We start from the raw sequence: 140,848 nt of genomic DNA, 5'->3' as shown, positions 1-140,848 counted from the left end.
TTAATTTAATATGAATGCTGTTTTTCACATAGATACACTCGTGGCTAAATACTAGTACTTACTCTAAAATATAAAACAAAGTCCCGCGCTGTATCTTTTGAGCGCGATAAATTACTGAAACGGATTTCCATGAAATTTTGTATGCAGGTAGTTTGAGGCCCTAAAAGACATCTCGGGAAAATGTATAGTAGGACCTTTATCCTGGAAAAACTCTTTTACGCCAACAAAACCACGAGCAAAAACTAGTTACAATAATTTTGCCTTGCTTTTAATAAAATCTGATATGAAGACAGCTTGAATCCTGAGAGAAATGAGATTGAGATATCCTAGGATATTACTGTCAAGGGGTGTCATGAGTAAAATGAATTCTAGATGAATGAGAATAATAATAAACTAAATTTTATTCACGGTATAGCTCGCGTAAGAATATTGTTCTGAAATAAAAAAAATAAATTCTAGGTTTTTTTTTTATAAAGATTCAAACTTAGAAACATCCAAGTATCTTCACATACATTTAACAATCATCATAATAGAAGGAAGATATTATTTTGTTTCTTCGGGGATTTGCTAGAGTCAGCTATCACCCTATATTTTATTGTCTCACTGCTGAGCACGGGCCTCCTCTACTACTGAGAGAAATTAAGCCTTAATTCATCACGCTGGCCTAGTGCAGGTTGGTAGGATTCACAAACCCTCTAAGTTCCTATAGAGAATTCCTCAAGTATGCACTATGCAGGTTTCCTCGCGATCTTTTCCTACACCCAAAGAATACTCACAAAATTATTTTAGAAAAGTCAGTGGTGTGTGCCGTGACGAGAGATGATTACCCCTCGACAGTCGACACAATTATGCCGGCCTGTTGGAACTGGATACAGTCAGGTTGATCTCGGAACGCGACACACTTACATGGGCTACTATGGCAGGTTTTTACACCTTGTACTATTGGTCGCTATCCGGGCGGATATTAAATCTATCTTGTCTCCAGCAAAATTCATCATTCTCTTTGAAATCGAAAACACAAAATTATTAGAAGGAGAAAAAAGAAAGAAAGAAAATATTTATTTGTAACAAGCAAAATTACATAATAATTACAAAAACAAAAATACTTAAATCTATTTGCTTGTCACAAAAGCGACCCCAGCTCAGCATATGCTGATAAAAAACGAGCGCTGATCTTCCGCAGGGCCGTTTTGTGATGTTACGGGCGCCAAAGGCATAAACAGTGAAAAACTAAAAGCTAACGAAAGTGTAATGTGATTCTATCAAGAAAAATTTATTTCGTTGAGCTCTAAGTTCATAACAGCGTTTCAAATCTTCAAAGTGAATATAGAACACCAATTGCAACCAGCCATGATATTACTATGCAGTGTTAAATTTACCTCTGAAACATTTTATATAATGTTTGACGTATTTTAGCAATATTCTAATGGATGTTTATAATGGATAACATAACCATTAAATATAAAACAATTTATAAAATTGTCGCGTAATAACTCGGCATTTATAGAAGTTTGATATCACTCACGGGAATTGTGTTTCAATGACGTCTAATTGTTATAAAATATTGGTTCAAGTAGGGGTTTCTATATATTATATACCGTGTTTTCTATATCTATACATATTATAAAACAAAGTCCCCAAAAGCTGTTTGTATGTGATCGATTTTCTCAAAATCTACTGAACGGATTTTTCTATGTTTTTTTTTACTAGAACATAGTGCAATTCTTGAGGAAGGTTTAGGTTAATAGTACATTACGTTTTAATGTAAATTGACTGAATTATAACGATTACTGTTGATCCCCCTCCGCATCTGTCTGCCTCTCTGAACGCGATAAACTCAAACCCCCTTATTCATAGACCTTTTTTTATTTAAGGACAGAGTAAATCTGTGATTACAAGTCTGTTTCTCAGTGCTGACGGCATGGCGGCCTTCGCAGTGCGCTGTGATTGGCTAGGGCCGCTGTGATTGGTTAATATTGAGATACAACAATTATTACAACTTTACTCCGTCCTTAGATAAAAAAAGGTCTATGAATAAGGAAGAAAGTCTACTCAACGGATTTTAATGAAATTTTGTATGGAGGTTAAGACCTTAGTAAGGATATATTATTTTTATCCCTGGGCAATATATATCGGGATTTTTATCACGAAAAAGTCTTGCACGCTGGCGAAACCGGGAGCAAACGCTAGTAGAATATATAATATATAGAAAACTCGGCTTGAACTAATATTTTATAACAATTATACGTCAGTGAAGGATAATTCCATTATTATAATAGTCTATTAGGAATTTGTTCAAAGTCCAGACATTGCTATAGTCTGGGACTAGGCGTTGCGGTTACCAGAGATCTGTTTGCTAATCTTCTCCTTTAATAATATATCATGCGGCCGGCGCCGCGAGCAAAAGCTAGTTTTACATAAACCTGGAGGTTTTTTTACGCCATAATATCTGGCGTTTCTAAAGATTCTTTAAATAATAAGAATCTACAGTCTTCTTTAGATTTCTTTATATCCTAGGATCGAGAACGCATATTATGCTATCACCTATATGCTATAGTATGCCTAAATAGACTATGAGATGTCATGTTGATAGCAATTAAATATAATTGAGGATCAAATGGGAATCGAACAGTTTCCTTTCGTTTCTCCGCGCTCATTAACTGCACCGACTCGCTTTTATCTATAAGATATCTGTTTTTGTTATTAAAAATTTGAATACAAACGACAATAACTAGTATGTGCTCTAGCATTGTAATGAGTTGACGTCATTTCCTCATTCCCATGGATTGTTGTATGTGACCTTCAAATTATATTCTGCAATTTTTAAATAAGAGTTAATTTATGATTGGTAAATTGTTTGGGAGTTTAACAAGATCCTTACGGCCTCTTTTACAAGTTTCAAGTAAATTTAATTTGACAGTTATCATATGAAACAGGTAATATAGATAGTACTCAATTTATTGTAATTTGGGAGCACAGATTAGAGTACTTTTGTATTTAGTCGGCTTATATGTGACCAATAGCATTTAGCCAGAAGTTTTTATACAGGCCTATTTTGATAACCCTAATAGTAACCTAACATATAAGTGTAAATGTACAAAGACCTATAAACAGTTATAGTTCGCTAACTGAGGAGTTAAAATAAAATAAAGCGTAAGATCTGAGTAGTAAGGTTCTTATCTATAATTTTGTAGTCACGTGAGAAGACAGTCGTGTCTTCTCGACATTTTAGAGACAAATAGACGGTCCGTCATTTATATTTTGACCTTTACTTAAATATTTCACTTTTATAAAAGCAGTCGCGACGACGGACTTTGCAAAGACATTTCAAAAGTACAATATTTTGATCTGGAATTTTGGTAATTAATGTTGAAGTTATCTTGAAGCCATTTTACAGATAGGAATAAAATTTAAAGTGCTATTATGTAAACCATTAGGCGTTTTGATCGAGGTGAAAATTCTCTATGATAAAATGCGTTGATTCCGCGCAGGTTTGAAAGTAATAATCGTTGTACTTTGTTAAATTTAGGATGAGCCCTTTGACAGCTGTCAATGAATTCTCATCAATAAAAATTAGGATTTTTTTATTTAAAACTTTAGTGTACACCATAAAAAACAGAACAAATTAATATGTATGCATATGGTGGAAATAATTTAAACATCGGTGGTACGAATGGCAACAATATTTATTTAATGACGCACCAACAGTTAATAGACGAAACATGCTCAATTTAAATTACAACATTATGGATGAGTCTACTCACTAATTACAGATGTGTAACTGCATTTATATAATAATAAAAATGACAAAATTAAAATAAATATAAACAAAATTAAAATAATAATTCAATGAAAATAAATCAAATTTTTAATAGAATTCAAAGAATTTCACATAACACATAACAACAACATAACTACAACATAATACTAAGATATATAAATTAACAAAAAAAGAAACAAACTAAAATCACACAAAACACATTAAAAGAAGTTACCAAGAATTGGATACGTATGATTGCAGCATTTTTCTTTTGAAATAAAGTGTGATACACAAAAAGATAGCAACAGAAGATGTAGGGGGAAAATACCATACCTTATTGGTGCAACTGCAGTTATAGTATTGTTCTACTGATTAAAGGGTATCGATATACCAAAAAGCAGCTATAGCCTAGTTGGGTGTGGAACGAATTTCTGAGGCAAATGTCCGCAGGTTCTAATCCCAAAAGCACACACCTCTGACTTTTTAAATAATGTGTGTATTCTTTGTGAATTAACGCTTGCTTTAATGGTGAAGGAAAACATCACGAGGAAACCTGCATACCCGAAAAGTTCTCTATAGGAATTTGAAGGTGTGTGAAGTCTATCAATCCGCACCAGGCCAGCGTGGTAGACTAAAGCCTAATCCCTCTCAGAAGTAGAGAAAGCCCGTGCCCAGCAGTGGGACAGTGTGTAATACAGGGCTGATATTTTTTTTTGTATAGCAAACAAATGAAATTGAATAGAAATAATTATTTTAAATTAAAACCACCCCTTAACGTCAAAACAAGTTTATAATTATTTTTTTGGTAATCGGTGGCAAAGTAATTGCTTAAAACATAAGACGACATATAAGTACAGGCAGAGTATTTTAAGAACTCCATGATGTTGACAAATCCAAGAAAAAACAATAAACAAAGTTGGTATGTAACGTATCGCTTATTTTCCTCGTTCTAATGTATAGATTAGTGAAAGTGTAATACTTAGAAATATTTCATCGCAGCTAGAAACACGTATATGAATTAAACAAAGGGGGAAGGTATCGATGCCTAACTAATACACTTTAGGCTCTGTGTAGACTCGGCGTTTTTAATGAACATGCCATCAGGAAAATGAATTTTACATAAATTGGTTATGACATAAATATTTTTTTATTCCCGGTCGGGCAAAGTGATATTTGGGTTTTTCTGCTTACTATCGGTCGGAGTTTGGAATATGTGTCCAAGTTCCAGAGTGATACTGAGAAGAAAATTCCAGTATCACTGCCTGACCTGGGGATCGAACCTGAGACCTTAGCATTGCAGTCAAAGAGAATATAACCACTACACTACAGTCGTACTGGAATATAACTACGCCGCCGAGGTAGTAATATTTCGATGAGATAATTAATTCAAATAGTAGTGGATAATTAATTACAGCATAAGTTTAGAAGAGAAGCACTGACCCACTTGCTTGATAAATTAGAATAGTTGATTGTTTTTGTTACTTTAGTTTATATTTAATGTTGTTATTGTATGTTTTTTTTTCTTTTAGTTTATTAGTATTTTTTCAGTTCCCTTTAAATTACTATCTCTATTATCGGCCTTATAAAATTGTCTAATAACGTTACTCATATTATATGAATGTTGTACATACGTTTAATGGGCATGTGCATCAGAATATTTCATTTTGTATAACAGTTTTATTAGTATTTTTTTAATGCATATGCTGCAGGTGTTTCCTTAAATAAATCGTATTTTAAGTCACGTCAAAATATGACACTGGAGCGTAAAAAATGCTAACTGTATGAGGCACCTTTGGCGACGTTGGTATGCCAAGCACGTGACTCAGCGCCCGTCAGCAATGCTTACAATATTAAACACTAACGGTAATCAAGATCAGAGTCCTTCTAGAACGAAAATCAGACTGACTTCGAACGAGTATTTTTTTTTATCTATAATATTGCCGTGCTAAGCGCAAAAGCGGTGTCCTGGAGACCTTATTTCGAGATAATCGAAGTTTTGTAAATATAGTTTTATAGTTTCGTAAGATTGAGAAACACTATAAAGTTTTTTTTTTAAACAAGTTATTTAGGTACATTCATTAAATGAGTATTTATTTAAGCTATCTAACGACAAAAAAATTAAGATTTAGTTTTTTTTTTAAATACCGCTTTTAAGCTTAGCACGGCAGAATATCTTGCATATAATACCTACTGTCTTTTGATTTCAATATATTTTTGAAAATATTTAAGCGTTTTTAATGCGATATGGTCGGTTTTTCCCGTTGAATAATTCGTTGGTTTATAGGGTTTTATCACTTTTGTTGTGTGTTCAATGTACTGGGATCTGCTGGTTTGTTAACGCTTAACATTTTGGGATAAATCTGCGGCCGTACATGCCTTTGATGCCTGTCTAAAATCGTTAATGCTAATATTATGTATGGGAATGACATGCTTGCGATAGACTTATCGATAGGTTATGTCATTTCTATATTATCGTTAACGATTGTAAAAAGCCATCGTGTCTACGGCCCCCTATAACATTTCTTCTCTGTGTTTATACCGAAATTCTCATAAAAAATCCTCACACTCTTATGATAGGCATGAAAAACATTACTGATAGAGATATACTGAATATACTATTTGATCAAATGTTTGCTACATTTATTTTATAACCTATTTCAATTCTTTCTTTTTTACTTATTTTTATTGCTTTAAGTGACGTGACGAGCTTGTCGTTTGCCTGATGGTAAGTGATACGACGTGCATAAACAGTAGAAACACCATCCAACACCTTGAATTACAAAGTATTGTTTGGTATTCTACTGCGCTCGCCGTCCTGAGATGAGATGTTAAGACTTACTATGTCTGGTAGTTACACTGACTACAATATCCTTCAAACCGGAACACCACAGTGACTACAGACTGTTACTTGGCGGCAGAAATAAATATTGCGGTGGTACCTATCAAGGCTCCCACATATGAGAGACCTACCACAAGTAAAAACAGGTTACTTAATTAAAACTGGCGATTTAAATTCAATTAGAATTTTCCAACACATATTTACTTTGTTACATAATTAAACTCATGTCAGCAGTGGTCTCAGGGGGGCTTACTGTCTCTGCCGTTAACGTAGAGCCTTTAAAAGCTCTAGGTGCATCGGAGACAAAATAATTCCCAGGCATTAACTAGGAAGACAAAATTAATTGTTGTAGTAAGAGACGACTTTCGACGTAAGGTAGAAGAATTTTTAAATTTTTGCCTGTAAAATCTATCCAAGTATTAAAAGCTATGGAATGTTTACAATTTTAGACAATTTTGAATCCATCGTTATAATTCACGCCTTGCTTTGTCCATTGTAAAATCTTACTTTTGAAGAAATATTATTCTTTTGGGAAATATTTAAAAAAAAATCAACTATCTATTTCATTTATGCATTTTAAAAAAAAACATAGGTAGTTTTTTTTTATATTAATAAAATCATAATGTTCATAAAACGGGTCCCTTGTTAAAAATATAGCTTAAAATATAGCTCAATTCGATATTATTGTATAATATTGAAGTTACAGATTACATAGGGCCATTTTGATATTGCGTATTTATAAATAAAAGGTACTCGTATATATTTCTGCTAACAGTGTCTTAAAAAGTAACTCATAAGTAATGAAAATGTTTTACCAAAAATCCCAGTGGTAGTTTTTGATAAGTGCGAATAAGGTGCGTACATTTCTAATTAAAAGTGTTTTGTTGCCGCTCCGACGAATGATATTCTTCACTGATATTTACTTTGTTCGAAACTAATCCTCATTTATTTTATATCTACGAGTCGAGTCTTATTATAATGTGTTATTTTGAGGAAGATGATTATTTGGTTTTATTTAATAAGGGAATGACAAAATTACATTGTATATACAGTGTTATATAGGCTCAGGCTCTTTTGTAAGTGTTAGAGACAAATAAACAGTTTTCTTTGATTGGTAGTCATTACTTCAGCTACCAGCGTGAAGCGATAGGTACCAACAATAAGATTTCTAAAGGCCTAATTATTTATTTTGCGTCATAGTTTTGCATAACATGAGCCTCTGAGTATTCTAATAAATATAAATATTCGAGATTGTATATAAAATATTAAATGAACATTGCTTTATAATGAAAATAAAATTACTTTAGTAACTGAATAAGAGTAGCATATTGTATACAGTAGATTAATTAATTATTTTCCCAGCAAATTTTACTGAATTCCAAATTTAGCTAGAAGACATCGATTATAATGCCTATCCAAATCAGTCTGAGACTAAGGAACACCTAATAGGTAATCATTTTCTCGACAATTCGAACCAAATTTACAAAATCCAGAATATACCCGAATGCTCATCCAAGTCAGTCTGTAGGAAAGTAAACTTTTTACCTGTGCCGATTGTACGTCAACGGGTCGCATTATCACTTCGGACCCGCTGTGATGACACAAGACCTCGCTTGGGCCCATGTGGGTGCTTTGTATAAAATATTCATGCGATTATATATAGACCAGTAACGGTGCAGTGAAGTGTAAATTGGAAACCATGCGTGTACTTTTGTGTTGTCTGTTATTTATTTATAATGGTGAGTTTTTTTTCTATCATCTTCCTCTCCTACTGCTGGTTACGGGCATCTTCTTATTGAGAGGGTTTAGGCCTGGGCCTGTAACATTTCTAAAAAGTATGTGTGTATTCTTTGTAAATTATCGCCGGCTTTAACGACGAACGGTGATGTGCGTGCATTAGCTTATATAACTATTGTGACTATGTACAAGAAAGACTTGGAAAAAAAAATACAAAAGAAGTACTGAACAATTGATGACAAAAAAGAAAGCCCGGAGTTTCGTTCTGCCTTTCTTCTTCGGATAGTCATCACTTAGGTAGCTAGTGAAAGGCTGGTAGGTTAGCTAGGTTAGGGCTCATGTCCTCGCCGGTGAGGATCGCGACGCGTTACCGCGTTAGTTGTTTAGAAATAATAATTATTCTTATTCTTTGTTTTGACGTATCATAAGTGCAACTTTGTTCGCCTACGTGATAAATAAAGTATTTTATTTTTATTTTTTATTTTATTGAAGAAAAACATCGTGGGGAAACCTGCATATCCCACTTTCTCGCATTTTCCGGGCGAATTTTGCAAATCAGTATCAATTAATCTTGAAGTATGGTTTGTTTTTGCACTATTAATTCAGTGTTTAATTATTAATTCAGTAATACACTTAATCAATTTCCAGTGTTCGCGCTCGATTTCATTAACTTCCCGACGCTAGAGGAGTTCCTGAAGGAGCCAATCGTCAATGATGACAGGATTGTGGGCGGGCAGGAGGCCGATATCATCAATCATCCCTACCAGGTGTCGTTTATCGTCAACCAGAGCTACTTCTGCGGAGGGTTTATCGTCAGTAAACACTGGATCGTGACAGCTGCGCATTGTGCTCAAAAGTATGTATTTTTCGTACCTAGTTCCCAAAGTTGTCTTAATTAATGAAATGCGAAAGTTGGTTTTAGTAATTTTGATCTTGTTGTTGCCTCGGTGGCCTAGTTGTATTGTGTTCGCTGTACAAGGCTCTGAGGTCCCGGATTCGAATCCTGAGACGGGCAAAGTGATATTGTATTTTTCATTTCACTATCAACCCGGATTCTGAAATTTGGCAACTTAGTGCGATAGCCTGGTTCCCTATCACACCATGGGACGGAATACGGTGGAAAGTGGGTGCTCTGATTGCACCTGCCTACTCCTTCGAGGATAAAGGCGTGATGTGTGTTTTTGTTGTTTACGCAACATTAAAACTGGAATATATTTATTTCTGATTAATTTTAATTTCGGAACAATAATTATTATGTCAGAGATACACTGTCATACGTGCTAAAACCTGAGCAATTACTACTAGTAAATACGTAGAGGAAAATAAATTCGAAATGCACATTTTGCTATAGGAAACAAATTTAAATAACTCATACTAAAATGACTTCAGAACTAACGAGATTACGCCACCGAGGCAGTCATTTTCAGAACATTTTCTCCTTAGCTAAAGTAAATTCTATGCACTTTATTGTAGAGATGAAAATAGATTAGAATTATTGGATTTCAGCTACAGTGTACCATAACTCTGGTAGTGGAGGCCTTTATTGAGTAGTGGGGCAGTATATAAAACAGGTATTATAACATTCCAGTGTGGACCCCTCAACAGTAGTTCTCAGGGCTGGCAGTTCTTGGAGGCAGAACGGTACCTTAATACCTATTGCGGAAGTAATTCCTCACCCGGAGTACGACGACCCTGCCTTCGACAAGGATGTGGCGGTGATGAGAACAGAGTCGCCTATAGAGTTCACGGACACCATCCAGCCGATAGACCTTCCACCCCTAGGCCGGCATATGAAGGCTAGGTCTGAATTCGTGGTCAGCGGTTGGGGCAGGACCAAGGTATTTTATAAATTTGTTTTAAGAAAGAGATAGGCAGGAAAAATGTTGCACTTGCAGTTAGTTTATTTTAAGTTCATATGGATGCTTGACGCCACTTTAGAGACATATTTCAAATATGTTAGTTTAAAAATCTTGGTTGCCTCATATTGGAATTTGTGCTTGAACAAAAGCACTCCCTTTATATTGGGGCAGCGAAACGTGGGTTCACTGGTTGTTAATCTCTCTACCCTGAAGACGTAGGCGTTCTATATTCAATGTTGAGGGTCCTTTTTTCGCATTTAGCCCGTAGCAAGTCGGGCCGTTGTGCGTGATATGCCAGCTATGGGCCTAGCTAACCCAACTCCTTCTAGAACGGCAGGATCTTCCTGGTTTCTCTACGGCCAAGATGCAGGCGTGAAGTTATATAAATTTGACATGGGATTGTTCGTTGAAAATTCCTATGTTTTTTTTTTATTCCAGCAAGGTGCGAGTTCGATTCCTGACCGACTGATGTCGGTTCAGATTCCGGTCGTGTCATATCCAGAATGCTTTCTATCGTATTTCTCCGTGCTGACCAGGAACATGTGGTGCGGAGGGAATTTCATCATGGGTGGCCAGGGGACGTGCCAGGTAATAAAATTAAATGACAAGGCGAGCAAGTCGCTCGTACGTTAGTAAATGTAGCTAATAAACGAGAAATTACTAACACACCTTCAAATCACAATTAATTATACAGGGGCATTTTGACATAGCGTTACTATATAAAACCACATACTTATCTTCTTGAAAATAACACTTTACAATAAGTTACTTGAATTGTAGATGTAAAGTAAAAAAGTGTAAGTTTCGAACAAAATCATCTATCTATATATATAAAAATGAATCCCTATTTCCCTTAGTCACGAAAAAAAAATGTGAAATCGGTCCCAGTCCTTCACGCGTGATGGACGCGTGAAGGACTGGGACCGATTTCACATTTTTTTTTTGTGTTTGTTATTGTCAGGAGAAGGATCTTATGAAAGAAAAAAATAAGGAAGTTGAGCGGAACGTTAGAAAATTTAAGAAAAGTTAATTTCAAAGATTGACAGCATGCGCGCTGCAAATTCATAGTTAAGATGGGACGTCTGTCGGGTCTAGTTAGAAATAAATTTAAATTTTCTTAGCCTTAAAGCCCACACTACTATTCTAAATCGTTACAGCGGTAACATCACACTTGCAATCAGAAATACATTCACGCACGCGTCATAGTTGCAATAAAATACAAAATCTGAGAAAAGTAAAACGGGCATTTGTAGTGAGAATAAGTTATTCGTGTCTCCTTTGGGGCCCAATGTTAGCGATGGTAAAGATGTGGTTTAATTTATCAAAGCAAAGTCAAAATGACTATTGCGATGAACTACCTCGCCATTTCAAGACATTAGATATTAAGCAAGCCATTACTCCTTTAATATTTCATCTGGTATATTAATTAATCACCTTGGATGTTGGATCCAGATTTTAATTTTAATATCTAAGTAATTTGTGACCCAATTAATAAATCTATAATTTCTCATCTATCCAATGGAATCAATTAAATCAGTGTTATTAAATCCAGGTTTTAATTTTATGAATTTTGTAATCCAATTAATCTATAATTCATTTTTTATCAATCCAAACACTTAACCAAGGTCGTTGATTGTACTGATGGTAGCTTGATCGTGTAATGACTCAGATAATCGTCTATTAGTACTGTACTCAAACATAAATTAATAACCACATCTATCGAGAAGCAGGTGTAAAAATATCGCGAAAATTTGACAAGCGAATTTTCACAAATCCGAGTATTTTTACGCTATACCTATTGATTTATTGGACGCTGACATTAACTTTAGTGCGTCAGCCTAATTGGCTTCCCATGAATTTAAAAAATATACTGAAAACTAAATTTATTTATTTATTTTCCACATACAACTATTTTACAGGTAATACCCAATACAATAGCGTAGTACAATAGTTGTTAAAATATTTTATTATTACTTTCTATTACATAAGCGGCCGATGTGTTATACATAAGTATTTTGCTGACAGTAGAGGAAGATGCACTGGTACTATTTGACCCCATCGAATTTCACACACGAGACCTATATTTCTATCTTGGAATCTGATGTGCAAGAATAACCAAGATATTTGTTTCAGGGTGATTCGGGCGGAACCGCGGTACAAGACGGTGTGGCTTGCGGTATAGTGTCGTTCGGTCGGGGTTGCGGCCAGTCGTTTAACCCCAGTGTGTTTGCCGATATCGCTTCGAAACCTATAAGAAATTTTATTAACGAGCACACTGATTTGTAACTTTATGTGGAGGATGTAAATGCCATTTTTGATTGTCCTTTAAGAATAAATTAAGCTGGTGAATGTTTTAAACTATTTTTTGTCATGTTAATTCATAAGAATTAAAGCAAGTTCTTATTCTGTGGGTACTCGTGTAATACCACATTAAAGGACAAATTTTTTATCACAATATTATGGTTAATAATGATTTAGACTGTTTATTGAGATGCTAAATGTTGGTGTTGTTTGCTAGATTTAATAAGGACTGTTTGTGTAAAATATTTAAATTATAAATAGCGAATAAAGATTTTCCATTAAGTCGACTTGTTATTTCAAGACCTTCTTTTTCATAATGATTTCTAATGTTTACGCATTTAAATAAGTATTTTTTTCTGATTTTGTCGCGATTTTTATAATAATATACAATAACTGTGATTTTCGGACGACCAAAACCTCATTCCTCCGGTGACCATGAAAGCTGCAAAGTCTTCAAACTTCGGGAGAAAATTATATTATACAAAAGTACGTTAAAATCGGAAAAATAGTTTTATTTAAATCTTTTTTTTTTTCAATTTTTACTTCAGTGACAAAGACGGAAGAAATATACGGCGAGTAAACTTTATCTAGAATTCAAATTGACACAAATTAAAATGGAATTAGCCGGTTGCAGACCAAGAACAAGCTAAATTAGTTCAACTTCGCATAGTTGAGAAAATTGTATAAAGAACATAGTTTAGTTTATTTCCAAATGATTTTAATTCTAAAAATTTTATTACTATAGAAATTTTTTTTATATCTGTGTTTCGCATTGAGTGAGGGAGAGGAATTGAAAGGTTCCGCGAACCAACAATAACCAACATAGCTTAGTTTACATAGTTCATTACTGTCGCAAAAGGCATCATTCAATTTCGCATAAGGCGTCATTTTGACTTCGAGGACATTTGAATCCCCCCGTACTGACCGTCAGTGCAAAGCCGCATAACAGCCCCTGTAATGTCCCACGTCTGCCTTAGTGCAACAAGATACCCCGGGGCGGTTTCGTATGTGCTGAAGGTCACCGCGAGTTTTGGCTCGTATGACAGTGCCTACCCTATCCAATGCTCAATGTTCTCTCGGATTATGCTATACTCTCGAGTGCCGACATTGGGCCGTAAGAACGGTGAACACAAAATAACTGTTCCAAAGTGACGGTAGCAATAAAACGGTTTTTGCCCGCGAAATAAAAATAGTTTTGGTCCGCACACAAGTATGCAAAAATAGTAGTAATCCCTACTTCCCTTGGTCACGCTATCACGCGTGAACGGCTGGACCGATTTCACTTTTTTTCTGTTGTTGTGTTTGTTATTGTCAGGAGAAGGATCTTATGAATGAAAAAATTAAGGAAGTTGAGCGGAACGTTAGAAAATTTAAGAAAAGTTAATTTCAGCGATTGACAGAATGCGCGCTGCAAATTTATAGTTAAGACGGGACAAGGTCTGTCGGATCAGCTAGTATCTTAATATAAGCTACATTGTTTTACACTTGTACCTTGTACTTACGGCTTGATTCATTGTCAGTAACTCTCTTATATTGCTTATATTGTTAAATAATACCAACCCTGAAAGCCCTTGCCCTGCCCAGCCTTCTTTACTACTGAGAGCGTTTGGGCCTTAGTCCACCACGCCAGTCTAGTGCGGGTTGGCACACTTCACATGTGTGCCAACCCGCCTGTGTGCCTTCTTCGTCCAAATTCTTTTTACTGTTTACATTGTTTATCTTGGATAATGCTTAGGTATCTAGGTTTCCTCACTATATTTTCATTTACCGTTAAAGCAAGTGATAATTAATAAAGAATAAACACATAAAAGCGGCGATAGCCTAGTTGGGTGTGGAACGGACTGCCAAGACGAATGTCCGCAGGTTCAAATCCCAAGAGCACACACCTCTGACTTTTCTAAAAAATCATGTATGTATTCTTTGTGAATTTATCTTTCGCTGTAACGGTGAAGGAAAACATCGTGAGGAAACCTGCACATCTGAGAAGTTCTCTATAGGAATTTCGAAGGTGTGTGAAGTCTACTAATCCGCACTAGGCCAGCGTGGTGGATTAAGGCCTAATCCCTCTCGTATTTTTTACTACAATATTCACTTGAAGTATATGTTCTGCTTACCTGTAAACTGCTAACACGTAGAATTTTGATCTCTACTGCGTGACATTGTAAACTATACAACGCTGTAATGTCCTATCATTATACAATAAACACAGTCACTTGATAAAAATAGACAGCATGGCAGGCAATATTTGATAGACACCGAGAAGAAAAATTGTCATGTATGAAAATAAAATCAAATTAATGAAACCGGTACAAAAACACACACACACGTCACGTCTTCATCACTGAAGGGGTAGGCAGAGATACAATCACTTTTTGCTATGTGTATTCCGACCCATAACAAGGAGGCGAGGCTATCACCATATCGGGAAGAGACTAAACCCCCGCAAAACTGCCGATATGAATGCTTATTAAGATACTATTTTAAAATCGATTCGTTATTATATATGCCAAGTAGTATTAAAGCTGACGTCAATTAGAGAAGAATTGATGCACGCTGAATCAAATTGCTTTTATTTTGTATGCACAGTGATTCGGCTCAGCGCACTACATCGCTTTCCTAATGGATGTAGTCAATTATTAGTAAACGAATTGATGCAACTGTGCGAGTTAAATCGACGCCAGCCATTATCGCCTCGGACCTGGTATGATGGCACGAGACCTCGCTCTGACCCATGTGGGTGCTTTGTATAATGTATTCATAGTTTATGATATATAGATCAGCCATGATGGATCACTCGTAGACCGGTGACGGAAGGTGGAAACATGCGTGTCGTTTGGTGCTCTCTGCTCTTTGCTATCAATGGTAAGGCTAGCTTTTGTATACTAAAAAAATATCATTGTTGTTCATCACTATTTTAATTAATCACTGTTCTGTTAGTATGTCGTGTAATTTAATGAGCAAGAAATTAAATATAAAACAGTTTGATCAATGTATATTTTAAGTATCAATTAACGACTTTATTTCCGTTATATATGTCAAAATCATTTAAATATAAAGCACTGTCCGTAAGTCTGTAAACTTATTCTTTAACAATCCATCTTCTGCATTATAGTGAAGGATTAAAGGACCTATCCCGACTACGGAGCATATCCGTCTTTTTGCAATTACCAACGTTCTAATTAAAGGACAGTTTTAATAATCACATAGGTAAAATAGTAAAAAAATCCTATTTATCTAAACGACTATCAAAACTTTCCTTCGGTTAGAACAGCAGCAGCAAAAAGAGCAGGTTCCCCCTCTAGACGTAATAGTGCCTCCTGATTAAATTGTTTCTGTATTTAGAAAAAGCATTAGGCGTTACTACGCTCTGACGGGAAAATGAATTACAAAAATCTGTCCAATTATCATTTAATTACGTCTCCGAGTGCGACTGTAAATGTTTACACGTTTCAGTGTTCGCATTCGACTACACCAACGTGCCGACTCTGGAAGAGTTCCTCGAGGAGCCAGTAGTCCATGACAACAGGATCGTGGGCGGCCAGGAGGCCGATATCATCGACTATCCCCACCAAGTGTCTTACCTCTTCAACGAGGGCATCCTTTGTGGAGGGTTTATCGTCAGCGAAAGATATATCGTGACGGCCGCGCATTGCTCCAGCATTATGTATTTCATTTTATTCGTCAAAGACAATGTTATATAAAACAAAATATTTTTTGGACAAACTCTTGCCATTAGAGCTCTATCGTCGTTTAAAAAACATCCAAATCGCATCATGCATCTCGAAAATGGATCGATCAGAAAAAAGCTATTTTTCTCGTGTTTATCAATAAATTATTCTGATTGATTTATTCTCGGGGTCGGTCAAATATTAATATTGGGTCGATTATTGATAACGGCTGTTAATGGCGAAAAGTTAGAGTTCAAAAGGGAAATCCGACCCTTTTACTATTTTGTTAGTACTAATGTTATAGTAGGTATACCATGCTGCCTATTTATATTTGGCAATATTGCAAAGGTAAACTAATAAAGCGTGTAATGTGGACCTTACGCCTCTGATATTCTTACAGAATAATGGTATATATTATGATATGATATAAATTGTGCCATATTTCATCATAAACATTCCACCCTTTAAACCATTAATATTAATTATAAAAGTTGTCGCTTTATATTATGATTGTTCATCCATCATTTCGTTTCCAGCACGGACGCCTCAACAATAATCCTCAGGGCTGGCAGTTCTTATAGACAGAATGGTACTATAATACCTATCGCGGAGGTCTTTACCCATCCACAGTTCAATAACCCTCCGTATGATAAGGATGTGGGAGTGTTGAGGACGCATTATCCCATAAACTTCACGGACACCATTAAGCCGATACCACTTGCGCCTCTAGGGCGGCGTATGAGGGCCTACACTTATGTTGAAATCAGCGGTTGGGGCGCCACTCAGGTATCGTATTCTTAAACTATTTAATGAAGAGATGGTGATTTTGGTGTCGTTAGGTATAATAATAATATCAGCCCTGTATTATATACTTGCCCACTGCTGAGCACGGGCCTCCTCTACTACTGAGAGGGATTAGGCCTTAGTCAATCACGCTGGCCTAGTGCGGATTGGTAGACTTACTATAGAGAACTTCTCAGATGTGCAGGTTTCCTCACGATGTTTTCCTTCACCGTTAAAGCGAACGATAAATTCACAAAGAATACACACATGATAAAAATAACTTTTCTTATACGTGATCAGTAAGGATAAGGGAAAAAAGGGAGTATTTGAAATCCGGGAAACTTTGTCACCAATTATTAAAGTGTTTTTATTTTGAATACCAGGAAGGTGGACCGTCTCCCGACCGTCTGAGGGAGGTTCGGATTCCGATCGTCTCGTATCTACAATGTTTCATGTCCTACCCCATGCAGTTGACCAGGAACATGTTCTGCGCAGGAAACTATTATTTTGGCGGCCAGGGGACTTGTCAGGTAAATTAAGCAATTCGATGATAATAAGACTTCTCAAAATAAGAAAAGTAAAATTTCCATTTAAAGAGCTTGCACATTCTTTTGAAATATTTGGCATTGTAGGCCACTAAGTTATATTTGCTTCAAATACTTTAAACAGGACCGCAACATTGCTGTTAAGCGATAAAGGTAGACAGATTATCGTATATGACAGTAGATTCTATCGCTTCTTTAATCAATTTTCCAATTATGTTTCCAGGGTGATTCTGGTGGAACTGCTGTGCAAGATGGAATGGCCTGTGGGATAGTATCGTTTGCTCAGGGTTGCGCACGTCCGGTTTATCCGAGTGTACTTGCCAACATAGCTGCGAGAGAAATAAGAGAGTTTATAAGGAATATTACAAATTTGTAATTTTATTTCTAAAGGCGTACGTGTTATTTTGGATTATCGATTAAACTGTTTAAACCTTATTACAGTAAACAGTGTTTAAGTAATCATTGCTTTGTCACAGCTCAAGTCAATTATGCGTCAAAGACAGAATAGAGATTAGTAGTGCTAATTAATTAAATTTTTATTTATTGTTCTAAATTTTGTTACCTATCTATTTCTTTATTTAATAGAACTAAGTGTATTTATTATAATATTTTTATTGTGAATTTGGCTGGAAATGAAATTATATTGGATTATAATTGGTTTCGCCTTATTATTCTAACATTCTTTTTTTACCCCCAATGTTCTTATCTTTTCACAGTTCATCTTCATTATGATCACTTTGAATTTCGGTCCTGAAGGCAAAGTTAAGACCGGCTGTGAAGGTGTGTATTGTAGAAGCGCCTACCTACACTATATTTTAGACCGATTGACCGGAAAACTAATTGTAAATCAACATTCCATGTTTGTTCAACACGCTAAAATCACACTTGAATCTAGCTTATAAATGGAAATTTGTAGGAATAAAATGTTTTAAATGAATTTGGGCGGAAAATTTATTCTCGATTGCCTTCAACCGAGAATAAATTGGCAAACCAGCCTTTTTTGTAACAGCAAAAAGCCTGTCACTTTATTAAGTCCATCATTTGCATTGTTTTCAAAGAGGCATTTTCTCACACCTCTTCACTTAGTTTTGGGGAGATTTCATAGTTATATACCAAAAATTGCTCCTTAGCATGTATATAAAATAAAGCAGTCCCGATGGCATAGCGTTTTCGTTTCTGAGGTCATGAATATAAGACCTAAAATTGCATAGTCTGACATGGGATTCATAGGCTGAACCCTGGACCTGGACATCTGAATATTTCGTGCAGACTAATTATTTAAGAAATATTTTCTTGTATCATGATGTCACATATGTTTTAATCTTGGTCAATTGTACAGAACGTACGTGGTATTTGTATATTATTTTGTTTTTTTTTTTATCTATGTTATTTTCCATGTAACAAAACTATAAGAATGATTTTATCAAAGACACATGAAGCTGTATAATGGAATTTGGAGTACCTATAATTGATTATTAGTTCACAGACTGTGTTGTGTAGACAGACGGACAAAAGGTGAACCTATACGGATTCCTTTTGTAGTACGGAACCTTCACATTGATTATTGAGATAATTATCCCTCGTCAGTCTAAACAATTATGCCGCCCTGGTCGAAACTAAATCCAAACTGATTTTCAAACACATATTATTTGTAAATAAAACGGCTTCGAACGAAATACAGATAAAATAATTTAATTATAATAATAATATAATATCAGCCCTGTATTATATACTTGCCCACTGCTGAGCACGGGCCTCCTCTACTACTGAGAGGGATTAGGCCTTAGTCCACCACGCTGGCCTAGTGCGGATTGGTAGACTTCACACACCTTCGAAATTCCTATAGAGAACTTCTCAGATGTGCAGGTTTCCTCACGATGTTTTCCTTCACCGTTAAAGCGGACGATAAATTCACAAAGAATACACACATGATTTTTTTTAGAAAAGTCAGAGGTGTGTGCCCTTGGGATTTGAACCTGCGGACATTCGTCTTGGCAGTGCGTCACACCCCCAATTAGGCTATCGCCACTTTACAATGTTTATTTATTTATTATTTCTACGATTCAAAGAGGTAATGAAAATAATTTATTCTACGATACATTATCATATTTATACTTAGTCTGGCCATAAATACTGTTACACTTAATTATAAAAAAATATTACATTTGAATTTCGAATCTGTCATTTTTATACGATTGTTCATTGTGTTTTCTCATTTTGGCGCCAATACATTGTAAAATATTTTGCGATATTAAAATGGTGTGGGGTGATAAAGAGAACCGAATCGCTGTGATAGCATTACACAAAGTAGGTATGGAGCCAAATGCAATTTTTAAAACTCTCCATACACTTGGTATTAGTAAAATGTTTGTGTACCGGGCTATTAATAGGTACAATGAGACCTCCTCTGTTTGTGACAGAAAAGATCTGGCCGTCCACGTAGTGTTCGTACGAAAAAGGTGGTCAAAGCAGTAAGGGAAAGAATTCGAAGAAATCCTGTCCGAAAGCAAAAGATTTTATCTCGGGAAATGAAGATAGCACCTAGAACCATGTCGCGTATTTTAAAAGATGACTTAGGACTTGCAGCCTATAAGAGACGCACTGGCCATTTCTTAACTGATAATTTAAAGAAGAATAGGGTGGTAAAATCGAAACAACTACTGAAGCGGTACGCAAAGGGAGGTCACAGAAAAATTTTGTTTACGGATGAGAAAATTTTTACAATTGAGCAACATTTTAACAAACAAAATGACCGTATTTATGCTCAAAGCTCTAAGGAAGCTTCCCAATTAGTCGACAGAGTGCAACGTGGACATTATCCGACTTCAGTGATGGTTTGGTGGGGTGTTAGCTATGAAGGAGTGACTGAGCCATATTTTTGTGAAAAAGGTATCAAAACATCGGCACAAGTGTATCAAGATACCATTCTTGAGAAGGTAGTTAAGCCCCTTAACATCACCATGTTCAATAACCAAGTATGGTCCTTCCAGCAAGACTCGGCGCCGGGTCATAAAGCTCGGTCCACGCAGTCTTGGTTGGAATCGAACGTTTCGGACTTCATCAGAGCTGAAGACTGGCCGTCGTCTAGTCCCGATCTTAATCCGCTGGATTATGATTTGTGGTCAGTTTTAGAGAGTACAGCTTGCTCTAAACGCCATGATAATTTGGAGTCCCTAAAACAATCTATACGATTGGCAGTGAAGAATTTTCCCATGGAAAGAGTGCGTGCTTCTATTGATAACTGGCCTCATCGTTTAAAGGACTGTATTGCAGCCAATGGAGACCACTTCGAATAAGCTTTTTATATTTTTAATTGTTTTATATTTATGTATTAAACTGACACACTGTAAAAGTAATAAATGTTATTTGCAGTTAACAATTTTCTTTTTTCTTTATTACAATATTTATGGCAAGACTAGGTATACTTTTATAACAGATTAATGAGTTCAGTAAAATAAGTATTAAATATTATACTTATGAATAAGGTTTAATAAGGAAAGCAAGTGAATTTATCCAAGCAGGTAATTTATTTTACATTAATATTACATTTTATTCAGTAAGCGCTATAACTTCCTACCGGAAGGTGAGCATTCTTTTTAAGCCTAATTTAAAGAAGTTTTCAAGCAACTTCTGAGACACCAAGTAGAATTTTAGTTCGCAAGCATTGCGTGGCACTGCAAAGTGTACTGCTTTCATTACCTAAGGTCTCGCGGAGACGTCATCAATTTGTTGACATTTAGCAACTTTCAGTTTCATAGTGGTAGTTGTAGGATATATTTTATATCCGCCCGGATAGTGACCACCGTACATAAGGTGCTAATACCCGCCATAGTAGCCCACGTAAGTGTGTCGCGTTCCAGAATCAGCTTGTGTATATTCGGCTTCAACAGGCCGGCATAGTTGTGTCGATTGTTGAGGGGTAATCATCTCTCGTCATTCGTCTTTCTTCTGGACCCCACTCCACTTACTATCAGGTCCAGTGGGGACTCTATGCTGCGCTCGTATAAAAAAATGCATTGTCTCATCTTTACAGGTGAATTGCGTCAGAGTTACACCTTTGCTTTTAATGAAAGATAGAAAAAACAGGAGAGCCAAAGCACTTAGATACGAAACAGGATGATAAAACCTAGTGAAATAACTCCTTTTCAAGGTACTGACTCGAGTACTAATGATTAGAGACTGAATTTTATGTGTTGTGATTATATTAATAATGTTGTATGCCAAGGAAATAATTGTATGAGGGATTTTCGACCTTAAAATTATTCAACTCGGAGTGAGGAAGTTCGCGGTGTGATACCTCCGTGTCTCGGTAAGCATGTAAAGCCGTTGGTCCTACGCCTGATCTCTCTCTGGTCATGTCAGATTGCCGTCTACCGGACTATGAGAGTGAAGGAACAGACAGTACACCTGTGTATTGCGCACATACTTGTGCACTATATCTCATGCGTACTCGGGTGATCTCCGTTGAGATTGGCCGTTGTGGCGAAAATTCGGTTAGGAAGGAATCTGTGTTTCGATGACTATTCACTACGTTTAGCTTGTTTCATTCTATAGTGTATTTAGTTATTTATGTTATTAATTTTGAGATAAAACCATATAGCTTATTCGTTGTCATTAAACACGTATAATTCATCAATATGCAATTAAAGCCTGAAATATATGCCTGGAAAACAATTAAAATATGCAAAGAATAACGTCAAAATATGCAAGATCAATTAATGAAAGAAATAAGGTTTAGTTTCATCGGTAAGGATTAGTACCCAGGAAATAAGAATACATTTGAACGTACCTACAATTATATTATTTAATATTTATTTAATTATCACACAGCGCCGGATTTAATCTTTGTTTAAATATAGGATTTCTAGTTATGCGAGAGAAAAGGTCCTCTGGTAAAGTATATAAAGAGGTTTCTATTCAATGTTCGAGAAGGTGGTCTTATTTATATTTCACTTATTGTAAGTCATCATAATGGAAAATAGCCCTTAATATAACATCGCCTTATATAGCGAAAATTTGCATTATTCTAAGACTTTAGGTACTTAGTATATACAAAAATCGGCGATAATGACCAAAATATGCAAATGCATATAATCCGGTCTTTATTAATGATCATCCAAGTCGATTTTACGAAAAGTAATTAGTGATTTTCATTGGAGAATATAAGTGAAATGCGCCTGTCAGTAATATAACCTTCCAGTAATAAAATATTATTATAAGAAGACATTCTATAGGAAGAGGTACCGGTATGCAAATATAATATAAATAAATGCAAATTTAAACGACGAAATTTATTTTAACTTAAAGTATTCCTTGATGTGCACGAGGTGGACAGATGACCTCCGAAATGTCGCAGGAGGTTGCTGGATGGGGGCCGCTTCCAATAGGTCGATCTGGGAATCTTTGGGGGAGGCCCATGTTCAGCAGTGGACATCCTGCGGCTGATGATGATGATTCCTTGATGTTATTAGAGAAATATTATAAAAAAAAACTTGTTTAAGGGAATTCATTATCAGAATGGTTTAAGTCGGACGGTATTTTATTGCAGGTTTTTATTGAAGTTATACTTCTTTTGGCGCGTTAGGGAAAAATGATGAGAGTAAATTTTTAGAGTGCACGCGCACACCGTCTCGAAAATCGACCCCAAGAAATTGACTAGTCATTAGTTAGATTATTACATTATTAATTAATATGTAATAAGTGCACAAATAAATTAATAATAATAAATTAATAATAGATACAAATAATAATTATTAAAGTCCGAAAAGATTAAATTATTTTATGATATTTAAATAAAATGTAACTAGATAATGCGTTATAACAAAACTTTCTTTCAATTTATTAAATACCTTTCTAATTATTATTAGTGTTTTCTTTTTAAACTTTAAGAAAGATTTTTATCTTGTTACGCCGAAGAAGTATAACTTCTAACATGATTATAAAAGTACACCCACCTTTTTAGTACTATTATTGTTAATCTACAGACTTGAATATTATATATTACTGGTCCTTGACCAACACTTGCCCATGACTTAGTAGGTTGGATGAACGGATTATCGCCTCGGACCCGCTGTGATGGCACAAGACCTCGCTCTGACCCATGTGGGTGCTTTGTATAATATATTCATATTTTATGATATATAGATCAGCCAAGATGGATCACTCGTAGATCGGTGACGGAAGGTGGAAACATGCGTGTCGTTTGGTGTTCTCTGTTCTTTGCTATCAATGGTAAGTCGATATTGTGTACACAAAAAAATAAATGTTGTGGATATTATAGAGCACAAGTGTGTGCGCAATTTGCAGTGCACTCTCTGTTCCTTCACACACATAGTCCGGTAAAACGGTAGTACAGTGGTACCTACCCAGGCGGATCTCACATATGAAAGACCTACCATTAGTGTATTTTGGAATAGATACTGTTAGACATATGACTTACCTGGATATCGATATAAGAACTTCACGATTCATAGTACTATACTATGTAATACTTTTAGATGATTTGTGTCATTTCTTGTCCTTCCAAATGCCTACTTCGATATCCTTTTTTGTTTTATTTTTAACTAGAAGACTCGCTGTACTCAGTATCATTAGCTGCTTGTATCGATCTTTTAAAAGAGTTGCGAACCAAGCCTGCTGGATTCTGTCTGTTTTTATCTTTATGCTCTTGGAAAACCGCCAATGAGAGAACTGTCATGGAACATGTTCCAGTATTCGCGTTTGATTACGTCAACGTGCCGACCCTGGAGGAGCCAGTCGTGAACGATGATAGGATCGTTGGCGGACAGGAGGCTGATATCGTCCACCATCCCCACCAAGTAGGATTCATCCTCAACGGGAGCTATTTCTGTGGAGGGTTTATCATCAGCGAGAACTATATCGTGACGGCTGCGCATTGCACACTGAAGTATGTACAGCCACAAAAATAACTGAACAAATTCAAAACTTCGTATGCATGTTAAGTTTGGTTGAAAGACTTTTTTCTGTGTATTAAGTACAATAATCATTTTTATTTTGTTGGTAAGAATACAAGAGTGTATAGGCGATTTGAAGTTTTGAATTTGTACAGCTACTTATGTGGGTGTTTGTACAAGTAATTTATTTATTTCATTAGTTGATATACTTGGAAGTAGGCACATATAGAATAAAAAACGCATGCAGCACTAATCTCGAAGGCGTTCCCACTTAATCAACCTTAAGGTGGATCAGAATGCATAATTATGTTAACCACGTTTCGATTCATAAATTAAATTTCTCGCTATTTTTACAATACTTAATACTAATATATAAAAAGATATTGAGATTAACAATCACCATTTCGTTTTCAGCGTGGCCCCTTCATCAATAACCCTCAGGGCTGGCAGTTCTTATAGGCAGAATGGTACTATAATACCTATCGCGGAGGTCTATACCCATCCGGAGTACGACAACCCTGAGTTTGACAAGGATGTGGGAGTCTTGAAGACGGAGTACCCAATTAACTTTACGAGAACTATCCAGCCGATACGCTTGGCTCCTCAAGGGCGACGTATGAGGGCTAGGACTTACTTTGAGGTCAGCGGTTGGGGTAGAACTCAGGTATAGTATTTAAATAATAATATCAGCCCTGTATTATTTATATACTTGCTTACTGCTGAGCACGGGCCTCCTCTACTATTGAGAGGGATTAGGCCTTAGTCCACCACGCTGGCCTAGTGCGGATTGGTAGACTTCACACACTTTCGAAATTCCTATAGAGAACCTCTCAGATGTGCAAGTATCCTCACGATGTTTTCATTCACCGTTAAAGCGAACGATAAATTCACATAGAATATACACATGATTTTAGAAAAGTCAGAGGTGTGCGCCCTTGGGATTTGAATCTGCGGACATGCGTCTTGGCAGTCCGTTTCACACCCAACTAGGCTATCGCCGCTTTTTCTACTATAGTATTTATCTACTAGTTAAGAACCCGGGGTTAAATTTGTGAAGAACATAATATACATATAGAAAACGCGAATCACTTGGCATCAAGTGATGTCTCCACTGCTCATGTATTGCTACAATATGATAACAATAATGGAACCAGCACACTTTAAAGGAATAAAGATTAGGTAGGAGAAAAGTTTCTTTTAAGGCGTTTGGAAATCTAACTTATCATCTATAGAATACTTTTTTAATTCCAGGAAGGTGGTCCACTACCCGACCGACTCATGGAGGTCGTCATTCCAGTCGTATCATATCATCAATGCTTTATGTCCTACCCTATGCAATTGACAAGGAACATGTTTTGCGGGGGGAACTACGTAATGGGAGGACAAGGGACGTGCCAGGTAATATTTAACAACATCTCTACACTAGAACATGATTTGTATGATCATTTAATTAAACAGTAGATTATCGAAACTTCAAATTAAACAGCATTTCGTGCCTGCATGTTGGTTAAGTTTCTTAACAAGTTAGACTTTATTCAAGATCTTTAAACCGATAATAACTATCCGGATGGACTTATACGGTATATATTTTTTTTCTTTTTAGGGTGATTCGGGTGGAACTGCGGTACAGGATGGATTGGCCTGTGGTATAGTTTCTTTCGGGCGAGGCTGTGGCCGGCCCATGAACCCTAGTGTCTTTGCCAATATAGCTGCCAGGCCTATAAGGGAATTTATCAGAAATATTACGAATCTTTGATCTTATTTTAACGGAGTACGTGCTATTGTTGCATAACTGATTTATATTAAATAAAGATTGTTGACATTGAACAAAATATGCTAAATATTTTATAATGAATATGGTTGTAAATTATACTGAGAATATCATTGATTGCGAGTTATTTTAACACCCATATCTCATCCCACCCCATCCCATCCCATTCTTATCCCACAAATATTGTTTTATAACATACAGTCCATCTCCAGTATAATATTTGATGATTGTCAGATCCAGTATAATCTAAATATAATCGAATGGCGAGAGAAATTGCGACTACAGTGGATACTCAAAATTATGCTAATCTGTCGTGTTAGAGTTATACCGCATGAAACCCAAAGCGGTTTGTAGAGAGTTACATCATATTGTGTACTTACTAGTCATATACAAAACACATTCAAACCACGGGGCCTTAGACTGCATAAACAAATACTATTAATATTATAAATGCGAAAGTTTTTGAGGATGGATGTATAGGTATGTTTGTTCCGCTTTCACGAAAAAAATACAGAACGGATTTGGATGAAACTTTACAGTACTATTGGTTACACATCAAACTAACACATTTAGAATGATTTTGTGCAATTTGGTCATAATAAAACGATACATATCAAGTAAGTCGGAAAAAAATTATCCCGGAAAACTCCATCACGCGGGCGAAGCCGCGAGAAAAACCTAGTGTTAATATAAATAAAGGATGCAGTACAATTGGTTCACGATCTTTATTGTAGAGAATATCGCGCATTTGGGCCGCTTCTTAAGCGCGATGCAGATGCGTTTGATGCGTGTGTATTAATATAAAACAAGATCGGAAAGATTGTAATATATACTTACCGACGAAGTCTGATTTTAGGAAGAAAGATATTAAATAATTCTAAGTCGGTAATTTTTTTGCATTAAATTGTTGGTTTGATTTATGCCAAATACAAATGACACGATAATTTTTTTTCTTCTAAAGTGTTAATTTCTGGCCAACTATATTTTTTTCATAATATCCTAAGATAATTTTCTTGTGCATATACTGGTGGAGGAAGCTGCCCTTATCTACATTCCCATCTTAAAAACCAACCTGTTTAATAATTTAAAAGTATTATAAAATGCAATGGTGATATCTAGTAATTTAACTTCTCTTCAAGCTGATGAATTGCACGCTATTAATAATTATCAGTTTTAAGAAAAGTAATTAGTAATTATGTAAGCGAAGTAACCCATTATCACCTAGGACCAGTTGTAGAGCACGAGACTTCGCTCTGACCCATGTGGGTGCTTTGTATAATGTATTCATAGTTTATGATATATAGATCAGCCATGATGGATCACTCGTAGATCGGTGACGGAAGGTGAAAACATGCGTGTCGTTTGGTGCTCTCTGCTCTTTGCTATCAACGGTAAGTTAATTTTTTTACTGAAAGTAGTCAACATTATCGTTATGTTTTGTCATTTAAAATAAGCCGTATTATTTTAAGGGGAAATATTAGTAATTAATGACTGGCAGTAATGAATGATTTGCTTATTTATGTGAACAAATGCATAAAATTTATTTTTAATTTAGAGAGCGGTGATTGGCGGAGTTAAATCTTGAAATATGTTTCAGTATTCGCGTTCGACTACATAAACGTGCCGACCCTCGAGGAGTTCCTCGAGGAGCCAGTCGTGAATGACAACAAGATCGTGGGCGGCCAGGAGGCCGATATCATCGACTATCCCCACCAAGTGTCGTTTATCTTCAACGAGAGCTACTTTTGTGGAGGCTTTATTGTCAGCCAGAACTATATCGTGACGGCCGCGCATTGCACTAAGAAGTATGTCAATTATTTTTTTAATATATTATATACAGGTTCATTTTGACATTGCGGTACTAAATAAAACCACATACTTATCTACTTGAAAGTAACACTTTGCGATAAGTTACTTGAGCCGTAGATGTACAATGAAAAAAGTGTAAGTTGCGAACAAATATTAATGAAAAGTAATTTTATTTTTACGCGCCCTAATGCACTATTACTAAGAGAATTCATCCCAGTGGCAACATCATACATTCAGTCATAAAACTACAAAATGATCAAAAAATCAGAAAACTAATGCCAGGATTTTTGGTGAAAATATTCTTTGTACACTTATACTTGGAAGTAGTAATATTTAAAATAAGACCGGCAGCACTAATGTCCGCATTTCTTCCCAGTTCTTAGGCTAATGCAGAATTCATTATTGCACGCTGAAACGACGTATAAATATTATTTAGATATTAACGTATTATTACGATGAATATTCCTAATACTCACCAATTCGATTTCAGTGTGGACCCATCCACAATAATCCTTAGGGCTGGCAGTTCATATAGACAGAATGGTACTATAATACCTATCGCGGAGGTGTTCACACACCCTGAGTACGACAACCCTGAGTTTGACAAGGATGTGGGAGTCTTGAGAACGCATTACCCCATAAACTTCACGAGTACCATCCAGCCCATTCGTCTGGCGCCGCTGGGTCGACGAATGAGGGCCAGGACGTATGTTGACGTCAGTGGATGGGGCGCAACACAGGTTTTATTTTAATTATTTGATCAACAATTAGGTTAGGTCTTCTAAGGGACATATCATGCATGAACGGCAAACGGTAGTTATCTGAAGTCAAGTGATTTACATTGCATATAATATACCTACAATATCAGAAGAATGATGGATTCGTTGCTAAATGTTATCTCCTACTAGCTTTTGCTTTTGGTTGCTGACACTGTGAACACACACATACAACGTCTTTCATCTCCGAAGAGTTAGGCAGAGGCGTTATTGGTGTACCCACTTTTCCGCCGTGTGTATTTTGTCCCATGACGTAAAAGGAGCCTTAGCCATATCGGGCACAAATTCCAGATTCCTGGCTGATACTGAGTAGAAAAATCCAATATCACTTTATTCGAAACCGTTGATCAAACTCGAGACTTCAGTACTGCAATCGTATCATAATACTACGCCACCGAGGTAGTGACTCTGTTGACGTGCCTGTAAATAGCGAAGGTTATCCTTGTATAAATAATGAGACGATCAAATATGTCGTTAGAGGGCTTAAAATAAGTAAATACATCGGTTCAGGTAACAATAGTTCAATATTCATATTATATACACAGCTATGGAAAACTTCTTCTTTCTTATCAAAATAATATTACTAGACTATTATGCATTTTAAATTTGCATTTTTTCAGGAAGGTAGTGCGCTTCCCGATCGACTGATGGAGGTGGAGCTCCAAGTGGTATCGTATCCAGAATGTTTCATGTCCTACTCCATGTACTTGACCAGGAACATGTTTTGCGCAGGAAACTTCTATTTTGGCGGCGAGGCGACTTGCCAGGTAAACCGTACTACTTAATGACGTGACAAAGTTCCTCGTTCTTTGAACTCTTTAGTTGAAATCGCAAAGCTTCCAATTAAATATCATTTTACTTATGGTTACTATTTCAAATATTTGTATTTCAGCATCCCCAACAATTAGACTGGCTGCAATGTCTTTCAAATTAGAACACGATGTTGACCCTTGCAATCTTTGTCACATAGACTTACGATTGATCGTGTTAGCGAAGGATACCACGTATTCCTTCTGTTAATTCTTCTTTTGTTCATTCCAGGGTGATTCGGGAGGAGTTGTGATACAAGATGGATTGGCTTGTGGCATTGTGTCATTCGCCCGAGGCTGTGCTCGACCGTTAAACCCGAGTGTATTTGCCAACATAGCAGCAAGGCCTATAAGAGAATTCATACGAAACCATACAAATTTGTAGCCTTTGAAGTGTTATTTTTGGATTGATATTGTTTAACGATTGTTATTGAATTCTATTTTGATTTTTTTTTATTGTGAATATGCCAATTATATTAAACAAGTTATATATTTCGACTTATTAATCACATCCATTTTTCCAATCTTCATTCTTTTTCCCCAATGATTAGTAACATACTCACGGTTTATGTTCAGTTTAATATTAAGTATTTATTATTTAAAATTTTCAAAGACTATATTTCGGACCTCGGAGGTCGTGGAAATGATGCTTGTCCTACTAGATGTACTAACAAAAATACCGACAAACCCGCGGACGACTCACTGTGGTGCAATTTTCACCATGTGTACTACTTGGCAACCAGACGGGTACAAAATTCACCCGATGCTCTACCACTGCGCTCGTTACCTTGAGACACAAAGCGTCAAGTCCTGTATAATTTCCTTTAAAACTGAACACAAAAGTACTTACATAATATTATGTGGCGGAAAAAATAGATATTGCTTTAGTACCCAGCAATACTAATAATTTGAAGACACATACCTAGTACTGTATAATATAAAATCTTCTGCGAAGGATAATTTCCGCACAATATACTACAAACAGCATAGCGTTAATAAGCGTTGGACGGTTAACGCGAATTTGCTAATGAGACCACAAATTCACTCACACACACACACGCGCGCGCCTTAGTTCCCTAAAAGGGTAGGCATAGGCGCAACTGATGCACTCACTTTTCGCCGTACGTATTCCGTCTCATGATATGATAGAGGCGTCGCTATCGCCATATCGACCACCAATTTCAGACTCCGGGCTGATACTGACTAAATTAATATCACTCTGCCTGAATCGGGGATTGAACCCGAGACAGCACTTTATTCATACCGTAGCACAACTACGCCTCTGAGATAAACCCTTTTATAGATCTCTGATTCTTATTAAAATATCGACAATTTTATCAATTATGAAACTGATTATTATTGAATAGCATATGCAGATAATGAATGTGATTTTTATTTATAGGAATTAACGATACAAATAAAAAAAACTTATTTATTTCATTTATTCTACGATAGATATTGAAAATTATTAGACCATTTTATAATTGATTGCATTATAGTCTCCTTAAACTAATAATATTCAAAAATTGTTTCTTACTTACCTACATAATTTAAGTAACGACTGTCATTTTACAGGCTTCCAGATCTAGTTGTTTGAGTTGTACGTTGCCTGACAATGAGCCGTAGCGCAAATTTTGTCAACTTGTTGCTGAGAAATATTGCCGATATTGCTGTAGAAACTGACAGTTTTATTATAGCTTAGTGTTTCCCGGCGACCGGTGGATAGTCTGAGCGACACATTGTATTAAGCATTAAGTATTGAATATTGAAAGGCCAGAAAAATTATGAACAAAATGAGCGAGTACATATATGTACACGGGTATACAACTGAATGGTGGTGTCTGTGCTACTGTATACATGTACAATGCTCGAATAGCGAAACACGCTGCCCTCTTCGACACCTCTATTGTTAAATCAGAAATGCGTACCTTTGTAAAATATTGAACCCTGGTAAATCAATAAAGACAAATAAAAAAAGAACAACCCACCTAAGACACTATGGCAAGCTGCTAAATAGAAGTATACAAACATGATAAAAATTGATAAATTTATATTAAATTTAATTAATTCCTCGACAAAAGCTCTTGCACATGATATTATTGTTTTTAGAAATGCCATTAAATGAAAGGTGAAATGACCCGATAATAATCTTAATTAAATGTTTTGAAAGCTCTTGTGTGTAAATCCCAATTTTTCGACTTAAATACCATGTCATGACGTGAACTCGAAGTAATGCAGCGGGAATTTTTTTTAAGGTATAAAATATAAAACCTTTAAAAATGTCATGGTAGAGGATTATTAGAAGACATTCGTATGGCTCGAATATAAGCTACGAATGAATGGACCTGTACTGGTTCAAATGAAGAACTATAGCAAAGTTCAATTTTCGATCACATTTTAGAGCAATTGCGGTTGTACCTATTGCTAAAGATAGATCCAACTAGAAATCTTTAGAGAAGGTATGTGTTCAGTACCTATTACTGACCCTAGGTATTTCATGTGGCTGATGATGATGGTTGTAAGTACATCACCAATAACTCAACTATGGTTGACTTTCAATATCTCAAAAATATTATCAGGTCAGGCTAGTAACAATGAGATTTTTTAACCCGACACGACAAAACTATGTCGACTATCGTAGTGGCAATGTATGTTTTGATGTTGGCCTAATTATTATGACGGCATGTCAAATTTCATTATTCAGATTAAACGACTCAAGATAATTGGGAGAATGCGTCCCAATAGACTTTTATGATTTTATATATTCCGGGAATTTATAGATGTGGCCTCATAGTCGTGCAGATCAATTCATAGGACTAAATTAAAATTTATGGACTCAATAATTATTGCTCGTGCATTTTTTTCATTGAATCAGTAAATTTTGATAATTTTGTTAATAACCTTGAAAATATTTACTTTTTATACATACATAACACCATACCAGAATTGTAATGTGATGTTATACAGACAAAGAAGTTAATTATTAATCTTAAAAATTAGTGTCAATACATCTATGAGCTATTTCTATGAATTCCCGTTGAGGCCTTATTTTCTTTGCTACATGTTATTTTGACAGAGCATAACAAGTTCGTAACGCACCGCGTCGCGTTTAAGACTAAAGAAATTGGCATACAGAATGTGATTCCACATTAATTTCAGAAAGATAACATAGCACGGCCGTGATACGAGTTTATATTGACATAGAGAATAAGGCCCCTGGGCCCTTATTCTCTATCTCACACGTTATTTTGACAGTGCATAACAAGCACGCAACACAACGCGTCATGTTTAGGACTATAGAGATTTGGCTTACAGAATACCATTCCACGCACATTTTTCGAAGATAACATGACGCGGCCGCGTTACGCGTTTACACTATCATACAGAATAATGGCCCTGGTTGCATAAATATTCGTTGTAAGTCACTTTTTGTGGCGAATATTAATCCATATAAAATATTTCACGTAAAGTAAGTCAAGACCTACAACCGCATAATACTTTCTCTGCTAAAAGTTGTCAGATCGCATGTAGAGCCAAGTCCTTAAAGTCGAAAGGCCTTGATTTTGGTAAATCTTATATGGGTTAAAAAGTATATAAGTTAAGTGTTGTTTTAGGCTATTTTAGTAAATGTTCGGTGTGTATAATAATGAAGTATATAGGTTGCTGGTGGTAGGATATATTTTATGTCCGCCCGGATAGAGACCACAGTACATAAGGTGTTAAAACCCGCTATTGTGTCCAGCCGCCCACGTGTGTCGCGTTCCGGGATCAGCCTGTGTATATTCGGTTCCAACAGGCCGGTATAATTGTGTCGATTGTCGAGGGGTAATCTCTTGTTAGTCGACATTTTACTGAACCCCACTCCAGTTACTATCAGGTGCAGTGGTAAAAAAAAATTTGCTTGCACTGTTGCGGTGTAAATTTAATCATAGTAAAATAGCAAATTGTACTAAGGTTTCATACAATCAAACTATAATTGATTGTCCCTAGAAACTGTTACCAATTTGAGAAACAGTTTACTTACTCGTCATTTCGCCTCGGACCCGCTGTGATGGCACGAGACCTCGCTCTGACCCATGCTGGTGTTTTGCATAATGTATTCATAGTTTATGATATATAGTTCAGCAATGATGGATCACTCGTAGATCAGTGACAAATTGGAAAAATGCATGCCGTTTGGTGTTGCCTGCTCTTTGCGTTCAATGGTAAGCCCATTTTATATAGAAATGAAGCCGTTAAAATTATTAATAATCGACTTTTCCGTTTTTAGATTATAAAAGAGAATCAAGTCTTTGCTATAGTACTTTATTTCGTAATATTAATCCACACATTTACATCAATTAAATCAAGGTCACCGATTTAACTGATGCCAAATTGAATGTTGAATAACTGTCTTTTAATTTGCCAAACATATTTAACAGTACTTATTTTGCACATACTTCAAAACTTTAATTTGCAACTCCGACAGCATTCATTATGAGAGCTAAGTCTGAAATATGTTTCAGTGTTCGCGTTGGACTACATTAATTCGCCGAACCTGGAGGAGTTCCTTGGGGAACCAGACATGAATGACAGCAGGGTTGTAGGCGGGGAGGAGGCCGACATCGTCGACCATCCCCATCAAGTGTCGTTTGCCTTCAATGGCACTAAGTTTTGTGGTGGGTTTATTATCAGCAAGCACTGGATTGTGACAGCCGCCCATTGCACTAGGAAGTATGTGCAATTTTATCTATTAGACTGAAATAAAAAATTACCCCCTTATTCTTATTCCTTATTATGTTATTTATCTAAGGACGGAGCATTGCTGTAACAAGGCTGTTTCTCAGCTTCTTTTATCTGACAGCTTGCTGTTTGTTCAGATTTGTTTATCTGACAGCCAACTAGATTCAAGTTGTATCTCAATATTAGCCAATCACAACGGCCCTATGTCTACGCACTGCGAAGGCTCCCATACCGTTAGCACCGAGAAACAGACTTGTTATCACTGCAATGCTCCGTCCTTAGATAAATAAGGTCTATAAAAATGGGGGTTAGTTTTATGCAGCCGAAGTCCTTAATAGAACTATCGCTTCTCCAAACGCAATTAAAGTGCGCATTAAACGAGATGCATTCAGGACCTGCCCAGATAACTTTTGTATCAAAAACGCTCGTCTTATTTGCGAAAAAATAATCAGTTAACCATTAGATTTTAATGTATTAATGAGATTTGTTAACACACCATATCATTTCCAGTGTGGACCCTTCAACAATAATCCTCAGGGCTGGCAGTTCTTTTAGGCGTAACGGTACTATCATACCTATCGCGGAGGTCTTCACGCATCCAGAGTTCGACACCCCTAGGTTTAACAAAGATGTGGCAGTTTTGAGGACCCATTACCCCATAAACTTCACTAATACCATTCAGCCGATAGAGCTGGCACCGCTGGGCAGACGGATGAGGGCCAGGACCTATTTTAACGCTACAGGTTGGGGCGCAACTGAGGTATGGTATTTTTTTAAGTAGTTGTAGGTGCCTTGTGGGTAGTAATGTTCATGGGATCAAATGGTGGTAACCCCAATATATCTTGGTATTTACGTTGTTCATATTCAAGGACTGCGAGCGCCGAAAGAGCTCTGTGCTCACCCAAAAGCCCGGTGTGTTTGTATACAGACACCCGACCTTGCCAGGCTAACAAACGTCTTTTTTTTTTTAATTGTTGATTGAAAGACGAAACGAGCTTCCGTTCGCCGGATGGTTAGCGATAAGACCGCCCATAAACAGTAGAAACACCATCCAACACCTTGAAGTACAAAGTATTGTTTGGTATTCCACTGCGCTCGCCATCCTGAGACATAAGATGTTAAGTCTCACTATGTCCAGTAGTTACACACAAATATAGAAAAAAATGTGTTTCCGTGGGAGCTTCTAGAATTTGTTTCTCTCTTTTAAGAAATGGAGTTTATAAATGTATATTATGTTAAGTCCTTTAATAATATTTGATATCAGGAAGGCGGTTCCATTACCCAGCGACTGATGGAGGTTGAGATACCGGTGGTATCGAATACACAATGTAGGATGTCTTATCCAAGGTTATTAACAAGGAACATGTTCTGCGGCGGGAACTACTATATGGGCGGCCAGGGGACTTGCCAGGTAAATATTATAAGCTAAATAAAGTTTAAATTACAATGTATTGACACAATTTACATGACATACGTTTCTCTGAGACATTTGGGGTTGAACTACACTTTAAAGCTACTTCAGTATAAGAGGTTCAAAGTCATCAATCTTCAAAAGGCATACCAGAACGAAAATCAAATCATTGTGTAAAGTTAAATATTATATATTATAAGTACTGCTTTTTAATACGAATAACATATTGATACGTTCCTTATTTTTAGTCTAAGATTTTAATAGAAATTGAAATCCTTTATTACAGAATGTAGGTACTTAACATACAGGTTTTTAAATATTAAAATGTTTCAATACAACCTACCGGCAAATAGGTGCTGGTGTGCAATACTACTTTAGTACACAGTTACTACTTTTACATCGTTTTTTTAAGCCAGAAGTTACTTATTTAGTCAGAAAAAATATGATATAGCGTGTCAGTTTTGTATGAGTGCCACTTATGGACGTTTTTGACGTTTGGACCTAGGAGACCTTTTTGGGCATCGTATGAATCAATCTGAATTTCAGATTTTGCGACATTCTGATGTTTTTTCAGGGTGATTCCGGCGGAGCCGCGGTGCAAAATGGTTTGGCTTGTGGCATAGTGTCGTTTGCTAGAGGCTGCGCCCGACCATTCTACCCGAACGTATTTACCAACATAGCAGCAAGGGATGTGAGAGAATTCATTAGAAATCACACCAGTTTGTAAATTATAACCTTAATTTCAAGGGTGTATGTGTGATTTTGAATTGCCGATATTAATAATGTCTATTGTAATCCTGTTTAAACTATTCATTGTTTCGTCACTTCTTTCCAAGAAAATTAGACATAAATAAATATTTATTTATTCATATTTTAAAATATTTATTTATTATATTCTAAATTGAATTTTTGGCTTGAAATTAAAAGGTAATTTATTTTTAATATTTGTATTATGAATTTTGGCTGTTAATTATATTGCCTGTGCTTCGCTTTATTGATTTTAATTTATTGTTCTTTTCTAATTCCTATTCCTTAATTTTAGACGACACTTAGACGTTTTAAACTCGCTTTAAACACAATTCGATCAATTTAATACCTTTAACTTACCTACTTAAACTATTCAACATAGAAAAAAGACGATAGTAAAATCGAGATCTTAACAACTTAACAAAGTATTGGCGGATTGTGGATGTAGTTTTAACTCGTTAAGTGAAGCAGCTTAAATGTAAAATTCAAAGTAAACATTTGCTTAGCAGGCGGTATTTTGTGACTTTGATTTAATTTTATCTATCATAATATTAAATTCATTTATCATTTTATTTTATTCGCTCGGATATGTTAAAACCCGCCATAGTTGCTCACATAAGTGTGTTCCGATATCAGCCTGTGTATATCCGGTTCCAACAGACGAACCTTCCATAATTGTGTCGAGTGTCGAGGGGTATTTATCTCTCAATAATCGAATCATAACAATCGTCAGTCGACATTCTATTGGAAGCAACTCCACTTACAGTTAGGTTCAGTAGAGTGACTTTGCCATGGTCATATAGATAACAAACAAAAAAATTCAAAGAGGAATATTCTTTGTCATTTATAACATTTCTATCTGATCTATTGTTCGGTATATCTACCCACAATGTATAAAAAGACACCTAAATATAATTTGGAGATTACAGGATCTTACCAGCAAGGACAGATATGGGCAAATGATATTTACTTTAATAATCCTATCATGATTACACATTGCTAAATATTTTGCAACATAATGCATATAACAATACACATGAACATAATGTGTACGCAATAATTGATGCAATTCGGTATAAATTTGCGTTTAGGCGAAGGCCTAAGGAAAGTTGGACTCTCCTTCTAAACATAATAATAAAAATGTCCGTATACATTGATTCGACCACGGTGCGTACTATTTCTTTCCTATTATACTGCCTCGGTGGCGTAGTTGTACTACATGCGCGATACGACGGTGTTCTGAGGACCTGGGTTCGAATCCCGAGTCGGGAAAAGTGATTATGGGATTTTTGCTCAGTATCAACCCGAAGTCTAAAATTTGTGCCTGATATGGCGATAGGCTCGCCCTATATTACATCATGGGATGGAAATTGCTGTGGTTGTTACATTAGCTCATTTAATTTATATTAAGTTACACTGTTAAGTTTTATTTTATTGTAACAATGTTATTTTCCCAAATAAATAAAATAAAATAAAACACACTTGGCGAAAAGTGGGTGCTCTGGTTGCGCCTCTACATACCCATTCGGGGATAAATGCGTGATGTTGTGTGTGTGTACTATTTCAATGGAATTGCATTATTTGCTATCTTCAAAGATTATTTAAATACGGAGTTACACCATTCTGCAATGAAAGGCCAGATTTAGACTATAATAAATTAAGCCTTGCAATATTAACAGTAACCGGTATTACTTGAAATACGTCTTTCAGCTCCGTTTATATTGACGTAGGTTTAACTACGGCTTAGAGTTTAACCCCAATTAATAAAGCTTCGGGGCGTTTCTGTCTCAAGGTATTATATCAAGCTGTATTTATAATGATATCGTTATATGAAATATATTGAAGACATTTACTTAATTAATACAATTATTTTTAAGAATTTATCTATCACGAATTATGAATATTTTAATATATTTCTTATTCATTACTAGGTGTTGCTCGAAGCTCCTTGTGAAATAACTTTTTGGAAATAAAACTGTACTGCATACAAATAGTCTATGTCCTGCACTATGAAATTAATGAATAACTAATGAATATTCTACCTCCGTAATTTTCCAGGGTAAAAGTAGTCATATGGACTACTTTTACCCTGGAAAATTACAGAGGTAGAATATTCCTGGGAATCATCTTTAAATTAAAACACCTATATTATATGTTGCAATACTAGTCCTAAGTAAATACTACTTACATCTTGGCACGGACTTCCGTACTACTAAGTGTTTAGACCTCAGGCCTTTATTATATCATACTAGTTGACCCGACGGACGTTGTCCCGTCTAACTATGAATTTGCAGTGCGCAATCGCTGAAATTAACTTTTCTTAAATTTTCTAACGTTCCCTTCAACTTCCTTAATTTTTTCTTTCATAAGATCCTTATCCTGATAATAACAAACACAACAACAAGAAAAAGGGAAATCGTTCACGCGTGATGGCGTGACCAAGGAAAATAGGGATTCATTTATATATATATACATATGATATATTTTAAATAATTATATGTAGATGATAATAATTCGAAATTCTTACGTGGAACGGACTCAAATGGCACGCACCTCTGACTTCTTAAGTTATGTGCGTATTCTTTGTGACTTATCGTTTGCTTTTACGATGAAGGAAAACATCATGCATGTAAATTTCTGTGTAATAATTTCGAAGGTATGTGAAGTATGTCAACCCGCATTAGGTACCGTGGACTATGGGCACCATAATAACAGAGGAGGCCCACGCCAATCACTCGGACAGTATATAATACAGGGCTAATATTATTATACAATGTACGAAAATAAATCTCAGGCTTTGATACACGATAGCAATTTCTAAGATTTATAGTCGACGTATATTATAAGGGCGTTTTCACGTCGATATTCTTATCAGTGTACGCAAACGAGCGAGCTTTGCTTGATGACAAAGTCGTTTCCACATAATGAGGCGCGATATGTATGACACAATGTAGCTATTATAACCTTCATTGTACAAATGAGACTAGTAAATAGCTATGATAATATAGACTTTGAATTACAAAGCCTTGCACCACAGTAAGGACGTGTGCACACGACGGATAAAAAGTATAACGCGCGGTTCATGATTTCTCTGCATGTTTTCACTCGTATTCAAAAGTTCGCGTTTAGTGATATATTTTAAGTAATTTAAGGTTTGTTCAAGCAGGTTGCAAGCCTTTGGCAGTTGTTTTAAGTCTATAACCAGCTTTTATTGTAACTATTAACAAAGGTATCTTTGTTTTATTTCAACTTACAACCGACAAAGGCAATATTTAAAAAGAAATATCTCATATCATAAACGTGTACCATATAATTCCGCAACGGAAACACCGATCCAATGATATAGTAATCAAGTATTAATGGCGAAGAACAGGATGTTTTGTCGCCAATGCCACTGTCATGATGACTGGCGGTATATACGTATTATTACATTGATTGTACGCTCAGAACATAAATGATATCAAAGGAACATCTGCGGAAGGTAATGACATTTTCTTTTTGCGCGACGTAACGCAATTTGGTTCTGTCTGATTTATTTAAATACAGTCGTATCTGTACTCCCGTGTAGCCGTATCCTTATGGTAGGAAATGAATTTTTTATTACATTAATATTGGAATAAAATGATAAAATTATTTCTGTACGAGAAATATAAAAATCCTACTAATATTATAAATGCGAAAGTTTGTGAGGATGGATGTATGTTTGTTCCTCTTTCACGAAAAAACTACTGAACGGATTTGGATGAAACTTTACAGTAATATTGGTTATACATCAAAATAACACATAAGCTACAATTTATAATGATTTTGTGTAATTTGGTCATAATATAACGATACGTATCAAGTAAATCGGAACAAAAATACCCCAGAAAACTCCATAACGCGGACGAAACCGTGAGCAAAAGCTAATAATTTATAAAAATGAAATGGGTTTCAACTCGAATATTACTTTGGGCTGAAAGAGAAACATTTGTTCCGAATAGAAAATACTTAGCGTTGCCTTCCTGGCAATTAAACCCAGAATATCACGATTCACACTTTAGTTACGTTGCAATTAGATCAAAGGGGAAAATTCTTGTATCACATATTCAAAATGCGAATCAAACCGAGACCTCATTTCTGTCTGTTCTGTTGTTTGTCTCGGTCGCGTAGTTGTAAATGTACACGGTACCTGCATGATTACCGCGCTGAGGTCCTTGGTTCGAATTCCGGGTCAGGCCAAAATAACTGTGACTGGGTTTTTCCATCTTAAAAATTACTCAGTCGCAGTTCGGGTTCCGGAAGTTGGCGGTGTGATACCCCCGTGCCTCGGAAAGCACGTAAAGCCCGTTGATCCTGAGCCCTGATCTCTACGGTCATGTCGGATTGCCGTCTCACCGAACTATGAGAGTGAAGGAACAGAGAGTGCACCTGTGTATTACGCACACACTTGTGCACTAAGTTATATTCTGCGTACCTGGTTGATCTCCGTTGAGATTGGCCGCCGTGGCCGAAATTCGGCTAGCAGGTATTCTGTCTGTTCATTTGATTTATCAAATAAGTTGTCGATATATGCAGTATATCGCGACGTATCATTATTTTGTTCACTACAAAAACTGATATAGACTTAGTATGGAACAAATTTTAATTAGGTTTTATAAAACGTGACTTCAGAAATGTCGCATAGCTTTAGTTTGTAGATGTTTCAAACTGTCGTTTGTAGCCTTCCGTATATGATAATGAGTGTACTAAAATACTACTTTTGCCTACATTTTTGTCATTACATCTCTAGTTAATTTACGATGTATTATAAAAAATACACTAAAAAAACATAAATACACCTCGCGCCTTAATATAAAGGGCAAAGTGCAGCTAGAATCTACTTTTAGCTAAATGTTTTCCGTAACGAATTACCAAGAATACAAGGAGCAAAACGAGCGTTTTGCTCCTTGGAGCAAAGCATATTGCTAAGCCGGGGCCTGATTGCGGCTGCAATATTTCACAAATGGATACTTGTTTATTGTCTATGTATATTAGTTATACTGTGTATTAATTGTAGCCAACATAAACTCTTTATCTATCTATCTAATAAAGTTATAGCGGGCAAACCTATTGGCATATCGGGCACGAATTTCGGACTCCGGATTGACACAAAAATTAGTAATTACAATTACTGCACGTACATATGCATACGAAACTGCAAATTAAATGCCACAGATCTATTTATATGGTTGATTATGAAGCGTTAAATGTTTAATATTTAGATTTTATTAAAACATAAGGCATTAACCGTGAAGATAAAAATAATGGGAAAAAAATACACAAGAGAGACTAAATGAGGCACACAATACAGAGAAATATTCAAATTACTTTAATGGCTATTGCTAAAGCGTTTATATTTCGCGAAAAGGGGCTTATTATTCTTTAATCATACTTACTCTTAAGGCCTAGAGGTATAAAAGGAAAAAAGCGATTTAATAGTATGTTTTAAAGTTCTTTTTGTATTGAATTTCATATTTTTTTAAGCCTATTTACTACAGTAGAACAGACACTACTGTCTATTTAAAAGGCAGCTACATAATAATATTATACTAATATTATATCACTAATTACAAATCTGATTAGTATTTTGACTGACTTGTTTAAGTAAATGCAAGCCCATTTCGCATGTAGTGTTCACATCTAGAAGGCAACGCATCCTGTGATCGCATATACTACTTTTATAATTTAAAATTAATATTGTACTCAGTTTTGTGAAGCATATAAAAAAAAAATATAGTGTTTCACTGCTGGGCACGGGCCTCCTCTACTACTGAGAGGGATTAGGCCTTAGTCCACCACGCTAGCCTAGTGCGGATTGATAGACTTCACACACCCTCAAAATTCCTATAGAGAATTTCTCAGGTATTTACGAATTTAATGGCTTTGGTAGTATTAGTAAGTAGTCGCTAATATTTGATAATAATTAGATATCTAAAAGAAAAGAAATAATATCGCTATTTTTTTTTGATACGTTAGCTTACTTATTATCTAACTGGCGATAGCCTAGTTGGTTGTGGAACGGACTGGCGAGACGAATGTCCGCAGGTTCAAATCTCAAGGGCACACACCTCTCAATTTTCAAAAAAAATATGTGTGTATTCTTTGTGAATTATCGCTTGATTTAACAGAGAAAGAAAGATCGTGAGGAAACCTGCACAACTGAGAAATTCTTTATTAGGAATTTTTGAGGCTGTGTGAAGTCTACCAATCCGCACTAGGCCAGCGTGGTGGACTAAGGCCTAATCCCTCTCAGTAGTAGAGGGGCCCATGCCCAACAGTGGGACATTATATAATACAGGGTTGATATTATCATTATAGCTTACTTAGGAGTGTGGAGCCATCGAGTTATAGGTTCATAGGTTGTTTTCCTTTGTTGTCCATGTGGGGCTCTGGGTGGCCACTGGAAAACCTTACTGCTTGCTGGGATCTCATCATAACTCAGCGTATATTGTTCGGCCACCTGGTTATTACGGTTTGAGTGCGCGTGTGTAAATATAATTAACAATAGTATTTATTGCCTTTTCCTTGTACTTTTATTGCTGATACCTGTTTGTTACACGTTCCGTTCTCTATAGCAATAAATATTTTTTTCTTGTTAAGGTAAGTAAATAGATAAGTTTGTCTTAAGAGAGTGATGAACCATTTTATTAATTCATAGTGACGCTCGGTGCCTTCATATTTGCTTCGCTCTCTTTGTGATAGCTTTTTAAGCTGATATCAGTTAATAGTAATAAAAAAAATATTAAAACAGGAGTGTTAATTCTGAATGTCCAATAATTCCACTGTAAATATACTTTTGCATAATGCATAGCGTCTGAAATAAACTGAATGCACACATTCCGTAATGAATATACCTACCCATAATACATTATGGGTGTACCTACCTTGATTACTCATAGCTCACACAATTGGATCAGCTTAGCATTATCATCTTTTAAACAATATAGGTCTAGTGAACTTTATATTCGCATAGTCATGTCAAAATAAATATCAGTAACATGTAGATATAAGTAAGCGCTCTAGTAATTATGGCTCTGTTCCCTTCTCGTGACATAAGTTCGTCAAAAAATCGTCATTTCACTAACCCTATACAATCGGCAGCCATATTCTTACACCGACATACAAGCTCGCATATCTTGGCACATCATAACAACTAAATGGAAGCATCTGAATTGATGAACAAATATAAAGAGATCAAACAAAAGCTGTTGAAAAATATATTGATACTGAAACAAGAGGTCAAAAGGATTCCCTTTTCAAACAAATATATTTGAAAAATGTTACCCTGCTTGAGCAAAGAAGACAATCTATGAAATACTGTACAGAAAAGCCCCACTGACGTCATGAATTAGCAAATTTAAACCTTGCTTAAAGGGACGTTGTTGACTGGAGCGTTAACCTCTGTATGGACCATTTTGGGCAGTAATAAACGGGAATCACTCTATTATGGTTACTGTTATTGGAGCTTGGCGACATTCATTAGCTTTTACTTGCGGCTTCGCGTTAAAGCTTTTCTGGGTTTAGTTTTGCTCAGGCATTATCCGCACGAAAGGCTTTCTCCGAATTTGATTATATTTTGAAAAGCATCTAATAATTAAGTTACGGGTCAGGCCTTGAAATACCGTTAAAATATGGTATAGTTATAGCCGATAGATAAAGGTATTAATAATTAATAAATAACATGACATAATATAAAGCTATTTAAAAAAATTGCCTGTAATTGTTATCGTTATGTGAAACGTTATAATTGCGATACGTTACTTAAACAGTATCGTTATACAGGTAACTGTACGAAAAAAATGTTACTTAACGATGTTATAATTGTAAATCGGCAAGCTTATTAGGCACTTGTACCTACGAAATCAGTATAGTTATTTTGAAAATAATATAGAAAAAAGAAACACACTAAAGACAAACACGTTTCAACATGATCATTTATAATTCAAAGAAGGTCTGAATACTTTATTTCTCTGGTATTTGATTACTTGAAATATTGCCAAATGACTAAAAACATTATGCAGTTTGAATTTGAACTTGTCAAAAATATAATACTACAAGTCATCCTCTACGACAATAATTTATAGCAGTTGCGAAGTCTGCCAATACTTTAAAGTTTTTCAGTTGTTTGAAGTTGTTAAATATCTTCAAAGTTGTTAAATGTGTGCACACTGAACTATTAAAACATATATAGTAAATGTATGCTAGTATTTACAGTTTCTTCTAAGAAGTTAAGCCAAAAGGCATAGTATATTGCACTCTCGGTAAATTAAAATTTTAATTAATCATCCTCATGCTATAGCAAGGCACCCCTATCATTTTAGAAACAAATTAAAATCCCGGATAAGTAATGTCTTCTTGAATCAAATAACTCAAATTAAATTAATTACAGATTCTAAATTTTAGTGGATTTTTAATCTCTTTCTGGGTGTGTTTATAGAAATTCGATCAGAATTTAGCACATGACTTTTTTAGCGTAATCGCTGGATGTAAGCGTTACAAATTAATTTAATTACTATCAGTTATATTTCGAATGATTTGAAATTTGCTTAGATCAATCATGTTAAGTAACATATATTTTTCAGTATAAAATATTCTGACGCTAATATCTTCGAATGGTATGCATTTATGTAATATATTTACACTTTCAGACATAATTCCAGCTTCGTAAAAAATTGACAAATTGTCCAATTAAAAACACAAGGCTACAACGAGTGGTTTTTGATTTAAAATACACGTTTTAATATTGACTATTTGCTAGTTCGATTGAATCTGTATCTATTTTATGAGAGCTAAAATCCAGCAAACAGCACCGTCACTACAATAAGCTCCGCGCGGTCATGTGTTTCACAAATCAAATCAAGTAATGAAACGACAACTACATTTATGGAACCAATATTGAAATGCACGCTAAAATACGTTCTAAAGCAATAATTCTAGAACGTGTTTTAGCATGTATTTGATAACAGATTGTGTAAACTAAATTTAAAACGGGATCAGTCTGTGTTTATCCATCCAACAGGCCGGCATAATTGTGTCGATTGTAGTAGGGTAATCATCTCTCGTCAGTCGACATTGTATTGGCTCCACTCTACTTACCATTAGGTGTGGTGGGGTAAATTTGCTGTGCCGGTATAAAAAAAAATGTTTGCAAAAATGACTTTGGTTTAAAGCTGAAGATTGGTGCGTACAGCCCCATGCTTCATATTTAGAATAAAAAAATCTTAATTTCTCCGCCATACACATACGGCTATGTACGCTATGCCATTAATTGCTTAGTACATTCTTTTTTTTTTAATCAGTTTGTATAAACATTCAGACCGATATCATAATAGCATCTCAAGTAACATAACAAAAGCAGAATTCAACAGATGAGCTTACGTTGCAAGGGAGCTAGCCATGTTTAAATTCGTGTATTCTTCCGTCAGGTTATAATACGTTGGTATGTATCTCCTTTGCGCTCTAATTTTCCTTTGATAGAGGTTAACTGAATACATAATGCGGTGTAGCATTGGTAGAATTATTTCTTACGTATGTGCGAATAATAGACATCGATATTAAACTAGTTTTAGGATTTTATCCCTGTTTTCTTTTCGGAATTTTATTGTCGTCCGATGTTTCGAAGACCTTTTAGCCTTCATAGACACGGGTCCGACTGCAAACTGGGGCGGAAGGCTGCACTCTTTAAAACTTCGGAAGAAAATAAATTTACAGAAAAAAAAACAGGAATAATATCCGAAAAATAGTTTTATTGACGGCATTGGTGAATAAAAATAAAAATATTATAGTTTAAAGTAAATGTGTCGATAATTTCTTTGTATTTACGTATATATCTTAATTTGGCTATTCGTCGGTTATTTGATTTTCACAGTCAGCCCCACAAAAGTAGCTGAATAAATTCAAATCTCAAAATCGCCAATATACTTCTGGTGCTTTTACCAACATAATTTTTTCTTCACATAAACTTAACCCGAATAGGCGATAGGAGTTTTTACATATGTTCAGTTATTTTGTGGCTGACTGTACTCTCTTCAACATAATCGAAAAAAACTCCCTTTTTTGCCTTTTTCCCACAAGTAGCGGTCCAAGGTCAACATAAACACACTGACTCTTTTACCGTGGAAGATGAATAATGTATCGGGATTAAACGAACACTTATAAAATGGTGAACCCATTAAACATTACCGGAGTCAGGAAAGGTTCATCGGAGGATCCGTAATAACTTGCCCTACAGAGCGGATGTTTGTTTGTTTTTAAAATTAAAATTTATTGGTAGTGATGTTACGAAATAAATTATCTAGTAAAGAGAAAAATAGAGCTAAAATGGCCTTTATTATTTCAGCCGGGAATCGTCCAATGCTGGACATAGGCCTTCCCCATTGAGCGTCACAGGGACCGGTTCTGGGCCGCCCTCATCCATCACACTCCGGCGACTCTCACCAGGTCGTCGGTCCATCTCGTGGGGGGCTTGCCTACGCCTATAAAATAGCTTTAATATCCTTTTATTTTTAAAATATAAAATTAAAAAATTACGAATATTTTTTTTGTATAAATATCGAGTTGTAAAAGCGGCGATATCCCATGTGGGTGTGGAATGGATTGCTGAGACGATTGTATGCAGTTTCAAGACCTAAGGGCGCGCAACTTACTTTTCTAAAGTTATATGTGTATTCTTCATGAATTATATCTTGCTTTAACGGTGTGGAAAACATCGTGATTAAACCTGCATACCTGAGAAGTTCTTTATAAGACTTAAGGGTATGTGAAGTTTATTATTTTTATACTCTATGATACACGTCAATTGCTGACATTTCTGCCAAACAACTTACAGTTATGTAACATTAATGTGGTTAAATTTTCTAATGTTCCGCTCAACTTGCTTAACTGTTTCTTTCATAAGAACCCTCTCCTGGCAATAATTAACACAACAAAAAAAGAATTAGCAAAATTGTTACATCTATTATAATCGCGTGATGCGATGACCAAGGGAAATAGGGATTCATTTTTATATATAGATATATAAGCTTACTTTACTTTTTTAAGCCCTGACTCCTTTCAAAGTGATTTTTTTGTTGCCTCGTTGTAATTACCAAGAGGTCCTTCCTAATGGAATTCAAACCCGTTGCTGTTGATGTACTTAAATATATTACAACCTGACTTGAAAAATGAAAAACCTCGCAATGATGTAAATTATTAAACTAAATTCTTGTAATAACAACGTTAACTTAAAATTTACAAAAGATGGCCCCAACGGAAGTTTATTATTTTCTTGTCAGGATTTTATATTTTTTTTTCTCTTGTATATATTTTGAACCAGTATGATATATGGTGCTAGTTGGTAATTTTACATCTATTAGAAAATGATTGAATTAGACCCGCTACGTATAAAACTCGACTTTCTACCCAAGAAAAAAAGGCTAAATTGACATTGTCAAATTATATGAAAGATGTAGGTCATGAATTTATTTAAAAATGGAAATAACTCAATTCCTTATAACTTATAACGTTGTTACGTTATAAATTATAAGGAATTGAGTTATGTTTACAATCGTGATGTTTCACGATTGTATCCATAAACGGTTGGTAGAAAGTAAAGACTCACTGAGTGGGAAATAGAAGAAATCCTTCTAAACATCAACAAACGTCCAAACACCAAAATCTGCCATAAGCCTTTCTTTTAAGAGAACGCGTACATGCTTTTCTGGAACTATGTCTGTTTAATTGGATGCTATTTATAAGGTGACCTACCCTCTTATTCAACGTCTTTGCGGATAGAAGTTCCCGCCCGCACACCATAGCAACTCACATACCCTGTGAGCTAGGATCGGCAGTGGAACGCATTTTAGGACACCGAGTAAAGCTCGGCGAGTATCCGAGAACACCAATCTGCCTATCGCGAAACGATTAATCAAATAGATACGAAGTGGTTGCTTTGCTTGTAGTGGGATGTTTGTATTCACTCGGATAGCAGTCACAGTAACCGAGGTGGAAAATCCGCCATAGTGGCCCTAAGTATCACTTTCCGACATAAGCCTTTGTATATCCGGCTTCAAACAGGCCCGAATAATTGTGTCGACTGGCGAGGGATAATGATCTTTCGTCAGTTGCCACTAATTGGACCTCATTCCGCTTATTATTTGGTGTAGGTGGGTCACTTTTCCATGTTTGTATTAAAACCAAAAAGAGTTTTATATTTCAAACCATTGTATTATTAAAGCAAGCCCGCGATTATACTTCTTATTAACCTCATTGTGTCAACACTTTTGTTTTCATGATACGTTTTAATCTCTTTACATTGTCTCATTTTCTTTGTATTGTAATAAGTGGATAAAGTTGGGTAATTCGCTCATGTCACCTCGGTGTTCATTCTCTTTTAAGCATTCTACATGTTCTCTGGAACACCACCTGACCAACAGGTCATCCGCAAAGTTAAAGTTACAATATTTTTAGATTTTTAGCTGTTGGTCCGATCTACGCAGAATGAGCTGACAGTATTTTGAAGTCCGTCTATTTGATTAATTTCCTTGCGGATTAAGACTAATTAGTGCTCCCCGATAGGCACCGAGTTTCACAGGTCGATTGTACAAAAGCGTGACATTGGCGATCATGGCTCAGAGCGGTTGCAGTGGTGGGTGTGAGGGTGGAATGGTCACGTAATATAAGGGCTTTTGTAGAATATGTATGCACGCGCTATGTAGGCATCTTCGACGCGCAAATATGAATGTTGTAGGTTAATAGTTGTTGATTGCGTCGCGTTTTCTGTGGGTTTTAGTAAGTTTAAAAAGCGTCGTCTTGTTTAAACAACAGTATAGGCAATAGTGGCGAAGGGTTATATTTTTTAAAAGGTAACCCTATGAAGAAATATTGCCTAAAACAAACGTAAATAAACCTAAAAGGGAAGCCGGTAGAAATCGGATTGTACGGATGCTTCGCCGCTGATGGGAAACATTATGACCATAATATATAGCCGGCTTGTTTGAAAAATATACTTTGTTTATTTATTCAGGCATACACACAATGTGAATACAAACATTATTAATAAACTTTACGATAAAATCTATATCAGATTGCAACATTTTCCATTGATGCTCCGCTCCTATATGTCATACAGCGTGATGTTATATAGCCTTCCTAGATAAATGGGCTATCCAACGAAAAAAAAAATCTTTATTCGAACCAGTAGTTCAACAAACAAACTCTTCAGCCTGAAATAATAGTACGGAAGTATAGATATCCACAATACTTTCAACAAACAAAAACATGAACTACGTTTTTCCACCCTACGCTCTCCCTTCCTTCCTCCTCTGTCTGTATAGAAAAATTGTTACACAAATACAAAGCGATACTATTGTATTTGTAGAGTTTAATTCAATAGTTTGACATTGTCGCCGGGGGATTTCAAACCCTTAAGATGCTTACTGAGTACAGACAAATAATCACGAATACGAGTGTGTAAAGTGTAAACAATTTATTCGGGTGTATTCCTTACTCATAATTCATAGTGATACTCGTGCACGAATTATTCGCCATTTTTTATTGTTTTGAATGACGAGACCAGCTTGTCGTTCGCCTGATGGTAAGCGATCCGACCGCTCGTAAACTACAGAAACACCATTCAACACCTTGAATTACAAAGTATTGTTTGGGATTCTACTGGGCTTGCCGTTCTGAGACATGTTAAGTCTTATTATGTCTAGTAGTTACACTGGCTACAATGTCCTTCAAACCGGAACACAACAGTGACTACCCACTGCTGCTTGGCGGCAGAAATAGACATTGCGGTGGTAGATATCCAGGCGGACTCTCACATATGAGTGACCCACCACCAGTAAATATGCTTTTATTATTGTGTTACGTGCATACGTTCGAAATTAAAGCATGCTATCTGGTGGTGAGTGTCTGGGCGTCACTCATGATCTCTTTTACCAGAAATGAGTGAAATTGTCGCCTGAGCAACCATGAATTACATAAAAGGGTTAGTAACATATCGACTTGTGAAAGGCTATTTGTTTTAAACGACTTTTTTGTGATATTCATTTATAATAAATGTATTTTTCTGATTGCAGATAATATAATATATATCGAAGAATATTACTTAAATCAATTAGACTTTCACCCGTCGCGTCGATTTGATAAATTTATTGTCATTATGACGTTGGCTTGTAATTTAAAGACAAAATCCAAAATTATTAATATTTATTAACGTTCATGAATAATACAACGACAATCTTACAAACCTTTATACAGTGTTTTCACATTTATTTAATTAAACATTATTTTGTATTAGAAAGTGTCGACAGTTGCGGATAGATGGCGCTATTACCAATTCAGAAAATGTAGATAAATTGTATTTTTTAGCTTTTGCTCGCGGCTTCGCCCGCGTGAGAGAATGTCCGGAATAAAAGTCCCGCTATATTTTCACGGGATAGAAAAGAGGCTATTTCCTTCCCATCGTTCAAACTACCTTTATATCAAATTTCATCGAAATTCGTTTGGTATTTTTTCAGTTTATCGCATTTTTATAACATTTTTATTAAACTTTTTAAGAGGAACAATTCCGTCGTACATGTTTGTTGGGTAGCTTTAACCGTTTATCTAGCGCACGCAATGGAAGCCTCTGGTAAAAGGTAGAAATTTTCCTTATTTGTGCAACATTTTTCAATTAATGCTCCGCTGCTATTAGTCATAGCGTGCATGTTATATAGCTTTCCTTGATAAATGGTCTATCCAAATTAAAATCATTTTGAAATGAAACTAGTAGTTTTTTGAGATTAGCGAGTTCAAACAAACAAACAAACTCTTTATTTATTTATTTATTTAAGGACCTCCAACAAAGGATACCTACACGGCTTATAATAAATACAATGTCGTAATATTGGTATAATAAACAATGTGACGTGCCTCTTCAATTCAATCACTCTTCAGTTTTGTATAATAGTAAGTATAGATAGATAAGTATTTCTCAAAATAAATGTATGTAACGAAATGATCTTTACGAATTTTTGTACCTTAACTATTTTATTTATCTTAATTCATTCGTTCTATTAAATAAAAATGAATGTATTGAGATAAAATAAATATGGATGAGTCAGAAAGTTTCGTAAATACCTTTTCGTTACGTTCATTTACTTTGAGAAATACTTATCTATCTATACTCAATATTATACTTATTAAAAATGATCCATTTCTCAAGAGAAATAGATCATTTTTAAATTAGTGTTGAACTATTATAATAGAAACACGAAATAAAAATACATAGCTATTTAAACTAAGAAAGAGAAATAGATCATTTTTAAATTAGTGTTGAACTATTATAATAGAAACACGAAATAAAAATACATAGCTATTTAAACTAAGAAAGGGATACGAAATATATTGCAATTTTTAAAAAATCCTATCTATTCAAATAGGTAGACCCTTCATTTTATAGTTTTTAATTTCTATAAATTGTTTTGATTACAAATTCCATGATATGGATTAAAAATTGCATTAGTACAAGGTTTACACGAAACGTTTACAATTCGGTATAAAATGTCTTACGATAAATATATGGTAAGCGACAAGATACAAAATAGAAAATAACAAGGGCATAAGTACAATAATATTCTTTATCGACGGTTAAAAAGCGAATAGATTTAAGCGACATGTTTGTGGAAAAAAAAATAACTAGGTTAAAAACATAGAAAAACGCAATGACGTTTTACAAATAGACGCGTCATAGACTACCAAAATTGTACATAAAAACAGCGCAGAAATTTCTATAGTCACATACCTGTACGGACCAAGCAGCTCGCATTGATACGGCCGGGCCCGAGCGTCGACCGCTGTCGCCATGACAGTCGAATAAAATGCATTGATTCGTTTAAAAATAAGTTAAATAGTGTGTACTTGTTACTAACGTATGAAATGAAGCGTTTTTTTCATTCACAGTTGCAATATAATTTGTACATCGTCTAAAAACACAGAAAGGCGTTTTGTTTATAAAAATACCAAAAGTTGGTTACCAAAAGTGGTTGTAGCTTGACTAAGTGAATATCGGGCAATTACCTTACTTTCGTCTTGCCAGTATAGAGCTCGGCCAATGTATCTATGTAATAAAAACATCTTAGGAAAAACGTGCTGATTTTAAATATGTATGAAATGTAGTGTCGCAATAAAACGTCGCTTAAATCATTAGCCTTTCAACCGTCTATATATAATATATAGATAACATACAAAATTACACTAAATTTAAAATAACAAAAGATTTTTTTTTAATTATATTTTTTTTTTAGTAAATTATGAAACTTCGGAAATTATGTAAATACAGTCTTGGGAATTAAATTATAACTGTGGTTCGTCTAGTGACCGAAATTCGACCGTCATAATTTATATATTTGTCTCTCTATATGGAGTTTAATGTCAAATCTCACATACCTCCGTGCGTGTAATGTGCTTAAAAGGTTAAATTTTTTCTTCACATACTAAAATACAGAGGACATAAAATAGGCTGATAAGTTATTAATTATATTATACTCATAAATCATAATAAATTATGTAGCTAAGATAGGTTAAGAAATATAGTAATATTCAATTCAATTAAAATATAGTTTTAACGTAAAATTAATATTAAAAACAGGGTTGCCAAGTTTTTTATTATTATGGCAACATAAGCAAACAGTATATAATTTTCTACGTAGTTTCTTTAGTTTCGTTTTGTAATTAATTCCGTATAATGCCCTTAAAATGTGACAAACGACGACACGAATATCACCGTTTTGCTGATGCTAGGATATAATTTATATCTGCTCACATAGCGATCATCGTACACAAGGTGTTTAAACCCGCCATAGGGCCCACGTATATCGCGTTCCGGGATCATCCTATGTATATCCGGTTCCAACAGGCCGGCATAATTGTGTCGATTGCCGAAGTGTAATCATCTCTCGTCAGTGAATATTCTATTGGACCCACTCAACTATCATCAGCTGCAGTGTCACGTTGGCGTCCCAGTATAAAAAATAATGTCCTTTTGAGTGTGATTGATTCTCTCGATAAATCATTATTAAAAGACATGAATGATGATGAAATGTCGTGTTTCTTTTGTCACATTCTATGAGTACATCACATAACACTCGGATTCCTTAGAATCTACACTAAATTAAGATTTTTTAAATTTTGGCTCACGATAGAAAAAGTTTTATCTATTCTTTATTTTTGTCAGACAGTCAGTAGTAATAAAGAATAATACTGTACTCAGAGTAAGCAACCCTATAAAATACTGAGAAATATTGACTATAATACTTTGAAATTAATTTATTCTATTTTATAATTAAAAGGTATGAACAGACAACAGTGATTTCATTTACTTTAAAGCGTAAATTCGTAGTGGTTTTTGTAGTACAAAATTTGGTTACCACTTTTATTAACGTAAGTGTATAACTAATATTGGTTTCAGTGCACGTACAAATTATTTTTTTTTGTTATTTTTAAATTGATAGTGAAATAGTCTTTGTCATATTCGTAACATTCTTACATGATAGATATATTATCAAGATATTTACAATTTTACATTAACAATTACAATACAGGGTGGATTTTCGATGTTGGTCAGTAAGGACAGCTATCTCAACAGCAGTACTTACCTATAAAAAAATCTTAGGAACCTGATTATAATATTAGAAGACATTAAGGTCCGTTTTACCAGATTTTCATAATACATTATTGTTAATAAGTAAATGTTGAAGATTATTTTTTTATGCCAATCAACGCTGTTTCTTAGGATCCGAAGACTCTATGGGACCATAAGTGGTTTGAGTATTTTTAAGGTCCGAAATTGCAAAAAACTTACTTAATTCATTTTGTAAGAAATATGAATTCACAATTCACTTTTAAAAGTAACATAATTTCATATTTAAGTTCAATTTATATACAAACAGGAATAGAAACGTATTCGGGATTTGAAAACGTCACAAAAAAAATGTATGTTAAAAATTTCACGTGGATTACCCTTTTTCTTGCTAACTAATATTTTGCAAAATCAGTCAATACAAATCTTAATGTTTTTGATAATTATGAACAGTCTCCTTATACGGTTTTCTTGTAGCTGCAGTGCTGAAGGTAGCTCTCGTTAGTACCCTATCTAAAAATCCTGTATAATAAATTTTTTTGTACCAATATAAATAATATTACCAAAACAAAGCGTCTTAATTAAACATTATAAGACACATAAACAAGATTGCAGGCTTGTGATCGAAATTCAATAATTAGTTTCTCCGTGTAGAGAAGCAAAAGAACTTAGCTTATAAAGCGACGGCTTAATTTAATATTTCAAAGCGTTTTTATGGAAAATTCGTGTGTGTTTTTCCCGCATTAGCAAATTATTTTTTTTTGTTCATACATTAATATTTTTTCCTCTATTAATATAAAATAAGTTTATGATGTTTTCGTGTTAATGTTATACCTAGGATTATACTTTGTATCAAGGTATATATAAAAAAAGTATGCAGGGTCATCTTGACATTATGTTACTAATGATATCATATACTTATTCTTGTAAATAACAATTTACAATTTGTTATTCGAACCGTGGATGAAAAATCAGAGAGTGTATGTTTCGAACAAAATAAATATCAATAAAAAATATTTTTAATTATACATACCGAAATTATTATTGCTCTAAGAGAATTCGTCGCTGCGGTAAAATTACACTTTCAGTCAGAAATATATTCACGCACACATCATATTAGTACCAAACTACAAAATGATCAAAACATCAAATAACTAAACCTGAGATTTTTGGTGAAAACATTCATTGTTTATGAATGATTTTGGCACAATGTTAGCAGAGCTATAGGTGAGTATATTTCATATCGACGCTTGACAGGCAATTATCTAAGCGACAAATATACCGAAAATTAATTACATACATTTTTGGAGTGCTAGATTTTTTGCGTTGTTTGATTTAGGTTTTGTAGCTCTAGGACAATTTTAGTATCATTATACTATATTTTTATGGAGTAAATAGTTTAACTGTTTTGAATTTTCTTATTAAAATCAAAACTTTAAATTGCTCTATTCAAAAATGTACTGATTGGCGTTTAGACATAGTTGCCTTTCAAGCATTGATATATAAACGCAATGTCAAAATGACCCTGAATAATATAACACTGTCGTACTAACTTTTTGGTAAGCAAGTAACTGTACTTATGTTCAGTTTGAAGTAATTTCGAGGTTGCTTCACATCTGCGCTTTAGGGCTTAGGCCGAACTAATTAAGGAGTAATGGCGTTAGCAGTCATCTAAAGTTCTGATATTATAGTCCGCCTTGTAATTTCTGTTTTTTATTTGCGCAACTTTATTGAAATATGTTTCTTTTTTAATTCATAAGCGTGCAATATTTTTTTAAAAAAAGGTTGAATATAAATTATTTAAATTTAGAACGTTTTAAACAACAGTTGTTTTTTTATGAAATAATATTAGTAATTAATTCGGGTTGATGCTCCACTTGTTATGCTTGTTCATAATTATATTATAAGCCATTTAAAACATTAAAATATTTAAATAATTAATAATAAGAAATAAATACTAATATAATACATTTAGTTATGTACCCGAACATCTAACAACAACGTTTATCTACATTTTTACATGAATCACAGCTTTTCAACACACGTATATCACAACCGCACAATTTGTTTGCACTGCATATTAGACGTAATTATAAATGTTTAAAGTTTATTTTTCACTCATAAAGTGGCTGCGATGGGCCCGTACTCTTGGATTGACCCGTTCGTGCCCACGTGATTCGATACAGGAACTGGCTTCCTTCTTCTCCTGTTTCGATTACCTGGTGAGAAATAGTAAATTCATAACATCACGCGTCGTCCACCTTTGGGTCAAGGTGTATTACAACCATATTTTACTAAATGTTAACCATATTTACAGGGGCTTAAATTTATGTGGCATACCCGGCGAATGAACCCCGTACCTCAGCAAGGTAATCGTATCGCGTACTGCTACGCCGCCGAAACATTAGAGTCGCTCTTTTTGAATACTATTGGGGCAACCTACATCCTTAATTTGGCTAGATTATTTATAATTTATGTTGAGAATTCCTGATGATATTCGTACTATCTTATAATATAATATAATATCTTATATATTAAAGGTCATCTCATTCACGAAGACTCGCCCCTCCACTTTTGAGGGGAAGTCGCAGGGTAAGGAGAATGTACCAAAAAAGCGGCGATGCCTAGTTGTTTGTAAAACGGACTGCCGAGACGAATGTCCGCAGGTTCAAATCCCAAGGGCACACACCTCTGACTTATCTAAAAAAAATGTGTCTGTGTTCTTTGTGAATTATCGCTTGCTTTAACGGTGAAGGAAAACATCGTGAGGAAACCTGCATACCTGAGAAGTTCTCTATAGGAATTATGAGGGTATGTGAAGTCTACCAATCCTAGGCCAGCGTGGTGGACTAAGGCCTATTCCCTCTCAGTAGTAGACGAGGCCCGTGCCCAACAATGGGACAGTATATAATACAGGGCTGATATTATATTATTTACAGTATATAACTGTGCTCGTAGGCGTCGCGGCAGACCAAAGAAGAGATGGCGGGACGAACTGGATTCATTTAAAAATAACTGGTTCACTATAGCGCAGGATCGTGATTAATGGAAGGATCTTGGGGAGGCCTTTGTCCAACATTGGGTCATTATAGGCTGATACGATACGATACGATACGATACGATACGATACGATACGATACGATACGATAAGATACGATATAACTGTGGGTATGTACCTGGGTGATGGGCCTGGTGATGACGGGAGCGGGTAGCGCGGGGTGCACGCCGCTTCCCAAAGCAGTACTTTGTGAGCCGCTGCTAAACACAATCCTCACCTTCCAGTCCATCCAGCTCTGCACATAGACATACAAATATAACCTTTAATCGCCAGTGATTAAAGGTGAAATTTGAAAGGAAACCGACACAACTTATAGGTACTTAATTTTATAGAATGTAACCTTTGTTGTGACTATTATTTTTCATGTGTTCTATTTTTATAGATATTTGAATGTGTTGTTTTGTTTGCTTAGTTACTCTGAAATAAACACTCGTGTCAATAACACGTCTTTTTAAATTATTTTATAAATAACTCAGAACATATATACCAATTACTTACAACACTTATAATATGCAAAAATGTGGTCTGGAAGTCGTTCTAATGATAATTAGATTTCACATAATTACGAAAGGAAAGCCGGCAGGAATTTTATATGGACCCTTCGCCACTGGTAATTGGCTCAGTATAAGTATTAAAGGCATTCTAAAATATCTTTATTTAAATACTCTTTTTTCTAGGTGCTTTCAATTGTCTTTAATTTACCACTGCTACAAAACGTGTTGTCTCTGTAAAGGAGTAAGAAACCTCTTAAGCAACACGATATATCAAGTTGTACCTTGTAGCTAAGATAATTGAAGATCTTTAATATGAGAATTTGTACTGACCGAGGATCTGTTGGGCAGTAAGAATGGAAACCGAAAATATTAGTTGCCTAAGTAATCGCCATGTTTGCGCATAAACAGCATCAACGCAACCTTTAACTTTGCAGCAGTAATATAACAAGGCAGCATAAGAAGGCAGAGATTAATGGGCTGCACTCTCTACTGGGTATTAGAAATGTTTCAAGTACGGTATTTTAGAAAAATAACAAGCTACAACCATTATAAAATGTAGGTAAATATTGTAACTTTGACTTTTCATACAACAATTTTACGGATTTATCGCGAGTTTTGTTATAATTCGACGGGTGCAAAGTAAAAAGAGTTATATACAAAACAGCTAGTTTTCAGGAGAGCGTATAATAAGAAAAATGCTCCCATTTTGTTTATTTTAAACTAAATTTGTTGAAATTTTCATTACCGCTTCATTATTTCATATGGCATCTACATGTATATTTATTTTTTAGTTATTTACTGCAATAATAAAAAAATCTCAAAATTGTAGTTAACTTTTTTCACTTTGCACCCGTCGAATTATCTCGTGACGTTTCAAAGACTTTATGACCCCGAAGGATTGAGGTTGTTGGTTGTCCGAAAAGTGGGTTACAATATTTACATTTAACAATTAGTAACGCAAAATAAACTGTGTGTCTTAAAAATAATGTTTTATTTCAGTTGCACCGATGTGCATACGTACTATAACTAAATGGCTAAATACAAGGCTACCCACACGAATTTCCACATAATATGCTATACCTACAAACTAATTTTTAATAAAATTAGTAGTCTAGTGTTTATAATCCACTTTAGAGAGTAGGCAGTCAATTAAGTTAATTTCGATCGTCGACTACGTAAGATGGATGGTACTAAATGAAAATTATAGACTAGTATTTTATTCGCATTAATCTTGAGTGTGGGTTGATAATTGATTTTACACCCACAAAGTGGACTGAAACGGTCCAATTTCGACTACACCGATACAATATCATAGACCATTACAACAATCCAATAGAGATTATAATTGCTTGGCATTTTGTTACGAAACGCGAAGTTTTCAAGATAAATTAAGGTAATTTTGATTGCTTTTAGAAGTTTTTATACCTCAAACATATTTGAAGTTTATGAATCGTCGGGTTAAGGAGGATTTTTATACGGACAGGAGTTTTGGGTAGTTACGACAATAAGTCGGCAAAAACCAGTCAACGAGGCAGGGAGAGGCCCTCCGTAGAGGTTCTAAAACTAAAACGAATTCATCAATTCCATGCCTAATACTTCTTACGCTCACTTACGTTCTGCTCTATGTTATTGTTAAAGCGGGAGGGGAGCGGTAAGGGAGGAACATGTGCTCTGGACGTCACCATCAATTCATATTTTCTCCATATCAACTTGCCCCTCCTCCCTTGGGTCATTGGCTGGCGACGCTCTAACAAGTAGACATTTAATGTATTTCTTTAATAAATAAAGCTTAAGTTATCATTTGAAAATTTTAAATATTTATTATTAAATATTTGTAGCATGTTCCGTCTCAACTGATATCGCATCTGGCAGCGAACTGAGCTGCATCTATTGATTCGATCATAAGTACAATGGCGGTTTCCCTAGGGCCTAGACACTACCGCAATCTAAGTAAGCTCCTGTCATTTCTCAGTGTCAGCCGAGTGTTTGCATTAAGGAGTATATTATATTTCCTTACTCGCACGATGGTATACTTTTTATTTCTTTACGGTGGGATCTGCTGTAATTAATCTTCATAATTTATGGATTCTTACAGACTAAGTATAAATTTTCTTTAGGAACGTAAATGAGGTGTTTAGAAGAGGTAAAACTTTGATTAATAATGTAGAATAATTGCAAACGCATGAACGACAGATACATTGCAAATAAAATAAAATGCCCCCATCAGTGAAACATCAAATATCGGCGAAGGAATTAGAAGAGAAGAATTTCGTTTTGTCTTCCTCCATTTTTATTATACAATTTAATAAAGAGACGCACAAGCCATAACTTGATGGTAAGATATAACGGTACCTATAGATAATGATATCTAGATGGTCTTTCGTATACAAGACACTAACTCTACAAGATACTTGGAGTCAAGTTCAAAACACACACTCATGTCTTCAAGGCGTATCTAGGGACTAGGACATCCAATGTTCAACGTGTGCCATATCGGGCACAAATTCCAGACTTCGGACTGATACTGAGCCTAAGAGAGGGAAAAACTCAACATCATTACTCAACAAGAGATTCGAAACCTAGACTGCGGAGTGGTACTCGTAGGGCGTACGATCTACGTCACAGAGAAACTTTGTATTGTCTAGTAAAATGAATAAAGAAGATAAAATGGTACAAACCAGTGCGTCCAGTGTGGCTGCCCCTGATTACGCAAGCGGTGACATCCTGGCTAGAACTGACGGGCGGCGGAGTAGCCTGCTTGCCACCCTCCGACTTCTCAGAGAAACATATCCTGAAATACTGGATTACATTAATACGTCGGTTGGCTTACACATCCGTAAATAGGAGTGGCTACAAATAAGCCTTGTTGCAAGGTAAATCCATGTAAAAAATATGCACAGCTGCCGCGGTCGCGTTCCTTTGTAAATCCGTAAGAATTGCCACATCACATACTACGTTAAAGTATATAGTGCCTTTAATTAGCAGCGAAGCGCCGCGCGGCAGTCGCACGCTGTTAACATGGAATTTCTTTGCTGTAACAGCGCAGCGTTGTAGCTGAGGGGCTTATTTGTAAGCAATAACGCTTAGATTAGACTGGAAAGTTTTCACAACAATATATTGCGCAAGAACTTCCATATGCGTTTACTCTAACGGCAATGTTTTAGCAATTTTATAAATATGCGACTCTTTGAACGTTCTGCAAACTTTCAAACGTTCAAAAGTTAGCTTGTCGCGATTATTTTCATGGGAAAACCCGTTTGCGGGAGTCAACTTGTGCAAGATTTCTTGGTAATCTTAACCTCACTTAAGAATTTCGAAAGTATCATCGTCTAAAATGCTTTGTTATCTTAAGAACTAAACTGTCTGAGTAATAGAGTTGATTCTTGCCCAGCAGTGGCACAGTATATTGTAATTTAGTACTAATATTATAACATGTTTTGACGTATCTTAAGTACAACAAGTTTTGTCTTTTTTTTTTAATAAGGGCACGGCACAGTCAACTCACTGCACCTGATGGTAAGAGAAGTGGGGTCCAATAGAATGTCGACTGACCCCTGATTACCCCTCGGCAGTCAACCCAATTATACCGGCCTGTTGGAACCGGATATACACAGGCTGAATCCGGAACGCGACACACTTACGTGGGTCATTATGGCGGGTGTAACACCTTGTGTACGATTGTCGCTATCCCGGCAAATATAAAATATAACCTACCACCAACAAAATAACACAATATTATGCCATAAATAATGGACGTAAATGCCAGTCTAAATGTGCAAAGTTTTGTAAACTGATGCTGCTCCATTTTAAACATGTTCTAGAATTATACTTTAAAACTCTAATGGAAAGTTATGAGTAAACATTTTGAGCGTGAAACATGTAGGATTTTTATAAAATGTGTAGATTTTAAAAATTAATATCATTGTTAAAAAATGTCAGCATTTAATTATTTTTAGAGCTTGCAATAGCCCTTTATACTTTTTTAAAATACATCCTCCTTCGCATAGTCGAGTTCATGAAAAAAATCCCGCTATAAAAATATGTCTAACGCATTCAGGGATAAAGTAGCTACTACTAAAATAATTTTCAGAATTACAGCATCAAATATGAAAATTACTGAATTTGAATAAAAGTACGTTTATTCCAAGGTTAGGCAGGTCCAACTCCGAGAGAGAGGTCAATCGTCGAATCCAACTCGGTTGGGCAGCGTTCGGGAAACTTCGCAACGTCTTTTCGTCCAAAATACCTCAGTGCCTTAAATCGAAAGTCTTCGATAGTTGTGTGTTACCAGTGATAACATACGGCACCGAGACGTGGCCTCTCACTGTGGGCCTCATTAGGAGGCTCAAGGTCACTCAACGAGCTATGGAGAGGGCTATGCTCGGTATTTCCCTACGAGATCGAATCAGAATGAGGAGATCCGTAGGAGAACAAAGGTTACCGACATAGCCCATAGGATTAGCAAGTTGAAGTGGCAGTGGGCCGGACACATAGCTCGAAGAACCGATGACCGTTGGGGTCGAAAGGTTCTAGAGTGGAGGCCACGTACAGGCAAGCGAAAGGTCGGACGCCCGCCTACAAGGTGGAGGGACGACCTGGCTAGGGTCGCAGGAAGTCGCTGGATGCAGGCCGCTTCCAACAGGTCGACGTGGAGATCCTTGGGGGAGGCCTATGTTCAGCAGTGGACTTCCTGTGGCTGAGATGATGATGATGATGACGTTTATTCCAAAGTTTGCACATGCGTGACAAAAAGAGCATTAAAACCGCACACGGATTTTACGTATTATCAATGAACGTAAATGCGATGGTAAAATAGTAACGTACGCACTATATTAAACAGTTATTCGGAGCACTCCCTTTGGAAGAAGCGGTAGCAGACAGAGAGATCCAATGTCTCTTCACGTAACCAGGGCTTCCACTTTAACCGTAAGTTTGGGATCTCAACGCTTTGAAGTGCACGTCTGGGCTAGGAGTCAAGTGGGTTAAGGAAGTATTTGAGGGCTAGTTTTTGAAATTTTATGGAAGGAATTTTTACTCTATTCTTATGATATACAGAAAGCTCGTCATCTTGGAATATGATGAGCAAAAATGAGCCACTATGGGGGTTTCATCACTTGTACAATGGCAGCTAATCAGTTAGGTACACATGTTTTTTTTACAAGTGCGGTACAGTAACCCCACTGCACCTGATGGTAAGTGGAGTAGGTTCCAGATAGACCGTTCAATCACTAGAGATGATTACTCCTCGTCAGTTGCCAGAATTATGCCGATCCATTAATCAGGTATACACAGACTGATCCCGAAATACGACACACACATTTTGGGCCACTTTTGCGGGTTTTACACTTTGTTTTGTCATTCGCTATCTGGCGGACACAAATACCCTACCACCTGCAACAAATTTAGTCCCTCTCCAGTCTCAATAAAGAAGAAATTCGAATATACTGTTTTCAACATCGTTAGGTATCTTATTTGTCGCTTTTTATTCACCGGTTTTCAAAACGAATGCTTTCAATTCGTGTTTGTGTACTTTTTATGTCATCCAAGCGAGACCAATCCGACTTTTGAACGGTCAAACCGCATTTACCATGAATTGTTATTGGGTTCGTTTGGTTTTTATAACATGTGCGAGTATCAAATGTTGTCAGTTTAGCTATTCGCTTTAGCAGATTTTATTTCAGGATTGAAGGTATTGTAAAATATTACTATTCCATTAATAATAATTTAGTAATAAATAATACCTGCCCTTTATTATGTATTGTCCCACTGCTGGGCACGGGTCTCCTCTACTACTGAGAGGGATTAGGTCTTAGTCCACCACGCTGGCCTAGGATTGGAGTGGGGTACTATAGCATGTCGACTGATGAGATTTATTACCCCTCGGTTAAACAACTATGCTGGCTTATTGGAAGGATATACGCAGGCTGATCCCGGATCGCGACACACTTCCATGGGCCACTATGGCGGGTTTTTATGTACGGTGGTCACTATCTAGATGGATATAAAATATACCACTAGCAGTTTGCTAAATGGTTTTGTTCAACTATAATTACCGACAAATTACATCAACATTTTAAAATTCCCCGCCCATAAATACTTTCATTGCAATTCCGATTATGATAAATTGATCCAATATTGGTCTATTTCGCAAAAGTGGCCAACCCATATTTACCCAACAAATTAATTGGAAAGTGCATTCGAAATACGTTTTTTTCTAGAAAACTCATTAAGGAAAGAAGGGTACCATATTACCATATGTGTAACCCTTCTTTATAGTGATTTGATGTAACTACGTCACTGATGCTTTTAAAAAGCAATCAAGGCGAGTGGACGATAGCCATTATCCGGCCTTGGGTCTTGTAAGTCAACGTTATAACTAGAAATAAGGAGCAATACAGCTTTTAAGCAAATTAAACTAGAACATATTAGTTCAAGTTGTTTCCAAGCTCCCATCGTACGTAGTATATTAGATACGAGGTTTAATCATGGAATATAATATATTTTTACTTATTTAAAGTATGAATACTAATTATATTTTAGTAGCAGTTTCAAAAAGTGAAGAAGTCACTGAAGAGATACTAAGTGCTTTAACAGCAATCTCTATAACTATAGAGACTGATAAATTTTAAAGGACATTTAAAGAACAATATTTAAAAAATTAAATAATACTGAACCTTAAAATATGTACATATACAGTCTTTTTTATAAAGTCGCTAAACTATGCTTAGTTAAAACACAAATTTACTCGATCAGCTGTAAGTCAAAACCCGCCATCTCGCCTCTTAATAAGGTTTCAAGTTTCAACTAGGAAACTGGTGATGTTTTTGACACCTATTTAAGCAATTCTTAATCACCTCTTAATGCCAAAAAAAGTTTATAAGTAAGACTGATAAAGTCAATTAAAATAGGTTTAATTAAAATTATAATGTCAAACCTGAAGAACTTGCAAGTCTTGATCAAGCTGATAAAGGCCTGTCTGAATTTGCGGTTCATGAAGCAGTAGGTGATGGGGTTGCAGCAAGAGGAGCAGTACGCCAGGAGCTGCATGGATATGATGCCCTTGGACCCAATGTACTGGTATAACTCATCGGGGTAGAAAAGGTAGATCTGGAACAAGAGATTTTTGGTTAAAATAAGTATTATTGCGTGACATACTGTATATACACAGGGTCGTCCTCGTGAAAATCCTTTCCCGCTAATAAATTCGATGAAATTCCAACGGATTTCGATGAAGTTTAGTATAAAGATAGTTTGAGTTTCTGGGAAGGACATATGCTGCTTTCTATCCCGGAAAATACTATCCCCAAAAAAAAAATTCACTCCAGCGGAACCGCGAGCAAAAGCTAGTTCTCTATAACGGTCGGCAGGTCATCTCTAAGTCTTTTTAAATTGTAGATTTTCGGGGCAGATCATCAGGTAAAGCTGCTTTGTTGTAGACAGTAGAATAATAAAAAAAAAGTTAATACGTAATATATTGCCTCTCCTCTTTATAACTGGTTATAATTAAAACCCATTACATAACTCATCACGAAACATTTATGGCTCCACAAGCTTGTGAATCAGTAGAATTTCGTTAGTAGGAATGTTTTAATTGGATTAAAAATTGTTGAGCATTAACATGGTTGAATACATGAATTTTGTTAATAACAGTGTTGATATAACTGTTTTACGTGTATTCTATTGCGCACATGATTTTTTCATCAGTTGTGTTATTTATAAATAAAAAAGATAACACAGCTGATGTATACAAAACACATACGTTATTGTAGGTACTTATTACTTATCCAGAGCATCGCCACACTGTTGTAATTACGGCACAAATAAACTATGGTCTGGGATTTCAAGAGTTTGCCTTCTTTGTTGGTCAACAATTATAGTTATTAAATAATTTAATTGCCTTGCGCCATAACTATTCTCTGTACGCTATTTATCTAAATAAACTTCATTTTGCAAACGGAGGAGTTAATTAGAGAGTCCACATTGACCCATCCGTGACAGTTAGCTTCCTATTTGCATTTCCAGTAGCGCAGATACCACCCAACTTTTCTATTGGTACTGCGTCTTTAAATACTCAAAGTTAATTACGGAAACGAATTTTCCGAATTGTGAACTCATTCCCTGGAATACGTGGATGACAATGAAATCATTGTCTCGTGATCACATAGCAGTGATAGTAGCGGCTTAAAATAAAAATAAAATAAAATGCTTTATTCATCACGTAGGCGAATATAGTAGCACTTATGATAATTCAAGGTACTAAGAATATTTAATTATTACTTCAATAAAGTCGCTTATATAAACTAAAGACAATTTATATTGGACATAAAATAAATTAAAGTCTAAAAAGTAAACACAGAAGCCAGCTCGGGCTGGCAGGAAAGAAGAAATAATCTTAATAAAGATAAAGGGAGGAACGCGTCGCGATTCTCACCGGTGAGGACGATAAAACCCTACCTAGCTAACCTATCAGCCTTTCACCTAAGCGATGACTAAAGAAGGAGATGATGAAGAAAGGCAGAAAGAAACTCCGGGTTTTTGTACAGTCTTTTGTATACAAAGTCTGATGAATTATATAAGCTAGTACACGCACATCACCATAAAAATGGAGAGAAAATACAAATAAAATTATTTAACAACAGACTAAGCAGTAGCTTAGTCTGCCTACTGATAAGTAAGTACCTATCAAAAACCCTAAACTTCGTATCCAATATTTACCCTCTTCTAAAAGAACTATCGCCTCAATCCCGAGATGAAGCGATAAACGCCGCTTCAAATCACAAAAACAATAGGTTTTCCACAAATCTCTGAAACTCTGATTCCATTACGGCCGGCCGTTTACTTTCAGTTGTTGAATATTGCATGTTGTTTCTTTTCGTTACGCATTGTGACGTGTGATCAGTGAGATGGAATGGTTTATTTACCGTATGTAACACTGATGGTGTACGTAATGGTAATTTATGTAGATGATTTTCTGGAACTATGGCAAATGAAGGGCAAGATAGATAAGTATTTTTTAAATGAAAATACTGGTGTGATTTTCAGATTCATTTTCCGAGCAAATGACCTTGGGCATTCGTTCCATACTTACACCGTACGTGTTACGGGTGGGAATATCCCAGATTTACGAATAATTACTTTAAATAGTCAATATTTGGTATTCTTTAAAATTTAAAGTACCACAATGATCTTTGTTAAATTGTCTACTTAATGGTGGTTTTTGCAATTATGTGTACTGTAACAGGAGGTGCACGGAATCAAAAATTTTAGCAGCATTTTCAATATAAAATTATAAAACAATTTCCACATTATAAAAAATGTTTAACCACCAAAGTCAAGAAAACATATTATACAAATATATAATTTAATTAGTTTTAGGTAAAAATAAATAGTTTCTGAAAATACAGTAAGTGCACCGTTTTGTGTAATTTATTACACACGCTGCGCTTGAGTCCCTGATATATTAAATATTGTCTTAAATTGTTTAGGAACTTGTAGCACTGACTATAGTAACCTCAAATCGTAATACAATACATACATGCTACTTAGTGGCAGAAGTAAACAATACAGTGGTATCAGCAGCGCCCTATTTTCTTTTTTATTGCTTTGAATGACGAGACGATTTGCCCTTTATCCGATGGTAAGCGATAAGAACGCCTATAAATAATAGAAACATCATCCAACACCTTGAATTATAAAGTACTGTTTGGCATTCCACTGCGCTCGCCATCCTGAGACATGAGATGTTAAGTCTTATTATGTCCAGTAGTTATACTGGCTACAATGTCCTTTAAACCGGGACACAACAGTTTCTACACACTGCTGCTTGGTGGTAGAAATAGACTTTACGTGGTACCTACCATCAGTCAAGGCCTCAACTAATGCAAGACTTCCAGCGCCAGATCTTTGTGAGTCTTTTTTACCCGATTGCCAAAGGAGGTTAATGCATTTTCTTTGTACTTGGACGGATGCTTTGGACGGTTGTCGTGTTTGACAATGACCACCAACGACGGCTTGATCTAAGGCTACCAATGGTGGTACCTTAGCAGGTGGATTTTCGCATATGAGGTAGCTACCTCGATAATATCATATCAAAAAGGATTTAATTGTAAATTCTGAGTATTATTAAACACAAATTTTAAAAACTTTTAAATACAATTGTAAATCTATATATATTTTTTAATTGTAATCGCAATAACATCACCACCTCACTTCACAATATTTTCCTGCAGCTGGGTATTTTCGACACAAAAGCAGATTTTCATATTTACAGTATATTCATTAATTTTAACACCACGCACTATCGGGCAAAATGTACCCATTAAATTTAAATTGATATTCGGTCGCTCCGCTTGTTTTCGGTGGCCTACCGTTACCTTTTCAATAATATTTAGCAGCCGACAGTTTTTTTTATTATTATCAAAACAAATGAACAATTTATAAATCAAAAGACGTAGCATAAACTAGATGATTTTTTTTTTGTACAGCAATATCTTCAGACTTAGCTTATTAATATATCGTTGAGTAATGGCTAAATTAGGTTCAACTTACGGCAAACATATTATGTAAGTATACATTTCTTTTTTTTTAACCAAGTTCGGCATACTGACCCCACTGCAGCTGATGGTACTGGAGTAGGGTCCAATAGAATGTCGACTGATGAGAGATGATTACCCCTCGGCAGTCGATATATTTACGCCGGCCAGTTGGAACCGGATATACGATTTCGTATATCTCTCAAGCATTTATATAGTTTTAATGAACTACAGACATTAGCGAACATTCGATGGTAGTTCTATAAATTTCCAACAAGTTATTTTAAATAACAATGGCAGGTGCTTGCTTGTCTACTCGTGTAAAGTTAAAAAGGATCATGAAATAGTACAATACATTATTTTTTAAATTTTGATTTTATTCTTGGAAACATTATATATTTTTTATCTTATTTAGAAAATACTTTTTGATTGTAATTGATATTAATATTTATAGATTTCTGTTTTAGTTGTACAAGCAACATGTGGCCACTGGCCAATATTTTATTTGCTCCTGTCTGAGATGGGGGATCAATGTAAGAATTTTTGAAGCATATCTTCTCTTTAACCGACTTCAAAAAAAGGAGGAAATTATCAATTCGACGTGAATTAGTTTTTTTTTGTATGTTTGTTACCTCAGAACTCGCTCATTTGTGGACCGATTTGGAAAATTCTTTTTTTATTCGAAAGAATATCTCTCTAGATTGGTTCCATAGAAGTTTTTTCAAAATCGCTTCAGTAGTTTGGTTTTAAAACGAAAAAAAAACAGAATAATTATGTCGTCCAAGAAAACGAAATCGCAAATTTAGCTTTCTTGTGACGTTTTTAGTTATGTTTTTGCATTGAGTTTGATTGAGTGTACTTCTTACATGCTTATACATATAGAATAACACTTTTTCAGTGGTAGGCAGAGGCGTAAGATTTCAGCGCGATTGTCATACTGCGTGTGAAACATATCAGTTGCGTTTTTGCGTTGGGTTTAGTTGACTCTACTTCTTAGATACACACATATATATATATATATATATATATATATATATATATACTGCGTGTCAAACATATCAGTTGCGTTTTTGCGTTGAGTTTGAAAGAAATTTAGATCATAGATGGCCTATGCAATTAAAATTAAACAATGTTAACTTAACTAGCAATTTTAATTAGGCACCGACTCTAAAATTGGTATGCAATATATATACCTGTTATGTGAAATTATTTTTTGGTTTCGAGTGGTTTTTTTTAGTGCTCATTCCCAATTCATATGTGGCGAAGGCAATAAACATGTTCATCCACCATCTTTTCCATTCTTTTCATCTTTTTCCACCACATGCAGCCATTGTTTCTTAAATTTTTTAAGTATCTAACATAAATTATTCTTACTACCGGCTATCTGCCTCACGTGATCCCTCTTGGGGCTTTAGTAAAAGGCATCACTCACACAAATTCTTTTATTTAAGAAGCAATATTATGTTACCGTAAACGTCTGCTTCGGGGAAGTTACGTTTCCTCATATATTATCGTAAATACTGTCATTCATATATAATATACATATACGGAAGTAATGAGATCATTGTACCAAAGTCGCTTTTAATGTAAGAGTATTGTGTGTCAGATTTCATTGTACCCGAAAAGAAAACACATCGTAGATATATTAGAAACTATTGTGTAGTAAGAAAATGGAATTATATTATGTCATTAGGATATGAATACACGGTTTTATAAGGATGTACAGGATTTTTGCCTCGGGGCGTTGTGGGTCGGCCACTTCCTCGCAACATGGTCAAGGCTAAGGGCTGGCACTCCAGTCATACTAGTGAACAGATGCTACTTGTATGGACTGTTCTGCCTATTTCGCTTATTTATTTATTTATTATCAGTTCTCGAAAAACGATAACACATAAATCAATTACCGCTTACATAAAAATTAAATATGCTTTAAAACAATGTGCATGATCTTCAAAGGCTAGGGTAGATCATAAATTATAGCTAAGAACCATCTCGATCACATTAGATTTCAAACAAAATAATAATCAAAATCGTTCCATTCATTTGGGAACCACGGATGCCAGATATAAATATACACCGTAAACTTATAACACTCCTTTTTACGTCGGTCGGTTAAAAATAATTGCTCGCCTTGTACAAAACTTTTCAAGAATAAAGAGGGCGTATTCCTAATGGTAGGTGGTGCTCAACTTTTCGGCAAGTTACATTGCTCAATGGATGGGAAAACTAAAAGTATGAAGAAACTTCTCGGAATGTTACGTTGTCGGCTTTTGTTTCAAACTTGGCCGAGTGGTATACCTTTATAGGATATTTTAGTACTGCAAAGTTTATTTAGTTTTTAAATTCACTAGTTAATCAGTGGTGATCATTGCTGGTGGTAGGGTTTATACTCTATGCGCCCGGATTGCAATCACCGTACTCATGATATTAAAACAAAATAAAACAAGGTAATTAAAACGGTGTTATCGGGGAAGGTGAGGACGGGTTGAAAAGAGCACTTGTACGCTCGAGGAGTCGCGGACAGAAGCAAGTAGTAGATGGTCTGATATATAAAGCTGAAATGTTTGTTCGATTAAGCGCGCTAATCTCAGGAGCTAAACTAAACCTATTTTGATTTTTTAACCGAAATGCAAAATACTATCGTTTAAAAAGTTTTACTTGAAACTAGGCACGAAATTGACGAATGTTCAACTTTTCAATGATAAAAATGTTGGTAAAAGTACCTTTATTCAAGCGTGTTTTTGGGTGTAATATAAATCTTCTTACCATATTATATTATACTATCTACACATCCTCTAATGAACAGCTATAACACAGAAAAAAATTTGAAAACTCGTCCACCAAGGGTTCCATACAAACTAACTTTTATTGTTGACTAGCTTTTGCTCGCGGCTTCGCCCGCGTGAAGGTGTTTTCCAGGATAAAATTCCACTGTTTGATAAAAGTCTTGCTACATATTTTCCCGGTACTTATAGGTTGAAACTAATTTTATCCCCAATCTATAATTTCAGTTCAATCAGTCGAAAATCTAAGAACATTTATACAAACTTTCATCCCCTATTTTATCCCCTTAAGGGTAGAATATATCAAAATCCTTTCTTAGGGGATGCCTACGTCATAGTAGCTTTATGCATGTAAAGTCTTAGCCCGATCCGTCCAATGGTTTGGGCTGTTCCTTGATATATCACTGTCAGTCACCTTTGAGTTATATATTATATTAACAACTGAAGTTAGCTAAAATTGAGTTTCTCGAAGCCGACCACTATTTATGTACTATGTATTTTGAGACTATGCAATTTTGTCGCGTTCGCGATTCACTTTCACTTTTGTTGAGTTTCAGAACGCGATATTAGATCCTCCAACGCGCACGCGAATTTGAACTTTATGCAGCGGTAATAAATTACAAATTGACTCTCCATTTTATTTAGAAAACGTTTGTATGGGAAATAGAAAAATGCTGTTTTGAGGATTTTCCCGGCAATTATTCGAATTTTTCTCACCTTTTAAACCTTCCCTAGACCTCCACGAATAATTCAAGACCAAGATAAGATAAATCCGTTCAGCCGTTCTCGAGTTTTAGCGAGACTAAAGAACAGCAATTCATTTTTATATATATAGATATTAAAGTATATATTATAGTTTTCTCCTTTGCAAGTACTTTAAAGCATTGTTTCTTTTAAATCTTCATGATTCTAGGTCAACGGGAAGTATCCCTTAGATTTTGATTCATTAAATTATGCAAACTATCATGTCTTCTGATCGCGTTGACATACGGATTTATTTTGTTCTTTTTCTTTAAATGATATGCTAGCGTAATAAGCGTTATCTTTATTTTGGTTCTTTCATATTTTCTATAATGTAGATATTGTTTCATTAATTTCATAATGAAAATGACAATCAATATTTGATTACTTGCATCTCCTAAAATGCACTATTCTAATTTAAAACCAATTTTTTTAGAAATTCAGAATATATTATAAACAATTTATGAAAAAAAGTATTTATTCGTAAGTATTTGCGTATACTCGCCTGTAACTCGCGCACCGTCTACTATGGAATAATATGCCCAAGGCCGTTCACACGGGTAAGGCCCTTAAATAAACTCAGGATCTACACATCGGCGTAAATTGCTCGAGTAGGGCCCTTATATAAACCCAGAACCTATACATGGGCCTAAACTTTATTGAAGTCTATTTCTTATAATAAGCATCCAAACTGAAAAATACATTTATAATTTTAGTCGCAAATGTGGTATAAGCACTATTTCTTGATATAGAAGAAAGAAGAAAACTAGACACTTCTAATTTTGTCTATGTCTTACCGTATTTATAACGTGGAGAGGCGTCCAGCACACGAAAAACTCTAGTATTATAACAAACAGCATCCTTATCACCTGTAACAAATAAAATTTATTTTATTTTCAGTGAGAAAACACTAAAGACGGAGGAAATTGAACCTTACACTTGTGAAACATTTAACAATATTCCATTTTATTACATCTTGAAAATTGCGGTTTTAAAATGGAGAAGTAAATTCAATAATTCCACGAATAGGTGACTTCCTGTATGGGAATCATTATAATAATAATATCATATCCTGTATTATAACTATCCCACTGTTGGCGGGCACACACGGGCCTCCTCTACTACTGAGAGGCTACTACTCTATTAGGCTTTGAGAATACACACATATTTTTTTAGAAAAGTCAGAGGTGTGTGCCCTTGGGATTTGAACCTGCGGACATTCGGTCTCGGCAGTCCGTTCAACAACCAACTAGGCTATCGCCGCACGCATGGGAATCATTGAACCTCTTCAATTTTGCCTTAATAACATAAATTTTATAGTATCCATCGAAAATTTGAATTTGATATTTTATTGAACTAATATTTATTTTATCATGTGTTATGTTCCAATAATAATATAATAAAGTATGTAATGATGAGATTGAATTAAAACAAAAACTAGAAGTCACTTTCATTTCTTAGTATAACCCGCAAGAAATGATAATGCTGCGCTTATTTACAATCAAATTTAATTTAATAACATATTCAAATCGTAGACGATTCAACCATTATTATTGATCGCAGTAAATTGTAGTTGAAAGGTTGACAAGGATTGATAATCGCTGATCAGAAGTTATAATCAAATATATTGTTAATGATACGAAGTTCACCGAGTTATCTGATATGTAAATTGGAATTATAATATGATTTTGATATATATTTAACGCTGCTCCGATTGACTGCCTCGGTGGTGTAGTTGTACTGCATGCGCGATAGGGCAGCGTTCTGAGGTCCTGGGTTCGAATTCCGGGTTGGGCAAAGTGATATTTGCGTTCTTCAGCTTAGTATCAGCCCGGAGTCTGGAATTTGTGTCCGATTTGGCGATAGGCTCGCCCCCATCACATCATGGGACGGAGCACACTTGGTGAAAAGTGGGTGCCCTGGTTGCGCCTCTGCATACGCCTTCCGGAATAAACGCGTGATGTGTGTGTGTGTGTGTGTGTGTGTGTGTGTGTGTGTGTAGTCGCTTCATGATAATATAAACATAAATGTTGTTTCCAGTTATGACCTTAATCCTTAATCCTCGATATCATCCCACTATAACATATTGTTAGGATTATAGTATTTTGTGAGGGTATCTGTGACACGTTTTGCTATAAAATCCCTGAGCGTTTGACAAACCGAGGCAGTTGGTCGTTGACAGTCGTGCTGGCCGTTCGGTTGGTGAAATGTTAGTGAAAGTATTTCTGTAGCCATAGCTCTCTTTATTTTAATCAAAATCGCTTTAGATATTAACAATATGTAAATTATGATTCTAGATTTTCTTATTTTCCTAATCAAGTTTAAAAAAGATAAAAAATTATAATTTGGTGCGGTTACTGGATATTCCAGGACTTTACATCTCATGTCTTGGTGACGAGCGCCATGCCATTAGGCCGTAAATTACCAGTAGTAAAATATTGCGACTTCAATTCGGATTTAGTAAAGGAACATAAAAATATCTTATGCCAGCATTGGACGTTTATTTCATACTTGCTTTTGCCTGCGGCTCCGCCTGCGCGATAAAGTTTTACCGGGATAAGATAGTAGCTTTCTATTAGTGAAAAAAATAAAATATCGGTTTTGTAGTCTCTGAGATATATATATTTTAATATATTTTAGTATAGATAACAATTTCCGGATATGCAGGAAAAACAAACAACCTGCAAAATCTATGGCTTCCGGTTTTATTGTCTTCAGAGCAAATCCATAAAATGCTTTGTAATTCTTTGTTTAAGTAGTATTTACTACTTCTTATTTCACATACAATCAGGCGATCGGCTTCTGCGTCTCATCATATATTTATAAAAACTTGTCAAAGCAAAGTGAATGAAAATCTCACACATTATACACGAGATAGTAACTGGAGCAAGTACTAGCGTGATCACTGTCCTAGTGTGAACATACTGTTAACCCAGTGGAGCGTTACAGTGTTCAACACGCGTGAAATGGATTCTATTTAAACAATTTAGTTGTACGACATATGTGCTGATAATATTTATTGTTGGCATTCAATAAAATATATTAGGCTTAGTTTCACAAGATCCAAGTTAATATCAGACAGTTATCGTATTGTACGGCGAATTTATATAGTACTCATTTTATTACCATTTATTTGGGAGTGTAAATTAGGGTGTAACTTTTGTATTTGGTTGGGTTATACGAATATATTTATGTGATAAATAGCGTTTACTCAGAAATTAAATAAATTAAAATATTAATAATCAGCTTTTCCTCGCGATTTCGCTCGCGTGAAGAAGTTATCCGGGATATTTTTTCCGACATACTTGATATGTATCGTTATATTATGATCAAATTATACAAAATCATTTTAAATTGTAGTCTATGCGTTATTCTGATGTATAACCAATGTTACTGTAAAGTTTCATCCAAAACCGTTGAGTAGACTTTTTTTCGTGAAAGAGGAACAAACATATATCCATCCTCACAAACTTTGGCATTTATAATATTATTAGTAGGAGTAGCATAGTTCATAGTATCTACAGATCACCATAAAAGACGCTGAAGGTCTATGTTAATGTTTTAGATATACAAGACTGTTTATAGCACGGCATTTACTACTAAAATATAAGCATGAAACAACACATAAATAAAGTATCAAAGTCCATCATGCGAGATTAGACTTAATTATGAAATTGGTTAGATTAATTTTTAATTGAATGAGTACAAGCATTCAATGGGGAAATCAACTGAATAATAAAATTAAACCCAAGATAATATCATAATATAGCACCTATTTCTTTATACAAATTATAGACGAGGACGTAGCTCTCCTGATGCTATGGTAACGTTATGGAAGCGAAACTGTTTTTTTGCAAATATGGGCATTCTAAATTCAATTGCTGTATAGATAAATAGAGGATCTTGATACTTTTGCCTTTATGGCTATCAAAGCTTTCCTTGGATTAGAATGCTTGTAATTCCAAAAATGCGGATTTAGGCCTGTAGACGGAATAGGCCCCCCAGAACCTATACGCTAATTGTCTTTCCATTAAAAATGATAGCAACATAATGAATTTTTGTGTACCGCTCAGACGCCGACAATTTATTAAGTTAGAAAAGACACTCAAAATTGTTACAACGGGCTGTCAATATTTCATTATCAGATAATTTCTATTGAATTGACAATATTTCATTATCAGATAATTTCTATTGAATTGACATTTGCTTTAATAATTCCTAGAATTATCAAACGGTAAGTTGACAGTAGTATCAACTGAAATTATTGGTTTAATTTAATAGAAGTAACTGTTAGTTTTATCCAAATAGATAAGATGTATAGAAAACTTTTGTTGGTGTTAGGATATATTTTATATCAGCCCGCATAGCGACCACCGTACTCAAGGTGTTAAAACCGGCCATAGTGGCCCACGTAAGTGTGTCGCGTTCTGGAAACAGCCAGTGTATATCCAGTTCCAACAGGCCGGCATAAGTGTGTCGACTGTTGAGGGGTAATCATCTCTCGTCAGTCGACATTCTATTGGACCCTACTCCAGTTACCATCAGATGCAGTGGGGTCGTCTTGCCGTGATCGTGTGAACAAATCTCGTAATACCTATAATTTTACATCAGAAAACTACTGCACAATACTGCTGTTGGCGACGCGCCGACCCTGTCAGCTGCGTGCCGGCCATTTCGATGTGAAAAATAGTGACAAGTGCGCGTATGTGACGTGTCTACCCTCTCTGGATGATAGGGACATCATACGGACGATATAACTCAGTGAACAGTGTTAGTGAGTAAGGTAATTTGTAAATATTATATCTTATTTTTGTTATAACTTATCGCAGATTCTATAGCGAATATTATTATGTTTTTAGATAGTGCTCATTGTGCCCTTTTAATTGATATATAATATGTATCTGTGTGATTTAAATTGAATTAAATAATTACCAAAAATGCTAAATACCATAGTGAAAATAGTGTAGAAATTGGGTCAATAGCCGCGACCCAGGTAAGCTAACTCGTATAACGGGTTTGCTATGGGTTCAAGAATTCACCTCAAGAGAACGAAGAGAACAGAAAACTGAAGACTCCTGAAAATTTAAAACTCCTCAAGACGGAAGCACACCCGAGAAGAGTTATAGGGACGAGGTGGTTTAGGGATAATAGGGTGGCACTTGGCACGGCATTTACGATCTATAGATTATTGTTTCTTATTTGCCACCTCCCTATATTACACTGCACCTGCCGCTGTTCAGGTGTTACGTGCACGCACACACCCACACCCACATACACACAGTTACACGCCTTTAAGAGGCATCACAGCGACGTGGGAAGAAATAAAGGGCTGGGTACCGGCGGCTGAGTTTCTCAACTCGGTTATACGCTCAGCCGCGATTACCTGGAGGTCTCCCGGCACCCCAACAACTGCTGGTCGATAAAAACAAACAAACCTCTGCCGATCCGGTCGAATTTTCCTTTATTGGAGCTCATTTATTTAACGAAGGTTATATTAGCTCCTTCCTTGACATTTTTATAATAATCCCCGGAGAGGAAATCGCCACAATTGGGTTGATTAAGGAGGGTCCCAAATTAAATGTAAATTTATCGGAAGAAGTCCCAAAATCAGTTACTGAATTGCAGTATCTGTTAGATAATGAGCGAAGGGCGTAGGTGTATACGGCTTTGTTATTTATAATTAAAAAAAGGTAATCTAAATGAAGGGACCAGACGTTTGGAATGTTATTTAATAGAAATATAGTGAATGAATGAATTCCTCTTAGCCGAATTTCGGCCACGACGGCCAATCTTAACGAATATCAGCCAGGGCCGCAGAAGATATTATAATTCATAAGTGTGTGCACAATAAACAGGTATACTCTTTGTTACATTTATTTTTGGCCCGACCTGGGATTCGAATCTAGGACCTCAGCGCGCTAGTCATACTTATAATGCGTAAGTAAAACAACTACAACACCGAAGCAGTCAGAAATGTAGTATTCACGATACAACATTAATTAAGTTCATGAACCGCTTTTTAAAAGATCATAAATTTAATTATTCTTATAAAAAGATTTAGAATCTATACCAAGATATATTATATTTTATAACATCAGTAATTTGTGTCGAGTGTAATATTTTAGTCCCTTACACTAGACTTAATGAACTAAAAAAAATCTCGCGCATCAGTCTATGAAAATCCATTAGATAATTTATATTACACTAGCATCCCGGGAAAATATAAAGCGGGACTTTACTTCGGAAAAAACTTTTCTACGTAGCCGGAGTTGCGAGCAAAGCTATTTCTGAACAAACGTATTGACCCTAACTCTGTCAACACAAAAGGTAAGAAATATTGGAATGCCTATAAATGGCGAGTTATTTACAAAACGAAAAATACAAATAATTGACCAAGAAATCGAGCCCAGATCATGTTTCATGATCTACACCAGAGCTTCCAAATCTTTTTCTTATAGATCACGTTCAAAATTTTGCTGGTTCCGATGGACCCCTTTAAACTAAATTTCTGCCATATTTCCCTGAATATGCACGTTTTTACAAAAAAGCGGCGATAGCCTAGTTGGGTGTGGAACGGACTGCCAAGACGAATGTCCGCAGGGTCAAATCCCAAGGGCACACACCTCTGACTTTTCGAATATCATGTGTGTATTCTTTGTGATTTTTTCGTTCGCTTTAACGGTGAAGGAAAACATCGTGAGGAAACCTGCACATCTGAGAAGTTCCCTATAGGAATTTCGAAGGTGTGTGAGGTCTACCAATCCGCACTAGGCCAGCGTGGTGGACTAAGGCCTAATCCCTCTCAGTAGTAGAGGAGGCCCGTGCTCAGCCGTGGGCAAGTATATAATACAGGGCTGATATTATTATTATGGTCAATTCTCTTTATTTTAAAGGTATTTATTATTATTATTATTACTTCACCACAAGAGCGATGATGTGAAGGTACTAATTGATGCTTAAACTATCTTACCACGGCCGAATTAAATTGAGCGTATAAGAAGCAATTACATGTTCCATAAAAGCCAAATTACTCTCAGGAGAGTAATTCTCATGAAATATATTAAATTAGAATGCTTTCTAGACATAGTTGGAAATTAATATTAAGAATGTATGAAATAGTTAGGATTTATGGATGTCGCCTGCGAATGAAAACGTGTTATATGTTCTTTGAGAAGAGAAACGAGTTTTATACACCATGCTTAGCATTAATAAAATGAAAAAACCCTCCTAGACTAATTTCAGGCAAGGCGGCCAATCTCAACGGAGATCAGCGAGATACGCAGGAGATGTTATTTGTATAAGTGTGCGCGCAATACACAAGTGCACTCTTTGTTCTTTCACTCTCATAGTCCGATGAAACCGCAAGCCGATATGACCGGAGAGAGATCAGACTCAGGACCCACGGCTTTACGTGTTTTCCGAGGCACGGGGGTATCACACCGCCAACTTCCTGACTCAGAGCGGCGACTAAGTTATTTTAAAGATGAAAAATCCAGTCCAATTATTTTTGACCCAACCCGGGATTTAAACTTGAGACGTCAGCGTGCTAGTTGTACTACGTAATAAAACTTCGCCACTGAGGGTTAGCCTAAACATTTAACGATAAACACCCGTCATTTCATTCAGAGATTATGTCAATTAGAATTAGGTCCTGGCCAATCCCCGAACTCATAAACAACAATCATATCATCCAAATATTTATTATTCACGCACCAAAGCCCAAAATACGATGATCTTTATAACACTCTAGGCAAATATCGCGTTTATGTACCATGAAAGAGGGTATAAAATAATATTGTTATGTGATTTAGCACCTTTTATCCAAATTAAAATGGCACACGTGTATTCGTTTCGAGGTGATATTATTTTAGACACCATAGTGGTGTAATAAAGGTATTTTATTATTATTAAGAATAACTGTTTTAGGAATGTGCTGAGCGATTGCGATAGTTTATCTTTTAGTTCATAGTTTGTCATAAATACAGGCTTTAAAGTGACGTTCTAAGTTTAACTCTCAGTCCGGGAAACACCTTTTGTGGCGTTTTAACACAATGCTTTAGTTTTCGGAATCTCGTCATATTGACACGGAATTGACTAAGCACTTCTATCCAGCCAAGTGTATTCGGGTAGAAAAGTGTAGGCGGGATAAAGAGGTTTTATAGCACATATACATAGAGAATATTTTCACTACATATCTATGGTAAATAGGGTTGATAGCAGAGTCCCTTCTGTTTTTTAACCGATTTATTCTACGCAATAGTTGTAATGATATTGCCGCCGTATGTCTGCGTGTATGTACTTTAAAATCTAAAGTTCAAATTGTTGCTATAAGCTAAATATTAAACTAAGATATTCACAGGGACAAAGATAAAACAATGCAAATTGTAAACCCTTGTTTCAAACAGCGTCGCGGTTTCCAGCTCAACCACGTGGAAAATTCAACTTAAATGTCAACGTGGAGACAGTATTAGCTTTTCACACCTGTTATAGTACAGTAAGTTCGTCCATAGCTTTGTTAATTTAATTACGCATGTTTAGTCTATTATTTGTTGGTGTGTCATTAAATAGCGATGCATGCACAAGATATTTTCGTTTACATTGGTGAAGTAAAATGTTCAAATGCAAAGCTTGCAAAAGATACAGTAGAAACCGTTTATAACAACTAAATTGCAACGTTTCGATAATATTATGTATAAAAAAATATAGTTTATGATAACTGGAGTAAGTATTCAGGTCCTTTGAATGTTTTTATAACCGGTTTTTACTGAAATAGGTCTGCATCGGTATGAATGAATAAATCCTCCCTAGAGAATTCGGAATTCGAATTCGGGCCACGGCGGCTAATCTCAACCGAGATCAGCCAGATACGCAGAACATATTATATTGCACAAGTGTGTGCGCAATACAAAGGAACACTCTGTTCTTTCACTCTCATAGTTCGTGAGACGGCAATCCGACATGACTAGAGAGAGGTCAGACGCAGGACCAACGGCTTTACATGCTTTCCGAGGCACGGGGGTATCACACTTCCTGACTCCGAGCTGCGACAGAGTAATTTTTAAGGTGGAAAAACTTGTCACAATTATTTTGGCCCGATCCGGGATTCGAACCCAAGACCTCGGCGTGGTAGTCGTACTTGTACAGCTACGCCATTGGGGCAGTTTTGCGCATCGGTATACGAAGGAGAGGACTCACCTTCCGCTTGGCTTCGATGCTCTTGTCTATGTGCGTGGACCTGACCACGTGACGAAACTCCATGTCGACTGTATGCATGCAGTACGACTGTGTGCTTTGCACCTCGGTGTCCAGCCGGTCCGGGGTCTGAAAAAGAAATCAAATCAAAATCAAAACAAATTATTTATTTGTAAGCATAGATAGTTTACAGGTGTTGTAGTAATACATAATTTGTTCACTATGCTTTGCTGTTGCGACAGCGTACAAATATATGTTTTATGTTGACTATGACATCACATAAAGTTATTTGTTTTTTATTAACTTGATATTAAGTACGATAAAGTTTCATAAGCGGCGAAAGCTTAGTTGTTTGTGGAACGGACTGCCGAGACGAATGTCCGCAGGTTCAAAACCCAAGGGAACATATCTCTGACTTTTCTTAAATCATTAAATCATGAGTGTACTCTTTGTGAATTATCGCTTGCTTTAACGGTGAAGGAAAAAATCGAAAGGAAGTCTGCATACCTGAGAAGTTCTCTATAGGAATTTCGAAGGTGTGTGAAATCTACTATTCTGCACTAGGCCAGCGTGGTGGACTAAGGCCTAATTCCCCTCAGTAGTAGAGGAGGCTCGTGCCCAACAGTGGGGCAGTATATAATACAGGGCTGATATTATTCTTATTATTATAAAGTTCCCTCTGCTAAACCTCGGAAGAGATGCTGTATCTTGTATGTATAATGTATATGTAATAGAGGTATATATGACAGTTACGCTTCACAAGGAGATACATAATACAATGTTATCGGTAGACAAAGGCATATATAACAGTGAGAGGACGTTCCCTGACCCTTGGCTCCTGGAACGGTCGCATTATTAGCCCTATGAATGTAGTATAATACCTTAGTAAAATATATTACTTTTAATCTGTTTTACTGTCCAAATAAATAAAGCAATATTATATACGCCTTGCCTAGTTTGGTAATTTGCGTTGTTGTTTATAATTTCCTGTAATTTTATTTATTTTTGGATATTTTAAGCTTTTACGTAAGTCTATTTGTAATAAACTACTTGAATTGAATTTGAATTTATGATTAAGGCTACTGATTTGACTAGCGTATATTTTTCGACTCGATCTAGCTATACAATTGATCAGCGTGGAACATAAACTTACGATTCACGGTTAATAGGGAATGTACTTTAGTCATTTGTTACTCGATGTAAAGTTCTGGTGTGTTAGAGAAGAGAGAATAATTTTATACAAGCACAGCAAAATGATCTTAATTCACGATATTTATTAGGGTTTAGATCGATTGACGAGAGATGATTACTCCACCAGTTAAAACAATTTTTAAAACCAGGTATTCGCAGGCTGATCTCAAAACGCGACACTTACTTGCACCGTTATGGCGAATTTCACAGCTTGTGTACAACGGTCTCTATCTAGATCTATATGAAATACATTATATCACCTATATCCGGGCGGATAACGATCAATGAAATCGAATAATCGCCCCTAAGGATAATGATATAAGGTATATAAAGCAATACTAATATCGTGCGTTCTGCAGATATTCTTACCGCAGTAAGTCGGCGCTGCTGGGAATGTGCACTGCAGCCGAGTTTGTAGTTAACCGCAAATATATTTGCTAGTGAAATGGCGCTTTGTTTAACTATTCAATGCTAAATAATTCAGTTTTTTTATTATTCAAATTCAAAGTTTATTGCACTCCACAATCATTTTATACAAAAGATGATTGCTGGTGTTAGAAAAGATTTTATATCTTCCTGTTCAGCGGCCACCGTACACAAGGTGGTAAAACCTACCATAGTGGCCCACGTAAGTGTGTCGCGTTCCGGGATTAGCGTGTGTATATTCGATTCCAACAGACCGGCATAATTGTGTCGACTGCCTATTGGACCCAACTCCACTTATCATTAGTAATATTGCCAAACTCTTATAAAAAAAAAAAATACAAAAAATCTGTGAAAATTATTTGAATTCTAGACGTAGAACTGTGGACGGAATTATTAATTTTGTAAATGTTTGAGATTTTTAGTGAATAAATAATTCGCCAATATTAATTTCAAAATGAAACAGCAAACTGACACTTCTCGTTAGTTTTCTGTACCGGCACATAAGCAAAACGACCTCACCTTATGGTGATGGAGTAGGGTCTAGATAGTGGCAACTGACGAGAGATTACCAGGGGGTAATTTCTGCTGAGGGCAGCATTCGACACAATTATGCCGGCTTACTTTAGGATATAAGGAGGCTGATCCCGGAATGCGACATACTTACGAGGGCTTCTATAGCGAGTTTTACACCATTTGCAGTATTTGCTATCCAAACGGATGTAAAACGTAATAAAAAAAATGCATAAATCGCAAGTTAAGTTTCCATATTTGTACAACACTTAATATTTATAGGATTTCATAATGTTCCCACAATTTTTCCGGCATCCATTTATAGTAAAATACTTTTGTTAACCGATGAAATGGTATATAACTGTAATAAGGTTCGGAAGTATCATCAAAATCTCGTTAACTTTAAATATGCAGTGAGCGATGGAACTTTTAGTACTCCATACTTGGGGGAAGTCTACGAATACTAAGCATTTATTTTATGATCAAGTACATGCTATTTGTCAATTGCCAAAACATAGTCTCTAAAATAAAAGCCATAAGAATTATTAAATCAAAATTGTCATAATATAGGTAAATATAACTAATACTGTGTTTATTTGATACTAGCTTTTGCTCACAGCTTTGCCCGCGTGCAAAAGTTTTCTGGGATGAAAGTCCCGCTATATTTTTCCCGGGATAAAGAGAAGCCTATGTCCTTCCCAGGTTCTCAAACTATCTCTTTACCAAATTTCAAATCGTACCAGTAGGTCCTGAGATTAACGCGTTCAAACAAACAAACTTTCAGCTTTATATGATAGAAGTATAGATAGATTTCAAGTCAAAATATGTAGGGAAAATTATCCCCTAACACTTAAGATGTTACATATATATTAAGAAATAATAAGAAGAAATCTTTGGCACGAAACCCATGTTGCGGAGTACGCTTCAAACTTGGCCTTATTGAAATTTAACCTCATCACGAGAAATGTCCTTAATGTGCATTGCATATCTAGAATAAGAATATTTATGTGACTTGAGAGTGTGGTAGGAAAAGAATATAAGTCAATAGCAATATTATGAGCGAGCTTTTGCTGAGACTAGGAATAGAACAGAAGATCAATCTAGATTTGCTTAGAAAGTTGTTCGTAAATATCTCGCAAGATGACACTATTTTCAATTTGTATTTAAGCAAATAAAATAATATTTGAATATGTTACAGTAACATAACACAATATTTCTTTTTGCAGTAACATTGTTACTGCACTATTTATTGCATACACTTATCACCTTAAATACCTGGCTATGCATACTTTGCTGCACAATTAATTTCACATATCAACCTGGCTATACATATTCTATCTTCGAAAAATAAAGCAGGTGTCGAATCTGAAACCATTATTATTATTTGTACATATTTCCCATTTCATTGAAAAGAGCGTAACATTAACCCGTTCCGATAAAATAAAGATGAAATTGTTTTTACGATACATTTACGATGTTTATTACAACTGAAACAATACGAATGTTTGTTAAGGCCTACAGGGGTTTTGCAGAATGTTTATTGTTTCGTTACCAACGGGATATCAGACCCTGTTTACATAATGTTTTATAGGATATCATAACATTGTGTTCCTTTGTTATTTTAAGCGCCGCGCAAACGCAGAAACTTCTAGAGAAACACTAATGCTTGTTTAACAACTTCTGGGCAAATGGTACGCGTGAAATAATGTATAAACCTACCAAATACAATAGTCACACTATAGTTTACACTCCCAAATAAATTGTTATAAAGTGAGAACTAGTTCAATTAACTGTTTAACACGATAATTTCAATTACATTTACTTGAAACTTGTAAAAAGAGGCCATAACATTATTAAATTAAGGGTTGTTGGAATTTCCTGAATAGAATTAACTGCATCTATTGCGTAGAACCGTGTTTTAAAATAGCTTTCTGTCCGCAACTCCAACCGCATATAAGTCGGTAGAAGAATTCCAATAAAAAATTTAAAGTAAATAACAAATATTTCAAAAAGATGATAACTTATCCGATTTCCCTAATGCTCCCAATTTTACTCTGTCCATCTGTGAAAACTATATCAAAATTTTTGCAATAGTTATGGAAATGCGCGCTTACTAACAAACAATAATAGACAGGAAAGAATTCGATGAATCATTGTTTGTGTTCTGTTACTCTTTTTAGGCATTCTTTTTCTTTTTAGTATTTTTTTCGGTATGTAGGAACCTCTGGTCTACTGTTTAATTATGTGCACCTGATTTTTTATTTACCATGTGGATAGGCTCACCCACTTTCACATCATGGTTTGAATTTTGCCTTTATTTTTCGTATTTGTACTAAGCTTTACAACCACGCCAGATGTTTTTGTCCGCCAGAGAACAGGCCCACTAGTTTCGAATGGTTTCGATTCATAAAATTATATGATGCGTGACGGCTTTGTTCTCCATGTACTCGAAAATGTAGGTTAAATCATATTTAGACTCACACTATAATTGCATAACATTTACGTCAACCAAGGTCACTATTTTTCTCTAATTGAAATCCTTAACACCATATACATTGTTAGAATCATTGGTGTTGATTAATTTCAGTTCAACACCCGTGCTTGAACAAGTCTTAGGCGACCAATTTTGCGGGAAAAAATATATCCGAAATCTACAGAGTAGAATAATCATTAAACATAGAATATAAATTATTATTATGTAATGTCGACCGACCGAAATGGAGATTTAATGTAGAAGCCCAATATCCCATTCAGGGGACAAAGGGCATTAATAAATGTACCACACTGCAATTTTATAATAAATCCATCACAAAATATAGCAACGAATTTTAGCAAATATCCAAGAGTATTATCTTTATAACGTTATATAACTGCTGTGTAGAAGCATTATTTTATCACACAGCTTGCCTTTGATTCCGCCAGAATAGCTCCCTAGAGAGCTTAAACTTGACTGATATGATTTACCAAACCGAAACGGAGAAAGACACTAAGCTTTTGACTTTGAGTTGGTAGCTTAGATTTATTTCTTAAACATAGAGAGAAGATTTGTTAATTTCTATCTCTAAATAGCAGTGTAAATAGGGTTGGTTTAACGGAAATTTGGACTTGGATGGAAAGGCGGATGCTGATTGTAGAGTCCTGGGTTCGAATTCGATTTTGTAGTGTCGAAGTAGATTTATCTGGAACTAGTTACATTCGAAAGGGTTCATGCCAGGCAGGTGGACTGTCTAAGAAAATAATTCAAATTCTTTTTGCAGCACGCGTGAATATGGCTTAAACAATATCTTAACTACAAGATCTTTCAAAACAGTACACAAAAATCTGCAATGCTATTTGGGAGTAAACGTAAATATGAAGTACTAGATGCACTCTCGCATATTTATTTATTTCTATAATGATTGCTTATGTTTACGCGAATGTTAGCCATTAAAATTAAACTACTTTTAGGATTTTATCGCGGTTTTGTATATTTTACTTTTCTCCCGACGTTTCAAAGACTTTGCAGCCTTCTTGATCACGGGGGGGACCATGAAGTGAAGAAATGAAGTGATGTGAAGAGTGCGTCTAAAATATAAAAAACTGCGATAAAATCCGAAAAGTAGTTTAATTTTGATGTTATTTATTTTTATTTAATATTAATAGGAACAAATAAAGATGTACCAACATTCACAAAAAAAAGTTATTACGAACAAACAGTGATATGACGTTAAACCATAGAGTTAGACATTAAACAGTAGTATGACACTCAGAAGATTGGTGTTTATGTTATTGGTAATATTATGATTAACAAACATAAATATTAAAAAACTATGAAAGAAATAACATATAAACAATTTACATATAGAAAACCTACAAATGGTGGTAATGTATTTTTTTAAAAAAAATGAGTGCCGTGGAATGCCAACAGTACGTAATAATTGAATGTTTTAGATGGAGTTATGATTTATATGCTGTCGTATCGCTTACTGAGCGAATAGCATGCTCGTCTTCTTGTTTAATGGCGTTAAAAACATATATTTCACGCTACCGCGACGTAAATGTGACCGAAGATTATAGTCAGTTTCATGAACGGTACTTAAAAAAACGGTCAAAGTAAGCCATAAGAGTTTTACATCTGTAGTCTGAGAAAAAGTGTCAGTAAACGTTACTATTACTGTCCATGCTAAAATAGCAGTTAAAGTTTTAAGATTATGTCAAAAATAGGCTTTATACCACCGAGTTTGAGCTGAAATCAAAACTGATTAATAGCTATTAATCAGGTATAGGTTATGTGAAATATGAACACTATTTACCGGTTTTGGAGTAACAATAAGTCTTCAGTTGTAACTTTACCTCGGTGGCGTAGGTTTACTGCATGCGCGGTACGGCAGCGCTCTGAGGTCCTGGGTTCGAATCCCGGTTCGGGCAAAGTGATATTTGGATTTTTCTGCTCAGTATCAGCCTGGAGTATGGAATTTGTGCCCGACATGGCGATAGGCTCGCCCCCTATAACATCATGGGACGGAACACACTTGGCAAAAAGTGGGTGCCTTGGTTGCGCCTCTGCATACCCCTTCGGGGATAAATGCGTGATGTTGTGTATGTGAGTGTATTTAGTTGTACCTTGTAAGTGTATCGTATAGTTGTTGATGGACTTTAACAAATAAGACGCCGCGCAGACACCGTTAAGTTGTTAAGTACTGAAACACGACACTAGTAATAGAAGAATTAGTGCTAATGTTGATAAAGCAATTCTCAGTTTATAGCATTTTTGGGTAACAAGGTGACGTATGCGTGACACCTTAAATAGAAACAACACATCGGTAATGCGAAACCCACTTTGGCCTTTACCGTTGTCAAAAAAAGAACAAAACTAAAAAGACACGCATTTTATATAAAGCTAATAATAGACCATGTTAATTAAAATACTTGGACAGAAATAACAAAATGACTGAGCTTCATGCTCATTAATTAACCATCTATAATGATGCTAAAAATAACGTTACATTTAACGTTACTAATTCATTTTTCACGTGACCAGAACCGAAGAAATGCTAACTACGTTTATGATATTTATCAGAAAATTATAAGTTAACATAGTTCGGCGTGGGTTGGTTTTATATGATATTTGCGTGATTTTCCCGCTTTTTATGATCGTAGTGTTTAATTCAGCCTTTCTGGTAATGAGGTAGTGAGTTTTATGAAGATTACTGTCAAAGATTGTATCAGAGAAGTTTTATTAAAATCGAGGTGTTACTCAAGACTCCGCCTTAAGTATTTGTAATAAAAGTGCTACTTTACTTTTCCGGGATATATAGATTTATAATATCACGTTTTATGGTAATTTAGACACGAACTATCTGTACACTAAGCATCTATATGCATTTAGACTAGCATCTAGGTTCCCTAACTTTCAACAAAATTCCAACATCATAAAATTTCGTATTTAAAATATAAATAAAATTGAAGCATTTTTTTAATTTAAACTGCACAAGTCCATTTTTATTCAGTCGTTGGTTCGGAGTCTAGAAGTTGTGCCCGATAGGGTCATCCACTATTACACGAAGGGAAAACACACGGCGAAATGTGAGTGCACTCCTTGCGCATTTGCCTACTCCTTTTTTTTTGTAGTTGTACGGCTAAGTAACTCCACTGTACCTGATGGTAAGTGGACCGGGGTCTAGTGGCGGCTTTACCTATTGTGCAGGTTGCGCGCTACACACGGGCGTAGTGTATTACGGGGCGCCGAGCGCCGCTCGCGACACTTTCAAACGAGCGTCGCTCGCGATAATGGCGATCTCAAACAACCTACGGCCGTGCTAAGGCCAGCGAGCGGCTTCTTTGCTTTACACAATAACTTTTGATTTATTATTATCAAAATGAAAGATTACAATGTCTCCAAGGATATTTTTGCACACGGGCGGCACATGAGCTACAGCCGTCTCTGCTGGGGTCAAAAAAGTAACGATTAACATGAGATGATTACCGCAATAATGCCGGCCTGTTGGAACCGGTTTGTTAGCGACCACCGATCGCTGTCCGGGCGGATATAAAATATATCCCACCACGAGCAATATATCGTTTATGAATAAAAGGCGTAAGTTTGTAGCTCAAATCGTAAACCGCCCACGCATCGTTCACCCACGCAGTACACAGCACAATGTAACTTAAGCTGTAAGGTATGAACACGATTCAAAGTAGAATCACCGAATATCTACTGTATAGAATATCTACTTTATTTTTGTAACCCGGCCTACGTTTGTAAGCCTGACAAGGGTCGGCTGATACAAACACACCGATCTTTTGGGTGAACGATTTGGGCGTACCCAAATTTGAAATTCTTCCCCGAGGCAACTCTTGTGCACTCGATATTTACACCGAAGGAACGCCCAAGCATGGGGGGACATTTCTCGCGATGTTAGCCACACAGTTCAGAGTATATACCTCATGGTTGTAACTACACATTTAGGCCTATGAACTCGCGAACTCTTCCTAGCTTTCTCCCCTCCGCCCATCCTAAGAAGGTTCCTTTTCCTTCCTCCACGCTTCACTCCCCGAGATATTCCCTCCCAACTTCCCTCCAGGGTCCTGCTGTCGATAAGTCGCGGGATTCCAGTATCCCATGCGGAGGTTTCTTCGTGTGTTGACGGCGTGGTCCAGTAATAATAAAAAAAAACCCTTGGAAATTACGTGACCACGAGGACTATGTAAGTGACAGCTTGTTGATCTTTTGTAAGGTGTGTGAGATAGCTGGAGGTCCAAATAACCTCTTGCTCTCCAAGGTATTTCTCTCGCTGGTTCTTCACACTCAGAGCTATTTACATAGCTTACTGTGTACATCCTACCTGCCTATACCTGTGTAGTCCTGCTGTGAAGACAGCATTAGCACATTGAGGGCTGAACTCCTTTATCTCCCACGAATCGTGGGAACCTGCCTTGCTTCCCCACGCATCTTTCCATAACCTTCTTTAAACTTTCTCGAGTCGTTACAATTATTAAGCCGAGGGTAGCTTGTAAACCGTTAAGAGCGCCACTGCAACGGTTCCACCCAAAAATACAACTATCTTTCTGCTCTAATATATTTTTTTTTTAAGTACGGTTGGGTATGCACGTTTTATGTTATCAGCCATAAAAACAGAAAATGGTAAGGGTTAGTATTAAAAAACATATAGTGACGGAGTCGTTAGTATTTATAAATAAATGTGTATATGTGCGTTTTCTTGGCATTGAAGTCAACCGGGTTCTTGGAACTTCATATAGAAAGTTTTATCTTCTATTACAGTAGATGGCGCGATTCCTTTTTAATAAAAAGTAAATTGTTATATTTCAATGTTCGTCCCATCTATTGGAATTAATATGATGTTAATTACTGTCTATAATTATTGTATTTCACAAAAAAAAAGATAGCCACCGCGAGGACCCCGCCATTTTCTTACACCAAACATGATAATAAGGCAATGTGTATTAATATTTCACGGTCAAATATGGTGAGTGTTGCGCCCTTGCGGGCCAAACAATTGATCAACTTTATATCCCAGAACTTGGGTTTATTTGTTTGTAACCTGCGGGAATTCACAGAAGTGGCCTAGAGGTATATTGAAACCAATTGTTCAAAATATTACATAATATGTCTGTATAACATCGCTTTAGTACTGTATTTGTTATGGTGTTATATATGTCAAAATAATAAATAAATATTTTTTACAAAATTATCGTAAAATGAACAATTACATTAACTAAAATATTTTAACAAATCAACGATATAAACCAAAATGTTTTGTTGCTCAATTATTTTACATTTCAAATTTAAATTATGTTTTCCATTAATTGTAAGTTATTAAGATCATAAATTATAATTATATTCACAATACGCTACAGCTAACTAGAAAAATGAGTAATAAAACTGTGTTTGAACTAAACACATTATAACAGACCCAGTTATATTTTAACAAATATAACAATTTAATTTATGTTGAAATTATGTTGGTAGAATTGTAGCCCTGTATTATATACTTGCCCACTGCTGAGCGCGGGCCTCCCCACTACTGAGGGGGATAAGGCCTTAGTCCACCACGCTGGCCTAGTGGTAGACTTCACACACCTTCGAAATTCCTATAGAGAACTTCTCTGATGTGCAGGTTTCCTCACGATGTTTTCCTTCACCGTTAAAGCGAGCGATAAATTCACAAAGAATACACACATGATTTTTTTAGAAAAGTCGGAGGTGTGTGCCCTTGGGATTTGAACCTGCGGACATTCGTCTTGGCAGTCCGTTCCACACCCAACTAGGCTATCGCGCTATGTGTAATGAATAACAAAGCTTAAATTGTCCTTAATGTACCGCTTACCTTAATAGGTTTCTTTGCACTCCATTTCTTGCAACACAGCTCGGTGGAGTTGCTTTTCATTATTGGCAAGTGATTGCTCTTGCAGCTACCTTGCCGAGTTACTGCAAAGAAAAATAATTTCACAAACTGGCAATGACAATTTGAGATGATGAGAATAGTTAAAAGATTTTCTGCGTAGTTAATTCCAGACTTTAAACGAAATAAGTATTGGGTTAACTTTAATAATAGAGATTGATACGGTGGCTTTGTAGACGTTGACGCGGTAGACTATCGCATTATCTTGAGTTCAAATCCCAGATCGGGCAGATATCACGTATTTCTTGTAGTCAGGAACCGTGCCCGGTCTGCGGCGTGTACCTTATCGTGTTGCACCTAACGAATTGTGGGTGTAATACACTGCCCACCTTTGAAAAGGCAAATAGGCGGGATACCAGTGGGGAATGGTGAAATTTTCCAAAAAAAACCCACACTGCATATATGTACTAATGTGCTTGAATGTTGTCTGCAAATCGTTCTAATGATACGACTCTAAATAAAGGGACGCCGACAGGAATTTGGTTATCCCTTCGCCACTGCCTGATACTATGGATGTTAAGGCTATTATAGTATGATAGCAAAAGATATGTGAACAATCCAGTGTTTTAATTAATAGGTAATCACAATTCATTGTAATCATTAATCTTGGAATAAAACGTAAATATAACGTTTTTTCAATATCTAGCATTCGCGTAAACATAAGAAATCATTATCATTTATCTTTCTGAATTGAATTTAAATCGAATAGCAGAGCTTGCAGGCTACTGATAGTCAAAAATATACAAAGCCGCTGCCTATCTAAATAGTAGACAAACTATTAATACATAATGTCCAGATATAGACGACCAAATAGCTGTGCTCAGAAATAGAAGAAACGACCTAAATAGTATATTCATGTTTATTTAGGTAAACATTGAGGAACTAGAGGCAAGTTTGGACTGGCAAGTTTTCGTAGCAATATATTGCACGAGAAAATACACATGAGTTAACAATAGCGGCAATATAGGCAGATTTAGCAAGTTTCCCCGCGTTTTTGCCATACCTTTTTTTATACGAGCTCGGGAAAGTGACCCCATTACACCTGATGGTAAGTGGAGTGCGGTCTAATAGAATGTCGACTGACGAGAAATGATTACACTTCGACAAGTGACAATTGTGTGAAGTGAAGTGAAGCGGCAATAGCCTAGTTGGGTGTGGAACGGATTGACAAGACGAATGTCCGCAGGTTCAAATCCCAAGGGCACACACCTCTGACTTTTCTAAAAAATCATGTGTGTATTCTTTGTGAATTTATCGTTCGCTTTAACGGTGAAGGAAAACATTGTGAGGAAACCTGCACATCTGAGAAGTTCTCTATAGGAATTTCGAAGTTGTGTGAAGTCTACCAATCCGCACTAGGCCAGCGTGGTGGACTAAGGCCTAATCCTGCTCAGTAGTAGAGGAGGCCCGTGCTCAGCAGTGGGCAAGTATATAATATAGGGCTGATATTATTATTATAAGTGACAATTATGCCGGCCTGTTGGAACTGAATATGTGCATATAGGCTGATCTCAAACGCGATACTTACGCGGGCAACTATGGCGGGTTTTAACATCTTGTGTACGGTCGCTATCCGTGCGGATATAAAATATATCCTACAAAAATAACAGCTCAAATGTTAGAACCTTCACAATTGTGTTTGTAGTGTTCTACATCCGGCTTTTCCCTAAATGTCTCTTTGATTAAGTTAAAAAGTTATCTTTTTGTTCATAAATTTGTCTGCCGCTTTGCTATGAAGGGAAGAGGAAAAAAAGCAAATTCCTAAACCTTCCCTATCTTTATAGATTAATTTCGTAGCGGGTTAAGAATAATTGGTGCATAGTGCATGAATAATAATTATGCTCGCTCGATCAAAAAAATATATTTTACTGGTTCAAGTTTGATAATGATAGTAACGTCGCGACAATTTATTCATAGTTATGAATGGTACCGATCGTAATGATCGTAGTAGTGCGTGAGATTTAGTTGCATTACCACAAGTTATTATATATTATTCGTAAACATTAATTGTAATGTTTATATTTTTTTTTATTTTATTACTTTTTTTCCAAACTCTATTATTGATACAGAGTTTAATTTTTTCAATTCCAAGACGACTAAAATCACGGTGTGTACATGCGACATACCGCAACTCCCGCTAGATTCAAATTTTGCAGAAATTATTTTGCTGCGGTTGTTAATACGGTAAAAGCGTTTGCGGAACTCATCTGCATGATTTATTACTAATTAAGTCTCATACCAGTAATCTTAAAATAAACCTCAGTAGCAAAAACAGAGCTAATATATCAACTAACCGCCATTTTCAAAAAACGATCCCCATCGCTATTTTCTGCTTCAAAAATGCTCCCCTCAAAACAAAGATTTTGGACATGCTTACAAATGAGTTATTTTGATTGGAACATTCTCGAAATTGGATTGAAGATCGAAATCGGGATCGTTTATTGAAAACGGCTGAAAACATGCATACACACTGCAGTTACCTTTTTTGGAGCAACACGGTAATATTAAGTAGCTATGTGTAACTTTTGTGGTTACTTGTAATATTTTTTAATGTTACTCATCGCGTTCATATTGCCAATAACAGAAATTAAAAAATATAACAGAGTAACTTTCAGCAACAAGCGAGTGGCATGGCATATGTTCTTATACATCGGGAGGGTCACTAACAACATAATCGATTGCTACAACATGTTGACTGTTTTCAAAAGCTAGGCAACGTTACTAAACATAGCATACTATTATGTAATATACTTACACTAACAATAAATAACTTTTTCCTATCAGATGTTGCTAAGTAACACTTGAAAAAGTTGCTTCACAAAAAGTAATGGCGGTGTGGATGCAATATGAGTCCTGCGTATCAGAAACTCAGTAAATTATTAACAAAAAAAAATATAGTGAAAAAAGAGTTGTACGTTTCTCTAACACATTTGAATCCAAAATAAACTTCGTACATTACCCGAGGGCTTATCAAATTTTCTCTTCACATAGCCTAGAACAAATCCCGTTACTATAAACGGGAATGTTATTGCAACCCCGAACCGTTTTCCTCGGTTATTTATTGTTTTTAGGTATTCAATTGTATTTTAGGGTCCCATAGTCCCAATATAACTAGTAGCCTACGATGTGTATTTGACATGTAAGGGGATATCTTGTGAACAGTTGTAGCTAGTAACTAACAAGAAATACAGTGATACGGCGGATATATTAAAATATACTAAGGGTATTTCGGTGGCGTATTGTATTATAGCAGAGTTAATGTCTCGGGTTCGATTTGCGGGAAGTGTAAAGTCATATTGGGTTTTCTACTCAGATCAATATAACGTCGCCCCATAAGACATCATGGGACGGAATACGCGCGGCGGAAAGTGGGTGCATCAGTTTGCACCTCTGCCTACTCTTTCGAGTATAAAAGGCGTGTGTGTATAATAAAGGCAAAATTGTTGGTACGAATTACCAACGTAGAAGAGTACAAATCAGTGTTAGAAACCTATTTGCACTTAGTCCCTATTTTCACGTGCCAAGTCCCGTAATTTTGTCAACTTAGGAAACATTTCCCAAAGTATTTAACTTTGGTTTGTTTTTGTTGTTTTTGGATACTTTAAGAGATGCTTGAAGTTATTTTATGTTTAGGCCAAGATGGCTATCGAGGATATGTTCTAAAGTTTAGGGTATTAGTAAGTAAGTTTTTTCTACGTAAAACCTATTTTTGGTTCTTAGTACGATTTATGTTTACACGACACCCTTGATAGGTAGTAGAATACTTACTGTACTAAATTTTTGTAAATGGGATCAGCCTGTGTATATCCGGTTCCAGGCCGGCATAATTGTGTCGACTGTCGAGGGGTAATCACCTCTCGTCAGTCGTCACTCTATTGGACCCCACTCCACTTACCATCAGCTGCAGTGGGGTCAATTTGGCGTGCTTGCATAAAAAAAATGTAATTCTTATTCATGATGCGGTAGGCAATTATATCAAATGAGGCAATAAAGCAACTCAGAGCAAATACTTTTGAATTGAAACACGAATTTTAATTATCTTACCCATGGCATTGAAGCCGCATCATAAAGTTCCAAAACTTTACCCTTACTAATGAAGCGTATTTTTATTTTATTTTCATTTTATTGTTTGTTCCAATTAAGTTTAATATCGTTAATAATTTGGCATTCTTTGTTTAATTAAGGAGAGACTTATAACTTTTTTACATTAATTTTGTGCTAAAAGTTAAATTAAAATGTGAAAACAAATCTCTGGACTGAAACCAATTTGTCTACATTTGAAATTATAACGTAAATTATATTCATATTTTTGTTTACTATTTCAAAATAACTACCATAGAAATTGCTATTGATTTTGTAAATTGATTTATGTTATAAATATAAAACATACTTTAGTTTTGTATACCATCTACTATCTAGCGGAATGTATCGGAAATTATCAAACCATCTTATAAAATACTAAAATTATTGTTATGATTAGCAATTTTGATCCAACAATTTATGTCCGCAAGGAAGATGTCAATTGCTTTTTCAAAAATAATATTGACAAAAGACAAGCCCTTTTTTGCCAATACAATTGTTCATGTAGATTTTACATTCGGGTACACAATTTTTAATATTAGGGTCCTTTATATTTGAAATAAAACTCACGATGCCTCTGCCAGTTGAAATTATGCTGGATCTCGTGTCTCATGCCTCGCCAGAGCTTCGTCACGATCAGGCAGTACGCGAACGACATGACGAAGAACGGCACCAGCAGGAGTCCAGCGTCCAGTCCGAGGTTGAAGGCTCGCTCCAGCTCCAAGCTGCTCCAGACTTCGCGGCATTTGTATGCTGAGGACAGAGATAAGATAATGTACTCTTATAAAATTAGTCTATAGGTACTAAGGTATAAAGCTGAAGAGTTGGTTGGAACGCGATTATCACAGGAACTACTAAAGTGATATTGATTTTTTTATCTAAGAGGAAGCTTATTTATTTCCGAGTGCTATAGGCTACTTTTTATTCAAAAACTTTGGAACGCGGGCGGAGCCGCAGGAAAAAGCTAGTTATGAATATGAGAATATTGAATCATGTTTTCAATAAACGATCCTAATCTCAATCTTTAACCTGATCCCAGGAATTAACCAATCAACATACGTCTATTGTAAGTATTTAAAAAACGCTTCTGATAGATCGGAAAAATACCTTTGGCTTGGTTAATTGAAAGGCTATAGCTACTTGTGAAATTTATAAGATGAGCAAATACATAAGGAACGGTGTCAACTTTGCATCCATCGTCTATTAATTTCTGTACAAGATAAATACTCGATCATTTTCCATAGAAATCTTCGTGCAAAACCCCGTTTACATCGGTGAAGTAATCAACGAACCGAGCGACGTGAATAAATCAGTGTACGCTTCAATTAAACCGATATTATTGCGTCGGTCTGCCGTTCATTGTGTTTTGCCCTGGACCAGTTTGATTTCAAATATCACAAAATTCTACAAATGATATTTTCTACGTCCTAAGGTTTGATTCAAGTAAATGGTTTGTTTAAAGCTATTTCTCGCTTGCAATTTAATTGTAGTTCTTTCGCGAAATAAGAGTCCGGATAAAAGATTTTACAAACTCAAAATAATGTGGTTTTCTTTGTGTCTCTTACTTTTCAAGATTCTGATCTACAAAGGAACAAAAAATAAGTAGAAGTATCAAGTTGAAATTTATATAAAATACTCGGATTTACGATTTCTTTTAGATATAAAATTATCTAACTTGAAAGTCAACGCGATGAAAAGATGTTAAATAAAGTAGAGGCAAAAGGGATCAAATAGATACTATAGGTGAACAAGGAGAAGCGGGTGGACGGGGGCGTGAGCGGCGCGGGGAGCTCACTTTGTTAGTATTCAGCCACGAATATCATTCATGCAGAAACGTTAAAATAATAGTAAAAAAAGTAATAGTTATGTTTGCAACGATGTAAGTAAATATTTGATGTTATTTCATGTATTATAGCCCCGAAAGGTACCTTCATAAAAACTTACTACAATTGCATTTACGCAGTTATGGACTACGAAAATATTATACAGTGAAACCAAAAGTGAAATGCAGGCTAAATAACTACAGGATCATAGACCTGGTGCGAGGAGTATATATCAGTCACCGTCAGTAGACTGAGAAGTAAGGCCCTACCAAACAGGTAGGCACCATAGTTCTAACATGTTCATCTGCCTTTTATACGCCTGTAATTTTAATGATCATCAGCCGCAGGAAGCCGTTGAACATGAGCTTCCCGCAAAGATTCCCAAATCGAATATTGGAAGCAGCATACAGCGACCGTGACGATAGCCTAGTCGGATGTGGAACAGACTGCCAAGACGAATGTCCGCAGGTTCAAATCCCAAGGGCACACACCTCTGACTTTTCTAATATCATGTGTGTATTCTTTGTGAATTTATCCGTTCGCTTTAACGATGAAGGAAAACATCGTGAGGAATTCTGCACATCTGAGAAGTTCACAATAGGAATTTCGAAGGTGTGTGAAGTCTACCAATTCGCACTAGGCCAGCGTGGTGGACGAAGGCCTAATCCCTCTCAGTAGTAGAGGAGGCCCACGCCCCACAGTGGGCAGTATGTATTACAGGGCTGATATTATTATAATGACTTTTGCTGGTGAGTCTATCTGAAAGTCTCCAGGTAATACAATTAGTTTTATTCAGGAAAAAATATTTTATCCCCATAAAAGTAATTGAATTTAGAACACAGTATATGTGCAAAATTCACTCAAATGATTATTTGACAATGTAAAGATTGGCTAACGAACATCTTCACATGAAGCCAGCGTGGTGGACTAAGGTCTAATCCCTCTCAGTAGTAGAGGAGGCCCGTGCTCAGCAGTGGGCAAGTATATAATACAGGGCTGATATTATTATACAGCGACCACTAGCGACTTTAATAAGGTCATCTGTCTACCTCGTGGGTAGACGTTCAACATCGAGCTTGCCAGTCCTAGGCCTCCTCTCCAGAACGTTTGAACCCCGTCGGCCATCAGCTATACGAGCTATAGTTTATAACTCTGATTTTTAATAATGAATTAAATATTTTACTATACTGTAAAACCATGAAATGACGTTCATATATAAGCAAAACACTTCTTCTATGTATTGCACTGCCAAAAAATCACCCATATATAGGTACGAAATAGTAATATTTACTTCACCTCTATTCCTGTTCGATATCCTTCCAAGTGGAAGAAAGTTAGTGTAGCCATCGTAATAAAACTAGTTTTCAGATTTTATCCCAGTTTTTTATATTTTAACTTTCTCCCGATGTTGTCGAAAACTGCAGCTTTCATGGTCACGGAGCGGACAGAAGGGTAGATCGTTCGAAAAGGTAAAGTTACAATGTCTACCTACATTTTACGGTTATACATTTTTTTTATTTACCCACTTAGGTGCTGCAGTAGCGATGAATTGCACCAGAAAAAAACATTAGAAAGCCGCATGCAATACACAGTCGTATATACATTCAGAAACATTTATGCGTGCCTATATCTATACTATTATATAAAGCTGAAGAGTTTGTTTGAACAAGTTAATCTCAGGAACAACTAGTTAAAATTGGAAAAGTCATTTAGTATTGGATAGAACATTTCTCGAGGAAGGTTATAGGCTGTATACTTAACATCACAATATAAAGAATAGGAGCGGAGCATCAATAAAAAACGTTGCATACACGTGAATATACCTAATATTGCTTTTGAGAGCTTACGTTGCGTAAACGGTTGAAGTTACGCAACAATCAGGTATGACGGAGTTATTCCTCTTAAAGAGTTATAAAAATATATATTATAAAATAAAGTCCTTCGCCGCACCTGTCTGCGAAGGACATAGGCTACTTATTTCGGAAAACTCGCTCATACGGGCGAAACCGCGAGCAAAAGCTATTTATATAATAAAAAATAATAGCATTGCAATTAGGAAATATTTGTCTAATTAAATTAGAATTAAGATTGTATAATGACAATATTGTAAATTAAACCATAAATTAGGTAGGTAATAAAATTAGCCTGGCACCACGCAGGGGCGGCTGCGGACGAAGACTTAGACATTTCGGAGGAACACCACAGCCGTCCCTAATGCGCCGAAGAGGGCCACCGTGGAGTTTTTGTTGGTAGGCCATTGCGTAGATTTAGTTATATACTTATAGGGTTAGGGATTCGGCCCGGCGAAGGTCCCCATCAAATTCGGGCGGCTCTCCGTCGGGCCGTAAGGCAGCGGTTACCCCAACATAACCGCTCAGTCACCCCCAAGAAGGCTGGGCGGTAGTAATAAGGAACTTTCTTCGCGAAGAAAAAAAAAAGGTATGCAGGTTTGCTCACGATATTCTCCTTTACCGTTAAAGCAAGCGTCAATTCACAAACAATATACACATATATTTTTTAGAAAAGTCAGAGGTGTGTGCTCTTGGGATTTGAACCTGCAGACATAAGTCTCGGCAGTCCGTTTCACACCCAACTAGGCTATCGCCGCTTCCAGTCTATCATCAATGTTATATCCAACGCGTAGCGCATCCATTGAATGTTTACGTAACCTAAAACGAAAAGTGCCCAAGGCAACTCTGTCTGAGAAGCGGGGGATATTATTTCATACCTCGAATGCAGCGTAAAGGAAACTACCCTCAAATATTATCTATAGATAACTGTTATAGAAAAACGGTTTTAAGTTCTTCTAATATCTTTGTAATAAATCGTAGCTAAAATATGACATCGGCAACAGATTTATGTATTGACCGCATTTATTTATGACTGCCTCGGTTGAGTTGCATTACGTGCACGGTATGACTGCTCTGAGGTCTCAGGTTCGAGTACCAGATGGCGCACAGTGATATTTGAGATTTTCCGTTTAGGAACAGGCCGGAGGCTGTTTGTGTTTGATATGATATAACATCATGGGACGCAATGTGGGTGTCTTGGTTGCACGTCTGCCTACGCCTTCAGGGAGCAGGCACATCCACGACGTCCATCCTTCCTTGCAACTCATCCCTATCTTTCTATTTGATTAATTTCGTTGCAGGATAATGACATATTAGTTTTCCCCGAGACTCGCCGACCTTCACCGCTCGGTGTCATAAATGCGTGTCACTGCTGATCCTGGCTTACAGGAGTTGTAGCGGCGGGTGAGGGCGGGAGAGTCTCATGTACTCCTTCAGGGACAAATGTGTGTTATCTGTGATTTAAGCTGCAAAAGCGGCGATTGCCTAGTTGGGTGTGGAACGGACTGCCGAGACGAATGTCCGCAGGTTCAAATCTCAAGGGCACACACCTATGATTTGTCCAAAAATATTTATGTGTGTATTCTTAGTGAATTATCGATTGCTTTAATGGTGAAGAAAAACATCGTAAGGAAACCTGCATACATGAGAAATTTCCTATAGGAATTTTGAGGGTGTGTGAAGTCTACCAACCTGCACTAGGCCAGCGTGGTGGACTAAGGCCTAATCACTCTCAGTAGTAGAGGAGGCCCGTGCCAACAGTGGGACAGTATATAATACAGGGCTGATATTATAAGCTGCAACTTGTAACCTGCATTATATTATATTCACGGAATAAAAGGTAGCTTAGGTATAGCACTCAGGAATAATGTATTTTCAAAATCGGTCCAATAGTTCCTGACATTAGGTCCGACAAACATACAAACGGACACGCTCACAAATTTTCCCGTTTTTAATATTAGTATAGATGAGGATATTTATTAAAGAATTAAATTCGCTGATAATAGCGCCACCTTTGTCACTTTCTTTTAAATAAACAATTCTTTCATTAGACAGTAGATGGCGATAGCAGTTTTAATTCGTAGTGGTTAGGTAATAATAATAATAATATCAGCCCTGTATTATATACTTGCCCACTGCTGAGCACGGGCCTCCTCTACTACTGAGAGGGATTAGGCTTTAGTCCACCACGCTGGCCTAGTGCGGGTTGGTAGACTTCACACACCTTCGAAATTCCTATAGAGAACTTCTCAGATGTGCAGGTTTCCTCACGATGTTTTCCTTCACCGTTAAAGCGAACGATAAATTCACAAAGAATACACACATGATTTTAGAAAAGTCAGAGGTGTGTGCCTTTGGGATTTGAACCTGCGGACATTCGTCTCGGCAGTCCGTTCCACACCCAACTAGGCTATCGCCGCTTATTAGGTAAACAAGTAGTCATTGAGTAAAATAGTTGAGGTAGATATTTTTATTATCAATGTAATATTATTTTGTCATTTTATACATATTAACATTTCAATTCAACTTAAATTGATATTAAATTGATATTATCATAAAACAAGATGTATTTTTTTAAACATAACAAAAATTTATGACCTTTAATAAAACATGATTTCATTGAAATTGATATATATTATTTACGTCTTTATTTTCATTAGGTACTGATGAAATAAAAGTAATAGATCGAGACTAAAATCTAAGAATTTGATAGAAATAACCTTAAGAGTGTCTTTCAGACGACTTCAATTGTTTTGCAATAAATATTTCGAGAAAATAATAAGCCGCTTAAAAATTAATTTTGAACGCTGAAACATAGTTAGTTCTCAAATTAGTTGTATGCAAACCAAAACACATTTCATAATTTTAACTAATTGTATAAAAAGATAAAACACCCATAATTATTTTAAACGTAAAAGTTTGTAAAGTGTTAGTAAATTTTTGACACTGTTGAATAATTAATTTTAGTGAATTTTTCACATAGACAGACTGTGTTCAAAATTCAATTACGTTTATGGAGATAAAATATTATTTCCTGAATAAAACTAATTGTATTACCTCGAGACATTCAGACAGATTCACCAGCAAAAGTCATTATAATATACTTAATTAAAATCACGATCTTCGACTACAGCACATTTCATTGGTAACTTTTTGAATAACAGTAAGCCGGTACGTTGTGGTTCGACCGCCGTATATTTGTACAAGTGTCGCGTTCTCTTGTAATGACAATACGCTGTGGTTAAATTCTGTACAGTTAATTAAAAAGACTATAAAGTTAAGTAATGAAGATATTTTGTTTTAAGAGAAAACAATTTTTAGGACTACCGTTATAAAGAATAGTCGTAATGATTAGTTAAATTCGGAATCCAGCCTTGCATTGGACGGATATCTTTAAGTCCAAAAGCTTAGTAGATATATTGATTAATCTTCCATAATCATCCCTCTCTCTCATTGAAACTCTTTTTCGCCGGGAAAAATGCGAGGTGGGTGAGTGGAATGGTTAAGTTAGTCTCTCATTGAAACATCACATTTACATAGTGAAGCGTAGATTTTACAGAATGCCAATCAATAAATCAAAGTTCTGCTGTGTACAGGACATAAATTCTAATTAAAATCAACCAACATGACCTTCCAACCCTAATATAACAGAAAGCGAGCCCGCATCGTATTTGGGCATAAATTACGTATTGAAAGATGGTATTCCAATATCGTTTCAACGTATTTACCGCGGTGTAATTTGGGAGAATCAATGAATAATAAATCGTAGAAAAGTATAAATAAATGGCACGTTAAAACGAAATAAAATCACCGGTAACAACGATAAATGTCCGTTTATCAGTAATGGCTAAGGTCCCTATGGTACCGAGTAGCAGAATTATGGCACTAGATGGCAGATCACGCAGTACTTTATGCTTAAAGTTCTTGTAGTGTTCCTACTGTTGACTGGAGGTCATAAAATTTACCAGCAACTTGCCCGCTTCGTCCTTTCGTAGAAAGAAACTATATCGAAGACAGTGGTTTTAACTAAATAACTAAACCAATCAATATCTATTTGGTTTCATAGTCTTCAGTATATGGCATTCAGTTTATGCAATGATCATCACTTAAGGTTATAGCTTAAGGTCCATTTTTCATACATTTTGTTTCACCTTTAATCTGGGTAACTAAACAAGTATTGACAAGTAAAGAATTTAAATTCACGTCTAGTTAGTGATTAGTTCTCGCAGTTGAAAGAAAAACGTAAAAATAATTAATATGCATGGATATTTCGGCCTTTAAAATTTCGTCGTATTAAATTTTAAAGGCCGAAATATATAGTTCTGTAACATCCCAGATCATGTTTTTTTCCAAATTAAAATTTAAAGTATAACTGAAATCTCCTGATATATACATTTAACCAGATAAACTATTTAACCTTCATAAACGAGGGTAGTTGGAGATTAGAATGACTGCCATTAACCATGGAAAATGTGATGACCTTTGAATTTCTCTATTATTTGCTGGCCATTGGATACCCTTCTCCGACATTTATTATCTTGATGGAAATCTTTTTGGGTTAGTTTTTATTTCCTTGTGAAGGGATAATAGGTATTTTAACTGAGATGTTCAACAATCTACATTTTATTTTAGGTTATTTATTTAACCTCGATCAAAAATGCCATTTTCAAGTAGTGCAATTGATTCTCTGAGATATACATAGAAACAGTAGAATATGAAACAACATGTAATATATAAATAGTTTGTCTATTAAACTAAGCTACATTCACTGACCAAAGGTTAACATTTACTCAGGTTGCTTCATTAAATCAGTGCCCTGCCACGGTCTAGACATTTCGCAAATCACCTCATTTCCCAAAGTGTCTCTAACAATTTCGAACCTCATTATTCTCCCAAATTGACTTAGAATTTCTGTTTTACCCAGAAACAAAATGTTAAATAAAACATTAAACTATTTAAACCACGGCGACAATTCAGCTTTGAGTTCAAGAAGCTTTTATTCAAGTTATGGCTTTGTTTCATAAAGTTATTACTGCCTGTCTTAAACGGTGAGATATTAGTGTTTTTGTTGGTGGTAGGATATATTTTATATCTGCTCGTAAAGAGACTACCGTACACAAGTTGTTAGCCGCCATAGTGGCCCACGTAAGTAGGCTGCGTTCCGGGATCAGCCTGTGTATATCCGGTACCAATAGGCCGGCATAATTGTGTCGACTGACAAGGAGTGTTCATCTTTCGTGAGTTGACATTCTATTTCACCTTATTAGATACACTCACAACTATGTCAATCAATTTGCGATACATCACTTACTAAGGAAGTTTGACATGTGTGATCGCTATTCACATGGACAATAAACTTTTGTTCGGTTGTTTCAACCAGCATTTTCCAACAAAAGATAAATCCTGTAGACGACTATTATTATACTTAAGTTTAGTTTAGGACATAAGAAATGGTGAGAGATTTTATTATATGGACCCATCCATCTACTTTAGTATTATCCCTGCCTTCTAAAGCAGCTAGCTGTACGTAGCATTTTCCAATATATTTTCTTATTTAAATATGTGGACGTTTGTCAAGATCTTTGGATGTTTATGAGGTAAATATAGATATCTGTAGACGGATATGAATGAACTTATTAATAACTCGCTTTTGCCTGTCGCTGTGACTGCGTGAAAAACTTTTTCTGGGATAAATATTTTCTCTGGATAAAAAAAAATGCTTATAGCACTCAAGAGTAATGTAACTTCCTATTTGTGAAAAAAAATATTCAAGATCGGTTTAGTAGTTTCTGAGTTTAGCAGTCCTTAGCTTTACATATTACCTACTATAGATAATATCCTATTGTTTTTTTTTGGTTTCGTGGAGAAAGTACCTTATTACTACCGTCCAAGCCTTCATGGGGGGCGACTGAGCGATTATGTTGGGGTCACCGTACCTTACGACTGCCTACCGAGTCTCTAACACTATATACACTCTACGCACAGCATACCTACTAAAACTCCGCGGTGACCATATTCGGCGCATTAGGGGTGGCCAAAGGCTTCCTCCGACTAGTGTCTAAGTTGTCGTCCGCAAATAGATAATATCATTGGGAATCGTATTTGCTTATTTGTGTCCCTGGAAATCGGATAGCTGGAGTTTGAAGCCGGGAAAACACTTTTACTAAGGTAGGCGTGGGCGTAACCCTAATAATTTATATGTATGTACATTTTACATGGATGGGTCAGATTAACCTGGGTCGTACATTAATTGGGGGAATGTTGTCAGGATAACATATTTTTATTCATCTTTACACGCGCCCATAGTTTATGAGAACGTATAAAATGTATCCTTTCTTGCCGTAGTCCAGTAAATATGACATACAATATTATTTATGGAAGGAATAAATAAAATCTACACGAAGAATACCGTATTTTCAAAATAAACACTGCCCAACTCTGTTAAATTTTAGCAATAAATCTAAATGTTTCGTTATTTTCAACATAGTTATTTGATTTTGACCCAATCCGTCTTGTGTTAAGTTTATTTATTTCTTTCTTGGTTCTTTTCTATAAAGGGTGTAGTATATTTGTATGCACATTTAAGAAAATGACTAATTAGACTTTTACGTTCCATACAGCCGCTCATTTTAAAATATTGTGAGTATATTACTTGAGTCTTTCCGTAAAGATATTAAGTCTTCTTTTAAGCCAACTAACTCGAACAAAGCGAGTAATCTGGTGCATGTCTTTTCTTACTTTCGTGGGGAAATGTGTCATTTTTATACTGACCCGGCGAAGTGCCTTCACTAACTTGATGTTACGTGTCCGTCACCAGTCGAAATAATTATGCCGGCCTGATCGAAACCGCATATCCATAAAAACTCAATCTTCTATCGAGCAGTTCGCAATGCGTTATTACATAATATGTAGTAGAAACCCATTCAATTTGAAATAATTTTGTTTAACAACGTGTAAAATTATTTGATTCGTCCAAATAATATTCGATTGGATTCATGAAAACATTCGATTCCCATAACTTCGCTGGTCGACTTTCCTTCTTTATGATGCGATATTGGTTTTATTTTGTTATTTTTTTAACACTTCAGGGGCCTTAGACAAGAACAATTTCAATTTTAAAGCAATAGAAATTAAATGTATGGGAAACATAATATCGCTAAGTCACATGGTTCTTCGAACGAAAAGAAAAGATCTGCAGAAAGATAATAGAATATTAACATTTGCAAATTGTCTAAGAGTTAAGTTTTAATGTTTTTATGGAAATTAGAGGAGCAGATGGGATACGCAATAGTTTTATACCAAACTATAAACAACCGCAAGAGCTGACGAAGAGTGCGTTGGGAATTTACGTAAAAACGGAATTTGTTAGCATTACAATTGTTATATTGTCAGGCTAGCAACTTGCTTTGTTAATTTACTTACTGTTGTATAGTGTATTATGGGTGCACATAAATAACATGGATATGATACACCCATATGATACGGAATGATGATATGGGAACGATTTATTAATGATAAAACAACCGTTTTGATTAGCGCTTTAATTGCAACTGATCTGATAAAATATATTTTGAATAATACAAAGTGACATTAATTGCTTACGATGCTATAGTGAATCATTATTAATGTGCGGTGACCTTTACACTTAGGAGGTTCTACTCCTCTCTCTCGGTTCGCTAACATTTCTTTCTCAGAAATAAAACATTTGGATTTCTGAGATAAGTCAAATTTTTATAAATAGTACGCGCTAATTTCTTCGGTTTTCTTATTATAATTGTAGGTAACTGTAGATATTTAGATTACTTGTTTCGAGAGCTATTGGCAGCCCAAATACTTGTAGTCGAGTCCGTAAAATATGCTTCGGTAAAATACTTTTAGTTCGGTTTACAAATAAATTCAAATTGAAAAACAAAAGTCTATGACAATGCTAATCATTTCGTTAAAATTTTTATAAAACCAATTTCACGTATTTTGTTAGACTAGCGGGGAATTTACTAAGGCAAATAGTATTTTCGGATACTGATTTAGGTTTCCGTTTGAAATTATATGAGTCTGGATGTAGTCTCGGTGGCGTAGTTGTGCTTACTGCATGCACGGTACGGCAACGCTCTGAGGGTTCGATTCCCGGATCGGGCAGAGATATTTGGGTTTTTCTGCTCGGTATCAGTCCGGAGTCTGGAATCTGTGCCCGATGTGGCGATAGGTCCGCCCCCTATCACATCATGACGGAACACACTTGCAGAAAAGTGGGCGACCTGGTTGCTCCTCTGCATACCTCGTCGGGAAAAAAATGCGTGATGTGTGTGTCTGGATATATTGTCCTACTGCTGAGCACGGGCTTCCCCTATTAGTGAGAGGGTTTAAGAATTTGTTCATCACGCATACTTAGCGGGTTGGCAAACTTCAGGTACTTAGTGGGCCGAGTTATGTCTTTAATAGAGGAACCACACTTCCCTCCAACAACTCGATGTGTAAACACAAAATCAGTGAATTTATTGTAAAAAAAAAGCATATACTTTAGAAATTCTTATGGAGTATTCTTAGGATTCCTTACTTAATCTCATTCACTGTGTAAGTGAAAAATTAGAAGACTTCGAAATTTTGTGTGTAGTGATTTAATTTAAACATACTTTATACTTTCGTATTCTGCAATATCTAGTAATTAAAAATAAAATATTAGAACTACAAGCCATGACACTAGTCTATGTGCCGACAAACAATAAAACTTAGCTGAATTAAAAAAAATAACTAATTATTGTTAAGTGGAACTATTTTAACAAATTTCGTTCTAATTCAATAATTGCAATGACATACATAGACAGCCTTACCTAACAACTTAATTAACCGCCTTTGACAATTGCAAGTAATTAACTCATCCAACGTAGACCGATAATTATTAACAATGAGGGATTGTTATTTCGCTAGTAAGTGGGGCGGAAGGGGGGTTAATATTGTGAACAAAACTAGATAGCGACATCGTACTGTTATAACTGATTTTTCTATCACCAAATTTGCAAGCTTGCAATTAAAAATAATATAGAACAGTAGTAATCGCGGAGGTCGGGTCGTATTAATTCCGCGTTACGGGTAATGATATCATAGTAAAAACGTAAAAGAAAAGTGAAGCGTTGAAAATAACTAATATTGAATTGATTATAAGTGATTTGGTGTCTCGGATATTTTGGTGTTTTTTTATAAAAGACAATCGGGTGACCCGTATAACATTACGAATGGCCGAGCACGTCGCCACAGTAGCGCGTTTTGACTGATCATGTTCATTATTTTGCCTCTTTGCTATGGAGGAAAGTGGACAATGAATCTCCAATTCCTCTATCTTTCTATTTGATTAATGTCGTTGCGAGATACAGACAAATTAGTGTTTTCTGAGAGTTGCCGAGCCTCACAGCTCGGTGTAATAAAATGCGTGCCACTACTGATACAGGAGTTGTAGTGGTGGGTGTAAGGGAAGGAAGTCTCTGAGTTTCATGTTGCAAGGTCGGCGATTGATATATTCAGTATGACAGGTTGTCATTCTGATGATGGTTGGGTGACGCAATATTTATTATTTCGATGGTGGGTTATATTTTATATTCGTCCGGATAGCAACCATCGTACACAAGGTGCTAAAACTCGCCAAAGTGACCTGCGTAAGTTTGTCGCGTTTCGGGATCAGCCTGTATATACGGTTCAACAGGCCAGCATAATTGTGTCGACTGTCGAGGGGTAATCATCTCTCGTAAGGCGATATTATATTGGACCCCACTCCACTTTCCATCAGGTATAGTGGGGTCATTTTGCCGTGTCTGGTCTGTGTATTTACTGTGTAAGTACTATTAGAACTTGTGGTTTTTTAGAATACGATACAGTTATTCAGAATTAATTCACAAAAAACTCGTCAACTTTCATTCTTACTACCTGCTCTTATTCTATTTTAATGTGTGGTTGGCGCAAATTATTCAAGCCTATTGCGGGATTAGTTAATTTTTAAAACAGCCAACGCCAAAGCCAAAGCATATCGTAGAAATACCCGCACAAAGCATCTCCACGCCTCTTAAAGTTAACGTACGCAGCCACTAAACTAAGGGAGTAACTCATATGCTTTGTCTCTTTATAATAAAGCATATTATAATGAAATGCCACTCCGTCACGTCACGAACCTTCATAATTTTGATGTGATAAAATTAACGAAATTAGCATATCAAATTCGGTTATTCATCGTTAACATTTTATTTTACTTTAATATTAAGCTTGATTTTCAAAATTTAATCCAATCAAAAAACTTAATTCAATCTGAATAGTTGACTCAGTTTTAACAAATCTTATCATGAGGATTTGTAAGTTAGAAATTTTAATTGATGTTATAAGTTTAAATTACAAAATCTAATTAAGTTTTAATCCGCTGTAGTTCTATATATAGCTAGATATTTTGCGCTTTTTGTATAAATAATGTCAGTTCTGTAAGTTTTTACTGGTAGTAGATATTACATATGTAAATCCACCTGGGTAGGTACCACCGCAATGTCTATTTCTGCCGCCAAGCAACAGTGTGTAGTCACTGTTGTGTTGCGGTTTAAAGGACATTGTAGCCAGTGTAGTGGATATAATAAGACCCTATAGCCAGGCGAATTCTCACATATGAGAGATCTACCACCTCTTCTAACCCCTTCGAGATAAAAGTGTTTTTGTTGGTTTTGTAGAAACTATTCGGTCTATAATAGTAATGGTTATTGTTACTAGCGTCAGTTTTATCTGTGACCTTATTGTTTAATGCACTCTGTTGAATGTCTATTGTGACGATTTGTTTGCAAAATGGCCAACGAGCACTCAAAAGCCACGGTTGTGGTAAATAACATCCACAACTCAACTTTATGATAGAATTTAAAGTGAAATGTACGAAGAATTGCTGGGTATGTTTAATTTTAAATCTTCGCTCTTTTATTGTGGTAAATTCTGTGGCATGAATTTGTATTGTTATTCACTGTGTTTATTGAGTCGACGAGAGTTTCTTATAAGCTCCATAGATTGTATTTTCCTTTGTTTCGAGAAGTCTCATAAAAACCGTTTCGTATTTTTCTTTAATTTTATTATTTTGTTTTTGTGTTGTATGTCAATCAGATTCAATTGGTATAATTATCTACTATTGATTTCAATTCTGACTAAATATTTAACATAAACACGTGATATTTGTATTTCTGTCAATACTATTTTTATATTTATTGAATTTCAAACTTACTTTCTGAAATTCAATAGAAATTGTGAAAATGTGAAAAAACTCGAGTCATTAACGTATATTACACAGATACGCACGTCCCTTTAACTATTTGTTCAAAATCTGGAGTTAGAACTAAAGTTCGCTGCAGCGCTAAACATCAATCGTCATACTCTAACCAAACTTTTTAAACACGCAGTGGTGAAGCGTTTTAAATAGTGTATGAGTAAAATGGCAATCAATACCGGATTGCAGTACACTTCAGTTGACACAATGAGTATTCTGAACGCCAGATCTAGTTCGTAGTACATATATAAATCGATGGAAGAATTGGTTTTTGACTTTTATGTAAAGAGCAGTGGCGAAGGGTGAAATATTTCGGAAGGGAACTCAACACCACATATATGTACTTATATTGATGACAGCGGTCTGCAAATCGTTCTAATGATAAATAAATTCTATATAAAGGGAAGCCGGCAGGAATCGGGTTGTGTGGATCCTTCGCGACTTGGTAAGTCAGAGTGGTCCTTAATCCTTAAAAAAAATCCCGAAACATTGAAGAAATTTTTCGTGTAAAATAAAAATAGCGGTGCTTTGAAAATTAAATTTCAGTTTGAAGTTGTATATTTTAACCGATTCAAAAAGGAGGAACTTCCCAGCTCGACGTGTATGTATTTTTCAATTATCGCTTGGTTGACCCAGTTATGTGACGTCACACATACTTCTACTTATACCGATAGTTTTTTTTATTAAAGTTAGATAATAGATAGTTATCAAATAAAATTTTCAATAAACGCTTTTTTCGATTTATCCCCAAAACGACCAATCAGAACAAAGATTTTTGACATAATTAGAAATAAACTTTATTTTGATTGGTTCATAAAAATAAAAAATAAAATAAAATGCTTTATTCAACACGTGGACCAACATAGTTGCACTTATGATAAGTCAAAGTAAATGAGAATATTTAATTATTATTTAAATAAAGTCGCTTATACAACTAAAGACATTTTGTATTCGACATTCTCGGAATCCGATGGAGCTGTGTATTGAAAACGGTTGAATGAAATTTGCAAATGTTGATATTCGCTTTGAGAGACATGAACAGCGGGTAGTTACAAATTTGAATTCCAATATCTGAAGATGACAAACATAGGGCAATGTCATACTGTAGGTACTTGGAAATACAAAGTTTATGATGGAGATGCTACTGTTTATGTTCCTGGTACAAACGATCAGACTGGCTCGCAGTTGTAAAATAACTTTCAAATAAATATGAGGAAGTAAATTTGTCTATGACAGCTTCGGTGGCAGTATTACGGTACGACTGCGCTGCTGATGTCTCGGGTTCGATTCCTGTGTCGGGAAGTGATGTTGGATTTTTCTACTCAGCATCAGCCCAGAATCTGAAATTCGTGCCTGCGATAGACTCGATTCTTACCTCCTTATGGGACCTCTTACGTTTCTGTCTATCCCTTGGCGCATGAAAGGCGTGTGCGTATTGTGTAAGAGATAAATTATGTCGATTAATAAAAGTACGGTGGGGACTTACTTTTTTCACGTAAGGTATTATGATACAGGGTTATGTTGATATTGTGGTAACAAATGAAATCACATACTCTTCTTTACCTTTGTTAACACTGTGTCAAAAATCACCCATGAATAACGAATATTATAAAAATTCTGATTTTATTAATACTTTGTAGATTAATGCAAATATGCCACATCACACTTTCATCACATCGATTGATGAAAGCGTGAAGTTGCCGCTACGACAAATTCTCTTAGAGAAGTGGTATTATGGCGCATAAAATAAATTAGATTTGTTATAAACGGAGTAAAACTAAGAAGTCATAAGTTAGTTTCCCGCAAACGAGATAAATTAAGTCAAAGCCTAGAGTTAAACACTACTAGCAGATTGTTAAATGTTCTCAAGAGAGTTTAAAAGCAAGCTTAAGGAATTTAAACTGAATTTAAGAGATCTGATGAAGCTTAAGAAGATATTATATTTACTTGTAGTCAATATTGTAAACTTGTCACAGTTGTAAATTCAAAATACAAATTCAAATTCAAATAGTTTATTACAAATCAGACTTATGTAAGAGCTTAAAATATACAAAAATAAATAAAATTACAGGAAATTATAAACAACAACGCAAATTACCAGGGGTACCCAAACTAGGCAAGGCCTGTATCTTGGGAAACCAATTAAGAGTTATATAACATTAGTTATAAAACTGTATATTACTAAATAGGTGTTGACAATAATACAATGGTGGAAAAAATATACATCTATACATATAGACAGAAAACACTTCATCAAGTGACGTAAATATATATATATAAAATAAATATGTATATTTTATTTTGGTATATTCATTGTAGTTATATATACTTAGCAATATAAGTAGCAAGGTTGAATAAATTATAATCTGACTGGATATAAAAGTTTAGTAAAACTGACAATTTCATACATGCAGCTGTCATTTTTAAATCGTTTATGTTGTACTTTGCTTAAGAATAAAATATTTATGTCGTAATTAAAAAATCTGCTCTTAGTAGCATCATATTTTTAGCAGTGAGGTTGTGGATTCGTTCCTTAGCTTAGTTGATGAAAATTTTAGTTTTTTGAATTTGGAGTACTCGAATTGCCTGGTTTGCCTCTAGTACATCATAGGAGAACCCCTGGCAAGTAATTGATCAGTGGCAACTGACAATCAAGCTTAATCCCTTAGGTATAAAGTCGTGAGTTAATATTTATTAGAATTAGACCGGATTCATAATGTTTTCGTAAACGTTATCCGTTTGATAGCGTTATGTAAATAGTTTTTATTTGACTATTATTCATTTAGGAACGTAGTTGACAGCATGACTTTTGTATTCGGTCGTCTTATATCTGACGAGTAGCAATTACTCAGGCGTGATGAAGTTTGCTTTCAGATGTTTTGCGGTGATGAGTAAAGTTCAGAGCCACGTTCTATATAATCTGAAGTGTAACCGTAGCTACTGCTACTGGGCAATGGAGTATATAATTAACAAGAGAAGCTCAACTCTTCATGTAGTTATTATACAGGGTCATGTTGACATTGCTTTATTAAATGAAACCACATACTCGTCTTCACCTTCGCTGACATTGTACTAAAAATTATCCATTAATAAGTAATATTTACACGAAAAATCCTGGTTTTAGTTTTCGGATTTTTTGATCATTTTGTAGTTTAATGACAATATGGCGTGTGCGTAGGTGTATTTCTAACTGAGAGTATGATGTTGCAACTGCAACGAATTCTCTTAGAACAGTAGTAGGCTTTAGGGCGCGTTAAATTAAAATTACTTTTATATTAATATTTTTTTTTGTTCGAAACCAACAATTTTATTTTACATCTACGGCTCAAGTAACTTATTGTAAAGTGTTATTTCCAAGTAGTTAGTATGTGGTTTCATTTAGTAACGCAAAATGACCCTGTATATGAAATTATTTTTTTGATTTTGGAATACCAAACAAAATATATCAGGACTGAATTTTAAATAACTTAACGGATGAATAATTCTGACGAATTAGTTTGATGTCCAAAAGCTTTAATCTCTTGCAGTAAATGGAATACACTAATGAACAGCTACGATGAGATGTTAGTAAATTTTTATTTCGGTAGCAGAATTCAATACGAGTAAAGCAGTGAATAAAACCAGTCAGAAAATATAACTTACCATTCCCTCTCATTGGCTGCAATGTGGAGACAATCAGGATCGGCGCGTTCAGCACTATTGATAGTATCCAGACAGTCGCTATCATTTTGTAGGCGTGGCACTGAGTCTGCCACTTCCTTGATTTTAGGGGTCGGCAGATAGCGAAGTACCTCTCCAAAGATATCGCTACCAGAGTCCAAACGTCTACCGATACTGACACAGCTGTAACAAATAGGTAAAGTAAGCAATAGACCTAAATTGCTGACATTATAATTTCGGGTATATGTTATGCTGGTACTAAAGAAACCAGGGCAAAGTGGCTGCTCAAGCTCCAAATCAATAAGATTTGCACTGATGGAGGATTTGTAGGTCATGATCAACCTTTTAAGAATAATTGGTAAGTTCCTATGTTTGATTTGTTAATTATTTTATATAGGTATGTAACAGAAAGTAATACGAAATGCAGTCAACTACCCTATGAACGGGGAGCGGAGTTATTGGCATTAACCATACGAAATGCAACAACAAAATTGCTACTTCCTTTATGCTAGTATTTATATTCGTCACACCTCTCCTCCAGGTTTGTCTGACCAAAGCCTGCTAAACATTACACTCGACTGCATCATCATCATTATTATCAACATCAGCTGACGGTGATATACACTCGTAAGATGTCCGCGCTGTTACAGTCTTTTAAAGATTTTCAAATATGTTGGAAGTCTTGCATATAGCGACAACTAGATGGAAGATCAGCGTTACAAAGAAATTTGCACGTTAACTTCCAAAGCTTTAAATATATTTTCATTATTCTTTCTCTTAGTTAAGAATTGGTCCCACCATTCTGTGAAGTTTATTTTAATTATATTTTACTCTAGCACGTATACCTGGTCTAGTAATTAATCTGTGTGCATGGTGAGCTCGCGCAGTTCGGTGTGTAACAGCCTTTATCTAATGCACTAGCATCTCAGAGCTAAACTTATGTTGGTCTGAATTCAAAGTATTTTCTTAGCAAATGGTTTTTTAATTTTTTTCATAGTATGTACGGAAGATTGTTGGTTTCTTTTACGCTGCGACGGAATAAAGGATCAGAATGTTTTTTCTAATGTAGTTTTTTATAACCAATTTTAATTTCTGTATTATCTATTTTACGGTGTGATAATAAATAGGTGTTATTTATAGCAATTATGGGCTTACCCTCAAAATCCCGTAAAAATCCCAATCGTTTTTTTATCTATCGCGAAAATGGACCAATTAGAATACAGAATTTTTATTTGATTAGTTTATTCTCAGGGTCGGATCGAAGGTTGAGACTAATTTCAACCTCTCAACTGATCCCAATATTTTTTTGAAAACGGCCGTTATTTGTCTCTTTCTCAACTGAACAAAATATTTGTGGCCGTGAAAATTTTATAAGCATATGTGCAAATACTATTTCCTTTTATAACTTTGTATGCATGTAAAACATCCCTGGAACCCTCCCACATTACAAATGCTAAGAATTTCAAGGAACACGCGCTGTAGAGCCAATTTTCACTCAGTACATATGGATTCTCCGAGCTCCATTGATATGCATTACACAATAAATAGAATTGCAAGTGGTATTTGGAACAGAGTGTTAGCATTATTGTGTTCGGAATCCGGAGTGAGTGGTAAACGTGTAGACCGTCAAGCTTCCTAGAATTTCACTTTACTGAACACCGGGTGCTGCGAAATGAATTTGCCGAGTCCTCAACAAAAGAAATGTTGCCATACAAATACGTACAGTAGTTGAATAAATTCAAAACTTCATAGCGTAACACATTAACTGCAACGGAAATATAGGTTTTTCCTTTATCTAAAATGAATTAAAGCTTGAAGTTTATTTTTGTGAAGATAAAATCATTGTTGATAAAAACAAAAGGTTAGAAGCGTTTTGAAATTTTGTTCAGTTTGTAGCGACTGCACATGATGTAGCTGGATATAAATGTGGGATCAGAGTACGAGATACCAGTGCCGAATTTATATTTTTTATATGTTTCGGCCACTTTATTTCCGCCGCCCCATTTAGGAGGGTTATGTATTTATGTAGGTTTCTAAAATATTTAATAATTTTTCATTTGTTTGTATTATAGAAGGCACTAAAGTTAAATAAACGAATAATTGATTAAATCGAGTGATCGTCCTCTGAAATCTGCCGCCCCTAAGAGGCTGTCGCCCATAGGCCGCGGCCTATACGGGCCATCTTCAAATCCAGGACTGCGAGAAGCCTGTATGATGGTATTTGCAATTACATGTGGAATATACTGTCGCTAGTTATTGGCCGCTGCCGTGTCGGGTGGAAGTCACTAATTCCTCATTGGAATTCAGTGCCAGGTGGACCCTTCCACCTGGCGTACAGTGAGCTTATCCTATTTCTGATCATCCTTTGAGCACAGATAGCTTGTATATGAGTAAGCTTGGGGACTTTTTGGGTATAGATGTTTTTAAAATTTTATTATGTATCTATATTTATTTATTTGTATAATGTTTATACTATAAGTGTTGTCTGGTTCGGACATAATAACCTATTAAATATTTCTTTTTCTTTTTGAAGAATATATATGTCGGAGTGAAAACTATTTACTTGGTTATTTTTTTACATGACCGGTAGAATATCACCGGTCTATATTTATTTTCCAGACAGTTATTCAATTATTGAAACACTTCTTTACTCCACTAACAATTTACTGCATAGTAACACTAGCGGAATACACAATGTGCTCGGTTCGAGCGTCCAAACAAGACTGCTGAAGACTTCTACAAGCCTCGTACAAGACTCAGCTCTCGTCGTTCGGCCGGTCCTTATATCGACAGTAGTCGACCTCCCTCCTTTTCTAATACTTCCTCGATGTAATGATAGATGGCGCCAGTATCGCTCCGGAAATTCACCAGGTGCTGCGGCGACATATATGTAAAGGAAATTGAATCGAGATTGAAAACGAATAATGTATGTATTCGTTTGATCGATATTGGGTGCATTGTTAACAGCGAATTTCCTATTTTCTAGTCTGAATACTGGCGACAAGCATCCACTCAGGCGTGAATCGCTTTTAAGGCGTGATGCGCAGATAGATTTTTTATCCATCAAAAGACTTTTGTTCGTTTGACAGCGTTAAATGGCTGTCAAAGATAATTTAAAGGTTTAAGAGTTAATGTTCGGTAGGATAGCGCTGTTTTCGATTTACAGTTCGGATAAATTCGAAAAGTTTACAATATGCCGTTTAAAATCACTAGGAAGGAAAACACAGTCAAGAATAGTAAAATCTTGCGCATCGAGGATTCTATGTTTAATATATTTTGTCTTAAATAATATTTGTATATCCGCCATTGTTATATTGAACCATAAATTCAACGTATAAAGTTCAAATTAGAACGAAATATAGCTATGTACACTGACTAATATAATAAACTTTAGTAGTATGTTGTCTGTATTCTATATGGCATAATTAAAACCAACAATGCAACAATTTACGCATGACAAATTTGATATTGTTTGATTATTCGATTAAGCATTTAAAAGGCACTCAATATACAAGTATTTCCACGAATTTTACTCAGTCGGGTGCATTTATTAATGAAATATTAATTAATCAGTTGGCATCCGCGACGTAGTGTAGTTAAGGCACTTTGGAGGGGGGTAGGGGGCAGAAAAATACCTAAAATAAATCCTTGAACAAAATTTAAACCTTTGACAAGTACTGAACCCAGGGGAGAGAGGGGTTGGTCGGGACGCTTAGTTTTGCTTTGTTGAAATGGGCATGTTTTTCTTTCGCCTGGTGGCTAAGGTCCGCAAAATTTTGGGTCAGCCCCCAGCGGCAAGAATGGCTACGCCATTGTTCCTGGTATGTCTATTGTGTTCTTATCATGGAAAAAAGTTGCCTATATGTTATTCCAGGATATGGCCTATCCGTATTGCCAGATTAGGTCCAAATCTGTTCAGCCGTTTCTGCGTTTAGTCCTAACAAAGAATGAAGGCGTCCGACTCGCCCTTTACCAAAATAACTTTTGTAGGCATCACGCTACGTTACGTGAGCAGAAAGGAATTAAGTAATAAGTGCTTAAAAGCATAAACGAAATTATTTCATTTTAACCGAGTAGTTGTAATTTTGTTATGGGTATTTTTGTATGGCACTGTATTGTGTTTAACTTTGAGGGACATTTCAAATAATACATATGCCGATTTTACAATATAATACAATACAAAGATTTTTATTGCAAATACATGAAAAACAATTATAAAAAGGGCACAAACCAAATATTATTCTTTAAACCAAAGCGATCTTAGTGATCGATTTATTGTGCATCTCAATAGGCTGTCTTATACCTTTGAGCGATCTCTTCTGCACAACTGGGAAACAATATTATTGGCATAACTCTACAACGGGTATTATAGTAACATGTTATATTGTCTCAGTTTTGTCTACATTTTCAGCTCATCTTTCTTTAGCCGGAAGAATAATAGCTACCTTGAAACTTTGACTAAGTAAAAGTAGTTCGATAAAATTTTATTTGCTTTTCAAAATAAGAACGAGTTGTGCAATATTTGTATTGTTGATATGCTCTTCGATTTTCAGCTACGGGAGTAAACGTTATTTTTATTTAAAATTTGAAATATGAAAAGTCGTACAAACTTTGGTGTTTTGCATTCACTTGGAATAATATAAAGAAAACGACAAAGTTTATTTCTTTAATATTGAAAGTCGCGACAGACACATCTGATTTTAAGTGATTTTCGACTTTATTTGATATAGATATGAAAATAAGGTGTATAGTGTTAATTGATCCCTACCATTCAACGCTTACAACACCAAGGGAGAAATGAGAAGAATCACGAAGATGATACTGGCCTTAAAGGAAAGAATTACGAAATTGAAGGTATTGCGACTTTCACTGATATCACTGTCATTACATTTATTAAATCTGATTTCTACGCTCATGGCAAAGGAACTCTAACTACAACAGATGGCAAGACATCATCATCATCATCAGCCACTTAAAGTCCCCTGCGGAACATAGGCTTCCCCCAAAGCTTTCCAGACTGATGAGACAGAGATTTGAGATGGTATGTCAATACACTCAAATACACCATATTGATTATTAATTGACGAGAGATGGTCAGAGCCCACCACTTGACAGAATTACTCCTCGATTTGGTTTTTATTTCAATCCTACATTCATTAGTCGCAACACAAAATATTTATTTATTTAGCACTTTATATACAGAAGTATATAGGCGGACTTGGTCGACCTTTCCTTCAAATTACATAAAAATGAAAGTAATTGCGTACCTTGTAAAAAGGGAATTAGTTTGCATAGCGTGGCACCAAACAGGAATCTCCTGTATATCTGTCCAACCAGGGTAAACGGTAAACAGAACACGCCCAGCAGGAAATCTGATATCGCCTGAAACAAAGAGTTGATTCAACAATTTGCACGTTAATAAAAAAATCCTTTAAAATACAGATAACATTTGGTCATAACAATGCTGCGTTGGTGTTTGTTTATATAAATAATTGGATTTTTCGGCCTAACATTTTTATACCGTTTTTTATTGCTCTGAATGACCAGACGAGCTTGCCGTTCGCCTGTTGGTAAGTGTTACAACCGCCCAAAAACAGTAGAAACACCATCCAACACCTTGAATTACAAATTATTGTTTGGTATTCCACTGTGCTCGCTTTCCTGAGATATGACATGTTAAGTCTTATTATGTCCAGTAGTAACACTGGGTACAATATCCTTAAAACCGGAAGGCAATATTTATACAGTGACTATACATTGTTGATTGGCGGCAAAAATAGACATTGCGATGGTACCTACAAAAATATTATATAAATAATTTGGATTATGTAACACCATTTGCAAAGCTCATGTACTATGAAACTAAAATTATCTCATCTGTGGTTGATGTATGTTATAATGAAAGATATTAATAATAATTTATTATGTTTACGCAAATGTTAGACAAGGAGATAAAACTATTTTTTGGGAGATAAAGAACTAACGCAATCCGAATTTAGACATATTTTAAGATAATTTTAATAATTAGGGTGTGCGGGTGTATTTTTGACGTTAGTGTCCTTCTAAGTAATATCCACAGAATATATACCAATATTACTCTGTGTTTTGGTAGTATTAGCCTGTGAAAAGCTCTTTTGTGTCAATTTTACGTGTTTGGGTAACGACAATAGTTTCCAAGTCATCAATGCAACTTATACCTAAGCCATTCCAAACATGAAAATTTCAGTAAACAACTAAACCATTTTCGTAGAGAAATGTTTTCTCGAACACGTCAACGCTTTCAAACGTTTTTAACTCAACTTTAATCCTAAAAGCGAATGAATGACACAAAGTGCTAAACTCGATTACTTTCCAGTGCTTTCTCGAAACAATGACGACAAATAAAACTTCGTTTTTTCTTGATAAGGGCACGGCAAAATGACCTCATAGCACCTGATGGTAAGTGGAGTGGGGTCCAATAGAATGTCGACTGACGAGAGATGATTACCCCTCGACAGTCGACAAATTTATGCCGGCCTGCAGGAACCGGATATACAGAGTGTGATCCCGGAACGCGACACACTTACGCGGGCCACTATGGCAGGTTTTAAAACCTTGTGTACGGTGGTCGCTATCCAGGCGGATACAAAATATATCCTATCACCCACGTTGTACCAGTAGCAACTTAGGCGATGTTATTTTACCGCTTGTTTTGATGATCAATAGGGATTTGATAATAAGAGTAGTTTAAATTACCTCCTAATACAGTTATCACATACTTGTTGCAATTTACTAACTAAACAGTGCTTATAAGTATCGAAATTATGAATGAATGAATCCCTCCTAGCCGAATTTCAACTACGGCGGTCAATCTCAACGGAGATTCCCCAGGTACGCAGGATATTATAGTGCACAAGTGTGTGCGCAATACACAAATGCACTTTCTGTTCCTTCACTCGCATAGTCCGGTGAGACAGCAATCCGACATGACCAGAGAGAGATCAGGCGTAAGACCAAGGCCTTTGTGTGCTTTTCGATGCTCGAGGGTATTAACTCCCTGCTGAGTACTGTGAATGAGTAATTTTTAAGATGGAACCCAGTCACAATTATTTTTGGATCAACCCGGGATTCGATCCCAGGACCTCAATGCTATAGTCGTACTCGTACTGCGTACGCGTTACGACTACGCTACTTAGGCAGTTATAAGATCTAGGTGCTTCCTGCCTGGGCTTTATATTCTCTAATAATTCGACTATGATTTTAATAGTCATTGAACTTATTGTATTATCTATAATGTTAATTGTCAGAACTACAAAGATCGTAGTATATTTAAAATATCTCTTATAAGAATCCTTTCATTTACATCAAATCGTATGAAAGTTCATTAACTTTACGGACGACCAGCACCTCACTCCGCTTCGTGACTAAAAGGTTGCAAATTCTTTGAAACGTGGGGAGTAGAAATGAAACAAAAATGCAAATAAATCCGGTAAGTGATTTTATTTCAGTATGACTGAAATTTCAGACACGATACGTCTACCGATTATGTCTATTACTAACGTCTTAAACAGGTGTGCTTTGTTTTAGTTCATTGTTATGTACAAAATCATGTAACAACTACTGACTGTCCTATAATAATAAATACATAAATATCAAGATAGTGGAAAAAAACAATAGGTCTACAAGGCTATCGATCAACCCCGTTACTTTCAGTAATTTGTTTGCTCTAATTAACTTCTAACGGAATTAGGAAGACAACGATACCCGTTTTCTTATTGTTCACGAGTAACATTACTTTAATGGAATGATTGGAATCTATACTAATAAATAAAGTTAAAGAGTTTGTTTGCATCAACGCGCTATTACCAGAAACTAATTAATCGATTTTAAATTTATTTCACTAAATGTAAGCTACATTACTGCTGAGTGCAATACATTTTATTCCGGGAAAATATAAAGCAGGCCTTTTATCGCGGAAACCAACTTCACGCGGCCGGGGCCGCATGCAATCGTTAATATACTACCACCTGCTTGACATCAATGCTCTCTGAGGAAACCGTCGTCCAATCCCATTGAACAGTGTTAGAAAAATCAATAACGTTTCTTGACCCAGTGGGCCATATGCTGCCATTATTAAAGGCGACTAAAGTTAAATGTACCTTTTAAAGCCTGAAAATAAAGAGCCACGAATATTTAACTTAGGCCCTGATAAGAAATTGATGTTATATCTTTTGTCTGTTAGTAAATTATTAAGTAACAACTTCTGGAATTCGTAAAACAAAATCCTCTTTCAAATAAGGCAGCAGACATCCAATTTACAGAATCAACAGACGCAGAAAATATTGCGTCAGAAATCTAGTAAAGCTTATTAAGACAGAAGCGTTGAAACAAAAACCAGATGTGCGAGTCGGATTTGAAATGTGATGGTTCTGTGACCGAAAATTAAATCATTGTTATCATAAAAAATATGATATAAGAGCTTATTGCAAAAGGCTTATTTTGTACAAAGCGCGTTTTTAATAGATACCCTTTTTCAGAGCGTATGCTTATTTAAAAGAATATGTTATGTGACTGTATCGCGTTTTACTTAATAATACTTTATTATTATACATATTTTGTTAAAATATCGCTTTTTATAATACGGTACATTATATAAAACATAAATACCACTTTGTCTACCCTAAATCCGAAAGACCCAAATTAGATTTAGACATAAAAATAACAATAAAAATCAAATCAAGCGAAATTGATAGATCAAGCGCACCGCCAGCGCTGCCACACGGAGAGATCGGGACCTGTGCGGGGCCGCGGGGCGGGGAAGGTTGTGCTTGTAACGGCCGGCTGAAAGAGCATATATCAATGAGTGATCGACATACGCCGGATTATTAAAAAAGGTAACCAGCTTGACAAAATTTAATTATGTTTCTGTAATAAAATACAACATATATGTCAAATTAATGGATTGTGCTACTGATTCTCAACAAAATAATTTCGGGTATCCAATACACTAAAATATTGTTGTATACCTAAGATGAAATAGACTGTCTATGTAGGCCTAACAACAGAGTTTCCTTTATTTATTTATTTAAACACTTTATTGTACATCAACACCGTAAGGAAAAATAAATATACAACAGAGATGATGAAACAACAGGAAGTACAAATGGCGGTCTTATCGCTAACGGCGATTTCTTTAGCACCGTTGTCGAGGGAACCCTAAAAATAAATTTACTTAAGAATCTTTTTGCGCTCAAGAAAATTATATTCAGTGTCAGAGATCTCTTGTTTTAATGAGTTGGCGAGTGTTCAAATATTTAGGTTCAACATCCGCTAGTAAATGCTTTTTGTTTGGAAAAAGTGTGGTATAAAATATAATGTTTTTGGGAGAGTTTCTCGCGATCTTTATAAACAACACAGTGTTAGGATTGATTTTAAGCTGTATTATTTCGTATTTCTTACTTTACTATTATAAATAAGGTCAAGGGATCTATTCTATCTATGGGGGCATATCCGTGTTTTTGCAATTATGCATGTCTTGTTGAAAGATAGTTTTGATAACCGTATAGGTAAAAGAGTAGAAAATAATAAAAGTATCTGTATCAATAAGGAGCCAGAACTGACTAATTTTAAGAATCAATTAATTTAACTTCTATTTGTGTACTGAATGATTCTTCCCTTTATGTTTAAGCAAAATTCTCCAGATATCTTTTTCTATTTAATTTCTATGTTGGGTGAATTGTTACATAATTTATTCTCAATTAAGATGAAAGGATAAATAGCTTTTTGACCATTCCAGTATCGGAAGAGGCTAAAGGCTTATTAAAAAAATATTTTGATTTTATAAAAAAATAGTAGGCATGGATAAAAGTGGACGTACGGAGCGACATAGTCGTGAAATAACGACTAAGCTCCTTAAATAAAGATTAAAAAAAAAAAAAAAAGATGAAAGGAGGTCAAAAACGAATACATTTTATAATGTAAAATTCCTCAGTGAATTCCCGAGAGAGTACAAGAAGTGGTTTGTGTAATATTATTCCGCAAATTTTATAATTGTCCCAGGATGTGTTTGAGGATGAGTATTAAACAAGTTCCTATTCCAGGTAATATAATAGTGTTTACGTTTCGAATAACTCATGCAATTATTCTTTCCACTTGGGAAATGAACCTAGAACATCAGCTTCAAATACGCTGCTATTTCGCCAAGATTTGTAGAGCAGTAAAATCAACGTAGAATTAGATGGAGAAGGTATATGAAAATGCTACAGCTGGTGGTAGACTATATTTTATATCCACCTGGATAGCTACCACCGTACGCATGGTGTTAAAACCTGCCATAGTGGCTCACGTGTTTCGCGTTCCGGGATGAGCTTGTGTATATCCAGTTCCGACAGGCCGGCATAATTGTGTCGACTGCCGAAGGGTAATCATATCTCGTCAGTCGACATTCTATTAAAAATGGGGTCACTTGTTGGTGCTCGTAAAAAAACGCGAAGGCGTATATAAAAGCTTATTTATTTTATTATACATATAAAATTAGATTGTATTTTATGATATCCATTTCATATTTTGACTATTCGGGGCGATATGTTTATTTTGAGTTCAAGTTCAAACATGATACGCCTAAAGACATGTTGTTATTGTAGGTATAATCAAAACCCTTCCTACGTATTCCAATATAAACACCTGTCTCATGTTAACATGTTCGTTGTAACTTTCGTTACGCTAAAGTGTTTACAGTAACGTTGATTAGTTAGTTTGTTTTCTTGATTTGAAACTTATGTGGCAAAATATTAGGAAATACAAAATCTATACCTAAAAACCTAACCCCATTTTTTATCTAAGGATGGAGCATTATTGTGATAACAAGTCTGTTTCTCAGCTTTGTTTATCTGACAGCCAATTAGATTCCAGCTGTATTTCAATATTAGCCAATCACAACGGCCCTATGTCTACGCACTGCGAAGGCTGACATGCCGTCAGCACTGAAAAACAGATTTATTATCACAGTAAAGACAGAGTTTAGATAAATAACGCCTATGAGTAAAGGGGTAAGTATATACAGGATTACTTGGACATACCCGAAAGGGTAAGCAGAAGCGCATCTAGGGCGCCAACTTTTCGCCAAATGTATTCCCGGTTCCGTCCTATGATGTGATGGGGCAACCCTATCGCCATATTGGGCACAAATATCCTATTCCCAGCTGATACTGAGCAGAAAAAAAAACAAATATCACTTTGCCCGACCCGGGATTCAAACCCAGGACCTCAAAGCGCTGCCGTACCGCGCATGCAGAACAACTACGCCAACGAGGCAGACTCGGAATTTTAATTCGAAATACCCATAATAATAATTATTATGATGTCATATATGATGTAATTGCCTGACTGTGCGACTGCCTCGGTGGCGTAGTTGTATTGCATGTCCGGTACAATAGCGCTCTGAGGTCCTGGGTTCGAATCCCGGGTCGGGCAAAGTGATATTTGGGTTTTTCTGCTCAGTATCAGCCCGGAGTCTGGAATTTGTGTCCGATATGGCGATAGGCTTCGGGGATAAATGCGTGATGTTATGTATGTATGTATGTATATATGATGTACTCAAATGTAACACTTTCCTTTTGTTTTAGATCTCTAGGGAAAAGGAATTTAGGCATGGCAACTCTCCAGCAATTCATTCCACATACGTGCTACGTATGTCGTTGTGTGAGGACGCTGTATTTCCCATATAACAGCGATATACGACTTTATTAGTTCAGCATGTCCATTAATTTGTTACTACCACCATCTCAGTACTCAGTTGTATACTACGTACTCGTGATGCTTTCAAATAGGAACTTAACTCTCATTTTTGGAGTTCTTTTTTTATTTTATTGCTTTAAATAACAAGACGAGCTTGCCGATCGCCTCATGGTAAGCGATAAGCCCGCCCATAAACAGTAGAAAATCCTTACAACACACACTATGTTTTACACTGCGGTCGCCATTCTGTCCAGTAGTTACACTGGCTACAATGTTATTCAAACCGGAACACAACAGTGATGCTTGGCGGCAAAAATAGACATTGTGGTGGTAACTACCCAGGCGGACTCCCACTTATGAGTGACCTACCAGTGAGTGTCAACAGGAGTTTAATTTAAATTAAGAATCCTCAAACAACAGTTCTGATGCGCATCATAACAACGAGCTTTGCAACTACCCACATGGAATCTTACAAGATTAAACACAGACTAAATAGATAGAAAATAATAACTTACATTGTTTGTATCTAATGTTTATTTATAGAATTCTTCAAAGCCCTTTAGGGAGAAGACATTTCAATAGGGCATAGCTTTCAGACAGATCTAGATAGCTGTAATGTAATTCCTGAAAATGTTTCCAAGGCTTAGCATTCCTTAGGGTTCGTAGCCGCTGCTGTTTACACTTGTCGTAAAAGGAATGAGACCTTTGGACATGGGAACGTAACACAAATTAAATAGAGAGTCAAGAAATAAAACCTATTTTTATAATACTTGTATGTTTGCTCGGTTAAGCTGTATTAGGATCCTTTCACAGAGAACGGTTCGGAGAGGAAAGCAAATTTTAATCGCAATCAAAATAGAGGTATGGTGATTAAAACAAGATGAATTTTTGCATTTCGTTGTTGAGAATTTTCGGGAGCCGACCTAACGCGCTTGGTGTGAAACAATAAGAGGAGCTGTTGAATCGACTAGCTGCCTCTCTCGATGCTCGCACAGCCGACTAATGTCATTTGCGTGGTTTTTCGCACTTGCGCAACAAACCGGCTACGATTGAGTCCTCTCGCCACGCATATGTAGTCGCCATTTTAATAGTGTTTTTTGAACTGTGCTAAGTACAGACGCATTGATAAACATAAATGACGGAAAAATTATATTACACATACTTATATACTCATCAAAAACAAAACTTGAACTGCGTGATGCCACAAGTAAACCTTCAAAGACTGATCTGTCAGCTCCGAGCGTCTCCGCTTTAACAGTACCCTTCCAGCTTGTATGTTTGTAGTAATCCGCGCCGTATACCAAGCATTTAATCCGTGCCGGTCTGGGTAAAGGACCCTTACAGTACGAGTACTCGATGCCTTCGATTCGATCCGGGGCGGATAGTCGTGTTGGATTATCTGCTTAATATTAGCACGGAACCTGGTATTCTGCCCTATACATTGCAATAGGTCCGCTTCTTATTACAATAGGCCTAACATATTTGGCAAAATAGGCGTCCTAGAAGACCATTGAATCAATGCTTACATATATGTATTGTTACAATAAATAATACTGTGCGGGTATTTGTGACACTCTTTTGCTATAAAATCATTGAGTGTTTGACAGTCGTAGTGATCGGTTGGATTGTGAATTATTGGCGAAAGTATTTCTGTAGACAGTAATAGTTATTTTTGTTATTTAATCAACTCGCTTCAGTTTCTAACAGTATATAACACTGAAGAGATTGTTTGCTGCCGATTTTGTTTTGTTTTCTAATAAGAAGCTAAGTTACCGCTAACACACATTACAACATTTTATACCGGGAACATATTATCACTGAATTTTTTTTATTATCTAAGCTTAGCGCTTGGTTTTATTTATTTAACCTGGCTGTAGAATACGTTACACTATCTTCAAATAACATAGTGTACTTCAGTTAAATTTTCCAAAAGGGCACCCCACACAATATATAGGTATGCATGCATAAATGCGGTCTACAAATTGTTCTAATGATAATTACACTCTATATAAGAGACGCCGGCAGGAAGCGGTTGTATGGACCTTTCGCCACTGCCTGATACTATGGATGTTATAGTATGATAGCAAAAGATATGTGACCAACGCGGTGTTTTAATTAATAGGTAATCACAACTATATTATTTTAATACCCAGAATTGACTTTCACATGGACAGATTCGCGAGCGTAACGTGATGAATATTCAAATTCTGTCGAAATAATACATTTTGGTGTAACACTGGAGTTTTCATTGTCTTGATTACTCTAATGACTTAAACGTTAGCGTGAATCTCAATCGTAGTTCTTGTGAATTATGACTGAAACAATGAAGTTAAATGGTTTATTGGAAGAGGCATTATGGAAAATTAGATTGCGTTACTTATCAAATATAATGTTAAATTGCCTTAAAATGCCTAATAGACATTTATTTATACAATATAATGTGTTCTATATGTATAGAAAATATACTAGTTGCTAAAATGCAACTAATATATCACAGTATATTATGTATTGAACTTTAATAACTGTGATGTGTACAATGTTATGTAAAATTATGGGACTCGAGTATAAAAAAAATAGGCAATTTAGAGGCAATAAACAATAAAAAAAACTTTTATTTTTCATATGAATTTATTACTTAGAGATTTAAAAATACGTAGACGTCAGGTTGGGGTAGATAAAAACAAACGAGAGGGTGTCTGATTGAACGAAATAAGCAGGCCGACATAATTATGTCGCCTGGCAAGGGATAATAATTTCTTGTTCGTCGATAGTCTATCTGGAATCTCCGCTTACCATCAAGTCTATTCAGGTCATTTTACCTTGCTTATGAAAAAAAAACCAAGACGGTAATCAGGGCAATTACAAACCACAAAAGTATCATAAATCTATACTCTAAATAACAGCAAAAATGATTGAATTAATATCCTTTTTTATGACGTAAACAAAGAAACTGTTTCGTAAATTACCACTGAAATTGACTTTTATTTATAGATGAACGGGCACGACAATGTGACCCTTCTACACCTTATGTTAAGTGGAGTGGCATCTAGATAGATTAATGATACGATTATCCTTTGCTAATCGAGATTATGTCGACCTGTTAGAAAACATATAAAATGTTGATCACTATGGCGTTGTAACATGGTCGCTATCTGGGCGGAAATAATTTTACCACCAGCAAATATCATTTAAATGTCTCATCTAGGAGGATAGTAATCGACCTTATTTCAAGCGAGTAGGAATTAATATCGCACATCTGCGTTTCGGATTGTCTTTGCCTCCCACGTGAGTAATGGATCATAATAATATGGAGATTTCCTTTAAACGTCAGAATCCGTAACGCACGAACACAAGAGGCTCGGAATTTCTTAGAATACTCTCTTGAAATGTTAATTTATATCTGTTTCCATAATACTTCTACACAGGATTATATACGGTTATACTTATGTATTATATTATGTAGTGATATATTATGTAATGTGCGTAACAAACGAATTGAATACCTTTATATCTTTTGTGACAATCGATTTAATTTAAGATTAAGCTTGTTAGAAGTGATTACTTTTCCCGGTGTATTTCAACTGTGTAATTTTAGGGTTTAAAGTGTTCTATCTGAGTGGCATAAGGCACTGAAATACGTTTAGAGGTTTATTTTATTTTATTTGGGAAACTTACAGCTAGTACAACTCATAGAAAAAGAATACACTCAAAGAAGACCAATTACAAGTTTCCACTACTAGGTTCTGTTATGTTTCTATTTCTCATCAAAATATTGTCACAATATTTGGCATTTATGTAACGTAGTATATACAATGAATATAATACAAGCCCTGTATTATATACTGTCTTATTGCTGGACACGGCCCCCTCTATTACTGAGAGGGATTAGGCCTTAATCTACCACGCTGGCTTAGTGCGAATCGGTAGACTTTACACATACCCAAAATTCCTATAGGGTATTCTCAAGCATGCAGGTTTCCTCACATTGTTTTCCTTCACCGTCAAAGCAAACAATAATTCACGAAGAATACACACATAACTTTAGAAAAGTCAGAGGTGCGTGCCCTTGGGTTTTGAACCTGCTGACATTCGTCTTGGCAGTCCGTTCCACGCACAACTAGGCTATCGGAGTAGATAACGCCATTATGACGATTGAAATTTTTGTTTACAGAATATCGATAAGCGTGATATAGAATGATCTATTTATGAGTATATGAATGTAGTTCGCATCACCGAAATTCTTACCTTGTTGCGCCAGTATAGATTACACTAATTCAGAAATGAATTCGATAGTGAAATCATACAGGATAGCATAGTCGGTTTGAATGACATTGTAGGCAAGCTAGATTTAGAAGTAGAAGTTCAAAATTTACCATCTACACAGCTGTCATTACAAGCAGTTCAGTTTAACTTCGAAGCACTGAACTTTCGTATGAAATATTATTTTGCATACTTACTTAAAGAACTTTATTTCATTTTGCTGGAATTTTACTTATCGTAAGAACTTCACAAGATTACACGCCTCTGTTTTTGGAAGAAGTATATTTACTTTAGGCGTTTATGTTGAAACGATAAGGCATCGCGTACACTGCGTCAATTAGATGCACTTGAGACGACCTGACAATATTTCGTTATAGTTACTTTGAAACTGACAGTTGCTTTGACTAATTGGTTGATTAGTTGACGGTAGCTTCAACTAAAGTGCGTAGGTTAGTTGTACATAGGGTTAGGGACTCGGCCCGGCGGTCGCCCGAAGGTCGTCATCAAATCCGGGCGGCTCAACGCCGGGCCGTAAGGCACGGTTACCCCAGCATAACCGCTCAGTCGCCCCCCACGAAGGCTGGGCGGTAGTAATAAGGGACTTTCTCCGCGAAACCAAAAAAAAGGGCGTCTATATTATACTATATAGCCTTACTAATAAAGGTTATCTGTCATAATCAGTGACGTATATTCTATAGACACGAACGTCCATATAAACTATTTGTTCAAAATCTGAACTCAAAATATGGCAACCAAAACGTAACTGTTATAACCAATTTATTTCACTTGAACAATTAATAATTTTACTTATTTGATTAATATTCTTTATTCACACCCAGATTTACAATTAGACTCGAGTTCATATACTATGAGCGCCACTCCGTACATAACCACACGTTGTCAATGTTGAAATTATACTAAAATCAAGTGCACGGATTGCAGTACAGTTGAGTCAAATGCAATAAGTGTACGGAACGTCAGATCTAGTACATAGTACTTATATGTTGATGGTCATAGTGGTGAAACCTTGTATATCGCTTCCTCTGACGTAAAGTATCACTTGACAGACCAAGACAAAACGTTTTACAACTAAAACAGGCGTCTACAACGTTTATTATAAGCCAGGTGTAGTCATCTCCATAGGAGACGGGCCGCAAGGCGGCACCGCGCAGGGGCGGCTGCGGTCGCAGACTAGACACTTCAACGTCAGAGGAAGCCCGCAGCCGTCCCTAATGCGCCGAAGAGGGCCACCGCGGAGTTTTAGCTGGTAGGCCGTGCATAGGTTAAGTTGTATATAGGGTTAGGGACTCGGCCCGGCGGTCGCCCGAAGGTCGTCATCAAATCCGGGCGGCTCAACGCCGGGCCGTAAGGCACGGTTACCCCAGCATAACCGCTCAGTCGCCCCCCACGAAGGCTGGGCGGTAGTAATAAGGGACTTTCTCCGCGAAACCAAAAAAAAAAAAAAAAAATCTCATGCTACGGCATTGACTACGGTCAATAATACAATATCGTATAGTTAATTGGGGAGTTGTTCATTTGTAGACTTACTTATCAGTTATTAAACATTACGAGATCGATTTAATCGATTAATATAACATAGTAGCTAACAAGTGGTGTATCCATCATTATCTAGACATGAAATCGGTATACGGTATATTAGCACTAAGGTGAGTAGATCAGAGCACTAAATTGTTGTGTAACATTCTTAAAAATGTTATGATACAGGTTAAAACTAACCCCTTTATTCATAAACGTTTTTTATCTAAGGACGGAGCATTGCTGTGATAATAAGTCTGTTTCTCAGCTTTGTTTATCTGACAGCCAACTAGATTTAAGTTGTACCTCAATATTAGCCAATCAAAACGACCGTATGACTACGCACTGCGAAAGCTGTTATGCCGTCAGTACTGAGAAACAGACTTGTTATCACAGCAATGCTCCGTCCTTAGATAAAAAAAACGTCTATGAATAAGAGGGTTAATTTCCAAAGGCATTTCTATGTACTGTCCCGTTCCTGCAAATGCTCGCCATTATGTTCGTTCGTTCGATGAAGCAGCATTAACCTGTAACATTTCTATTTACTTTACCTCATACCGGCTCGCCTGCGCTCTTACTTTTGCTCGATAAAATGTTACACCAATACGCTCGTTGGTTCCTAAAATTATGTAACAAAACATTCAGGGTCGTGTTCAAAGTGCGGTTCAAGAAAATTTTAAAACGGCTAATGGTCGATGTACTATTACAAGTAAATGTTCTAATCTATACACACCCTTAATAAATATACTTATTAAGTAGGTATTTGAGATAGCCTGCCTTGATACCTATCTAGATGTGGTTAATAAGCTGTGGTTGTTTACGTGAGGAGCATAGAATTTAGCCAATGTTGTATGCGTCTTTTTGTACTTGTATTGTTACTATGCATCTACTGGTAATCCGAAACAATAAATAAATATAATGGGAGCGTATATATTAGCAACTAAGAGATCTTAGGTTTGAATAGGTCGAGTTTTGGATTATTGTTACTCGTATCGTCTGAAATAGGATTTCCTGGAGAGCATTAACGTCAGGCAGGTCAATCGTAAAAATAACGTCAAATTAATTGCAAGAAGCTTGAAACGTTTGCGTTGACCTCATTAGTGTGTAATTAGGGCTGGTAAACGAAAAATATTAACGGTAGATTGAAGTTTCATTTATTTGAGGTAGGAAAATATGAGATTATTTAACCCTTTTACCTATATGGCAATCAAAGACATCTTTCAGTTAGAACGTCCGTAATTTCGTAAAAAAGATAATGATTTCTTATGTTTACGCGAATGTTCGAAATTAAAATTAAACTATTTTTCGGATTGCATCGCGGTTTTTTATATTTTAGTTTTCTACTAACGTTTCGAAGAATTTGCAGCCATCATGGTCACGGGGGGGACTGAGGTGTTGTTCAACCGCAAAGTTAAAGTTACAATATCAACCTACACTTTTAAATTATACAACTTCTTAAATTTTTTGCTGTTGGTGGTCCGATCTACGCACTTTCCGATCTTTTTCGATTTTAATGCATAAAAAAGATATTATATTTCCGTAGACGGAATACTACTTCCTGATTTTAATATTTTTTTTATTTACTATTAATGTGCAAATCTAAGCTTACCAGCATAAATACAAGATAGAAGAGTGGCGTGGCAAAGAAGAAGCATATAGTCAGCAGTGGGCTGATTGGATAAATAGACACACACACACACACCATCACACATTTTATCCTCGAAGGGGTATGCAGAAGTGCAACCAGGGCACCCACCTTTCGCCGAGTGTGTTCCGTCCCAGAATGTGATAGGGGGCAAGCCTATCGCCATATTAGGCACAAATTCCAGACTCCGGGCTGATATTGAGCAGAGAAACCCAAATATCACTTTGCCCGACCCGGGATTCGAACCCAGGACCTCAGAGCGCTGCCGTACCGCACATGCAGTACAACTACGCCACCGAGGCAGGCAGGATAAATAGAGATTAATTTATTTTCGTTCTGTCATCGTGTGTAAATAAAGTTATATATATAAACTTACCAAATTCAAAAGGTACACATTGGTAACTGTCCTCATTCTTCTGTTGCTGGCGAGGGTAGCGATGACGAGGCAGTTTCCTGATATAGACAGCAGGAATATGGCAAAGTATGGCGGTAGGATGAATCGCCACTCGTAAGCGTTGCTAGCACCCTTGCTCGCAACACTCACGTTACGCACCGCAACATGAGCTGCAACTGTGGTTGTAACATCCCTCATACGGAGTAAGGATGTGTTGTACGATTCTAGTAAGTCTTCCATTTTTATCTGCAATGAAGAAATATAGTTAATTATATGTATTTCATATTTAAATAACACATACTGGATTATTGTGGAGGAACTACATCATTTCAGCCGGGAATCGTCCACTGTTGGACATAGACCTCCCCCATTGAGCGCCATAAGGACCAGTTCTGGGCCGCCCTCATCCATCGGACTATGGCGACCCTCACCAGGTCCTCGGTCCATCACGTGGTGGGCCTGCCTACGCTGCGTCTCCCGGTTCGTGGTCGCCACTCCAGAACAGAAGGGACTACATCTATTTTAATTTTTGGATCGTAATTTTTCGTAGAAGACTTGCAATTTAAAATGAGCAAAAAAATAGACTGTTCATATTATATAAACTACATTAAACGGCGAGTTGCTTAGATAAAAAAATATAATAGAGATTTGCAAACAAACTCGTCTTCTCACAAGTACAGAATAAAAATAAAATTACGAAATCCTCATTTCCTGATGTTTCCTGAAAATTGTATTCAGAAGGTTGCTGAAATTATTTATGAAAACTCGGGAGTTACGTCTGCTTTCAACGGTAAAATGAAGCAGCAATGGACCTCATAACGCATTTCGTTTATATTCAGAAATGAGCTTACATTACATTTATTTTTGAAATTCACAGTTGAATTTACAGATTCCATTAATTAATTACAATTTCCAATTACTGAACTTCATTTGTATTTTTTAAATTTTATAAAATTAATTTATTAAATTTCATATAGAATAATAATGTTTGCTTTATAGTACATTATTAATATATAAGTATGTGTATATATAGTTATCCAAGTAAAGACAAAATAAACAAGTCGCCCATACACTAAACAAATGCATGGTTAATCGGTAGAAATTTCCTTATAGAAAAGTTATATCAAATGCCTCTATCGATCTCTTTGTTTTCAACTGTAAACGTAAAACAAATTTATTCAATGTACTTAATTGAGGACTGTGTAGCCATCAAAGGTAATTGGGAAATATTTTGAACAAAACGCATTTGTAAGAATAACACCGGTCAACACGATTTTTGAGTCTGGCTCCTGAATTTGAAATTTTGGTTTCTCCTATGTTACAAATAAATAAAAAAATAACTGTTCCGATCAAAGTTTGCTTTTGTAGAAACTAGAGCAATTTTACTGAGTTTTAAAAAACACATAGAAATTTTTATACTTTCTCTGTAATTTTATTTAAAATTACGATAAAAAAAGTTTTTATTGAACATCAAAGTCTTTTATACAAGAATTATGACTAATAATAGCAAACAAATAGAAAATAACAAAAACATGTTCATAAATGTTTTTTAATGGATCTTTATGTTTTTGTGCGTATTAATCCCCAAATGTAATCTCCCATCATACTCTTGTTGTACTGCCCTTGGTAATGTCATTCAAAGTCCATCACATCTTGGTAAAAACGTTCTCCCTGCTCCTCTGAATAGGCACCCATATTGTCTTTAAATTTGTCCAGGTAAACATGTAAAATATGGAGTTTATGGGACATTCTGCAGCCCATCAATTTAAAACTTTCAACCATAGTTTCAATGAACTCTTTATAATTGTCGACTCTGTGATTTCCAAAAAAACAATTGACTACTGCTTTCAGACGCTTCCAGGGTTATTTTTCATGAGCAATAAGGAATTTTGTGAAATCATCGCTGCTCCTTATTTGTTTTATTTGTGGTCCAACGAAAATACTAGTTTTAACTTTGGCTTCAGATAATTTGGGAAAAATCTCTTTAAATATTCAATAGCTTCAGAATTATGATCTACAGCTTACACAAATTACTTCATTAGCCCTAACTATATATGTAACGGTAGCATCAATATTTATTTAGGCTCTACTATTGGTTTCACTTTCACATTATATTTTACAATTTGAAATTAACACAAGCACCGTGAGGCACCCATTTCTTATCTTGATTCCGTATTTTGAGGTTATAATAAGCGTCATAGGCTTCGCAATGCTTCAAAATCGTTGCTAAAGCAAATTTTTTGCTTCTTACTTTAATAAATTCACCGCAAATAAAACAGAATTAATCAACATCCTGTTTACACTTTCTTAGTGCCATTTTCTAACCAAGTACGACATAAAAGTCGGTTGTTACAACTCAAATATACTTTTTTTTAAATAGTAATAGACTAGTAAACACTCACTACTGCCGTTCAGACATAATTCACAATTTGCAATTAAAATGATCAAAATGCTACCGCCTATTGCTCATAAGAATCAATTAAAATCTTCAACTTATCAACATAAATCAGACAAAAGCAAACTTTAAGAGTTAAAAATGGATATCCGAGTGTTTATCGATGTGCGGAATCAGAATTCAAGCATAAGAACAGAAACACAAAAAAACATTTTTTTTTTGTTGACTTGTGTAATAGTTAATTCTTCGAAGCATCGAGACAATAGAATTTAACTAAGAATATTGCGAATTCCGATACAGTGAAAATTCAAAGGTATTTATTCGAGTTAAGAAGAATTTCTCGACATTAACAGTAATTATTGCCAAAATTTTTAACCGACTTCGAAAACGGAGGAGGAATCCACGCGAAACAAAGCATGTGGTTTTTTATAGTATATTTTTTTGTAGAAATGGGTCACATTCCAGGATCAGCATATATATATGCAGTTCCACTAGGCCGGCATAATTGCATCGCCTACCGAGGGGTAATCATCTGTTGTTATTCTATTGGACGCAACTCGACTTACCATCAGGTACAATGGGGTCACATTCCCGTGTCAATACAAAAAAAATCCCACATTCTATTTTGTAAAATGCTCATTATAATTCTAATATATCCCGTATACATTCAAACTAAAACTCAAAATTGTCTTTATTCAAACAGTCTTTCACAAGGTATTTTAAAACGTCATGAATCTATTACAGCTTCGGAATATATTATCGTCTCAATAAGAAATAGCGCAAGAAATTCTAATTAAACTGAGGTTTATGAAGAAAATAATACCCCAGCATGTACTTAGGGTTATAATTGATAAATGCATTCATTTAAAATTGTGTTATTACACACAAAGTATAACAAAGCTGTATTCTCAGAATGGATGTTACAAAATTAAATGTTAGAGATATCCCACACTTTTTCAGTATCTCTTTACGATGTCATTTACGAATAAAAGGTCTAGGTAAAAGTCACCTTTCAAAACATATTCAAAACATTTTTGGTCTAATCTAGTCTATTACAAAGTTAGAGCGTTTTTGGACCTAATTCTGTCAAACTCACTTTAGTGCAAAGCTCAGTCGATGTCATTGAAAACTTTTTCAAGGTAGAACTTTATTAAATTAGTTTGGATTTTTTATGATATAACCCAAAGTACATTCATTAATTATGAAGTTTATATCGTTGTTATCATCACCATAATCATGATCATGATCATCATTATACAGCAGCTATTATAGGTTAATAATAATACCTATCTTGTATCAAGTACTGTCCCACTGCTGGGCACGGGCCTCCTCTACTACTGAGAGGGATTAGACCTAGCCGATTAGGCACGCTGGCACATTAGCAGACGTTATATACCCTCAAAGTTCATATGGAGTTCTCAGGTATAGAGGTCTCCTCACGATGTTTTTCCTTTACCGTTTTAGCAAGGGATAATTCATAAAGAATACGCATAAACTTTAGAAAGCAATCAGAGAATAATTAATTAATAAATACATATTATGCAAAATAATCATTTGTTACATCAGCTTGAAAAATTGAAAATCAAATTAAATTATTCAAGAGTTAAATTTAAAAAGCTGTATCATTTTTAACCGATATTTATCACATATTCATATTCAAAACGTTTATTTATGAAATCGGATAGAAACATTGCTTTTAAATTATCTAGATCAAATTTGCCGAAATCTGTTTTTGGAGCATATAACATATTAATAGTTTTTTGCATTTGCAAGTAGAGGCACCAGCCCGCGGTATGAGAGCGATTTTATCAATTTCTATCCTCCAGGAACAATATCTATGTACTTTTTATATTTATGAAACTAGTCGACCCGACAGACGTTGTCTCGTCTTAACTATGAATTTAAAGCACGCATTCTGTCAATCGCTGACAGTTATTTCAAACAATTGACAGTTATATAAAATTAATACTTTTCGTTAAGTTTTCCTAAATTTTCTAATTTTTCGCGCAATTTTTTGATTTTTTTCTTTCATAAGAACCTTCTCCTGACAATAACAAACACAACAAAAAAAATATTTGTGTAATCGGTCCAACCGTTCACGCGTGATGGCGTGACCAAGGGAAATAGGGATTCATTTTTATATGTATAGGAGAAGATGTGCTCCATGTCCTTTTCAGTACTTTTGACAACATTGGTATAAACAATTTTTCTCATCATCTGTTGAGTAATTAAGGCATGAAACCATTATTTTTTTTTATTAGTTAGGATACTTGGTGAACCCCCTAGCTTCCTCTTCCTTTCATCGAAGCGAAGGGAGGCGAAAGCATTTCTATTTTTAGGTGTAAGGTGGCCAAAAACTACTTAAGGTACGCCTGGCATACATACTTACATTTGGCTTAGAATAAACAAATTTGTAACGAGTAGTAAAATTCTAAGAAAATGTATAAGTTTTTGAAGAATCGGAATGCCAACACAACTTCCCACTAAACGAGACAATTTCCAAAAAAATAATAAAAGTAAAATTAGAATTTTAATGATTTCTTATGTTTACGCGAATGTTAGACATTATAATAAAACTATTTTACGGATTTTACAGCCTTCGTGATTACGGGGCGGCCTGAGGTTGTTCATCCGTAAAGTCAAGGTACAATATTTACCTACATTTTACAATTATACAACATTTTAAAATTTTTAGCTGTTAATAGTCCGATCTATGCAGGTTGCAAGCTTCGAAATGTCAGGAGAAAATTATTCTATAAGAACCGCGATAAAATCCGTAAAATCATTTTATTTCAATGTTTAACATTCGCGTAAACATAATAAATCATTATTTCCGGACTTGTAAACATGTTTTACAAACATTATTTTGTGTACGCGCTGGGGGAAATAACGGTTATGTGTAAAATGTTATAGATTTAAATGATAGTTTAAGAATAAAAAGTCAATTACATAAAGGCATTTGAAAGGAATAATCTTTTACACCCAGTTATTATATTTAAATTTAATAAAGCCATAAATACAATAAAAAAAAAAAAACTAAAAATGATCCCTTAATTAACAACGTCGAAAATTTGTTTAAACATAAGGTATCATTACATTTCCCTACTGTTAAAGCATACCTGGTAAGGTACCAGGTATTCTGGGTCTTCTGGGTACCTGGGTAGGTTACCCAGAAAGACCCAGGACAGGTTTACAACGCTTTTTTTATTTCTGTGAATAACGAGACGAGCTTGCCGTTCGCCTGTTGGTAAGCGATACGACCGCCCATAAACAAAAGAAACACCATCCAACACTTTGAATTACGAGGTATTGTTTGGTATTCCACTGCGCTCGCCATCCTGCGACATGATTATAAGTCTCATTACGTCCAGTACTTACACTGGTAATAATATCCTTCAAACCGGAACACAACAGTGACTACACACATGCTTGGCGGCAGAAATAGACATTACGGTGGTACCTACCCAGGCGGACTCTCATATAAGAGACCTACGAGTGATATACATACTACGTGGCATTAAATATTACACATCATTAAAACGCCCACAGACCTCGACAATCTAATTTCGCCTTGTCTAATTCCTACTTTTTATAGCTCCCAACGACAGCTTTATGAAATTGCCTGTAACTCTACAGTTGCGTGAACAACTCACTTATGTAATGTAAGGCCTATATTATAAAACGTCGTTCATAACGGTGCAATCCCAATGACGAGGGCGTGTACTTTCCTTACAGTGTTTAGTGTAAAAAAATATATATTCATGAATTAAAAAGTGTGTGTGTTTTAATGTTTATAGTGTCGTTTATATCCACCGATATATTTTAATGAAGTGCTAGTGTTTTATTTTTAATCGGAGACAGCAAAGTCACCCTACTGTACCTGATGGCATGCGGAGTGGAGTCCAAATAGTGTCCACTGTTGTGTCGAATGTCCATTGATGTAAAATTAATGCACTCGTGTTTTCTTTCCGTATTGTAAAATACTCATAATTATTTATGTGTGCCCGACTTTAAAGTCGAACTTTATTTTTTTTACAGTCTAGGTATGCCACTTTTCATGACCAGATCAGAAATATCATAGAGCTTTTAATAACTTAGTCTGAAGCTGTACTTTATCTACGTTCCCCGCTTTCGGTATCACCTAACATTGGAAAAATGGATGCAACATTTTACAGACACAACAAAAAAAAATATTGCTTTGAATGACGAGACGAGCTTGCCGTGCGTCTGATGATAATCGACACGACCGCCCATAAACAAAAGAAACGCCATCCAACACCCTGAACCACAAAGTATTGTTTGGCATTCCACTACGCTCGCCATCCTGAGACATGGCATGTTAAGTCTCATTATATCCAGTAGTTACACTGGCTACAATGTTCTCCAAACAGGAACACGACAGTGACAACACACTGCTGCTCGACGGCAAAAAGGGACATTGCGTTCTGACAATTCATGAACTATTTACATCTTCTGTTTTTTGGGATTTGTATAATAAAAAAAACATGTAATGAAACCGAAAAATATCTCGTTCAAATGTAAAAACCGAATACGACCGTCACAAGTGCGTGTGGTCACACCTTAATACCTCTGAAGTGAATCCACTGTTTTATGACCTAATCAAATTTCAATACTCCTAAAGGTTACATAAAAGTTAAGCTCATTTGAAAATACGTTTCGTTTAAAAACTAGAAAAGCTAGACAATTTTAATTTTTCCACATTTCACAAAACAATTATAATTTATCACTGTTTATTGAAATAAATTTTTTTTTAGATTTTATCACATAAATTTATATTTTAATTCTACT

The 140,848-nt window shown here is 35.7% G+C and overlaps 5 protein-coding genes and 1 long non-coding RNA gene across 6 annotated transcripts; 5 read left to right on the top strand and 1 right to left on the bottom strand.

Moving 5' to 3' along the window:
* Nucleotides 1-8,169: 8,169 nt before the first annotated feature.
* On the top strand, nt 8,170-12,778 carry LOC119190161 (trypsin-3-like). Its single transcript, XM_037441425.1, has 5 exons — nt 8,170-8,338; nt 8,985-9,192; nt 9,925-10,174; nt 10,634-10,783; nt 12,329-12,778. The coding sequence occupies exons 1-5, from the start codon at nt 8,299-8,301 to the stop codon at nt 12,479-12,481; spliced, it is 801 nt and encodes a 266-aa protein (XP_037297322.1). The 5' UTR covers nt 8,170-8,298; the 3' UTR covers nt 12,482-12,778.
* A 2,517-nt stretch (nt 12,779-15,295) lies between these two features.
* LOC115442018 (trypsin) lies at nt 15,296-17,994 on the top strand. The gene is made up of 5 exons (XM_030166967.2): nt 15,296-15,358; nt 15,950-16,160; nt 16,701-16,950; nt 17,331-17,477; nt 17,716-17,994. Exons 1-5 carry the CDS (start codon nt 15,319-15,321, stop codon nt 17,866-17,868), a joined length of 801 nt encoding a protein of 266 aa, XP_030022827.2. The 5' UTR covers nt 15,296-15,318; the 3' UTR covers nt 17,869-17,994.
* A 5,681-nt stretch (nt 17,995-23,675) lies between these two features.
* On the top strand, nt 23,676-26,184 carry LOC115442017 (trypsin 3A1). The gene is made up of 5 exons (XM_030166966.2): nt 23,676-23,723; nt 24,204-24,399; nt 24,821-25,070; nt 25,658-25,804; nt 26,010-26,184. The coding sequence occupies exons 1-5, from the start codon at nt 23,684-23,686 to the stop codon at nt 26,160-26,162; spliced, it is 786 nt and encodes a 261-aa protein (XP_030022826.2). The 5' UTR covers nt 23,676-23,683; the 3' UTR covers nt 26,163-26,184.
* Nucleotides 26,185-27,485: 1,301 nt separating this feature from the next.
* LOC115442015 (serine protease 53) lies at nt 27,486-36,431 on the top strand. The gene is made up of 10 exons (XM_037441519.1): nt 27,486-27,568; nt 27,775-27,982; nt 28,477-28,726; nt 29,383-29,529; nt 29,804-29,952; nt 33,724-33,776; nt 34,077-34,284; nt 34,804-35,053; nt 35,558-35,704; nt 36,279-36,431. Exons 1-10 carry the CDS (start codon nt 27,529-27,531, stop codon nt 36,429-36,431), a joined length of 1,605 nt encoding a protein of 534 aa, XP_037297416.1. The 5' UTR covers nt 27,486-27,528.
* A 20,836-nt stretch (nt 36,432-57,267) lies between these two features.
* LOC115449525 (cholecystokinin receptor-like) lies at nt 57,268-133,884 on the bottom strand. Its single transcript, XM_030177372.2, has 10 exons — nt 133,627-133,884; nt 119,362-119,476; nt 114,077-114,277; nt 96,057-96,239; nt 91,332-91,432; nt 80,881-81,006; nt 72,483-72,554; nt 64,564-64,736; nt 60,308-60,420; nt 57,268-57,370 (listed from the first exon to the last, which is right to left on the bottom strand). The coding sequence occupies exons 1-10, from the start codon at nt 133,882-133,884 to the stop codon at nt 57,336-57,338; spliced, it is 1,377 nt and encodes a 458-aa protein (XP_030033232.2). The 3' UTR covers nt 57,268-57,335.
* Nucleotides 57,705-58,612, top strand: LOC119190172. Its single transcript, XR_005112801.1, has 2 exons — nt 57,705-57,745; nt 57,813-58,612. It is a non-coding gene; the product is annotated as an uncharacterized LOC119190172 (long non-coding RNA).
* Nucleotides 133,885-140,848: the final 6,964 nt, after the last annotated feature.

Source organism: Manduca sexta, chromosome 22 (assembly GCF_014839805.1).
Source record: "Manduca sexta isolate Smith_Timp_Sample1 chromosome 22, JHU_Msex_v1.0, whole genome shotgun sequence".
In the NCBI taxonomy this organism is placed as follows: Eukaryota; Metazoa; Arthropoda; class Insecta; order Lepidoptera; family Sphingidae; genus Manduca; species Manduca sexta.
Note: the sequence above shows the minus strand (reverse complement) of the source record. Positions and strands in the feature narration are given on the sequence as shown.

Coding starts and splice junctions, on each gene's coding strand:
- LOC119190161 (XM_037441425.1), top strand. CDS start 8,299: ATGCGTGTACTTTTGTGTTGTCTGTTATTTATTTATAATG. Junction 8,339..8,984: donor TCTGTTATTTATTTATAATG/GTGAGTTTTTTT, acceptor ATCAATTTCCAG/TGTTCGCGCTCGATTTCATT. Junction 10,175..10,633: donor GCGGTTGGGGCAGGACCAAG/GTATTTTATAAA, acceptor TTTTTATTCCAG/CAAGGTGCGAGTTCGATTCC.
- LOC115442018 (XM_030166967.2), top strand. CDS start 15,319: ATGCGTGTCGTTTGGTGCTCTCTGCTCTTTGCTATCAATG. Junction 16,161..16,700: donor GCGCATTGCTCCAGCATTAT/GTATTTCATTTT, acceptor TTTCGTTTCCAG/CACGGACGCCTCAACAATAA. Junction 17,478..17,715: donor GCGGCCAGGGGACTTGTCAG/GTAAATTAAGCA, acceptor TTATGTTTCCAG/GGTGATTCTGGTGGAACTGC.
- LOC115442017 (XM_030166966.2), top strand. CDS start 23,684: ATGCGTGTCGTTTGGTGTTCTCTGTTCTTTGCTATCAATG. Junction 25,071..25,657: donor GCGGTTGGGGTAGAACTCAG/GTATAGTATTTA, acceptor TTTTAATTCCAG/GAAGGTGGTCCACTACCCGA. Junction 25,805..26,009: donor GAGGACAAGGGACGTGCCAG/GTAATATTTAAC, acceptor TTTTCTTTTTAG/GGTGATTCGGGTGGAACTGC.
- LOC115442015 (XM_037441519.1), top strand. CDS start 27,529: ATGCGTGTCGTTTGGTGCTCTCTGCTCTTTGCTATCAACG. Junction 33,777..34,076: donor CCTGCTCTTTGCGTTCAATG/GTAAGCCCATTT, acceptor AATATGTTTCAG/TGTTCGCGTTGGACTACATT. Junction 34,285..34,803: donor GCCGCCCATTGCACTAGGAA/GTATGTGCAATT, acceptor TATCATTTCCAG/TGTGGACCCTTCAACAATAA.
- LOC115449525 (XM_030177372.2), bottom strand. CDS start 133,884: ATGGAAGACTTACTAGAATCGTACAACACATCCTTACTCCGTATGAGG. Junction 119,477..133,626: donor ATGTGTACCTTTTGAATTTG/GTAAGTTTATAT, acceptor TCTTTGTTTCAG/GCGATATCAGATTTCCTGCT. Junction 114,278..119,361: donor ACTAATTCCCTTTTTACAAG/GTACGCAATTAC, acceptor TATTTGTTACAG/CTGTGTCAGTATCGGTAGAC.